At 35.2% G+C, this 144,179-nt stretch overlaps 8 protein-coding genes across 11 annotated transcripts; 5 read left to right on the top strand and 3 right to left on the bottom strand.

Annotated features, from left to right (window-relative positions):
• The first annotated feature begins 6,070 nt into the window (after positions 1-6,070).
• On the top strand, positions 6,071-45,793 carry LOC128863784 (carbonic anhydrase). The gene is made up of 4 exons (XM_054103126.1): positions 6,071-6,552; positions 42,364-42,522; positions 44,701-44,957; positions 45,019-45,793. Exons 1-4 carry the CDS (start codon positions 6,519-6,521, stop codon positions 45,382-45,384), a joined length of 816 nt encoding a protein of 271 aa, XP_053959101.1. The 5' UTR covers positions 6,071-6,518; the 3' UTR covers positions 45,385-45,793.
• Positions 45,794-59,374: 13,581 nt separating this feature from the next.
• Positions 59,375-113,437, bottom strand: LOC128864295 (brain tumor protein). Of its 4 annotated transcripts, XM_054103895.1 has the most exons (4): positions 112,909-113,437; positions 72,443-72,622; positions 69,281-72,369; positions 59,375-61,385 (listed from the first exon to the last, which is right to left on the bottom strand). In XM_054103895.1, exons 3-4 carry the CDS (start codon positions 72,334-72,336, stop codon positions 61,373-61,375), a joined length of 3,069 nt encoding a protein of 1,022 aa, XP_053959870.1. In that variant the 5' UTR covers positions 72,337-72,369; positions 72,443-72,622; positions 112,909-113,437; the 3' UTR covers positions 59,375-61,372. The 4 variants fall into 4 exon arrangements, with proteins under 4 accessions (XP_053959870.1, XP_053959866.1, XP_053959868.1 ...); XM_054103891.1 differs by lacking the exon at positions 59,375-61,385 and having other exon boundaries at positions 64,489-72,369; XM_054103893.1 differs by lacking the exon at positions 59,375-61,385 and having other exon boundaries at positions 64,489-72,369; positions 113,035-113,437.
• A 2,291-nt stretch (positions 113,438-115,728) lies between these two features.
• LOC128864296 (dynactin subunit 6) lies at positions 115,729-118,079 on the top strand. The gene is made up of 3 exons (XM_054103896.1): positions 115,729-115,845; positions 115,902-116,349; positions 117,910-118,079. The coding sequence occupies exons 1-3, from the start codon at positions 115,823-115,825 to the stop codon at positions 118,009-118,011; spliced, it is 573 nt and encodes a 190-aa protein (XP_053959871.1). The 5' UTR covers positions 115,729-115,822; the 3' UTR covers positions 118,012-118,079.
• LOC128864298 (probable DNA-directed RNA polymerases I and III subunit RPAC2) lies at positions 118,025-118,503 on the bottom strand. Its single transcript, XM_054103897.1, has 2 exons — positions 118,395-118,503; positions 118,025-118,337 (listed from the first exon to the last, which is right to left on the bottom strand). Exons 1-2 carry the CDS (start codon positions 118,410-118,412, stop codon positions 118,029-118,031), a joined length of 327 nt encoding a protein of 108 aa, XP_053959872.1. The 5' UTR covers positions 118,413-118,503; the 3' UTR covers positions 118,025-118,028.
• Positions 118,504-120,068: 1,565 nt separating this feature from the next.
• On the top strand, positions 120,069-124,913 carry LOC128863225 (general transcription factor 3C polypeptide 5). The gene is made up of 8 exons (XM_054102276.1): positions 120,069-120,276; positions 120,551-120,752; positions 120,804-120,918; positions 120,978-121,236; positions 123,392-123,619; positions 123,682-123,813; positions 123,883-124,095; positions 124,151-124,913. Exons 1-8 carry the CDS (start codon positions 120,154-120,156, stop codon positions 124,226-124,228), a joined length of 1,350 nt encoding a protein of 449 aa, XP_053958251.1. The 5' UTR covers positions 120,069-120,153; the 3' UTR covers positions 124,229-124,913.
• LOC128863224 (asparagine--tRNA ligase, cytoplasmic) lies at positions 124,289-126,626 on the bottom strand. Its single transcript, XM_054102274.1, has 5 exons — positions 126,517-126,626; positions 125,875-126,449; positions 125,532-125,824; positions 124,820-125,198; positions 124,289-124,752 (listed from the first exon to the last, which is right to left on the bottom strand). The coding sequence occupies exons 1-5, from the start codon at positions 126,539-126,541 to the stop codon at positions 124,357-124,359; spliced, it is 1,668 nt and encodes a 555-aa protein (XP_053958249.1). The 5' UTR covers positions 126,542-126,626; the 3' UTR covers positions 124,289-124,356.
• A 2,187-nt stretch (positions 126,627-128,813) lies between these two features.
• LOC128863128 (pre-mRNA-splicing factor ATP-dependent RNA helicase DHX16) lies at positions 128,814-132,360 on the top strand. Its single transcript, XM_054102085.1, has 7 exons — positions 128,814-129,261; positions 129,314-129,450; positions 129,699-130,015; positions 130,077-130,293; positions 130,354-130,622; positions 130,698-131,461; positions 131,514-132,360. The coding sequence occupies exons 1-7, from the start codon at positions 128,921-128,923 to the stop codon at positions 132,139-132,141; spliced, it is 2,673 nt and encodes an 890-aa protein (XP_053958060.1). The 5' UTR covers positions 128,814-128,920; the 3' UTR covers positions 132,142-132,360.
• Positions 132,361-133,261: 901 nt separating this feature from the next.
• Positions 133,262-134,645, top strand: LOC128863129 (protein l(2)37Cc). Its single transcript, XM_054102086.1, has 3 exons — positions 133,262-133,370; positions 133,566-134,015; positions 134,087-134,645. Exons 2-3 carry the CDS (start codon positions 133,584-133,586, stop codon positions 134,483-134,485), a joined length of 831 nt encoding a protein of 276 aa, XP_053958061.1. The 5' UTR covers positions 133,262-133,370; positions 133,566-133,583; the 3' UTR covers positions 134,486-134,645.
• Positions 134,646-144,179: the final 9,534 nt, after the last annotated feature.

Here is a 144,179-nt window from a genome sequence, read left to right as displayed (position 1 = left end):
TTTCCCCCGATATAAATCCGGGTGTTCCGGTAATGTTGAACCGTCCAATGCTACCAAAGTACATATGTTCCCATGGCAGTCAGTGCTATGTTACCGGAAAGGCCCGTACATATATGAGCAATGTTTGTGTTACTACAAAATATTTTTATTAATGTCAATTGCTTCATTTATTCGCCAGCTAAGCACCTAAGCACGTTTTTTTAATTCGGTACTAATATTAAAGCATACATTTAGGAGGCTTAGGTGTATACAAACATGTTTTTATATTTGTTTTAGTATAATTTTTGAATTGATTTTTTCGCTTTATATATTATTAAATTAATTTAAAACTTGATAAACTCTATTTTATTCAGTACCAAAGTACCTTCCGTATTATATACACGAGGCGGCCGCCGTAGCCGAATGGGTTGGTGCGCGACTACCATTCGGAATTCACAGAGAGAACGTCGGTTCGAATCTCGGTGAAAACACCAAAATTAAGAAAAACATTTTTCTAATAGCGGTCGCCCCTCGGCAGGCAATGGCAAACCTCCGAGTGTATTTCTGCCATGAAAAAGCTCCTCATACAAAATATTTGCCGTTCGGAGTCGGCTTGAAACTGTAGGTCCCTCCATTTGTGTAACAACATCAAGACGCACACCACAAATAGGAGGAGGAGCTCGGCCAAACACCCAAAAAGGGTGTACCCGCCAATTATATATATAATTCTATATATGTACATTACATATACAGCTTAGTCGTAAAAGGGATGTAAGAATATATCCTTACTTGAATTGAATGATGGAAACTTTAAGTAAACACAGAAATGTTTTATAAATACATAGGCAAATGCTTTAAATATTTTTGATTTAAATAAACTAGTGCCAATTTCAACATACAACTTTTTTTAATTAAAAAATGCACTTTATAGAGTGAAAAAAATTATATCAGATCTCAAAATAGATAATTACTTTGAGCACGCGTGTGAACTCAGCATTGGAAATTAATGGAAGTATTCGACACTCTTATGATTTTTCGTTCATAAAAAAAATTTTAAAAACAAAATTTTGTCAGATCGCTGATATGTCGGCAATAACGGATAAGAACAAATTAATGCGTGAATACAAAGTTGCCATCGAAAACTGAGGTGCTCGGATGGTCGGATGACGGGCGGAATTCGAGATAGAGTCCAAGACGAAGTAGCCAAAATATGCTTGCCTTCCAATCAGAGTTTGAATAAAGAAAAAATGGTATGTCATATTGAAATGTTAAGAAAATAAAGCGAAATGATATACAATACATTTTTTTACAAATCGTGTATTCCATCCCAGCTATACCTACTCCGAGCTTTCCAATTTCGTTGAGTGGACCTTAATTTCTACGACAAATCGGAAGCTTGAGAAGAATGTTCTTTCCATTGCATGGTAAGAGGCGATCAATCTTAGGAGATACTAGTGATATGTACTTATGTGTGCATAATAATGATGTATAAATAAAATGTTTCACTCCGAGGCATTATACATAGTATCATAATTTATCTCAACTTAAAATAAGCGAACCTTTATCTACAAAAGGTTGCGATCGAGCCCACAACTTTCGGAATGCCCACCAGTTTGACGCTCACCATTTTACCGCCAAAAGTTACTTCAAATTCAATTAAAATTTAACTAAGTTTTTTTATTATTAGAAGTAGAATATTACTTTGTTTGTTGCGCGACTATTTGTAAGCTGCTAAGAACTATTGTATTTGTATTTCTGAGTTATTTATTTTTTATTAAAATTGCGGTTTAGAAATTAAATACCAAGGTAAAAATCAACATTTTCGATACCTCTTTATTTTTTGCTTTTCATCGAGGTCAAAAAGCAGCTGAACCCGCCCGGGAAATTCGCCACGTGTATGGAGAAGGTGTCTTAGGCGAGTCTACAGCACGGAAATGATTTGTAAAGTTCAAAACGATGACACGTCCTGCGGCGGAAGGCCTTCTTAATTCAATGAAGAACGTCTCAAATCACTTTTGAAGGTGAATGGTCGCCAAACCAGTCGTGAATTTTCGGAAAAAATAAACTGCGATCATAAAGCAATTCTAAATTACATTCATTCAATAGGATTTACCGAAAAATTGAGAGATTGGGTACCTCACGAGCTTAACGAAAAAAACAAAGAAAGTCGCCATAAAATTGCATCTCAGCATCTCGCCCGCCATCGACTAAGACACTGTCATAAATAGCGCTTTTTGTACCGAATCGTCACCGGAGATGAGAAACGGGGCATCATCATACATCAATATGAAGCAATGAAAGGAGTGGGTGGCTCCAGGAGATACGCCTAAGCCGAGAGTCAATACGGAATCTTCATCAAAAGCAGGTGATATGTGTTTGGTGGGACTGGAAGGGCATGGTGCACTGGGAAATGCTCAAAACGAATGTCACGGTCAACAAGGTGCTTTGCCCAGCTACACTGCGTGAATGAGTGTATTCGACTGAAAAGACCTGATCGGCATGGTCAAACCATACTTCTTCACGGGAACGCCAGACTCCATGTTGCACAAGTTGTCAAAGCCGCACTCCAAGAGCTCGAATGGGAAATCATTCAGCACCCGCAGTATTCTCCGGACCTTGCATAGACCGATTACCATATTTTCCGTTCCCTGTCTAACCATATGAAGGGCGTTACCTACGATAAAAAAGAGGTCCTTAAAAAATGGCTGAAAAGCTTCTTTGACACCAGACCAGGCAATTTTTTTCGGAACGGCATCAACGAATTGGTCCAGAGGTGGGAAGAAGTTGTTCCTGTTGCTGGGAAATATATGATTGATGTAATTATGATTTTTTGTTTAAATAAAAGTCTTCGGTAAAAAACAAACTTATTTCCCAGCTCAATATATACAAATGTACATATGGATTTATTTTTAAAAAATATTTAATTCGAGTGGTGACAAGGCGAATCTGTTAAAGGTGGTGTTGGTAAATCAGCTGAGTTTTTTTTTCTTTCGCCGTGTCCATGTGGCTGTCAGCTCAGAATGATTCAAGGCGAATTCATTATTTGTTTTCTACTTTCTGAATACTTTGCTTTGACAATCAAACGTACAGAGCAGTGTTGTTGGTCTAGTGCCACCACCTTTAATGAATGCGCCTTGAGTGGTCAGAGTCTTTTGTTGCTAAATGTTTGTAGAGCACTTATTGCTCTATATGCTAAAGAGAACACGCACAAGGATATTTTCACTGATTTAAAAAGCGAACCGATACAGTTTATTGTCTTCTTTCAATTCCAAACAAGATCGAACCTTTCCTTCTTTACATTCCGACGACTCATAGATGGCTCTTTTAAAGTCAAACAATTTGATCGACATCGGAAAGGCGAGCATTGTTTGATTTCGATACTGAGGGCTGTACCCATACTTGTGTATCCATAATGCAATGCGTAAATGGTATAATTACGATGGCGCTCAGCAGCGTTAGCGTTAACATCAACGTCAACATTGTTCACAACATTCTCTACGCAGAAGCACACTTTTAACTGCTGCACTTTATGTCGTTCGCTGCCTTCACCGAACTTTCTCAGCAATCTTTACTGTACAAGTATGTAACGAACGCGAATGCGTTTTGGAATATGTACATAAGTAAGTCTATGCTGCTGCGCGTTGCGCATCATGTTAATTTCAGGCTCAGAGAGGGTAAAAGTATTTTGTCATTCAGTTATTCGCCCGCATTTCCCCTGTATATGTATGTATGTATATATAAAACAAATACAGTAGAAGCCCGATAAGTACAATTGGAAAATTTCAGCAATGATTGCACTTAGCGAAAAATTGCACTTTTGCGATCGAGGAATACCTAGGGAAAAATATTTTAACTCTATTCAATGCAATTAATGAGCTCAAAAGGTGGGTATTCAAGAAAAATGAACACATATTCATTGAAATTAATACAAAGAGATCAATGCGGAAGGACATATGAGTGTGTGCTCCAAAATTCAATTATTTTTTTTGGAAAAACTTTGTTATTTTCGATTGCGTTTTCTCGTAACACTTTTCAAGTGCTTTTGATCGGATATCATGCAAACAAGCGATCTGATTGAATGACAGTACATCGTTCTGTTCACCCCATTTCTAAATTGTATTGACACAGCCAAAAATCGATTCATGCTGGACTTTCATTGGCTGGGGTTCATTGGCTTCACTATCACCTTCATCTATTCCTAATTCCAAAACCCAATTGCGGACTTCATCTGTGTCTGCTTCACCCACATAGTTTTCGACCATCTCATTTAACCGTTGTAATCCTCCAATGGCATATCGTCTGGATTAGATTCAATAATCGCGTCAACTGTTGGGATTGTACCCAATACGCTTTTCCAGCATTTAGCGATCGTTTCAGGGAGCAATTTCCCCCATGCTTGGCTCAATATGATCACGGCGGTTTTCAAATCAACTTTCTTCAATAGTTCATGTAATGAAGAATCTTTTTCACTAATTATGGTTTCCATTAGCAATGTTTTGTATTGAATTTTTGTCAAGTTAATAATGATCCATTGGCTGTAAAATCGCTGTGCAATTGGCCGGAAAATACATCACTTCGATCTCACCACAAACTAATTCTTCTTCGGGCGGATAAGATGGGGCTTGATCCAGCAAGAGTAATGCTTTGGGTGGAACATCATTTTCTTTGGCGAATTTTTTCACTTCTTCGACAAAATTATCAAAGAACCACTTTTTGAAAATATCCCGCGTCATCCAAGCAGTCACCGGTAGACGAAAATTTTTAAAACAACGCGGATTCATAGATTTGCCGATCGTTAATGGTTTTATTTTGTGGCTGCCATCACCATTTGCACACAAAAGAACACTGATTCGATCTTTTGAAACTTTGTTGCCTGGAGCACTCCTTTCATCTTTCGAAACGTAGGTTTTATTTGGCAAAAGTTTCCAAAAGAGCCCCGTTTCATCAGCATTATATATTTGTGATGTTACATATCCTTTTTCAGCGTTTTTCGCCGTCAATTTTTCCTTAAATGGCTGAATGGCTTCTGGATCACAAGATAATGATTCACCAGTCACAGTCAAACAGTGAAGTCCGAAGCGTTTCTTGAATCGCGAAAACCATCCATCACTTGCATTGAATTGTTCTCCATCCTTTTTTATTTCATCAAAAAATATTTTTAATGCTTTGCTTTTCAATATCAAGCTAGAAACAGGAGCATTTCGTCGCCGCTGATTCATGAAAAATTGGTACAAACGCTTCTCGAGCTCTGGATGATTGCCAAACCGCAAAGTTTTCCGTTTATTTCCAAGTGAAAATGAATTGTATGCATTTTCTTTTAATGATCGGGATAGTTTTTTTATTCGGCAAATCGTTGCGCAATCAACTTTGTATTCGAATGCAAGATCTCGTTGTTTAACGCCTTTTTCAATTTTTTGGAGAATCTCATCTCTTTCTTTCAATGTAAGAAAATGTAGATTTTTTTTCACTTTTCCCATGATTTTATTTGATGAAAGCAAAAAAAAAAAATTATTCAAACTCCGAACGATTGTTTTACTCTCAAGAACCAGCTTGAAACTAACGCGTGTTGAATGTCACAAACGATTCGATGCCATATTTTATATCAGCGCTACAATTTTACAGTTATTTGTAAAAATCAAAAATCACAAAGCGTGAGAACAGTGTTTTTGGTCGCAATAATTCCGAGAACCATAACTGTGCATAGCTATAAAGCTGTGTCTTCGCGCATGATGAACGCAAATACTTTGCCGTATTAAGTAAAAAAATTTCTTCGAACAAGAATTCTTTTGCACCCGAAAATTGGAATTTTTTATTGCTCTTTTCGAGTTTTCTATGGACTCAAAATCGAATTGTACTTTCCGCGAAATTGCAGTTATCGGTATTGCACTTATCGGGCTCCTACTGTAGATATATAAATATTTATATGTATGTATAAACATAGTATAGTACGTACGAATATATACATTTGCACATACATATGCCTGAACGTTCTGAAATTGTTCACTATTTCAACGGCCGAACGATTGCCAGACTATCTGACTATCAGACTAGCCGATTGGCTGACTGGCTAGCTAGCTTAGTTTAATTCATTTCAGTTTCAGTGCAAACAAGCAGCAAGCAGCAGACAGCCCTCAGCACTGAACAGTCTTCTTTAGGCAGACAAACGTGTGAGACGTCTAAGCAATCGTCGTGTTCCGCCGCTCAACAATACGCGACTCTCTACTTCTACTTACTTTCCATTGATCACGGTGCATAAGTACTACCAACTCATAAGAGTCAAACACGTCTTTAAAGCTCACTAACTGACGTATACCAAATCAATTCACTTGCGGTTACTCTCAAATAAACAACAGCTCATCCGAAAAGAAAAAAATATCAGTCAATTTCACGCCGTTTATTATTATTATTTATTGCGGTAAAACGTTGTTGATATTGTCTGAGCGATTCGTTTTTGTTGTTGCTCAGCTTGAGAAAGTGTCTACTTGAATTGTATTCAAGGCATTTAAATAAAAAATTTCCACCCTCAATACACAGGAAAAATGAGCTCACATTGGGGTTACACAGCGGAAAATGGTAAGCCTGAACTTAACAGATCTATTAATGAATTTGTATACAATTATAAAAGTAAAGCATATTCACAAGGCAAACAACTAGAACCTAGCTTATAAAAAAAGAAAAAAAAAACTTGCACGTTATCTTACATGTCGCACTTTGTCGCGTGCGATTGTGCAAAGTGATTATTATTTTTCGCTCTGTAGGTAAGGTACATAAAAAGTCAGTTTGACGCATAATGTACGCTGCAGTGCCGGCGATTTCACTTCTATGGCATTAAACGCCGATCATTGCATAAACCCGACTTGGCGGAACATTGATTGTGGCTTGTGTTCAAATGTTTTTGTAAATGCATATGTAGGTGCAAGTGCATGTATGAATGTATGTATGTACATTAGGAAGATTGGTATTTTGTTGGAAAGAACCCTCATAACTGACTCGATTGTGACAGATAATTTTGTGAGTAAAAAATTACAAAGATGCGCAAATTTTTGCAGTGCATAGGGCTCTTCCCATTATAAAGTTCATACATGTATGTACAAGTATGTATGAATAATGTTTTTAAACTTTGCAAACTTGCAAAATGAATTATTTTCACTTCATGAATAGAATAGGGAAAAAGTTATATGTTACTCACAAAATTGACTTTAGCAGCAAGTAAGCTGGTTCTGTATATTGAAAATTTCGAGGAACAGAAGATTTTTGAAAATAACAAATTACAGTCTACAAAGATTTTTCAAAATCAACCGGAGCAACTCTCGTCTCCACTTATGGCTTGTAATCTATCTAGAACTTTATTGGAGCGGAGGCTTAAAAATTTGAACAACCCCAAACTTCAACAACCTCCTTTCAGGCTGAGAAATGTAACAATTTTTAAAGGGTACAAACTTTAAAATGCAATTGCAAGGGAATGAGAACGCAGGATCACCGAAACGAAATATGTACATATATAGTTTTATGATCTCCTATTTTTTTGAACCCGTTGTAAGCCGGATTTCAAAAATGTTAGTGCACAAAATTGGGAAAATTAAAATTATTACAAAAAAAAAAAAATCGAAAATGAAGTTACTTACTTTCAAATGTATTTAGAATATAATTTAAGAATTTTTTTCATAAAAGCAGCCTTTTTGTAATATTCATTTTGGAATAAAAAAGAAAAGCAGGCAAACTCACTCGCAAAAATATCAATATTGCGTAATTATGTATTCTGCCGCTGCTTCAAAATGCTTTTACTTTAAGGCTATTTTTATTCACAGGTATTATTTTATAATCCATTTAATTAAATGAATCCTTTGTGTCTTCTACGTCCGGAGAAACAGTAAATCAAATGGAATAGTATTTTGATGCATGTTTATTTTTGAGCAAAATACAGCCTTTTCTTGAATTATCAGCAAACCTGGGATTACTAGATCAAATACGGTTGCTTTAATAATAATTTTCTTCCATAAAAATCATTTCGTCTAATCAAATGAACCGGACTGTATTTCTAATAAACCTCCTTTTGTGCATCAGAATGGGCCTCTGCGACCACTGAGTTAAATCAGGCCATCTGATCTAACTTAGCCTAACCTTTTAAACAATTTCCTAGTAATTTCTCACCGCATCTCAAATTAGTTGAAATAAAATTAAATTCCTTTGATGGCATTTTTCATGGGATTTAAAAAAAATGAGCTTTTTAGAAATATGATACATGCCACTCTTGACAAATATTTTTTATTAATTCGCCTGCTGATTCGGTACAATCGCTTCATGACGCTTTACTTTAATCGCCAAATGCAGCTTTGGGTTGGATAATATATTAGTCTAAGGGAAGTCTAAGATCGGCAACTGATGCAACGAAAAAAGTTACCTTGTCGTTAGGAACTCAGTCACTACTTTTGAGCGATGAGATGGCGCATTATTGTACTCTGTCAATTTCTGTGGCACAAATCTTGAAGTAACCTTACTATGCAATGCTGGTATGTCGAATCCAAAATTATCTAAAGACGGTGCTATAAATTCTTGTTCTTTAATCGTAACCATGTATTTATAATAGCAATATGTATCGAGGTTTTCTTTGGTTTAATAGGATATTTTCTATTAGGTACGATTTATGGAAATTATTTTTTTTTATTTATTTATTGTTTTTTTTTTTACGCATGACGGCCAAGAAAAAGTCGAGCAAGCCTAATGTGAATTCATGCACATGCGTACATACAAGTAAACTATGTATTTATGTAAATGTCTCTCGTGACTGAACGTGCAGTCGGCAATGACTGCAACCTTTGCTTCCGTTTCTATTAACTTTTACAATAATTTTAAGCGGGGTCTTACAGGTGTTATATACATACATATTAATGGGAAACATAAAAAATGGGAATACAGTTAAGCAGTTCATACTAATGAGATATGCAGGCAAAAAAGTTCGTAGATATATATATGAATGTAAGCAACTAGTAAATGAATTAAATCCAAGTCTATTTTTTCATATTCTAGAGAAACAAAATCGAAGAGTTTTAATTGTATTATAAATAATAATTTTTCATGACCAACGGCGATTGCTTTGGCAGAAGTAAACAAAAACTTGCCTTTGGGCATTATAATCTAAAGGAGGATTAATAAAATATTTTTTATGCAGATAATGATGGTGTAGAAATTATTGCACGCACAGTATGAATTGTTAAACCTTTTTTCCCGTTAACTTCAAAGACATCTTCCGAAGGGCAACACTTTTTAAATTAAAATTAGACTTTTTATGACAGAAATGTATATTTTTGAGGATCCGCATTAAAACTTAATGTCGCCGAACAATATTAATTGCAACCTTTAAAGAATTTTGTGAACACTTATTTTAAGGGCGTTTTGATAGTAATCATAAAATTAAAACATTATAATTTTTTTGAATGAATAGAAAAAAAAATTATATAATTACACTTCTATTATGTGTTTGGCCGAGCTCCTAAGTTCTAAGCCGACTCCGAACGGCTTTTTATTTATATTTTATTTTTTTAAAAGGAGTTTTTTCATAACAGAAATACACTCGAAGGCTTGCCATTGCCTGCCACGGAGCGACCGCTATCCTATTAGAAAAAAGTTTGTATTTTATTATTATTTTATTTTTATATCTTATCAAAGACTAAAAAAGTGACAGGAAATTTAAAAAAGTTATGAAAATGAAAAATTTACCATTTTCACCATTTTTATATTAAGATTATCATTTTAATAATAACTTTGAATTTGAAATTAATATATTTATAACTCCCACAGCTTTCGCATTAAGATTTTTTTGTTTAAAATATCTTACATAACAATTATTTTCGGTACCTGCAAATTATTTTTCTTAATAAATTCTCATAATTTTCTTTTGACATATATGACATATATAGATTTATAATAATTCGGATCTTGGATACCAGATCCTTGTAGTCCTTTTGAAAATAATCCTGACTTTCTGGTGAAAAGCTAAAAACGCACACATATCCTACAACTGAGCTCTAGTATTGCAAAAATGTCGATTGATTTTATCACTAAACGTCTAGTTTCATATTTTGTTCAATGGCGATTTCAAGTTCCAAAAAACAAATTCAGCCGATTTGCCAATTTTACCTGTTTTTGTAAGTGGGTGAGGATACTTGCTTACGCTCTTAATCTTTTTTGCACACTGGCGATGACTTATCTCGCTAAAGAACGGACGGAATATCGTTGAATTTGTGCAGATAAAAAATATCGAGCTTATTACAGAATCTAAGATATTTTATGCACTTTTCGATTGTTGTATACGTATATGTATGATAAATTTCACCTATCTACAAGCCCGCGTATAGTTGAGAGGCGATCCCACTAAAGTATGAGTATGAGCAGGTCGATTAAATCAAAAACATTGGACATCTTCTCATTTTTACATTCTATGTTAAAACATACATTGAACTAACAGTTGCAAACAAACAAAATTGCGAGCAGTTTACTTCTAAAGTAAGCTACAAGGGCCAACTGTTAATTGTCAAAATCGAAAAAAATCCATGTTTATGAAACAAAACAAATACTGAGAACTTACGTTTATACGTATGTACATGTATCAATTTACATGCATGAAGGTATGTATGTATGTATATTAACAATTCTGATAAGAATGGTTTAATTGCATTTAGTCTGGAAATTTTCTTTCAACCTTTCATTAAACCTGTGATTGATAATATTTAGAAAAATATTAAATTAAAAATTAAATTTCATATTGTCTGAATTTACAGACATGCGAAAAGACAAACATAAATATAAACATGTACATATGTATGTAGACTTTTGCAAGCAGTGTGTACATTTGATGTGGAGGATGAGTATAGTACAATACAAAACATTTTCTCTGCCCGACATTCGTTAGACTTAGATGGTACATTTTTGGGATGTACTGAGAAAGAAGTGGCTGGATTCCCTAATCCTCGAAAAACTTAGATTTTTAAAAGAATCTGAGAAGTTCACAGACGGGTAATGAGTCCTCACCTGACCTGTCTTTGGCTATCCTTTAAATTCTCTCTCTCTCTCCACAAGTGCAATGGGCAATAAAGCCTGAGTGCTTGAAAATTTTTCCGTCATTCGGTCATCCACAATTTCATTATATTCCATTCCCAGGCAGGATTGTATGAGATAGTTGACTTGGAAGTCTGTTAGAATCAATTTAGCCCATTCCAACACTTTGGAGGGCATTGAGTTCAGCGAATATTTCTTTGGATACTCAATTCTTCCTCAGAGGAATTCGTATTCTCCTCGAAAGATGGAGTAATTAAAAAATGAAATAGCAAGATTTAGTAATCTAAAAACAAAAAACAATGCTTAAGTTTAATGAGTTTCTTTGACAATTCCAAGGCTATTTAACTAAAATTTCATTTGCTATAAAGTTTCTCTTTCTCCATCGACTGGTTTCTTTTTAAAAATGCTATAAATATTTTGGAACTTTTTTTGTTTTATTAGGAATACTAAAACTTCCGATTAGTTGTGGAATATGGCTACTTTAAAAAGGCTGCCTAAGCTGTCGCGCAATCGATCTCAAACAAAAAAAGCTTAATGGGGCCTAATTATAATTCCAAGAAGGCGACTGCGACATTGATATTGCAGGGATTTTGACATTTCAAAAAGTAGATAACTATGACTCCGTCCCTGAAATGGCATTTTCAGTAATATTTAAAAAAAAAGCCCAATGATGCGACTTGTCCCAAACTTCTTTTCAATATTTTCAATATTTTCAACGTTATTCAAGTGAACGATGATACATTTCGAACCGTGGAGTTTCTGTCAAATGATACTCTCTGCTTTGGAAAAAAGCTGATAGTCGACAGCCTACCCTTTATGTATGCATGCAGATGATTTGTGGTGTGGTATTTGGGATCTTCGGCGGCCGCCGTAGCCGAATGGGTTCGTGCGTGACTACCATTCGGAATTCAGAGAGAACGTAGTTTTGAATCTTCAAAATGAATAATAATAGCTGTCGCCCCTCATAAAAAATATCTGCAGTTCGGAGTCGGCTTGAAACTGTAGGTCCCTCCATTTGTGGAACAACATCAAGACGCACACCACAAATAGGAGGAGGAGTTCGGCCAAACACTCAAAAAGGGTGTACGCGCCAATTATATATATTTATATATATAAGAGGTGTTATTTTGATATTCAAAGAAAAATGCTATTTTTTAATATAAATGTTCAGATGTCTATTTCATTATAAAGAGGAAGGTATGCCGTTAATAGTGGAGAATAACATCAGGCAAATTACCACCACGACCACGCTTACAGGACAATATCTTTTTCATGAAATTTTCCATAACCGAATTACAAAGTGGCTGTCCTATGTCCTCGATAGCCTCACGAATTCCATCTCGACCTTGGGCTGTTGGCCGCAAAGAAAAAAGTCACAAGGTGTTCAATCACAAGATCTCAGTGGCCAATTGTGATCACCTCTTCGAGAGATAACACGGTCCGGAAACTTTTCCCTTAAAAGATCAATGGTTTCGTTGTTTGTTTGGCACGTAGCGCTGTCTTGTTGAAAATAAACGTTGTCCAGATCAATACCATCCAATTCCAGTCATAAAAAAAATTAATCATCTCTCGATAACGATAAATAACACCTGTTATTGGAAAACCCAAAAAAATTTCGTGAGGTTAACTACCTATTTCAATTTTACTTATATATTCAAGGATTGTCGACCCACATGTATTTTTCTAGTTACTCTAGAAACGGAGTTCTGGAGAGATGGTAAACTTCATTAGGTTTTAAAAATGGCAATATTTTCTATGTATATTACTTATATACTTAGCCATCATACTTTAATGCTTACATATAATACAAAAGTACTTCTGCAAGTGTACATATACTAGTATTATGTAGACGTATAGTGGCGCTCCAATGTGCATTTTTTTATATTTTTTTTTTTTTTTTTTTTTCAATAAGATCACAAATTGACAAGTAAGGTAATTTTTTTATTTTTTTTTTTTAAGTAGCAAAATAATTAAATCTCAATCCAGAAGAAAATTTTCCAGAACACATTTGTGATAAGTCTTTTTTATTTTATTTAAATTGCTTAATTTGTTTATACAGACAATCCGGCTCAAAATTTTCCATTTTATTACAATAATAAAACGCTATTTCGATTTCATTATCTCTGATTGTTTTATGGGTCAAAGATGCTTAACAAAATCGTCTCAACCGTCCGTCACATGTTATTTTGGCACATTTGCAATGGAATAGCCAATATTTGAATTGGATTTTACATTAATGCAATGGTGCATGCATACATACGAGTACATCCTTGTGTTTAGGCCACATATTAATCTTCTCCAATTTGTAGAGGCGTTCTTATGTTATTTCACAAGTAGAAGGGCCATCAAAGTAGATGAGCTGGGGTGGTGGTGTTCCATTTTCAGCTCTAACTCTTATGATATAAACCTTTTCTATAAACCTTGAACCTCTTCCAAAATTGTCCACGAATGTAAGTTGAGGCTAAAATCCGTTACAAGATGGAAAGAGCTTGAGCCTGCGTGGCTGCCGGGAGACTGTGGTGTAGAAGGCAACGAAGCGGCTGATGAATTGGCGAATAGTGGTGCATTGGAGAGCCTAATTGGACCGGAGAACCAAATTTCCGGGCTAAGCATAGCGGAACAGGCTGGTACATCAAGTCTTTCATTAATAAAGCTCATGAGAACCGTTAAGCAGTCCTGATTTCAGCAGGACAACCAAGTGTTTCCTGATACCGGCGGGCAGGAGGGTAGCAATATTCCTTCTCGGACGGAGAAGGAGTGAGTTATGAGCCCTGATAGCACTAATTACGCGACTTAACCCATGAGGACCATAAGTGATCACCATAGGTGGCCCTATGCTTCACTATGTAGTGGAGGGAATAAATATATATAGGCACCATCGGTGACTGTGTACATCTGGTTTGATGTGGAATAAAGAAAAAATATTGCTTCTGCCAAACTTCTGTGAGACTTAAAGGGATATTTTTGGATCGGGTGTGCTGAGAAAGGAAGAGCTGGAATCTTTTATCCTAGAAAAACTACTTAGATTCTTAGAAGAATCTGGGAAGTTTACTGAGGAGTAATAAACCCCTATTAGATCTGTCACCGTGTTAAGTGCAATGGCAATAATAATAGAAAATTTTCTGACTGCCCATGATTCCATTATATTCCAGGCACGTTTCGTTACGACAGCAAAAACAAAAAATTATAAAATTTTCCGGCTATCCACGATTCCATTATATTTCAGGCAGGTTTCGTTAGGACAGCAATAACAAAAGTAAATTAATGATATTTTAACAACTCAAAACAAGGAATCAATGCTTTTTGTTTTTTTCTTGATATAAAAGATGTGCGCCGGTGCAGTGGACCTGTCAACAGCTGGGAGGTTGTATCATACTTATATAGTTGACTTAGAAGTCCGTTAGAATCATTTTAGCCCTGTTAACTGCTCAGAGAATCCGTTAGGATCATTTTAGTCCATTCAAACACTCTGCCGAGTTCAGCGAATATTTCTTTGGATACGTAACTCTCACTGATTGATGGGGTTTGGTATCAAGCAGTACTCTTATTTCCGTCCTACGCTCTTTATAAGTAGACGGTGGGCTTTCTTAATGCATCCACCTTCTTTTTCTTAAGGTCGTGCGCGATATCCCATAATGAACCCAGGAAGAGGTTTTACGGTTTCAATCCTTATGCTGGTGATTTGAAAATTTGTATAATTTTATAAGACATATTTCCGCTAGTATACAGTTAATTCATGGTACTGCAAATGCTTTGTTTATGACGGTGATATTTAAAGGCTTCCAGTTTGTCTGGCTGAACCTCAGTGCAGCCCACTCTACACCCTGTATTAAGGAGAAAGGAGATATGAAGTGCTTTAGGCTCTAATGATTGGTATCAGATAATTTATGTACGTTTAAGTGTTTGCCACTTTGAAGCTCACACAAAACTATAAACAACAATTGGTTTCCACTATTATTGTATCTCAGCGAAAATTAGTTTTTTTCTTATGAATTTTGTATTGCGACGCTGCAAAATGTATTTTACTGTATTTGCAAATTTCTTTAAATTACGTTAATAGATTTTCATTTGAGAAAAAATTATCATAAATAAACATTATTATTGCTCGAAAAAGATAAAATTTAATTGTAGTGATTAATTTTAAGCACCGCCAATACAATTGGAAATAATTACATATAAATTTAGACTTTTATTTACATTCCGAAAATTTTGCCTTTTTTCTTGACAATTACATTTATGCCGAAAAATTAATGGAAAAAATAGCAGATATTAATGTGTAGTCCAGACTCTCATCATGCCGTCCTAACGTATGGCGCAGAAGCGTGGACGATGACAGCATCCGATAAAGCAACGCTTGGAGTGTTTGAGAGAAAGATTGTGCGGAAGATTTTTGGACAGGCGATGAAACGATGAGCTGTATGAGCTTTACGAAATGTAGACATAGCGCGAATAAAGATCCAGCGGTTATGCGGGCTGAGTCATGTCGTCCGTACGGATACAAGCGCTCCGGCTCTGAAAGTATTCGATGCGGTACCAGCAGGTGGTAGCAGAGTTAAACTCGGCCAAAAACGCGTAAGCGGTTATCGCGCCGAACAAGAAGAAGGTATGTAAGTGCACCCTTTATTGGTGTTTGGCCGAGCTCCTCTCCTATTTTTGATGTGCATCTTGATATTTTCTACAACTCGGCTATTTGCCATTGCCTGTCAAGGATGACTGCTGTTAGATTGCGGCGGCCGAGAGAATAGTGAGAGTAGAAACCATAAAAACCACATCCATGATACTTTTGGACCTCAGAATCGTGGCCATATAAAAAAATACATTATACCTGTGTCATTTGCCTTTCATAGTATAAACGGTTAACTACAAAAAGTGTTAATCATTAATGGTTATATATATATATATATATATATATATATAATTGGCGCGTACACCCTTTTTGGGTGTTTGGCCGAGCTCCTCCTCTTATTTTTGGTGTGCGTCTTGATGTTGTTCCACAAATGGAGGGACCTACTGTTTCAAGCCGACTCCGAACGGCAGATATTTTTATGAGGAGCTTTTTCATGGTAGAAATACACTCGGAGGTTTGCCATTGCCTGCCGAGGGGCGACCGCTATCAGAAAAATATTTTTCTTACTTTGGTGTTTCACCGAGATTCAAACCTACGTTCTGTCTGTAAATTCCGAATGGTAGTTACGCACCAACCCATTCGGCTACGGCGGCTAATTAGCGGTTAATCATTAAAATTTCGGGACTCGCCATTGTTGGTTACCTGAACTTTCATGCCGCATTCACACCTCACAAAAAGCTCGTTAATGATTTGTTCCCTAACCAGAAAATTTAAAAAAATTATTTTATTTTACGACTGAGATAAAATTCTTTATAAGTTTTCAGCTTCATTTTGAAGTCGTTTATAAGAGTTTTATTGACTATATAATATAAAAATTGTGAAAACTATCTACAGTAAAAATACAATACATTCATACTATGTAAAGGTATATGAATATATATATGTATGCACACATTGGAAAAGGTAATAGTTGTTTTCCTCCAAATGTAGTAAAAAAAATATATATAAAAAAATACATAAATGGAAAAATAATTTTTGTGAATGTTATAAATGTAATTGAAAGTATTGCGAAAGTATGAACTTGAAACGGACAATTTCAATTGAGCGATGACAATTAACTGTTAATGTAATTAGCACCATCGATTGTTAAAAATATTATTTATAGTTTCTCTACGTTTACTGCTGCTGATTACGTCCGCCTAACCAAATAAATGATGATTGTCTCAAGGTATACAGCTACAAGTAGATACTCTTTCGTTCCAACATTGCACAAAAGCTTACAAATAAATAGGCATATGTACACATTTGTTACATAATGCACAACAACGCAGGTGCAGATGGGTTAAGGCAGGGCTTTTGTGTTTATTTATGGTACCAAATAGGTTCTGGAAGCCAATTCATTAAATTGACACATCGAAAATTTCAAATTAATTCCTGATAAAATTTTTCACACTATTGGCGAAAGAGGCGCGGCGAGGGGGGGAATCATACCTTGCACTTGGGTTTAAATTCCGTATAGTCTTAGAATAGGTTTTTACATTTCACGGTGGCATTATCAACAGGCAAGTCTGATGGATTGGCGTTAGGTTTTGCAAAATATATATACATGAAAAGCGAATGAAAATCACATGGTTCGCTAGAAGTTTGTGAAATTATTACGGAATTACCGTACTTTGTCTTTGTCCATCCTTTGTTCTACATACCGATAATTAATTTTTTGGTAGAGATAAACATTCAATGTTATAGTCATACGGTAGTTAGGTGATAACGTAAAAATATATTAAAAATTCAAAAGTCCTTCAGTCGTACATATCTTCAAATCAGTAGCAACTTATGTACTCGTGCTGGTGTGATTCATCTATACACACTTATTCAAATCGAACTAATTAATTCAGTATTAATTTTCTCTTGAAGTATCTTTTCATTCTTATCACAATTTTCGTTCAGCACTAAATAAATTGACTCTTAGGTGCGTCAAAACTGAGTTAATAGCTCTCAGCACTGTCATCATAACTATACAAAAGTTTGAAGTTTGCGCTTTTTTTAGATTATTAATCAGGCTCTACAAACGCCTTCAAAATTTTTATAACATTTTATTGCTGCATAAAAATATTAGTTTGGGGAAAAATAAATACATTATTTTTGCGTAAATACGTAAATGGTTTAAAACTGTTTTGTGGTCGATTTTTAGCTCCTGAGCTAGACTACTAACATTACGGTCTACTTCGATTAATCCTGTAATTTTATAGACATTTTCGAAATTTTATTTAACATCAAAAATGCCTAAACAGAATCGACGAAACCAAAATTAGACGTAGGTAGCTGTTACAGTATCGGCACCATAAACACCATTCACAATTTCAAGGCCCGCCTTGCATTTTCGCCTTTATCAAAGAAAGATTGTAAAATGTACCGAATTTTCTCTTTGTTGACTTCCATTGTTAACATCCTGTAACTCACAACTAAATGGAACAAACAAAAAACAGCAAAAGAATTTTTTAGTGTAATATGTCATCTTGATAACGAGCATTAACTTCAATTTGTTTGATCGATACTTTACGAGACATCGATCACTACTGTCATCTATCGAGAAAATAATGGATTTATTTTTCCCCAAAGTAATATATCTGTTGTCTTTTGACAAAAAACATTTTTTTAACAAAATTTTATCAAATTTTTATTAAGATGGTTACTTAACCTATCATATATTTAAAAAAAAAGCAACAAATTTAGTGTTTGACAGAAAAATGTGCCAAGTCGACTTAAGTTGTCTTATTAAAAGTACACAGATTCATACATATGTATTGCATCGAATTGTAATTGAAGTTATTTTTTAATATGTAGATTTATAAATGAGTTTCAAATTTAAGTGGTTACACTCGATAAAAGCTTAAATACTGGTAGTTGATACCATAGGTAGGCAGAACACTTGAAATTCATTTAACAGGCCTTAATTTATCTCATTGTAGGTATTCACTTCTATGTGAATGCATGCATGTAATTTGCCAGCTCCTCGTCTTACTATTTAGCTTCCCCAGGTATTTTTATTCGTATTTCATAACAGTCGGGTAGTCGAAAGTCGAATCCATACAAGGTGATTTTAGTAGTAAGCGTAGTAATAGTAGTAGTTGTTGTTGTTGTAACAGCAAAAATATTCCCTATCCATGTACAAAGAATGCCGCTGGAGTGACAGTCCTTGGCTGGATATAAATCCGGGTCGTTCGTGTGACATAGAACGGACTGTCGTGGGAACGAGGTGACTTTAGTATACATAGCTCCTGTTTTTTGTTTTTTCTTGCGATTTAGTCGTTAGAATGTCAAAGTGCGCGATTTCTTTGTTGTTGCCTTGTTTGTTTGTTTACATTCTTATTGAAATGTAGACATTAAAACCACTAAATCGCAAAAACAAAACACATTTAAATGTTGTTTTTGCTCTACTAGTAAGTAGTAAGTTCAGGTTTTACTCTTTTCTGAGAATTTCATAACTGCCACCCACGATGTACACCCACGAGAATATAAAGGTGGGGCTCATCTCGTGCCAGAATAGCTGTAGGTGTGACATCGTAATTCATTTTTTGTGCTTTTTGTGTAATTTCTTCTTTGCATTTGGTTTCTTTTTCGCATTTGCCCATTTATTTCACACAACTGCACCAGTGTGACATCATGCCACTCTGATGGAAAGGGGTTTCCTGCATAATTTTAGTGTGATCTACTCTATTTGTTTAGGTCCTGAAGCTCTCTGTAAGCCACTAAAATGCTTGTTAAATCTAAAGACTTCTTTACTGTCGGTTAGCATCTCAAGTTTCTTGAATACGCATATTTCTATTTAATTTCTCTCTTCTTTGAATAAACACGCCTTGCATTCTATTTTTAACACACTTTTATTAGCTCGGGTTGTATGTATGTATGTATGTATGTAACGGAATCTTTGAGCTTAATTTTCACTGGCTTCTAAAAATCTGATTGACTTGAAATTTTGCACACCTATCAAGGACCGATGACAATGCAATAATTTGATAAAAGTTTTCCATTATCCTTATTAGGATTGCCAGGATTAATATTTTCTTTTTTTAACACGCTTTAATTAGCTCGGGTTGTATGTATGAATGAATGTAACGGAATCTTTGAGCTTAATTTTCACTGGCTTCTAAAAATCTGATCGACTCGGAACACACAACATAGATGACTAGATGGGAAACTCTTTTTCTCGTGAGAGCGCTGAAAATGTGCATTTTTTATAACATTTACCAATATTGCCACACCGATAGAAACATGAATTGGGTATTTTTTTAAACAAAAATTGGGAATTTTTAGTTTCCACACCACCATTGAGGTTAGTATTTAGTGTGCGGTTGTATAATAGTATATTACTCGTAAACACCTACATATACTAAAAAGTAAAAATAGTTAAAAAAAACTAAAAAACACGCTTTTATTGCTAATCGAACTAAAAAGTAGAAAATAAATTTTAATGACAAAGGGACCCATAATGAAGTAATAGCAAGTCGAACGATCAGTCATAGTCAACTACCTCAGAACAGAATTATAACAAAAATTAAGATACAAATAGAGTAATTCAAATTAGAGTTAAAAGCGTTATTATTAGTCGCCAATAGAATGATTGTAATATTTACTATATCAAGCATCCCACGCTTTTAACTCTAATTTGAATTACTCTATTTGTATCTTAATTTTTGTTATAATTCTGTTCTGAGGCAGTTGACTATGACTGATCGTTCGACTTGCTATTACTTCATTATGGGTCCCTTTGTCATTAAAATTTATTTTCTACTTTTTAGTTCGATTAGCAATAAAAGCGTGTTTTTTAGTTTTTTTAAACTATTTTTTATTTCTCTTTGACAGCGCTTTGTCGGAATTTGATATTTCCATTTCCTGTGGAGCTTCGTTTTTTGCCGATTATTCTGGCACCCTTCAAAGCTACCATTTTACCATAGAAGCTTTCAGAGTAAAGCAAAGCAAAGCAAAGCAAAGCGATCAGAGACAGTAAATCAGCCCGCATAGGATCAGTAGCTTTAAGTATGCTATATGTATAGCAAAATCGGTTGCTACTGAAATTGGTAGGGGTTTCCTTACCCCATTAGCGGGCAGGACGATTTGTGTGTTTGAATAAAGCATTAACTCCAACCATCGCAAAGCGAGCATTTGCAGCGTCTGCTGCCGTCAGAACCTTAACAGGGCATTGCCTAACAGCCCGAGAAGTGAAAGATATAGTCATGTCTTTCCAAAGTTGTTGCAGAAGCTGAAGGAATAATATATGGAGGAAGTAACCATTTCTCAGCTCTACTATAACTGTCCTGAACTGTTTAGACTTTGGTATACAGTGGCACCATTTTTAATAATAATTTAAGCGGCGAATACTTAATTAAAGTACTTGATGATGTTGATAAAATTCATTGGAGGATTGAGAAAGAAAACTAAAACCTAACCGCGTTATTACAATGGACTTATATTTTCTAAATATATTCCTGTTTTGGTCGCGGTCACTTCTACCTATCTACATACTTACATGCCTATTTAATTCAAATTAGTATAGAACTGGGAGTAAATACTTCGAAAAACTTAAAAAATCTACCTTTGGCAGTCGTTTAAAAAAGTTAAACAGATAAGTTAAGCAAATACTAAGTTGAGCGGAAAATTTCTATGCGTTCATTCCACAATTCTAAAAGAGCTCATTGTTTGTTTCTCATTGCTTAAAGTACGTTCACATATACAGTGATTAGCAATAAATCCACAAAAATTAATCTACCCATTCACATACCATATTGCAGATTAACTGCAATACTATTTTGATAGGTTTTTCTTGATATATTATGGTGTTTTAAGCTTATTTAATAATTATTAACGATATGGAAAGAAGGGAAAGAGAAGCAATAGTAATTGCCTAAGTGGATAGTTAGAGGAAGTCCGTAAACGACATCTACTGAGGTTGCAGAAAATTATGGTAATACGCATGAGAGATTCGATTACCTGTACATTTTATAATAAGCAACAGACCAAAACGCATATGGAGATACGGAAGCAATTGGGAGTATCAGGTGTGTGGGTGAACTCGATCTTTAATTACGAATTGGGAGTTAAGTTCGAAAAAGTAGATAATCTATTTATATGTGAACTTTTTATTAAGCCAGTTCCAAATATTCTCAATTGGAATGAATTAAATCCATTATTTTTGCGTAAAACTTTTGCGCAAATAACTTAAAATCCTTTTATGGCCGATCTTTAGCACCTGGGTAATACTACGACTACTAACATGCCGGTTAACTTCGATTATTTCAACATTTTCTTTAATATCAAAAATGTCTGAATGGAATCGACAAAACCAAAATTGCATGTAATTAGCTATTACAGTATCGGGACCATAAACACCATTCACAATTTCAGAGGTCTGCCTTGCATTTTCGCCTTTATCAAAGAAAGACTGTAAATGCACCGAATTTTCTCTTTGTAGTCAACAACCATTGTTAACACCCTCTAACTCGCATCCGAATGGAACAAACAAAAAACAAAAAACGAATTTTTTCTTTTTTAGTGTAAAATGTCAAAGGGCTGTGCTCCGTTGATTTTTATTTCATTTGTAAATTTACAATTGAGCAGGTCAATTCTGTCTATAACATCGTTAGAGAAGCGCTAGAACAGAGAGAATACTGCGCAGCTATCTTTTAGACATATCACAAGCATTTGATAAAGTCTGGCATCCAAGCTCAAAATGAATCTGCCTTACTGCTATTACAAGTTGCTAAAATCATACCTAAACCTAAACCTTTTTGTAAAAATTAACAATGAAGTTACTAGTCTACACGAAATTGCGGCAGGTGTGCTTCCAGATAATGTTCTGGGACCGGTCCTATACACTTTATTTACTGCTGATCTACTCTTGACACAAGGCACACACTCAGCAGCATATGCAGACTTTACAGTTTTAATGACCAAAAATGATCTTGTCTCCATTGCTTCATCTCTACTGCTGCAGAACTTCGACAAAGTCAGTACTTGATTGAACAAGTGGCGTATAAAAGCCGACCAAACCAAATCAGTACAGATAACTTTCGCATTCCGCAAAGACTCGTGTTCGCCAGTAGCTTTAAATCACTGCTAAGTACCTCAAGCTGATCAGGGAAAATACCTGGGTATTCAACTCGATAGAAAGTCAACATAGCTTCCACATATATTCTTGAAGCATAAGCAACTAGGCTTAAAACTTCACTCACTTTACTGGCTACTCAATCAAAAATCTGCATTATCACTGGATAACAAAGTCATAAATATGATTTCATTTATGATATTATAAATTATTATAATTTAATTCAATAAATAACACCGACTTACCGCGTAGCGGTGCTTTAAATTTAATAAAATAAAATATGCTTTCGGCATCGCCAAGGTTGCAAATTGGGCAGGTCACGGAAGAAATATTTTTAAAAGTTCTTGCGTTAAAGTTGAGGAGGCCACCTATTGGTCGAAAATTTTGACTTATGGCATGAGCAGAGAAATCGTCATTAAAATATGGCACATTTAATGGTGTGATTTTATATCAGAAGCATTTTTTTCGAATGAACGAAATGAATTCTTTTTAAATGAGTTTATTTAGTAGTGTTTATTTAGTACTGCATTATATGAGCGATAATGGCGACATGTCAAGCGAGCATGTAGAGTTTCTTTCATTGTTTTACCCAGTAGCACCTAATTTAATCGATTCTTCAGCAAGGATACGAGGAAGCCTTGGTGTTGGTAGGCTTAAGCACCGCGCGATAAGACAAGTGTTGGCGGAGGGTGAATAAAAATTGCGGCAATAATCCGATTTCGAGGTGTATTATGTAGTTTGGAGTATTAGACGGCAAAAAGATTACTGCTCTACTCTCTGTAGGACTCGAAAAATGTGCCTAGGATCAACATATTTTTCATCCATGAAGGCAATTGCTGGCAAAAGCTGAATGGCTTGTTAAAACTCGTGACGACGTGCATTATGAATTATATAAAATGATATATTCGACTCAAGATACATGCACTGGCAATACAATGGACTCTAGGGGTCTAACTAAGTAAGGTCTTTTAACAGAACTAAGCACCCAGCACCACCTAACCTAACCAACAATAAAGTTGTTATATTCATTAAAATAAAGTTCTATATTCATTATTCGTGAACTTTGGGGGTTGAGAACACATTTATTATTTATTTATCATGATGATCAATACATTTTTGAATTCGTTTGAACCAATTTTCGAAGTACTTTGCCCAGGAACACAGCTTTGTTACCGCAAGGTGGTCATGGAAAATCTTATTGGTGCTCGTCATACTAATGTCCACGGATGCCTCAATCTCACGGTGTGTGACATGACGATCTTACTCAATCATTTCGCGTACAACATAGGTATTTTCATTTTGGAGTGCCTTCCCAGAATTCGGCGGGCACCAGTTTTTACGGTGCTAAAGGATGGTGCTTGCTAGCTATATAATAATGCATCATGATGTCATGAATCGTAATTAAAATTATATTTTTAGTAATTTAACTGCTTTAAAAAAAAGCATCAGTAAATAAAAACAAAACGTCTAATTAAGGCGTTTAATGCAAAACGTTTATAGTAACGTCTGAGCCAAAATAAAATAATTTAATTGATCGGAGCCACGAGCCGTCAACACAATCAGATTGAGCAACAACTGATTTAAATCAATTATTCAAATTTATTGTATTCAAATTTATTGTATGCAAATATGTCCATATATGTATGTATATGTATATGCATATGTGCATGTATGTATGTATGCACGTATAGTCAATTAATAGCTATTGCAATCAAATTCTGATTTTAATGGAAAGTGTTAATAAATTGACACTTTATTTTGTATGCCGAACGAATATTGAATTAAACTGTGAGGTTCTTTTCATAGTCTATATGTATTTTTGCACCAAAAGAAATTCATAATAAAACTGAATAGAAATATAAGTAAAATGCGTTTTGAGCATAAATAGTCAATTGCGTTGACCGAAAATCATTCGATAAATGTGCATACATACATATGCACATAAAAATATGTCTATATATTTCACTTACGAATTCCAAAAATCATTTCAATTGATTAAGTGTGAAAACAGATCTTCAAAGAATGAATATGTATGTCCGTATGTATGAATAAATAAACGTCTCAAGAGCTGTGATCGACATGAAATATTTTTGGCGGCTGCATTCAAATCGGGGAAAAACAAAAACTAAAATTTTAAATTTAAATAAATAAGATGCACTCGGCTTCCAGTTAAAAGTAAGTCGAAAAATATTGACACATGAATAACGTCACGTACGGGTAAAAAAGGCGTAAAACCGCACTGAAAATCTTCGGCCATATATGTACATACTGGTACATGCGAGTATTTATTTGTGTGTGTTGGTGCATGTAAATGAACGCGCTGGTGACCATTTCAGGAAGTTGCAGCTAAAAACTGCTTCTCAAAACAATTAACTGAGAATTATTTTTAAGCGAAAACAACAAGAACTCCTTTGTTTCGATTCTCCTTAAGAAGCTCTCTTCCTCTGACGTAGTAATATCCACATTTGTATGGGCAAAAATTTCGGATATATGAGCGTATACATATACAATATGACCATACATATGTGTACGTTCATACTCACGCATGCATACATATGTGAATACGTATAAATGCATTCGCAACTTGTTCCTGAACTTTACTAATTTTTGTTACACTTTATTGTACTTGATTACATTGAAAATTTCGATTGAAGTTCAGTGACTAATTTTGCATGACCATTAACCAGTTATTGGATTATTTTATTACTTCACTGTTCAAATAAATAATTTAGTTTGCTTTTGGCAAAAAAAAAAGAAACATTCAAAGAAGCTTAATTTTCCTAAAAACTCTTTTAGTCGCTTCTAGTTGATCATAAAACCGTTAATAAAAATCGTGCAATAAAACCATACTTGTATGTGATTTTTTGTTTCTAACTCCCAAATGCCAACTTTACCGGTCTGGCATAGAATAGACAGACACAGATCTAGATCCCTCATCTAACTTGGCCGAGCTTCTTCCATTGACGCAGTACTTGGTATCATCACTGGGAACACATGGGAAACTCATGGGGTTTTCTTCTAATAACTTCTGTCGTAGTTGCAAGAACGAGGAGTAAGAGGAGAGTGTTGAACAGTTTCCCCGCTACTGTCCCGCTCTTACCAAAATGCGAGATCACTGTATGACCTCTTAATTCTTTCCACCACATTGGGCATTAGAGTGAACACAATTAGTAACGCTAACTCATGGAGAGTGGCAGCCACTATAATCAAACTCAACCTATCCTAACTTGTACATACATGCATACAAATTTATTTTTTATAAAAGAAATCCATTCTATTTGCCGGTATACAACATTTTTTTCCTTGTTCACTCCCTTCGGGAGCATAGGGCCTCGACAAGACTCAGTCTTGCGTTGGTTTCGTTAAACTATATTATTTTTTGCCTTCTGGCGGGGTAGGTGCCTGCCGCTACCAGTCTTAAATAGTGGTAATGCCCATTTGTCGTTGCTTAGGAACAACGTCTTCTAATTGTTTAGAGCGCCATCTGTGTTTCACATTTTTCTGTCAGAAAGATCACACAGATGGTTGAGGACTTTTTTGGTGTGTCTGCGCTATTACTGCGATTGTCCGCTTCCTCTTGCTGACGCCACTGATGCAATGTTTAACTGTGCGTTTGTTTTTTGCTTGTTTTAGCAGCCACAGTGCAAAGTAATGCGCTGACTTTTTGTGCGGGAGTAAGGACTAGAAGGATAAGGTTTTTGGGGTTGGAGAATGAATTTTGTTTTTGTAGAAACTATGAAAGTGGGTAAGTTTCGAAAAGTGCGAGGACCGTGCTTTACGTGGGATTCGAACCCACAACCTTTGGGATGGCAGGTTAGTGCACTTACGCTACAGTACCGGGGCCACACATACACAACATACATAGATAAAAAGTTTTCATAAATTAATTTAGGCAGTGATGTAATATATTTTATAAATTAAATCATATTAAATGATTTGCAAAAAAAAAAAGGTCGATATACACTCGGAGGTTTGCCATTGCTTAACGCGGCACGATCGCTATTAGAAAGAAAAAACATTTTCTAACATTCGATATTTCATGCCTACAGTGGTTTTTGAATCTGTCCACTACGGATTGATGAGTTAATTTTATTTTATTATAAAATAATATACATTTTTATACATACAAAAGTTTGATAGAAGAAGACAAAAAAAAGAATACTAATTAAAAAAATTCAAACTCATTCAGTACAGCTTGGTCCGTTACGTATTTAAAACTGAACCTTCAAAGTTCAGTTCACAAGCTACTGCGTTTTATAAAACTCCTGAAGTTTCGGCTGAATTTTCGCTCACCTAATTAGAATTACTTTCATAATCTGCTAGTTTCATCAGCATTGAAAACTTGGCCAACAACATACATAAGTCTTTGAAGCGATAGCTTTCATTATGACTGATGTAAACTTTTTTGCTGATTCTTGATCTGCTGATGATCACTCTCTCACTCGTAGAAAGAATTACCTTTTAAAAAGCTATTTACTCTGCAATTACTACATATTCGCTTACCAACGGCTCTTCATTTTTTATCTCTCTTCCTCTTCATGGTTCTGGCACCACCAGGTTTGTTTTTGCGCTTCATTTCCCGGCACTGTTTGCTGAAATCAGGTTTCTTATTGTACTTTCATTCTTTTTGGATGGCTTAATCGTTGAGCTTTTCCCTTTTTGATACAAGAGGTTATTGGTTGTTGTATAGAAACAGAAAAATAACACAGAAGAAGAATATTAAGTAAATCGTGCAAAAAAATGTATACAAGAAGTTTTGGGAGATATTGAAAAGGCGGGTAAAGATACGTGTAAAAAACCATGTAAATAAAGGTTCAAATGAGTATTATATGTACTTACATATCTACTATATAGGTATGTATTATATAAAGTTTGTTTTCCCAGATGTACAGGGTCGGGCACTCAAAATGTAACCAATTAAAAAGACCATTCATTAAGTTTGGAAAATTACTTTTATTCATTTCAAAGTAAAAAATGTGTGAAAATAATACAAAATTAAGAATCAATTTACTTTTGTTCGATATGACCACCTTTTGCCTTGACTATTGCCTTGAGACGGTCCAGAAACGAATCGCAAGCTGCCCGAATGTGATTTGTAGCTATTTTGGCCCACTCGCGAGCAATGGATTTTTTCAGCGCCTCGAGACTGGTGACTCTTTTAGTTCGGACCTTGCTCTCCAAAATGGCTCAATGAGAATAGCCATGCGGAATGTTGTTTTTTAGCCATTCTTGGTTCACTCGAGCTTTGTGAGACGGCTAGATGAAAACGATTGGAGAGTGCCCATCTGCGGTTACAGCGTGCCAAACGATTTCTGTGGCGAGTGCTGAGTCCTGGTGGCCAATCGATGACTCAAATTCTCGTATGAACGATCGGTCAAATAAACCCCATCATTTTGGGAGTTTGCGAATTGCTCACTTCGTCGGTGATTTCGGTCAAGACGCTTCTTCACTTTTTGAACCATTTCATATGACGTTGCGGTCTTTTGATGACCACCTCCACAACGTTTCGGGATGCTACCAGTGTCATTGTAACGAGTAATGATGCGATAAACAAAAACTTTATTAACTTTAAGGTGCTCGAGCTCACGAACAATCGCTGGCTGTGACCTTCCAGCCAAATAAAGGATGGTTAAGTTTCAAGGGCCGGTGCTGATTTTGAATAAATACAATTTTTTTAGGCATTTTTTGTCGTTTCTCTTTATTGCATTCGATGACGCTGAGGCATAATTGAGATTCTATGCCGTTAATGTGCCGAATTATCTCATCCCTTAGCTCTTGAATTGTTGCTGGCTTATCGACGTACATCTTTTCTTTCAAATAACCCCAAAGAAAGAAGTCCAACGGTGTCGTTGACGTTTAGGTGTGATACACATTCAACATCGGCCCTTGAAATTTAACCACCCTTCGAATTTTCTCTTTGTTGACTTCCATTGTTAACACCCTGTAATTCACATCCGAATAGAAGAATCAAAAAACAGCAGAATAATTTTTTAGTGTGAAATGTCATCTTGACAACGACCATAAACTTTAAATTGTTTAATCGATATTTTACGAGACATCGATCACTACTGTCATCTATCGAGAAAATATTTGATGTGCGTCTGGAAGTTAGATTAGAAATGGATACTTGCTATTAGTGGCTGCTATGAGAAGCCTGTTGCAGAAATCAGTTAAATGATCTGCTTGGTAATAGTATTTAAATAATATAATATATCGTTTATGGCTTGTCAGTAGGCAATCGGATGAAGAGGTTAATGTACGTATTCGTCTTTAGATTAGTGAGATGTATGGAGGCTAGGTTACATCATCAGATATGATCCAGATATATCAGCACAAGAAATTACTCACTTAAGTAGATAAACAAAAAAATGTTGCATGGAAAGCGTAAGTTGATAAGGGTGCTAGTGAGTTTTGCATTGAGCGCTTCCTGATAATAAATATATCATTATAACACATAATGTGAACCTTTGCATGTTTTTATAAGAAAAACTTTACTTTTCTAATGACATATTTCTACTCTCACTAATAGCTGCATTTACGTGCTGCACGAACGAACTTCCAATGCACGAGCGGGCTCAGTTAACAATTTCGGTCGTGAATTTTCACATACCGTACAGTTCTCCAGCACTTAATCTTAGAGTTCGTACATACATACATACATATAAGCTGTGTGATCGACGGCGAAAATCATATACTTGTAGAAAAAGCTCTAAATACACGTAGATAAATATATAATAGGACTATGAATAAGTTCGTGCGGTTTTTTTTCGAAATTTGAAACTTTATTGACGTAAAATGGTTACAAATTTAATATTCAAAATATTGTCCATCGCTTACTACTACTTTTTCCCATCTTTCTGGCAATTCACGGATTCCCTTTGTGAAAAATTCGGTCGGTTTTGCCGCAATCCACGAATCGATCCATTTTTTGACTTCATCGTAATTACGGAAGTGCTGGTCAGCCAGGCCATGTTGCATCGATCGGAAGAGATAGTAATCGGATGGCGCAAGGTCTGGACTATACGGCGGGTGGGGTAGGACATCCCATTTGAGCGTTTCTAAGTATGTTTTGACCACTTGTGCAACATGTGGCCGAGCATTGTCATGTTGCAAAATAACTTTGTCGTGTCTATCGGCGTATTGCGGCCGTTTTTCTCGCAGTGCTCGGCTCAAACGCATCAATTGTCGTCGGTAGACATCCCCCGTAATCGTTTCATTCGGTTTCAGTAGCTCATAATACACAACACCCAGCTGGTCCCACCAGATACACAGCATAACCTTCAGGCCATGAATATTCTGCGCCGACGTCGATGTTGAAGCATGGCCAGGGTATCCATACGTTGCCCGACGTTTTGGATTGTCGTAATGGACCCACTTTTCATCGCCAGTCACAATTCGATGCAAAAAACCCTTTCTTTTGTGCCGTTGAAGCAGTTGTTCGCATGCCATAAAACGGCGTTCAACGTCTCTTGGCTTCAATTCATACGGCACCCAATGGCCTACCTTTCGGATCATTCCCATGGCTTTTAAACGTTTGGAAATGGTTGATTGATCAACTCCCAAAGTTTTTGCAACCTCTTCTTGCGTTTGAGCCGGATCTTGATCGAGCAATTCCTCCAATTCGGTATCCATGAACTTTGGCGGCGCACCCTCGCGTTCTTCGTCTTCCAAGCCAAAATCACCACTTTTAAAGCGTGCAAACCACTTCTGGCACGTTCGCCCAGATAGAGCATGCTCACCATAAACTTCCACCAAGATACGATGACTTTCGGCTGCTTTTTTCTTCATATTAAAATAATGAAGAAGAATTCCCCGCAAAAACACATTATTTGGCACGAAATTCGACATTTTCAAGTGTGGTAAAAATATTGTTGTTTACGCTTCAAATAAAAAACTTATACTGACGTTTGTGCCTTACGACAGTAGCTCTCCAATGAATGTTTGGAAATGTGGATCGATGGAATAATAATCAAGTTACGCCATCTGTTGTAAAACCGCACGAACTTATAAATAGACCTATTACAATTACTAGTATTATTCGTACATTATTATTACCATTACAGCTTAAAAAAGTAAAGTCAAATGCGGAAAATACAGAATAAACAGTTTTACATTGAAGTTGATGCGGTGACAATTTTTCTTGTAATGCTATTATCAACAATTGCTATTATAAGACATTGTTTTGGCAGAATATACATTTTGTTATATTGTATATGTAAATAATATAGAAAAATATGTTTCTCTGAAACAATTTCTATTATAACAGGTGGGAAATTTGATGTTGCATTATGTAAATTTAGGAACATGCACTTATTTGGTTAATCCATAAATAACCCACATTCTAATTTTCAAAACTCCACCCGGAATAATTTAAAATATTTTTATTAAAAAAAATATTCAATTTCTTAACCTTACCTAATTCTTACCTACCCTAATTCTTAATCCTATACCTTATTGCATTGGTAACTCATATCTAACCACTTTTAAAGAAATTATTGCTCTCTTGTTGAGTCGTTTTTGACGCGAAATTTTTGTTTCATAGCCATTTGAGCCACACAATTGCCAAATCTTATTCTATATTAGGTTTGGTTCAGACTACTGATCCTTATAGGTTAAGGTATTCTACACTTCGCTGTTATACCCTCATTCGGCCTAAGTTGGAATATAACTTGAACGCTTCCAAAGGCCCTTTTCCGGGGACTTTTTACCCCGGGGCCCGGACATGTTCTCTACGGCCCTGCACATATAAGTTATATTTTACATATAAATATACACATTAAGTATTTCGTGATATACACAAGCGATACGAGTGCGTTTTTAACTCCGTGAGAACTATCGATAACTATGGTTTGACAGCTCAAATGGCAAACTGTATTGACATTTCTGTTCAGTAAGATTTGGCAAGTCATCCTGAATCGTTTAACGCTTCCAAATTGTAGAAATTTACCTTGAAAAAAATAAATCTGTTCCCAACGTTCATAGAGCACTTCGTCCATTTTACGTGCGGGTTACACGTTGGCGACATCATGAGAAAGGAGCTGCCGTTACGAATAATGGCGAGCGATATCGAGCCATGTTGACTGACTTTTTGTTTTCAAAATTAATCAGCTAAACATCGACGACATTTGGTCCCAGTAAGACGGCGCAACTTACTATACAGCGCGCTTGATTTATTGCAATATTCAAGCCACCATTGATACCATACAGCCAGATTTACTGGAAAAAGTAGTCAAAAATTTGACTAATCGAATGGACCATGTAACTCGTAGCCACGGCGGACATATGCCAGATATTATATTAAAAAAATAAATGCAATGAAATCATCTACCGGATCATAATAAAAACAAAAAATTCATTCCAACAATATTTAAAGGGTGTTAAAGTATTATTTTAAACAAAAATATGAACTAATGCTATTTGAAAGTGACAATGAATGATTATTTAAATGTAAAACTATTTTAAATTATACCAGATGTTAACCGCGAACCCGCATTTGATACAACACAGCAGGCGCAAGAAATTATTTATTGTATATAACAAAAATTTGTTTATTTGTTTGTTTAACAAATATTTAATTTTTATCAAATGTGAAAAGTCGTTTTATAAAGTGATTATTTCCCGAAACCAAGAAACGTTTTGCAGTTTCTTGGAAATTTATAAGAAACATACAAATAACAACTCTGCGCTTTGATAAATTGCACCGTAAAGAAGGCTTCTATAAATAACTCAACCACAGCACCAGTTATCGGCTGCATTGGAAAGATATTTCCTCTTAAATAATTAATATGCACATATACTGAATATTTCCCAAATCGAGCCACAGATACGATTTTATTTAATTATTTATTTCATTTAATACACATACATACATACATATGTACGTACTACATCGCACATTGCCAACAGGTTCATCCGATTGCAATAAAACTTCAGTGAGTTACCTTGAACTTGCAAGCACAGTTTTTTTTGGGCCGAGCTAAGTGACGATGTATTCCAAAGAATCGTATTTATTTTGTTTGGAATACCTATCAACTATCTAAAAAGCTATGATTTAGGAAAAATGTATCGTTATATTACATATGTATGGGTAAATTAAATTTTAATTGTAAAGAAAAAAGTCCCGCCAAAGACGTGAGTGGTTATAAAACGAGCTTTCTTGAACGTGAGTGAAAAAATCGTAATCGTAAGCGCGCACGAGCGTGAGCCAAAATGAGTAATTCGCCCATAGCTAATCCCTAGCAAATATTTATTACTCTGCTTACATTACTGTTCACTTACTCTATAACTATAATGTTTGAAATTTTTATTATTTTTAGGCTTTGTTTAAAAAAGCTGTTAAGAGTATTCATTTATTTTTATTATTGTCTGAAAACGCCATTTAACTAAATGTGATCACATTTTAACGTCGAAGTGCTGTACGCATAGTCAGTAAGCCCATGCACTGGGGGGTTTTAGGGGTACAACCCCTCCGATTGCACATCAGGTCTTCCCCTTACATTGGAGTCTCGTAATTTGTGCGTTGAATAAGAGATTGCTAAGGAAAACTTGTTTATCGAAACAATTATTTTTTAGCGCTTGATGACTGATTCATATAAAAATCGTTTTCGCGAAAATGTCAGAAGTGCATTTAATAATGAGCCTTGGGGGAGACTCAGTCAAAGTTGACCACTCCTTAGGTTGATATGGCATACGAAAACACAATATTCTTGCATCTTAAATGTATGTTCAAAAATTGTATATGTCAGCTGATGGCCTTGAGCTAGTGCTGTTCTTTTTTCCTGCTATTTTCTGTTTATTAATATACTTAAATGATTCTGTATATGCAATTCTGCGAATGTCTACACATTCCTTGGAATCCTTTTCCACACACCGTGGCCAGTTTATTTATTTTGAAAAAAGGTGAACTATTATTCATTTTAATTTTTATTCTATTTAATAATATCCCCTCTTCTCAAAATATATTATTTTATGTCAAAAATTCTTTAAAATAGATAAAATGCCGAGCTTTCAGACGAATTTATATATTTCTACCAAAATAGAACGCATAAGAATTATCGATATGGATAACTATGGTTTGACAGTTCTAGCTGCGTTGATAGTTCTGTCCAGTACTCCATTTGGAGTACGTAGGTTCAAATCTCCGTGTATGAAACGCTGAAATGAAGAAAGAGTTTTTTGTAATAGCGGTCGCCCCCCGGCAGACAATGGCAAACTTCCGATTGTATTTCTACCACGAAAAAACTACTCTTAAAAAATATCTGCCATTCGGAGTCGGCTTAAATCTGTAGGTCCCTCCATTTGCGGAACAACATCAAGACGTACGCCACAAATAGGAGGAGGAGCTCGGCCAAGCACCTGACAGATTTGTATGCGCCTATTATAAATAATTAAAAACAGGTTTGACAAATCATCATGAATTGTTTAATGCTAGAGCAACATATATATATAGATATCTATATATAGATATATATTTTGAATAAAATAAATGTGTTCGCGAAGTTCATAGAGCACTTCGTCCATTTTACGTGCGGTTTACAGGCTGGCGGCATCATCGGTTCTTATTTCTTTCGAAATGAGAAAAGAGCACTTTCAAGCCATGCTGACTGAATTTTTGTTTGCATAAATTAATCGGCTAAACATCGACGGCATTTGGTTCCAGCAATGGACCATGCAACTTCTACCCACGGCGGATGCATGCCGGATATTCCATTCAAAAAATGAATGCCATGAAATTATCTACAAGAATATAATAAAAAAAATCATTCCAACAATATTTTGTATATTTTGTATTATCGATTTAAGTTGTAAAGCTCTTAAAGAACACCCTATTCTATTAAGTGTATCTAACATCCTACTGTCTGCTATTATACTTGGTTCAGTGTTCAGTTGTGTAAATTTATGGTGTTTTTAATTACTCGTGACTTCCTTGTTACTCATTTACAGCATGCATTTTATTTATTTTCAGCATTCAATGTGACATTTTATAACACTACTTTAATAATTTGTAGTTAATGTGTATAACAAGGCGATTTACGACCACATACAGTAGTTGAGAACTGTTTTCAAAGGAATGTACATAAGCGCCGACGAATGGCGGATATGATTATTATCATATAAAGTCGTTCGCATTTTAGATTCGAATTGTAACGATGCCACAGGTGTCAATTCCATTATTACAAAACTGTACCCCCTTCAACAGTACTTACAAAAGTAAGTAAGTGAGATAAAGTGTTCATTATTTTTATTGGTGCAGTTTCAGTTATTTCGTCATTACTTTGGAGTTCATGCGCCAAAGCAAACACGCACGTCGAAACTGGAGCCGTGTTCGATTAGCCATGAATTAGCGAGTGGCGAATATAACAAGCAACTGGTTTTGCTTGGAAGCACTTATTGAGTATTTGTAAGCCATATATAGGGAAACTTTTCTTGCTTCAACATTGCGAGTTCTCTTTTGCCCATCGCGCTCACACAATTATTCCAGTTTTTAGTCTGCAGCTAACAATAACATTGAGAAGAACACAAAGCGTGCTGACCGAGCACGAACAGCTCGATGCCTCTCTCCTTTTCTCGTACAACTTTTGTTGAAACTTACTTAATATTAGAAACGGGAGTTATCAGCATTGAAAGTAGGTATAGTATTGAGTTATAGCAGTTTCATGAGGTATAACCGTACTCGAGAGTGAATAATCTAGCTCGATAAGTTTGTTGTTCAGATGCAAATTTTTCAAGCGAGCAGAGCTCTTAAATATCAAGGATGATAGATTACCAGGTTTCACCTTCAGCTATGGCGAAAAACGAAATTGAGCAAGTAACTTCGGCCGCCACGTCACCGGGAATTTGGCAGCAGAATTCTGTCCGCTCATTTAATGCACTTTACGCACTCGTTCAATCGGTCGTTGTTCTGGCGGAAACGAAGCAACATAAGTGGAGTAGTGTTGAGTTTTTTCGTATAGCACCAACCCAATCCCAAGTTTTTCGTAAAGAAACCGCTTTCATGACCCCCGGTTACGTCAGCCAATCAGGTGATTCCTTTAAATGCGCTGAGAGCTGGTTAACGGCTCACCTTCTGAATTATTTTCACTATGCATAAATTCAAAAATAAATCTCGCGCAAAAAATGCACTCAGACAGTGCAAGGAAAGTACTTCGTCAACTTGTTGTCGAAAATGCTTACTTACCGAAAAAGTTCTTTTGAACTTTTCAGCAATCAATTTCGAAAAAAGAAACTTGCATAGTCTAACTGTTTAGAGTTAAGCAACTTAGTTAGGGTATATTCGACTAGTTTTCCGATATAAATTTCGTTTTGTCTGTATAGTCTCTTTATCTTTTTCTGTAATGTATTATTTTTTCGCCTCAAATGTATGTATGGATGTAGATACATGTGCATTTGCCCTACTCTTATAATATTATATTATATAGAAAATATGTAGATTTTTTGAATACTTAAGCAACGTGCATAGTACAATATATTTATTTATTTTTTGCTTATGTGTTCTACCTGTCATTGTTTGTTTTACTTCTAAATCAAATGATAAGACTGCAGCACGTGATAAAATTTACATTTTTCTTAGTCAGAGTAAATTACATATTTATTATAGCAACACATGACATATGATGCGGATTAATCTTGTACATGAGGGTGATCGATTCTTCTATTTTGTTAAACGCGAAAGCTTTTTTACTTGAAAAATTGGTTAATTTACAATAGAAGAAATTGAGCAACTAACAAAAAAATAACATTTACTTCTTTCTTTCAATAAATATAAAGTCTTAAAAGCGGAACATTGTAAAGTAAAGAATGCCTACAATGGACACTGAAGGTGGAGGATATTTTGTCCAATTCATGGAAGTATCCAAGTAGTGAAAATTATAATTTTTATCTATTTTATATTAAAGCCAAATAAAAGTTCAAACAATTATTTGCAAATACTCTTACATACATATAAATAATTAGCGCTTACATCCTCGGTGGGTATTCTGACCGAGCTTCTTAATGTTGTTCCACAAATGGGACGACCTATAGTGCTATGTGGACATACTCACACAGTTCTTCGAATGCCAGATAGCTTAGAGATTTTTTATGCCACAAATGCACTTCGATATTTGCTACACCTCACCGTGGGACGGCCACTATTAGAAAACACTCTTTCTACCATTTGATGTTTCATGTCTAGAGTTGGCTTGATAAACCGACCAGATTACCCTAGTACCAATGCAAACATAATATAGCCAAAAATCCTAACGCTTATACGAATATATCATAATAAAAGCAAGGTCGATCACGCTTTACTCTTTTCTTTATAATATCCGAGCCTTTCATGTTGTGAGGTTAAGAAACAGTATGAATCAATCCGACTGTCCGAAACGTAGTGTGGAAGTAGCCAATTTTGGATTGATACTAGACCGAGCTTTATGCCCAAAAAATTATTTAGGGGTTTATACTTTCGGCAAAATGGATGGCAGAAGAAGTAGAAACCGCTGTTTTTTTTCCGTGATTTGATCTCCAAAAGTCTTTCAGACTCCCTAACTACTGTAGAATATTTCAAGCTGGAATCTATGCCGCAACAAAAACAGCTGAGTTGGCTCTCCCTCTTAATACTTGGACAAATATTTTCATTGATAGCCAAGCCAAAGGAAAAGAAGGAAATGAGAGAGCCGATGAACTCGCTAAGACAGGTATTCGCCTTCCGAGATGGGGCACGTCAGAAATATACCCATCACTCTTATTTCTGAAAACGGTACTAAATGAAGAGCTAGTTCTGGAAATGCAGTGTTCCCATACTCAAACTCGTACTAAACTGCCAAAATTATGCTAAGGACTTGGAATACCTAAATATCAAACTTTATTTTATCTCTCTGTAGAAAAGACTGCAAATATTGGTTAGAGTACCGACGGAAGACTGCTTGAACGCACATCACGCAGCAAAAATGGAATTAGTCCAGAGCAATGCGTGTAACCCATACAACGAAGCGAAATGCTAGGGCCCCTTTAGAACACTTACTTTATCACTATCCTGCTTTTTATAGAACTCGTGCCTTCATCATATTTTTCATCCTCGAAGGATATTGCTGACAAAAGGCTGAACGGTTTGTTAAAACTCGCGAAGAAGTTCATTAAGAATTACATAAAATAATAATTTGACTCCAGAGACATAGCAGTGGCAACACAATGGACCCTAAAGGTCTAAGAGAGATCTTTTTACAGATCAACCAGCACTACCTATCCTAACCTTTTACTTTCGGTATTTTTCAAAGGAAAGGAGGAAAACCATATATACGAGTACATGACACATATTGTTGCTGGAATTTTGTAATTATATGCGACATTAAACTGCCTTCTAGTAGATCTAAAAGCAAGATATATTGCTAGCAGTGCGGCAATAAAGTTGCAAACCTTAAGTAAGTGGTCAAGCATTGGCGCTCAAGGGAAGAGTGCGAAATAGGCAAGAACATGGGCGTGGAATCATATGACTTCTGCAAGCGCTGTCTAAATGAGGAAGAGACGATATCGAACTTTGTGTGTCATTGTCCTGCTCTATCCAGACGTAAACTCACCATTTTAGGTGGACAATTTTTTAATGAGTTGGAAGATCTCAGTACTGTGGAAGTCAGAGATCTTCTAAAATTTTTGAAAGGTTTTCACTAGTCTTTGGAGAGATAAGGACTAGTTCCCCACGGGAATTTTATTACTTGAATTTTAAATATAAGCATAAAATTTCCTTCAACTATTTCATTTGTTCAAAGAAGTTCATTTGAAATAAAACGTTGTACTTCCGAATGTTCTATAGGAAATGTTTTGATAATGGATGCGTTTCAAGAATTAAAGATTTTAAGGCCAAGAGTAAACGCGAAAAAAGAAAATCAGTAATGGATTTCAAACGCAATATTGTGACTGCATTATATTTGGCTGGAAAATCATAATCTCACACCAAAGCAGCAACAAGGCAGACTTGAGAGAGGGAAGGAGTTGCTTTGCTTTGCCGAAAGCGATCAATTTCCAAACATTGTGTTTTCTGACGAGAAAATGTTTCAAATTGAGCAATTCGTAAACTCCCAAAACGATAACGTTTATTTGACCGACCGTTCATACGAGAATTTGAGTTGTCGATTGGCCACCAGGGAGCAGCACCCGCCACAGGTAATGGCGTGAAAATAAATACGAAATATTATCGGGAAAGTATTCTGGAGGTTGCTTTGAAGCCGTAGGCAGACAAACATTTCGGTGGCAGACCATGAACGATTCAACAGAACGCAGCACCGTCTCACAAAATCGAGTGAATCAAGCATGGCTAAAAAACAACGTTCCGAACTTCATAATTTCCACACAATGGCTCTCAAATTCACTAGACTCGAATGCGATGGATTATTCTCTTTTGGCCATTTTGGAGAGCAAGGTCCGAACTAAAAGAGTCACCAGTCTCGAGGCGCTGAAAAAATCCATTGTCCGCGAGTAGGCCAAAATAGCTACAATTCACATTCTAGCAGCTTGCGATTCGTTTCTGGACCGTTCAAGGCCATAGTCAAGGCAAAAGGTGGTCATATCGAACAAAAGTAAATTGATTCTTAATTTTGTATTATTTTCACACATTTTTTACTTTGAATTGAATAAAAGTAATTTTCCAAACTTAATGAATGGCCTTTTTAATTGGTTACATTTTGAGTGCCGGACCCTGTAAATAAATGATACAAAATCAAGGCAATTTGCAGCAGAGGCCTGTCGGCCTGTCCGGATATTTTCAAATATATACATCAGGGTGGCCCATAATATTTTTTTTTTGTTTTTCTTGATGTCATCCTCGAAATTCTATGGCTAAAAAAACAAGACAACTATTATTTCGAAGAGCAATCGACTATTCTGAATTATATTTTATGCTTTTCGCATGACATTTTACCTTTTCTGATACTTACGCATCAGTGTGAAATTCGACAAATTGCATCTCAAAGAAACAAGTGTCGTATGTATGTATGTATGTAAATTTAATAAGTTAAATTTAAATTTAAAAACGAAAAGCGACGTTACATCTCTACCAAAAAAGCAACTTAGGATTTATTTTATTTACTTTTAGGTTTGCCACTGTCGAATTCAGAGCGAAGTGTTTTGAAATTGTGAAGTGCTGAGCCACGTACAATTATCAGAGAGCTCAGAAACTCTCCATAGACCAAAAAAATCCCCTTAATCTTTTGGCTGCATGAATGTTACTTTTGGTTGTTGTTATTTCGCCAAATATTCTAATTTTTCTCTAGAGCAATTCAGTGCAAAAAGTCTGGCATCGTGACATTTGTGAATTATGATGGCATTTTGTTGTGTTGACTGTTATTTTGCCAATGCTATGATGCCAGTTTGCAAACAAACTTAATTGTGAGCTGCCTTCTTATTTATTGTTATATATATACTTATCTTGTGCTACATAATAACCATAATACGAATATCTTCCCTATATTTGTTTTCGGTTGACCCTATTTTTTTAAGCATTTCAACGTCGCTTCTGATGTCCTGAAGATAGAATATTTATACTTGCATTTACCATTTACGACATGATAATTATCATTCTGTATTTGTATTTACTATAACTTGTAAGCTTTGTATTTTTTTCATCGCACTAAAAAAGTCACGTTTCACACATTCCCAACCCATATTGCAAAATATTAATTTTCGAGCCAATAAAGTAATAATCCAGGAAAAATTAACACATCACCTGATTTACAAACGTCATACAGTGAACTCATAGTTAATAGCGAAATTATATTGTCAAAACATTTAACTTTCATTAGCTATCGTTATTGAGATGTGTCAATTCCTACGAATCGATGCGAGTGAAGTCATGTGATCAGCAATAGGTGCACAATAGACTTTGTAGTCTCTTTGGTTGTTTTTGACATTTTTTAACCCTCTGATGGAAATACTGGTTAGAAAAGGAACTCAAATATTGGATGCGTGACAAATTCTGATGGGAATACCGAATATAAAGTTTTTTGTAAATACTTTATCAATAGTATGAGTTAAAAATAGTACAAAAAAAACTTTCTGTAGAAGCTCAGTCCCACTACAGAACGTAGTACATAATAAAAATTTAATATTTCGTTTAATCATTTGTATAATCGTTTCATGGCTTGTGTAAAGGCAAAAGGTGACCATTTTGAATGCAATTTTTTTTTTTTAATTTTTACATGACTAAATAAAACTAGCTTCATTAAAAAAAAACATTATAATTTCATATCTATAGCGGACTTAACTTGTAACAGAACTTATGGCAGGACTAAGTATGTATGTAATAAAACTTTAATATTTTCAAAAATATTAGTTAATTTTTCTACCTTTTTCGGACAATAAAACGAAGGTGAAAACTGAAAACATAACTTACCTGATTTTAGTAAGCGAAAATGTCCAAAGCTGATAAGAAATCCAAAATACCTGGCGAAAAGAAATCATGTTGCATAATAATGCTGGAAATATATATTAATATAACGCCATCCAATTCATGTTTATTCATGTATTCTGAAAGTAGAGCTAAAAAAGATACCCGTGTCTGGTAGTTTTTCTAGACCGATTCGTTTATGTTTTTTAGACACGAAATTGCCGGATGTGTTTGCCGCTCTCAATAATTAAAGAAGTATTGCGACCCTGGTACTTTTTTGCTAGCCTGTTACTTATACTCAGTTGGTTATATATATGTACTATATATAATTGGCGCGTACACCCTTTTTAGGTGTTTGGCCTAGCTTCTCCTCTTATTTGTGGTGTGCGTCTTGATATTGTTCCACAAATGGAGGGACCTATAGTTTGAAGTTGGCTCTGAACGGCAGATATGTTTTTATAAGGAGCTTTTTCATGGAAGAAATACCCTCGAAGGTTTGCCATTGCCTGCCGAGGGGCGACCGCTTTAGAAAATACTTAGCTGATTTGCTGACATAATATTGCAGAAGTTATTCCGCTCCAAACGTGTTGATTGAAAATATGGACCCATTAATTAATTTGACGCCAGAACAATAAATAAGCAATATTAAACTTTCATTTATTAAATAAAAACTTACTTAGCATTTTTGCAGACATTTTTGACACCATCTCATAAAAAGTACCACTGCCGTAGTTATTACAGCTAGCACATTTTAACTCACTCAAAGAGCAGCAACCAATGTTATTTTTCCGCAGCTGTATAAGATCTTCGACGACGAGCAGTGGGAACAAATACTCTATTTTAAATAAAATTCTGCCTAACATCGCAAAATCTTAATGGATTTGAAATTTTTTTAAAATTATCGGGAAGGTTTGTTCCATAAGCCTTGTCTGCCACTTTTAAATCATTAAATTACAGGAGTAAGACATTTACCATCAATTAGATATCTTAATGTGGTTCTAGACACTATTTGCGTTATGTTCCTTGATTGTTATATGTTTCGAAGTCTCTAACATAACCTTAAAGTGCCGTACTTGAGTAATTCTTTTGTTGAATAATTTTATCTGTAAATTTTACTCGTAAAATAAACGGATATAATTTATTACCAATATAACTTTTAATTCACTTTTTCATTTTATTTCTGTAAATTATGAGATATTGCCGAAGTACATATGTACGTACACCTGTATGTTCTTAAGAAAAATAACACATTTTTGTTTCAATGAATAATTACAATTACTTTATTTTTTATTAAAATACTTGCAGGTCCTGCGCATTGGGCCAAACAATTCCCGCAAGCTTCGGGACACAGACAATCGCCTGTTGATATCACCCCATCGACAGCCAAAAAAGGAAGCGAATTGAATGCTTCGTCTCTCAAATGGAAATACGTTCCTGAACACACTCTCAGCCTTACAAATCCAGGTAATTATACAAATAATTATTACTTCCCCAACGAAAGTCTCCGCTGATGGCGCTGCATTGATTACGTTGTACAGGGTGTATCATCTATACTTGACATGTGAGAACTATAAATTTTTTTAAAAATGCATCTATTTCCTGCTAGAATCAAAAGGTAGGTGAAATAGTTGAAGTGCCAGTCTGGCACTCCTCAAGTAGCAATAAAACGCCGTTTTGATACCATTATGAGACCTGCACAGGCAGATATCTACAGCCAGCCAGAGCTGTTGATATAATGGAGAAGATTGATGGGAGTTAGGATGGCTCACTATCCAAGGCTGTCGAGGAAGGAGCACCCAGTGACCTTAGTCGTCTAGCTGCCAAACCCGGACATTTACAGAGAAAGTGCTCAACAGTCTCCTTCTTTGAAAGGTCCCCACAGCTTCTGCAATGGGGGTTAAATGGTAACCCTAGCTCTTCCGCGTGTGTACCGATCGTCCAGTGACCGGTAAACACAGCTACGAGTTTGAAAATTGAATGGAACCAATAATCATACATCTAATTTTCCCCGTTGAACAACTACAGCCTTCGTCATCCTCGAAAATAATGGCCCGTTAGTGTTCGTAGCGCACACCCTGCCTCAAACAGTGGCTTCATGCAAAAGTTGTTCATAAGTTCGGTTAAAATCGCTCAAGCGGTTATTGCGCCCAGCAAGAATAAGAGGACTTTTATGCACGGTTCGAGCATTTTCAGTGTCTCAGAATCAATAAATTTATTTATTTACCATTCCGCTAACCGGAAAAAAAGGAAACAATCTTTCACTTCCTCATTAAAAAATTTTCTCCCTCAAATGATAAATTACTTCTTCGTAAAGCTCATAGGTACAGCTCATCGTTCTATCGCCTGCGATATTCGCCGCTGCCAACGTGCAAAGGTCCAAAAATCTTGCGCAGAATCTTTCTCTCAAACACTCCAAGCGTCGCTTGATCGGATGTTGTCAACGTCTAAGCTTCTGCGCCATACTTAAGACGGGCATGATGAGAGCCTTGTAGAAAGTTGGTTTGGTCCGTCGAGAGAGGACTTTACTACTCATATTCCTACTTAGTCCAAAGTAGCACTTGTTGGCAAAAGAGATTCTACATTGGGTTTCAAGGCTGACATTGTTATCGGTGTTAATACTGGTTCCTAAATAAACGAAGTCTTTTACAACCTCTGAATTATAACTGTCAACAGTGACGTGGGTGCCGATATGTGCGTGCGCCGACTGTTTGTTTGATGACAGGAGGTACTTCGATTTGTCCTCGTTCACCACCGGACCCATTCGCCTTGCCTCTTTATCCAGTTTGGAGAAGGCAGAACTAACAGCGATGTTGTTAAGGCCGATTAAGTCAATATGTATGTCAAAATGGTAAATTTACGTGTGGATAGAGCAGAACAATGACACAGAATGTGCAAGATCATCTCTTCCTATCCCTTATCTAGACTGCTTCTGCATAGGTCAATCGCTAGCTTCAAACCGTACAGTTGTTTACAGTAGAGATCTGAATTTAGTGTTTAGTCATACGGAGCAACTCATATTAAGCTGCTTCATCACGATCGTCGTATTGACAATATTGTCGCATGTCACCCTTTTCTCATGCCCAGTCATCATCCGTTTAAGAAATGTGTTTCTTTCCTTTTAACGAAGTTTTCGTAGATGTATTTTAATCCAGCTTTGCACAAATGGTTTAAAACAGTTTTATGGTCAATTTTTAGCTCCTAGGCGAAGCTCAGACTACTAATGTAGTAGTAACGGAATAGAACAAACAAAAAACAGCAAAATAATTTTTTTACTGCGAAATGTCACCTTGAAAAAAAGCATAAACTTCAAATTGTTTGATGGATACTTACGAGATATCGTTAACTACAGCCGTCTACCGAAAAAATAATGAATTTCTTTTTCTTATTCCCTATTGCCTCCGAAAGGCAGGTAGATTTGGTGCAGATTTTTTCTATGACAAAAATGCACTTGAATATTTGCAATAGCACGCCGAGGTTCGAGCATTACATTAAGCAACACTTTTTTGTCATTCGATGTTTCTCGTCCGCTTATTTGCTTTGATCAACTTAAGTTCCTGTTGTTTATTAAATTTATTTTTTGAGTATTATTTTCTTTCAATTATTATTCATCCAACTTACTAATCGTATTTATTAAATCAAAAGGATACTGTTGGAGAGTTGATGTCAAAGGAGTGGATTCCGAACTCACAGGCGGCCCATTGGGCACTGATCTCTATAAATTGGAGCAGTTCCACAGCCACTGGGGATGTACTGACGACAAAGGTTCCGAACATACCGTTGACGGTATCTCATACGCTGGCGAATTGCATCTCGTTCACTGGAACACCACCAAATATAAGTCGTTCGGTGAGGCTGCATCTGCCCCAGATGGTTTAGCCGTGTTGGGAGTCTTTTTTAAGGTTCTATATACTTGTACGTTATAATGATTACGGAAATATTAATTAGTTATTACATTTTTAGGCAAGCGACAATGCACATCCGGAATTGGAGAAGATCACTAGCCTTTTGCCATTTGTTTTGCACAAAGGTGATCGGGTCACCCTACCAAACGCCTGCGATCCTGGCAAACTTTTACCCAGCACCACAACATACTGGACTTACGAGGGCTCACTAACCACTCCACCATGTTCAGAATCCGTCATTTGGATTGTTTTCAAAACACCAATAGAAGTATCGCGCGATCAATTGAATGCCATGCGTAATCTTAACTGCTACGATGTTAAGGAAGAGTGTCCTTGCAATGAATTGAACGGGAAAGTTATCAACAATTTCCGTCCACCATTGCCATTGGGCAACCGTGAACTCCGTGAAGTCGGTGGACATTAATCAAATGCAAATTGAAAATTTGAAAAAAAATTGTAAACGCTTTTTTGGTGCCTTATCACACGCATATTTTTATTGTACTTTATAATGGAGTGAAGTTCTGTTGATGTATATAATTATGCATATGTATGTGCTTCAGAAATTCTCATACTAAGTGATCTATTAAATGTATTGTACTAGCTTTGAAATTTTTTTCATTAGATTTGTATGTGTGTGAGTACATAAACATACCATACCTGCTTACATACATACATTATATTATATGTTCACATCCATATACATTTTTACGGACATTCATATATTTGCACATGGCCTGTCCATTGCAGTTGTTGTTAATGCATTGTATGACAAGTATTTAAATAAAGCATTATTTCATTGTTGCAACTATTAGAAAAATGGTATTTTATAAATTATTAAAAGCCGAAGTAAATAAGAAAATTAATTATATAACGCTATAAATCTACTGAGTAAGCTTTTCACTTTGTATGGCCTCCACGGTGATTCAGGGCGATACCAGAATATATTCAGCTAAAAATTGGAGATTGGAGAAAGTTTGGGTCAAGTTGGAAGGTGTAATAGTCCGATCAGTAATAGTCTAGATTTCGTAATACACAGAAATTGTGACGTTAAAACAGTAAATGTTGCAGTTGAGTCCTTACACTGAGGTGGAAGTTGTCAAATGCTTTGATATTTTTAAACATAAAATTCGTCATTAGATGCAATAATTTTTATGGAAGAAAATTGTTATTAAAGCAACCATATTTGATGTAGTCATTCAAGATTTTCTGACAATTCAAGTGAATACTGTACTTTGCTCGAAATAAAGGTAAGTATGTAGTTAGGAGAAATGGTTGAAGTGCGAGTCTGGCACTCCTCAAGTAGCATTGAAGCGCCGTTTTTATACCATTATCAGACCTCCAACAGGCAGATATTTACAGCCAGCCGGAGCTGTTGATATTATGGAGAAGTGACCTTAATCGTCTAGCTGAGCATCCCTAAGCATTTTGCATGCCTGCAGGATCGCAAAGACTTCTGCTTGAAAAACGCTAGCAGTGTTCCGCAGTTTGAGGGAGATAGATAAATTGACTGATTTAGAGAAAACCCCTGCTCCGACTTCCGTTTCCATCTTGGAACCGTCAGTGAAGACAGAGGTGCAAGCTTCGGTACAGATTTTCTCCTCCTTCCAATCCTGTCTATTTGGGAAGATTGCCCTAGCACGACCCTCAAACTCTAGTTTGAGGATGAGAGATTTGTTCGAAGTTCGGAGAAATACGGTGTTAACTGCCCGAAGGTGCTACCATGCCCTTGAGAGATTGTCGAAATATAAAATACATCAAAATATTGGGTCAGAGGGAAAATTCTGTCGTATTTTAAATAGGCAGGTAATTTTTCTTGTAAAAAATAACCATTTGCTATTTGCTTATTTTTATTTTTTTATCTTCTTCTAGTTACAAAAGGATCATTCATCATGTACTTGTGATATTTAAAGCGAAAAACATGTCAGTAGTTCAAAGTTCTTTTACGACCCTGCATTTTGTATGAACTCCAAAAATGAAACAACACATCGGATGCATGTAAAAATGTATGTGCGGTATTTGGAAAAAATATTGTAAATGTTCGTACTTGACAAAGATGGTTTAGCAAATTTCGTTCCGGGGATCTGAGCCTCCAAGAAAGTGATCGATCTGGATGACCATTCAAAATCGATAATGACGCTTTGCGATCCATGTTGAAAAATAATCCACCTTTAACAAGTCGAGAAATTGCGAAAGAGATTGGTATTCATCATACAACTGGAGATCACATTAAACAAAAAAAATTCCCAATGACTCACTAACCAGATATTTTTTTATTAAAAGTACGGCAGAACTTTCCCTCCAACCCAATATTATTCCATCTAACCGTATTTCGCAGCAGTAAAACTTCAGTCGCTGTAATACCGGGCTTGATTTATTGGTTCACTTGAATAGCGGCGCTCAGATAGCCTACATCATTTGCGCATTTAAGCTGGTAAAAGAGATCGTTTTTAAGCGTTCATTGTGTTTGGTGGGAAACTTCTTAATTCTAGTAAAATGGGAAAGCAGAAAGGTTTAAGGCGGAACGCCACTGTGCGTGGTAAAAAAATAGTCGATTTTTGAGAATTTTTTTTGTAAGTAGGAATGATTATACGAGGATCGGACAAAAAGCAATTTATTATATACCTATGTATTAAACTATGTTGATGTAAATGTTTATTAAAAATATTGAAAATTTACAAATTTATGTAAATAAACGTAACGAGTTAAAAAATGACGTCATCTGGTGGCAGCAATAAATAATCATCTGAAACCAAAAACCCAAAAATTTTATTAATCTACACAAAAGTGGGTATCGTTGTACGTAGCCGTTTTTTTTTTTTATTGACAAAATGGTGGTGATTTGAATTTCATGTGTGTTTTTAACAATTTTTCAACAGCCCCAAAAAAAATAGTTATTTTCAAAATCGGCTACGCACAACGATAGCCAATGCGATAACACAAATTTTGAAAAAAAGAAAATTAAAATCGGTTCATTAGTCTTCGAGAAATCGTTGCCACCGTATCAAAAAAAGTCGTTTCGAGAAAAACGCGTTTGAAATAAAGCATCGTATCGTAAGCGCTACGGGGCCGAACCGACGGGCGCTCACTTAAGTGCACATAGAATCGGGAATAAAGCGAATTTATTTAAAATTTTTACCACATTTGCTTGAGTAGTTATACTAACAATTTATGCAAAAAAAAATTGATTTTTTTGAATTTTCACAGTGGCGTTCCCCCTTAACAGATCGCGATACAGGATAATTCGATATCTTGACCTGTGAGGGACTTTCAAATCGCCAAATTGCCCAAAATATTAGTCGAAGTCCAAATGTTGTGGATCTTTACGTGAAACAAGATGCCTCTTGTGGTAAGAACTACAAAGGCAGAACTGCGACTGCACATACGTCTGTCTAATTGAATGACCAGTAAAATTCCAACTTAGAGTTTCCTAATAAAAAAAAATTACATACTGCTAAATAGGATATCCTTTTCACAATACGCGTTGTGCAATTTGTTAGTTTTGTGAGAAATTCAGAAAGCGTGCGTTGTTTTTACAAAATGAGTCTCGTATACGAAAACAGTGTTCCTATATACACACCCTAAAGGTGAAAAAATGTCACGTCCATCTGCAGCAAAATATTTGAAAGCATAACACCGTCCAAAAATATTGCCAAAAAGCTTTCTTCAAAATTTCAAACATTTTTGTCAGAATTTAAAAAAATATTTTACTACAATATTGCGCAATTATAAAGTGGCTCAAAATTCACACAGATTTTTGGCAACTTCTTTTGTTGACGATGTTACGCAATTTTTTTATATGGAAGAATTCCGTTTTTTTACTCTTGAATGGAGTTTTCTTCTTACATGGAGGGCTTGTTGGAATAGTAAAAGAAATTATAAACAAAAAGCGTAACTTGCTGCATACTTCCAGGCGAGTTGAGAAATTTAACGGAATTCACTCAAACGTAAATACTAAAATAATCACCCATTATAGTATGATATTATGGTGCCCACACTCCGACATTACCGCAGTCCCTGTCCCGTGAGTTTCACAAAATTGAGCAAAAGTCAAAAGTCGTTAGAGTCAGTAAAACAGTCGTCAAAAACGGTAGCTGAATGTGACAAATTGTTATGCTAAGTATGGAAATATTTTAAAATATTCTTGATCTGGATATCAGGCCATAGATATAGAAGGTAATTGCAGAGCAGATGAGCCTGCAAGGAAAGGTAAAACACAAAATATTCATCCAGATAATATATTGTACTATCATAATAACGATTCCCTTAGTCGCGTGTAAATTATTAATATTGGGTTATTCTCAAGTTCATAGCGTTTTTATATTTTATTTTACAACGATTTATTTGTTGTTTGGCAAAGAATCGATAGAACTCTTCCTGCTCTACAAAACTATTTTAATTGTATTTCTGAGTTATTAAATTCTTTATTAGTTTTGAGACTTAAAAATGGAATACCCAGGAGGTAAAAACCAACTTTTCGTCACCTGCTCTTCTTTGCTTTTTATCGAGGTCAAAAAGCTGCCAAAGCAGCTTGGAACATTTGCTACGTGTATAGAGAAGGTGTCATAGACGAGTCTACAGCACGGAAATGGTTTGCAAAGTTCAAAAATTGTGATTTTGACGTCGATGACACGTCCAGCAGCGGAAGGCCTTCTGAATTTGATGAAGAACGTCTCGAATCACTTTTGAAGGTGAATGGTCGTCAAACCAGTCGTAAATTGGCGGAAAAAATAAGTGCGATCATAAAACGATTATCAATCACCTTCATTCAATGGGATTTACCGAAAAATTGAGAGCTTGGATGCCTCACGAGCTCAACGAAAAAAAAAATTGTTTCTCAGCATCTTGCCCGCCATCAAGCAAAACGCGGTCATAAACAAAACTTTTTGTACCGAATCGTCACGGGAGATGAGAAATGGTGCCTATACATTAATATGAAGCAAGAAAGGAGTGGGTGGCTCCAGGAGATACGCCAAAGCCGAGAATCAAGCCGCATCTTCAACCGAAGAAGATCATGATATGTGTTTGGTGGAACTGGGAAGGCAAGGTGCACTGGAAAATGCTCGAAAAGAATGTCACGGTCAACACTCTGCCCAGCTACATTGCGTGAGTGAGGCTATTCGACTGAAAAGACCTGATCGACATGGTAAAACCGTACTCCTTCACGGGAACGCCAGGCGCCATGTTGCACAAGTCGTCAAAGCCGCACTCGAAGAGCTCGAATGGGAAATAATTCAGCATCTGCCATATTCTCCGGACCTTGCACCGACCTGTCTCAACTCAACCGAAAACTGTCTCAACAACTTCTTTGACACCAGACCAGGCGATTTTTGGCGGAACGGTATCAACAAATTAGTCGAGAGGTGGGAGGAGGTTAGAAACAGCGTTGATATTATTATTGTTTTTTGTTTAAATAAAAGTCTTCGGTAAAAACGCTACAAACTTATTCCCCATCCTAATAGATAGACACTCTATCAATGCTGCTAATGCCCGTTGGAGGCAATCACCCTTTTGCCAAATAAGCAGGCAAACTGAATGGAGCCTCGAGCGTACAAATAGCTACTGAATCATAGGAGACATAGTCAAGATACTGAAGAAGAGGGAACCTTGGAACACCTCCTGTGTACATGCATTGCTCTCTACAGAAAAAGGCTATCCACGCTCGATTTCGCCTTTCTTACCAGCATTGAAGAGATCTTACAAATAGGGCTGCCGAAATTAACACAATCCGCAGGTTGGTTCAAATAAGGCTCAGGACGAGCTCCAGTTGTATGAAAATGTGACTATGCAGACCTAAACGATTCGGATGACAACCACTCAACCTAACCTAACCTAGCACTGCCACCTGAAAGATCTATCGTGCACCCTCATTAGTTCCGAGTGCGTCTCAGCCATTAAATGCCGAGAAATTTTCCCTTTCAAATACTCGCAAAAAAAATTAAAAAAAAAAAAACCGCGAATATGAGCACATGGTTGTATTTTTTCTCAAATCGACTACTCTTTTGTTTTTAATTCATGGACCAAACTGTAAAAAATAATTCGTTTTCTTTTCCATTTGCATTTTTTTCTGAGTTTTATTTTGATCGAATACTTTCAGAGTCGGAGCGTTTGTATCCATTCGGACGACATGACCCAGCCAGCTTAGCTGCTGGATCTTTATTCGCTGCGCTATGTCTATGTGTCGTAAAGCTCATACAGCTCATCGTTCCATCGCCTGCGATATTCGCCGTTGCCAATGTGCAAAGGTCCAAAAATCTTCCGCAGAATCTTTCTCTCAAACACTCTAAGCGTTGCTTCATCGGAGGTTGTCATCGTCCACGCTTCTTCGCCATACTTTAGGACGGGCATGATGAGAGCCTTGTAGATGTGTTGATGTGTTGGTTTTGTTCGTCGAGAGAGGACTTTACCTCATTTGCCTACTTAGTCCAAATTAGGGGTATATTCAGAAACGCATTATAATGCGCAACGTACTTTTGCAGTGTTGGCAATGCGTTCAGAAATGCAAATATGGCAGTGCTGCAAATGCATCGCGTTCCAAAACGCCATTTTTGTATCAAACGCCACGCATTATTTGCAGGAAAAATTTTTATACTGCCGCTGATTACGCTAATATGATGTCTGATGAAAAGTGAGTATAAAACTAATTTTTTTAGCTTTTAATGCAAAGATATATTAAATATACGTTATTAAAACAATATTTTATTACATATTTCTTGATTTGAGCGATTATCTAAGTACATCGGAAGTAAAGTTGCTTTTCTCAGAGTCCGACTGAGCATGGAAAGTGAATTTGCTTCAGGGAGGAGGAAAGAGAGTGTTTTGTGGAATAAGGTGGCGGAAGAAATAAAAAAAGTGAATAAAGATTTGAAAATAGACGGGCAAATCGCGTAGCGAAAATTTTCTAATTGTTTCAAAAAACGATTTTTTTCTTTTTTTTTTTTTTTTGAAAATTGGAAAAGTAATGAATTACAATCCCAATAAATTAAAAAGCATTAGCGACTAGGAAAAAAAGATTTATTTTTGGGAATTTTTCGTTTTAATGAACATCTTACTATATGTGTTCTTCTTTTTAGCTTTACACGTTTTTTTTTTTCTTAAATTTAGCAAAAAACTATCACTTTTTACTTCAAATATATCGTCAACAACTAAACTCAATAATACTTCCATTTTAGTGTAAAACGCGTTCATAAATGCAACAAATCTTTTTGCACATCGTTAACAAATCTATCAATTGCATCACTTGTCACATTGGCAGTGTTGCCAGCGCTGCAATTACTGCGCATTTATAATGCGTTTCTGAATATACCCTAGCACTTGTTGGCAGTGTTGCCAATTTAGAGACTTTGTCGCTAGAATTGACGACTTTGGCTTGAGTCTTGGCGACAAAAAAAAAGTTTTGACGACAAAAATGATTTAGCGACTTATCTGGCGACTTTTTGAGAGCAAATCAAAACCGTTTTAGGCAATAGATACTTTTCTGTCAACTTGATTACCCGTGAATGCCCTTTATCTTTCAATCCGTCGCCATTTTTTTCAAATGAAAATTTTCGAAATTCCGTACGTACAACGATAACTACATTTATACAAATTAACAAGCAATTTCAATTTTTAATTCCAGATGATCCGTTTTTGAGTAATCGATGCGACCATGGAGGAGGAAAGGCTCCTCGAGATTGTTTATAATATAACTTTTTTTATAAATTAATATTTTTCTTTAAAAATTTAGGATGGCAGTCTTTAATGGAAACTTAATAAAATAAAAAAATCCGATCCACAAATTCCTTCATGCGTAGCTTTTTTATGCCACTTTTTCTTTACCATGCTTAAATATATTTTATAAATCCACTCAAGACTTTAATTAGTAATAATATAGTAAATTGTTGCATGATTTGCCTGGTTTTATTATAAAAGTGTAATAGTTAATATTATTAATTTTATAAATTTTCAAATTTCCATTTGAATCTAGTACTGGATCAACTTCGTAAATAATTTTTTCAACATTTCTTGAATCACTCATGCTTTCCAATGATATTTTAAAGACACAAATGTTTTTCAGAAACAAATTAACAAAGCATTAAAAAATTTAGTAGATTTATCGAATCATAATAAAAAAACCAGTATTTCAGGAGATTGAAACTAACTTCCGTTGATCTCAAATTTCAGTAGAGATGGTATTACTGGTTTAATTATTATTCATCTACAAATTTTAAGTCCGCAGCTGGCCTCCTGTGCACTTCTCAAAATCAAATTTAGGATCCGCCCCTGGAGTTAGCGACTTTTGATATTGGCCCTAGCGACTCAGATTTATTGGCGTTGGCAACACTGCTTGTTGGCAAGAGAGATTCTACGTTGGATTTCTAGGGGGATGGTTCCATATGTAGAAATCCAAGTGGGGAAAGTTACTGATCGCCATTCGTTTGGGAGTGGCCAGGATGATTCTTCTACATATGGTTCTAGCAGCTCACAACTTCCGGAATTAGCTCAAGTATCCTCTGGGTAGCTTCCCGTTCGGGAGTGAGCCAACGTGAGAAGGCAAAGCATCCCAGGATTGCTGGTTGTGCGCTGGTTTGGGACCCGCAACTTTTAATTCCCCGCCAATGAAAGTATGTACAAAGCCTCGGATGAGAACTTTCTATACCGACGACGACCCCTGCCAACGAACTAAGAGCTTATTGACTTTGTCAAAACAAAAAATAAAAAACATGGTTTGCGTTTTATTTAAAAACAAAATATTTTTATTGTGATAAGAATTAGAAATTTTTATAATACTTTCGGATTTTTTGGTTGCCCTTAAGCATTAAAAAGAATGTATTCTTAAATATATAATAATAATATTAATATATTATCAAATTCATAGTAATTAATAACTGCGTGATCACCACGTAAGATACGTAGAGTTTCACCAAAGGTATAAAAATATTCGTACGCTTACGGTTAGCAATAATTAATAACATTGATTTATGTATATATGTATTTTTTTTTTGTATTTTTTTTTTCATTTATTAATGATTGTTTTTTTTTAAGTTTTCTCAATAGTAATTATACTTTTGTTTATTAAAAATTTATAAATGCAAAATATGCTTAAATATATATTTTTCCATAATTGCTCATGTTTTTTGTGTTACTGCCTTTATTAAGTATAAATATTTACTGAATATTGGTTAAATATGCTATGGTAGGATTAAAATGTGCTGGGCAACTACACACAATGTGTTATTAGAATGTTGGTGTTCGACAAAATGGTATGCTTTTCACAGATGTACATACATACATATATGTATGTATACATATGTACATATGCAAATATGCATGTCTTCATATTCGTACATCGTTCAATTAAAAGCATTGCCGTTTTCTTTTCTCAATTCGAAATTACTTAGCTTTATAACGGTTCAGCAAAAAAACTGACATTTGATTCACATTTAATTTACTTTATTTTTCTTCTTTTTTTCTTTACATATACAACTACATATAATCTTAAGTGTATAAAAAATTCAAACAGATGATATTAGCTAAATTAAAGTACGTATTTATGCTAATGCAAAGTTAAATCAAATTTATATGACTAGAAATTCAAAGGTAATATAACAGTAAAATTGAAGTGTTCGCAATTCAATCAAGTAACTGTGTATATGTTCTCGATGCAAATATGAGCATCCTCCTTTACGGTCTAACCGTTAGAATAAAAACAGTAAAAGAAAACTTTGCAGCATGAAAATTGTACCGACAAATTGGAATTATATCACTATGGCGCAACTTACATACATACAAGTATTTGTAATATTAACTTTAGCCGTAAGCAGACTTTAGAATCAAATCTCCCTGTATTCACTTTTTAATAAAATTTTTTTGATTATTTTCTTGTTACAAGATTCGTCAACGCATTTAAATAAGCAAAGAGATGTGCACGCAAAAATAAAGTAATGACAAATTAAAATATAAAGTTTGGTTGAACTATGAGCAACCTTAGGCGAACCCTACACGTTCAATAAGTATGGTAACGCGTTATTTGGATTAACGAAAAACATCGACTTTGATGGATCGCAACGCTCCGTTCGCATTCAATATTTATCACGTCAATATTTACACAATTATTTGTGTTATTTGATCCGAAGTTTTAAAAATAGTACAGCAAAATGCAAAGCGTTTCCATCGTCTAAATAAACGACTTCAAATAGATTGACTCGATTGCTAACGTCAATACCGATGGTTGTAGAAATTCGCTTTCTACGTCCGACACGATGGCAAAAAAAAACATCGCACACTGCTGAAATAAGTATACATAAACCCTACACATTCAATATTTATCTCGTAATCCAAAATTTCGATTTAAGTTTTTAAATATTTTTCGATCTGGATCACAATTCATCAATATTTCAGCCCACAGGTTTGCTTTAGGGCCAGTTTTTTAGTGCAAACTAAGTTAAAACTCTGAATTTCACCACAGTGAAATTAGCACCGAAAAACTGGGCCTCAGTGATCAAACTCGTTATACCTGACAGTCATTTTGTTACGCTGATGTTCAATTGAAAACGGTCACAATTTTGTAATTTTTCTTGTGATCATTTTATATGGCCTTATTCCTAGGAAGCCCTCTCAAAAAGTTTGAAGTGTTTAAAATAATTTTGCAGTATAACGGTTTATGTTCTTTCAGTTTCCTGTTGTATTAATATTTGTTCAGAACTATGATGAAAATTCATAAAGCAAAATATTTAGAAAATTCTATATAATCGGCTTAATTGTTGATGTAAAACCCCTAAATTGATGTAAACCCAGTGTAAAGAGGGGCGAGTGCGTACGACAATCAATAAAAACTTTGTATCTCAATTAATATATAATATTATTGACTGATCTGACCTAACCTACACGTGCAGGAAATTGAAAACGGCAAATCAGCAGCAGGTGAATCACCAAGTGTACACCTAAATCCAAGAGCAATGTTACTAAATTTTTTAATCAATCTAAACTAATCCTATGTGAAAAGAGAGCTTGTATATGCTGTGTTGTTGTAGCAATTCACTAGGCCCTACTTGTGCGATGTAGCCACCGAACGTCTTCGTATAACTCATAACGGTAGGCCCAGGAAACGTGCCTTTTCGGCAGGTTTGCTTCAGAGGGAGAGGGGCGTTAGATGAGTGGGTTTACGAGAGCATGTGAATAGGTGGTCATTATCGTGCGGGGGACCTTCACATGTCAGACACATATTTAGTATGTCGGGTTTGATTCTGGATAAGTATAAGTTTAACTTGCTACAATATCCAGACCGTAGCTGCGCCCAAGTTACGCGGGTCTCACGAGGCATCTAAAGCTTTTCGTCTGCAATGGGTGGTGGTTGGGCTCCGATAACGGCCTTCGGGAGCCGCGAGTTTAGAGTCTCCCGATGAATGTCATTTGATATCTCTCAATATACCATTCGATCCAGTAGTTGCAATCGTGTTTGGTTTTACATCTCGTCGGTGTAGTCGAAGAGTATTTGCTGTCGGCCGAGTTCTATTGGACCATTGACTAATGGGAAGATATGCAGGCAGATCGCTGCAAGAATTATGAGGCACAAGAAACAAATTCTATTCTTCCGTGCACTGTGCAAAGGGTAAGCATTTTTTAGCGAGATTGAATGCAGTTGTGTAACAAACAATGAAAGATTCAAAACGGGAAACTAAACCATGATATTCCAATGGATTTATGTTTTTGAAACTAGCGAAATATTGAACATTTTGAGCACGACTGTACAAGTCACCCTTTATATTATTGTATATAATAGTTCATCCAACGATATGTAGGTAGAAAGTCTTTAGAGAAGTTAGGAAAGTTAAATGTCGCACATAAATTTATCAATTATTAGTTGGATTCATTTTATTTTTTTGGGGCTATTCACACTAAAATCGGTGAAGTGGAGAACTTTTTAAGTCTGAACGCACTTATTTTTCTCATTTTTATTTTTTAGAAACTTCATAATTTTTAATTTCATATTACCATATGCAAACTGCCAAAGCAACAGCCCCCGGAGGCGACATCTATAAAAATATCAAATGGCAAATCATATTTATGAAAGTTTAATATTCAAGATTTTATTTTTCACTCGCTCCTTCAAAGTGGAACATAGAAAGTAAGGGCCAAATTTTACGAAAAAAATAAATCTATTACGAAATATATTCAGCAAAAATCTTTAGCGCGCAAGGTCTCGTGCGACGATTAGAAGAACCGAAGCTAATATTCAAAGCTCCAATAAGAGAAGCGAAAAACAAGGTTTTATAGTTTCATTGTAAAAAAACCGCTATACCGAAACATCTAGCTACTTTTTTTCGAAAATAATATATTAACTTAAGTCTTGCTAGGTTTTAGTAGTTCCTTTTGAACATAAAAAGAACTAGATATTTTATGGTTTTACTGCAAAGTTAAACCGAACTTTCTTTCTTTGGCGTAGCTAAATATTTCTTTGTTTTGAAAAAGATAGATGTACATATCCAGTGAGCGTCAATAGAAAGTGTATACCACATATTGATACGTTTTGACTATTTATTTATTTTGTAATTTCAATTACATTTTTATAAAAATATACCTCACACTGCAACTAAAACCGCATAAAGCCAAGTTTGTAAAGTTAGGCAAATTTTCATCTAATTTTTAATCCTCTTCCTCAGAATTTTAAAAAAAAATTCGGGTTGCAATTTCATAGATCATTGAATTTCGGTATAACGGCAAGTATCAAGGGATTCAAAAAATTGCGTTGAGTTTTGACAATTTTTTCTTGTGACGGTGTTGCGTTTTTTCTTCCATATAAAAAAGTGAGGAGTAGGCGTTAAATGGAGAAAACACACAAGGCTGCGACCAAAAAAAATTCTCAAAAATCAGTGTGATTTTGGATCTTCTTAAAACTTGCACCTTAATTGCAACAAAATGCAATGATCTATAAAACTGCATGCACGAAATTTTACTACCATAAAGATTCAATGATCTATACAACTGCATACCCGAAATTTCTCTAAAAATTCGGAGTAAAAAGTTTGAATGTTTTTTTTTTTTTTAAATTGAAATTGCAAAATAAATAAATAAGTTATCAATACATGCACACTTTATTTTGACGTTGACTCTATATTTTTTAATTTACATAGTTAGCTTCTGGTTACACCAGACGGTTCTCAATCTAACCAAAATCGGCATTTACCCATCGTCATAAGTAGCGTAAGTCAACGCATTCTAACAAGGTAACCATACCACTATTGAATACTATGGAGTAGAAATCAAATAAAAAATAACTACAAAAATCAAAGTACAAAAAAGGGTAAACTAGTTTCAACCCATGGAATTATGACCCATGCATTCTTAGGTTAATTCAAGATATATTTTCCATTCGGTGAGAATTGTTTTCTCTAAAAAAATGCATTATTTAAATTTCAAAAAAAAAAAATCATTTTAAAATTGTAATTAAATACTTTTGTTTTACATTTATTTTTTGGTCGGTCATAATTCAATGAGTGGGTACTACAAAGCACTGTAGACATCAAGAACACTGCACAAATCAAGAAAAGAAATAAAAATGCAAATAGTTTTTTTTTTCTGAACAAAAATTAAACTTTACTTTTACAAAAAATATACAGAAATAACAAAACAAACAGTTAATAAAAATAAAAGATAACTTTCATGGACAAATATAGATTGCATAAAAATACTTGATATAAAAACTTTGCTTATTAACACATTTCAATTTTTCATTGTAAATCATACTTGATGCTTGTTTAGTTTTAACATTGTAATTTTTTAAATGCAAATACAAATGCACAATAAAACATTATTAAGATAAACAATGTTTTACATTTATGTAGATATTTGAGAACACTTCAAAATAGGATACAACAAATATGATTGATAGTGAGTTAAACTTCGCAATAATACCCGAATGGTAATACAAATTAAATTGTATATATGTAATATAGGGAAGGGAAGGGAAATGAAGCGAAGGGAAGGGAAGTAGGTATTAACGATTTATATCTTATATTTTAAACACAATCAGTGCATTACTGGCGAAAACATCATCATGCCTGTGGAAATTCTGTTTGTTCAGCAGAATTATCTCCTTATTTTTTGTCTATTTTCACAAATACAATACGTTATTTTATGCAGGAGTAGAAAAATATAATGCACTACTAATTTTAAGTTATAATTCTTTTTTGCCGGATTCTCATATCCTCCATGTTCTAATTATTTTTTTTTTAACAAAGCAATATTAAAATTGATTAATAATTTAAATTATACTTATATTTACTTCTTTTGCGTTAACATTTCGCATGCTGATCTGTTTCGCGATATAAATGAATTAATAAATAATTCTAAAGGTAGAACAATTCATTTAAGTTTATAAACTAATAGGAGCGTTTCTATAAAAAAAATAACACAACTCATACATTTGTATGTATGTATATAGAAGAGCTACAATGAAATTTTTCTTATTATGCCATATATAAATTATTTAACCCCAACAAAAATACCAGCGTAATTTACTTATTGTAAAACCACTAACTAAAGTTTAATAATAATATTAAATTCAATAGAGAAATTCGAAATAAAATAGGCAACGATATTTGAGAATTTTGGATAAACAGCATCAGCGGAGGGCCGTGAACCGGACACACCGGCGGCGTTACACATAATGGTGATTTACAATAATTAATAATCATAATAATAAACAACAAATAGAGTTGTTTAAGCAAGTATGTACTTAGTGCGTATGTATGTACTTATTTACGTTGTATATGTACGTACAAGCTTAGAAACGGATAGTGCTATATGGTTTTATTTTTATCATCTAATCATTACAAATTTTAATTTCATTACATTACTATTCACACATGCTACTATTTAAATACCAAGAGAGCTGTTTTAGTATTTTATGTAATAATAATAATAATTATAATAATAATTCAGGGTATTTTAGGGAAATTTTTTCAAAACAAGACTTCAATAAATAACATGGGAGAAGATGAAACCTACAGACATATATTATTGGAAGGTAGGTCCAATATAATCCAATTGCAAAACAAAATATGTTTAAAGTACGGACTGGTAAAATTGACAAGACAATGCGATATATTTGATAGATTGGAACGCAAATTTTGTGAAGTAAAAGTTACAACTTCAAGAGATAGAAGTTAAATTATATGGATGCTAGAACCAGTACTTGTTTTTACCACATTCATCCCGAATTCCATGATATATTCAAGTTTAGAAAGGAAGACGATTTTCCACGGCGTGGAAAAGTACTTGCTTTTCTTATACTCGTATTAAGATTGAATTTAATGAGATCATTGGAGATTCAAGATTCAGATATCCCTCATGAATGTGATTTGGAGAAGGAAGTATTTAAAGGTACAAAGTTCAATAAATCAATGGAATAATGATCATAACACAAAAAAAAAAACAAATAGTACCGACACGACTTGCATCCCGAATGTGGCGTCGTGTTCGGTATACGGGCGGGAGAGTAGCGTGGGAATAATAATAATAATAGCTACTAATAAGGTTTCGAACAATAGGGCAGTCAATCAATTCATTAGTGTTTACTTTCGTATATTTCCCATCTATTGGTAATGGTATTTTTCCAACGCATTTTTATAGTATTCGATATTTTTATAAATCGAAAAATGTATGTAGGTATGTATATATGTATATGTTTTAGGTAGTTTATCGGCAATCTCACCTAAAACTATTAGTAGAAACATAGGCATTTATGAGTCTATTGGTCGGTATTTCCATATTTCTTTTTATATGTATATACTTATGAAGTAATGATATATATAAAAGCCAACAATTACACTTAAACATTTTAGGTTTTACGTTCACTCTATTGATTTCTTTTCTCAATATTTACTTATAAGCTACAAGAGTAAACATCAATCTTACAAATGCATACAAAAATATTAATATTTTTTTTTTATTTTTTATTTTTTTATTTTTATTTTATAAACTCTTTATTCGTTTCGGCAGGAGAAATATAAAAAGCCAACTTTTGCTAGATAGCATAAAAATAATTGCGCGACCATAAAATTGGTAGATACATTTTAATAATAATAAAAAAACAATTACATTCTAAACCGTTGTATTAGAAAACATCGCAGCGAAACATTGGAGTTACACACACACACACCTGCACTTACAACGTTTAAATTTTGGATTTGCAGTGGATAAGTAAGTGTGCCGAAATGCGGGTGTGTAATTTTAAATTTCAAGATTTTGGTTTTAAAAATTCCCTAAATGAGTCACTCTTCATAAGTTCTTAAAAAACTTGTTTCGCTTTAAGTGTTTTTTGTTTTTTAATTTCTTCCCCTTTTTAATTTTACTTCACTCGACGCTGTTTTATATTTTTCATATTTCGTTAAGTTTGTCTTGTATTTCCTTTTATATATTTAATGTAGAACAGTCTAAATGTTACAACTGTAAAAAAATTAAATAAAAAGTAAAACAAAAAAATTAAGCAATATTATATTAGTTAATAGGAAACAAAAAAACAATTACAATAAGTGTATATATAAATTACTGCGGAGTATTATTTGCTTTTCTTAAGTAACAATTAAATTTTTTAAAGTAGCTCAAAACATACATATATTTACATACATGAATATGTATGTATGTACGCTATATGATTATGCAAAATACAGACTTCCAAATAGGTAAATTAATTGAGTGATCAATTTTACGCTATCGCAGTCACATTTAAATTTCAGCAACTAAAAACTAGAATCAAAACAGAGAAAAGTAATCGTCGTTATATCAATCCTTAATTATCCGGTACAAAATGCAAAATAAAAAACAATTAACTAAGCGTTTAAAAATTAAATTCAAATGATAAAAAACCAAATTCGCGTTAAATTCGATTAACATTTAACTCAAGCATACAAATAGATTTTATATGTATCTTTGTATATGTATATGTAGTTATGTAGTTACGAACATTTCAGAACCTTCATTCGATAAAGTACAAAAGGGTTATGTAAAGGATTGCAATATTTGTATGTATGTATGCTTGTGTATATAGCTATGTAAAACACTACTTTTTTAGAAGCATCACTCTCATTATACATATTTATAATATAAATGTGCATGCAAAAATGTTTGCACGTAAAAATATACGTAAACATGTGTGGGTGTAAGAATGTACATATGTATACATATAAATATATATATATATATGTATATATAATATATATATGTATATATATATAGATATATATATATATATTCTAATTTTTAATGCATATAGAACAACTATATATATGTATGCAAGTATTCTATACTATATTTTAAGATATTACAAATAACATTTAAACTCACATACGACGACCTTATCGTTGGATTGTATGTATGTATGTATATGTATACGAATGTTTATAAAATCAGTCATATAGTAAAATATTTTTATCCATTGAACATTTATATATATATATATATATACATGTATGTATATATATATGTACATATGTATATATTCTATGGATCTACTTATTACTGCAGTAGAAATAGTTTCAATAGTTAGTTATAATAAAAAATTAAAAAAACAAATAAAACTAAATTAATCAATTACAATCTAATATTCAAGAATTTCCATTGCATATTTATATACAATATATATAAACCTAAATATGCATATGTGACAATTGGTACATGTTATGCATGCTGCTAATATGTATGTATATGCTACGTAATCTATGCGCATACATGTACATAGTCTTGGCTTAATATGTTACGTGTAGCAGAACGGATTTTATATTCCCACTTTCCATCCGCTACTATATACTGTGTTGTACATATTAATGGAATATGACCACTAAACTTCTGGAAAAACCAAAACAAAAAACGTATTCTACTTACTAAAATAACTACAAGCTGATGTGCGCAGCAATTCATTCTAAATTGATTATCAACCCTTTCAAACATTTTTTTTTACTCAAATTGCAGGCTAACAAAAGAAAACAATGATATTTTAAAGTAACATCAAACTACTTTATACTTAATAACCATATAAATCGGATGTTAATTGCACACATGCAAAAATGTGGGCGCAAAATATGTACAGGGTGAGCCACACTAGCCGTGCGCATGCCTAATACTTCACCATTGACAAGTTTTGACATCAACACATTCAACCAAAGGTCGGTTGCGGTCGGTTCTACGTAACGGATTTATACAAGGACAAGGACTGTCACTCTAGCAGCATTCCTCAAACACTTATAGAGAATGTTTGTGCTGTCACAACAATAAAAACCACACCCCAGCTCGAGTTTTCACAAAGCTCTTCTTTCCAGATTATTTGATATGAAATATGCTTGATTTTGAGTGATGCCTATGAATATTTTCCTGCGGTGAACCTGGAAAATGAAAGTTATAAGCAGACGCGCACAGCAGTACCTAAGACCAACATCTAACCGTTTCCACGACAGTCGGTTCTACGTTAACGAAACGACCCGGATTTATATCCGGCCAAGGACTGTCACTCCAGCCGCATTCCCCGTACGTAAGTATGGGTAATGTTTATGCTGCTACAACAACAACCAACATCTTACAGTAAATAGCTGGTATATCAATCGAAACATGGCGAAATGAATATATTAAAAAAATATTTGATGATTTTTTACTTCATTGAATAGGCATGAATGTGTATTTTTCCCCCATTGATGCGCTTTTCTAGTATAGCACACCCTGTAAGCACTATTTGGCGTAACAGCGATTTTACAGCTAAAGTATTCATATAAATTATAAGTTATAGACCTTAATATATTAAAATACATTTACATATCTGTGGACTTTTGACAAAGCAACCTAATTTCATGTTGGTTACTTAAGCTATAGCTATGACAATTAGAAAATGTAGTATTTCATGAAAATTTAGTAATCACGTCGAAATTTGCGTGTTGCCTCATGTATGTGTGTATGTATTTGCCAAAAGTCCAAAGATATGTAGGCATAAAATCGATTTTTAAGTTGTATGAGGTGTCGCGAATTTTAGAATTTCCGCAGCAAAGCATACTAGTAATAGTATAATTTTGTATTCTTTTATAAATTAATAACCTTCTTAATCTTCTTCTTCCTTGCCATTCTGCACGTTTAATGCACTAATAAACTTTAACACCAGTTCGCTGCTGACTACCTAGTTTTTACGTTGATATATTTAAGCTGTATTTGAATTTTTTCTTCTTCTTCTTCTACAACGTTGATATTATTAGTTGGCTTTTGTATGCCCAGCGCACAACAAATGAGATCAATATTTTCAACATTTACATTTCTATAATATTATATAAACGCTTGGTGGAGGGAACAATCGGATAATATGCGCATCACTGAATAAACTTTTGAAAATAATTAATAAAAAATAAAAAAACAAAAACAATAAACAACCTTCCAACGAACAAACAAACAAACGTTTCATAGTAGTATCCAAAAAATTATGTCAAAAAATGTATAAAAGACATATTTTACTTTTCCTTTTCTTCGCACACTTTTTGGTACTGTACTAGTCTAAACAATTGTCGTCTTACCACCACTACAATGTCTGCATATTTTGGAATCAACGTATTTTTTTTTTTTTGGTTATGAGTTTAGTAGCATATTAACAACCAACGTTGCTTTTTTAATTCTTTACTTTTGCTTATTTATATCAGTGTTTTTTTTCTTGCTACATTTTTGTGTAGCTTAAGTTAGTATTTCATTTTGGAGTTTTAATAACATTTATCAAAAATATAAACACTACTTACAGAATTTCGAACTGTTTGTTTTTTTTTTTTTTGGTTTTGTAATAATCAATCTTATGTTCTTTTGCCGCTTTTTTCAGTTTTTAGTGTTAATAATAATTTGTGCCTTTTGTCCGTACTATTTTTTGTATTCTTAAACATTCCATTATTTTAAAAACCTTCTATAACTGGTAATTTAATAAACAACAGTTCAATAAGTATAATTCGAGTTAGATAAATGTATGTAGTAATAAGTCAGTTTGCAGCAGTGTTGATTGATTCCAAACATTTAAATAAGATTTTTGCATAATTTTGTCACATTTGTATATTCCTTCGGAATTTGCTGTTCTTCTCTCATATAATAGTAATGTATTTTACTGTACTTGGCCAAATTTCAAAAACATTTTATTTTAATAAAATCTTTCATTATATGTATTTCGTAGTTGTCAGTTACACATACAAAATACACTGTTAATTGGCATAATACCAATAACCATAACAATACAAAAATTTAATATGCATAAATATGTGAGCATACAAAAGTGGTTGGGTAGTGTTGCAGTGGATGCTAAACTTTTAATTCTTTTCCTATTCATAACAGTATTCTATAGTTTTTTGTTTCGCTGTTTATTTTACTTATTTATTTTTTTATTACAAAGAAAATCATTCGTAAACACAGCATATACAAGTATTTTTTTTTTTTTGTGTTGGCGATATTGCGTATGCATTTGCTTGTTAGATGACACACATGCACTATGTATATAATCATGATTAAAAGTACGAATCGGTAGTGTAAAAAAAGTTTTCAACACTTGTATGGTTTGAAATTCTTAAAAGCGTTACTTCGTAGTTGTCTTTTATAAATACTTTTTTTTATGAATATTTTTTTTATTGTTTCTTTTGCTGAATTTTGCGACCAATTTGTTATATGTGAAATATTTTAACTGTAAAATGGCATTTTTCAACTATTTTAACAACGTTGCTTCTTTTTGTATGTAACATTGAATAAATGATCTGACTGATAAGTTCAAGAGGATTGTAAAGACTATTAAATCAAAAGAATGTCAGGAAAAATTTACAAATTCCCTACGGTTGCAACTCGAAATCGATGCGACGACTACTAAGACCATTATTATTAAAAAATTAGAAAATTTTAAAGTTTTGCTTCTATCAGCCATTGCTAGGTTAGGTATATCTGGATGATCTAAATAGATCTCACAGCGACCACAAGGGTCCGCAGTGTTACCAGTGATGTTGGAGTCGTATTAATCAGCCATTATTAGTTATTTACAAAAATTGCGAATGGGACTTCCCATACAAATTTCTTAAAAATTCGCAATTAAAAAGTAAAAGTGGAAATTTGCCTTTATGACTTAACGTGGATATTTTATAAGAATCGATATTTAAATTTTTATTTCCTAGAAAAAATGTTTTGCCTTCGATATGCGCAAGTTAAGTGATTTTATTTTTATATAACTAATTTTACGGTATGTCTGAAAAAAACTGAAATGTTGCATTGTGAAAATTGCTAGATTATTCCCGCTTAATTGAGTACAAGCGTATTTCTTCTTCCAACAACCAAAAGCATTCAAAGAAAATGAAACAAAAGATTTGTTATCAAGAGAAATCAATTTTCATATTTTTTACACACTAAAAATGTGTTAACAAATTTTGTGCAAAATCAAGCGTGTACTAATTTATGAAACAACTATTTTAGTTGAAAAAACATTTTTTTTGTTTGTTTTTCAATTTATAATTGAACTGTACGGTTTTGAAATATAAAAAAAATTAAATTTAACACTCATAACATTTCGAAAGGTGCTCGACTATGTAATGTGCTGAAAAATTATAAAAAATACAAAGAGCAACATTCAAGAAAATTACTAAAAAACGCAAAACCATATTTTAAATATTTGCGAGGAGTTAGATAAAACATTTTCTTATTCATCGGCACTCTCAAAACGTGAAATAAATAAAAAATCCTAAAACACATAACATTTCGTATATAAAACTGTGTTAGCGAAAGAGATACGTTTCACCAAAATCAGCTAAGAAGCTAGGAATTTTGTTTACAATATTTGTGAATACGACTACATTCAGCTTAAAAACATTTTAAGTTATCAAAACAAAAAAAAAAAAAACAAAAGCAGCCATACTGAACAAATTTAATTGAAAATAATTTGAAGTCAAATCCACAATTCTGGCTGAATTTTTTTTTTTTTTTTTTTTTTTTCAAATAAATCCAAAGTGTGCAGTGCGTGCATACAGCCGAACTACTCATTTATTTTTAACGCATACCACATGGTAATATGCAATATAGTTAGAAAAATTTACTAAAATTTACAATAACAACAGAGTTTACGTGTTTTGCATAAACAATTTAACTGAAATGCGGTTTTAATACAAATGCAACATTTTCCTGGTGTATGCAAACTGGCGTTTTACTTATAAAGGAAATTTGAAAATTTAAAAAACAAAAACGTGGTCACAATTTCTTAACATTTTGCTATAGGATTTTTTTGTACATTTCAAAAAAACAAAAACAATATCGATAAAAAAAAGCTGCATTCAAATTTTTACTCTAAATATTTCATGCAAAAATTATTATTCTTTGCAAAACGTACAAAAAAAACTAGAGCCTGGCTATAGAAGGTTGGTATGTTCAAAATCACATTCGCATTCAGCAACTTTTTTCCTAACATAAATTTACTTTCATTCTAGAGGACACCAATCTGTAAGTGTATGTAATTACCATTTTGCAAATGGAAGAAGCGCGCAGTTGAGATCCAGAGTACTAGAATTGTCAACAGCAGGAGTCAACGAAAGCCAAAATTCGCTTTTCAGCTAAAATTAATACATGCATGTATGTATGATAGTGTGTGCGTACACATTACTGAAACATATGTACCTCTCAATCACACATACATATAGACAAACAGCAAACGATTTAGCATTTCAAGAATATTTGGCCACTAATAACTTTGCATAAAAGTACTACATACAAATGTCTACGTACAAACGAATGTGTAAATATATATATACATTTATATACGCAGCATTAAATTCGCATCTTTTTTCAAGCTTTTTTTATGAGTCTACATTTTAATTTAAATTCTGCAATTAATATTTGTTCAATATCGATAATTTAGTGCACACATATGTATGTAAGTGTTTTGCAATTCATATCTGTAACTGCATTTGGTATGTATGTAGGTATATACTATATGTATTTTGATTCAACAAAACTTTGTCGCCCATTGTCGGATGTTAAGTGAACGAGCCTACTATCATACTTTCCTACAAAGATTTAACAACAGCAAATATTTTGTTCAAAAGCACTAAACTTATGCCATAATAACATAATTATTTCCCGATTCCTTTCTGTATACTAATACATACATACGTTTTATGAAAACTTCTATACATTTACTATATATTTGGGTTGCATATATGCATGTACATAAATCATGAAGTGTGTTTTCCAATTTCGATGCAAAATTTGCAAAAACAAAAATAAACAAATAAGACGGCTAAATTCATACAATGCATATTTTTTTCAATCAATGCTTCTTTGTTTTTAACTAAATAAAATGACTACTGAGAAATTTACAAACTATTCGCTATATTATCTTCAAGTCTTATATGATTGCCAAAATGTATGTGTTTTTCGTTTGTTTTAATATTATTATTATTTTTTTTTTAACTTTTTTGCTTCATTGCGTTTAAATAAACGTTATTTTCTCTCTTATCCAATCTAACTTTCCGTTCTCAAAAATTTATTTATCAACATTTTATCAAAACATTTTATAGTGCAGAACTTTTTCATGTTATACACATTTTATTAATTATTCTTTAGTTATACTCGTACACCGAATTGTTCAGTTCAAGTAATAAAACCAAAATTGTATGTAAAAAAAAAACATAAAAATGTCTAAGTTAAAAAAATAACTATTATTTCTTAATATTGTGCTCGAAACAAAATGTCTATAATATACATACACCATTATCATTAAAAAAAAAAAAACAAATAAAAAAAACAAGTCAGTTTGTATAAATTATAAAAGAAATAAAATAAGAACCAGGAAATAGTATAAATATAACAAATAATTATTTAGTAGGTAATAAGAGAACCATTAACTCCGTCTCTGTATTTTTAAATTAAGTTTTGCTAATTTAATTCTAATATTTATTTTATATATATATTAAACTCAATAAATTTAAGCAGTAATAGTAAATCTACATATGGTCATTGAAGCAGTGTGTACCAGCAATGTGTTATTTGCGGTAGCTTGCTTACGAAGTATAAAAAATATTTAGCAGGACAATTGGGTACAACAAACATATGTACACTCTCTAAGTACATACAATGCATAATTCTGTATCAGTGTTACAAATATGTACGTATTCAGTCGTAGTGGCCAACGAGCAACGACCGCATACACTTAACATTTATTTAATGTTCAATTTACTGGCAATTAACGATTACTGTTTCGGTCCTGCTTTTCAGTGTTTGCCTCTGGATTTTTTTCATTTGTTACATCCACTTATTTTCTCTTTTGTTTGCTATTCCACACTTACATTACAATTGGTGGGACCTGCACATACCTGTAGATGTATAGACGGTAATCTTTGCTAGCCAACACCACACTGCCGTCGTCCATGAGCGCCACATCAAAGCATTGTGCATGCTTCACCTTCGATTCCAATGCGCTAACCAACTGCCCTTCCTGTGTGAAGATCGTCAAATTAAAGTTGTTGTGATTGTCAGCTATTAAGATTTCGCCATTCGCATTAATGCCCACGCCGATTGGATAGTTGGTAACGCCTTCGCCGCCAATCTGCCGCAAATACTGACCTTCATAGTTGAAAACTTTAACGCAATGTGCACGATTATCGCTTATGAATATCTCTTGCTTGTCATTCACCACAACACCATTCGGAAACTCTAAATGCTTGCTGCAGCCAAACTTGTGAATCACATTTCCATTCTGATCGAATATAATTACGCGCATCACTTTACATTCAACGACTATAATGCGGCCTTTGTTGTCAACAGTTACGCCACGTGGATGCTGCAGTATATTAGCACCGAACTTGCGTACAAATTGTCCGTACTGATTATAGATTTGAATTTGATGAGTTGGCGATCGTTCAGTGACAATTATATCGCCAGAGTTACGCACTACAGCGACACGATTAGGGTATAATAATTGAGAGTCGCGTTTACCACATTCACCAAATTGGAATTTAAATCTGCCCTCCTTATCAAAAATTTGTATGCGATGGTTGTTTGTGTCTGCAACAATTATGTCATTTTGAGCATTTACTGCTACGCCACTGGGTTCGGTAAACTGACCCTCCATGACGCCGAATTCGCCAAACTTACAGTGATAAATCATTTTTTGGCGTTTGATTTGTGACTTAGGTGGATAAGTGGAGGTAGAGAGCAGTTTTGAAGTCATATCGATTAGTGAGTCGGATGATGCGTTAGTACCTTGTACACTGAGTGTACTAAGTGCGCTGCCGGCTGTAGCAGAGCCCACATTGCTTGTCAAGGAGTTGAGAAGGTGTGCACTTGAAAAATGATCTGACGACGAGAAAAGATTGTCGCTGCCACCGTTGCTCCATTTTTCATAAGGATTAACACTAACATAAGATCCGATGACGCCGTTGACACCAGTTGAATGGTTATGGTATCGTTTAGCCATCAACTCCTCAAAAGTTGCATTGTTATTGGCGTTGACGGCGCCGCCATTACCAATCATATTATGATTACCGCTACGTCCAAGCATGCCACCTACAACATTGACACCACCAACCACGACACTGTTGTATGTGTTTTCAAGCAAACTGGCCGACAAACCCAAGCTAAGTGGCAAATGATTTGAACCAACACCACTAAGACCGCTGTTGTTGCTATTACTATTGGATGAGCTTTGAGTTGGTCTGGCAATAGGAGGCTGCTTCACAACTTGACCACTCATTGTGACAGCACCAACTGATTCAGAATTGCCTGGTCTAATGTAACCAAAAGTGTTGCGCACACCGGCTTGTATGGATTGGTAATTTGAGATAAATTCTAATTCAAGTGGCGATTGCATATCCATTAATGCTGTTTGCAATTGCTGTTCGAACATTTTTCTCATCATTAAAACGTCGGCAACGCTGTGTGTTTTCGGTGAACGTTCCACACTATCGCACATGTGCATAGCTTTCTCGATGAGTTCTTTAGAGCGTTGCAACGAAACACTGCTCGAAGCAACTTTACTATTATATAAGCTCTCTAGTTCCTTCAAAACCTCCTGTTTACGTTCATCGAGCATCGAACAGAAAAATTGATAAGTCTCATTGACCTCATTGTGTGCCTTCTGGTACTGCATTTTTATTTTACTTGAATTATTATCCGAATTACTACTGACAAGTGATACAATTTCGGCAATCTTACCCCGCAGTTCGCTCAAAACTGTTTGCAACACCGATTCGGACGTGGTCTGTTGTTGAGGATTGAACGAGGAAGGTGATGCTGACGAATTTGAGGGACAAATTGTCGATAGTTGATGCTCTTGTAGAAGCTCCGTCTCATGCAAGCCAGCGGGGTGTTCTTGCAGTGCACATTCATTACAAATAACCTTGCCACATGTGCGGCAATTATATTTCAGTGGTTCATTTTTATGTCGGCGACAAAAGGATGTGGAACGTAGTTGTGGCATCAGATTGCCGAATAGATCATCGTTACCACAAAGTGTACTACTATTGCTGCTATTCTCCAGATGCTCGCCATTGTCACCACCCAATAGAGATGCGCTACTTGTAGCCACGACATGCGAATTTAATACCATTTTAGAGAGCTGTGAAAATGATTTAGATATTTGTTGCTGTTGTTGTAGCTGCTGTTGTTGCTGTTGTTGTTGTTGTAACATCATAGTAAGAGAACTAGATAATTTTATATCGGCTGTGACCAGATTGCAGGACGTAGGGACAGTTAGATTTGTAGAAGTGGACGATGATGTTGGAGTAGTTGATGCGGTGGTAACATTATTTGTAGTTGTATCGAAGCCTTTAATAAGTGAAACATTATGACCATTAAAACAGTGCATAAACTGATGAGCTGTAACGCAATTGGCGCAAAGATAACTTATGCATTCATAACATCTCGCCACAGCATCCGATTGTTTGCTCTTGCAAGCGGTGCAACGCGGCACGGCGCCGCCATTAGCTGTAGATACGCTTACGATACTACTGGTCGAAAGTAAATTCTTGCATGGGCTTCCTTTCCCATTCAAATTGCTGCCGATAACACCAGGGCCATTATTACTGTTGTTACATCCAACAACACCACCAGGCCCCCCTCCTCCACCACCACCGTTACCAATATTATTGCAACTTTTATTACTATTGGCGCTGCTTGTACTGCCACAACCACTTAAACCACTACTAGACGATGATGATGAAGATGATACTGAAGCAGATATAGGATGATGTTGATTGCTTCCCGATCCTGTACTTGTAAATTCGTCACAAATAGCTGAGTCACTGACGGGTGGCGAAGAGCCGCTCAATGTAAGCGGAGAGTCTGATAAATATCCTGTGTGTTCACCGTAAGATTCTATAGAATTAGAGCCACGAATGGAGTCCAATGAGGGAGTGGGAGAAGTGGCCATTTTAGCAGGATAGCTAATTGACCAATATTGCTTCTAGAAAAAGTAATCAGAAAGAGTAAAATGAAAGCACCACTTGAATTACAAAACTTATATGAAATTTCATTACTTTTAATCCTTGTAAATGAATTTTATCTGCTTGCGTATGACCAAATAACTTCTAGCTTCCAATATTTGTATGTAAATATAGCGTGATAGCCTTTCCGTATATATTTACACAGTTGTTGCGTTTAATCAAGGTTCAATTTATTATCCACTTTAGTAAAAATGTAGTCATCATTTTTAAAAACTGTAAATAAAGAATAAAAAGGATTTTATTATAAAGGTAATAAAAACAACTGATTTATTAAAATTAATTCGTTGCAAAAAATTTGCAAATATTTATTAAAAACTTTTAATACATTCCACACGTAAAACCAATAGACAATAATTTGTAGTAGTGCCGCCAATGGCCCGGACAAAGCTAGTCGCGAACGAGTTGAACTACCTGTGTGTGATGTATCAAAGAGTACACATGCACTTACAGAAACTCAAAATATACTCTGCCAGTAGCAAGCAACACAAACGTTATATAGGTACTGTTAGACAAATTTTAGCTATTAATTTTTATAACCTTTCCGACATTTTTAAACGGGATGGCATTGCAATGAATGCAACTATACAATGGAACAAACAGGATTGCTTGCCTTCCTTGAAAAAGGCAAACTACCCGACGCAGAACAAACACCAATACAGTTTACAATACAAAAATAAGTGTTAATGACGAGAGCAATACAGACGACAGCTGCGACGAGTATAGACGACGGTACACTCACTCGCGCAACTTCCCTTGCAGATGTAGACGGCCAGATCAGGGTTGCCAGTGTTTGCATGTATTCACAAATAAAACATCAAAAATTATACAAACAGTCTCCCCTAAGGGGGGCGCCTTAAAAATAGAAGAAGCAGCACTTTATATGAGGCAAAATCGAGGTCTACTACAATTTACCTTTACTGTATGATTTTATTTTATCCGTCAATTCTAATCTATAAATTTCGTTTCTGTAAAATGTAATTGTAAATTTGAAAAATTGTAAACAAATCTGTAAATTGAGCTTCGCTGCTAGCTAATTTACTTTGAAGACTCAAAGCAAAACAGTCTCCAGAGGTGTAACTGCCAAAAAATACGAGTATACCTCACTTTCTTAAATCAAGTTTTCATGTTTAAATTATACAACTTATAGGGGAGGCGCGTTCTTCTTTACACAAAAGTAAGTTAAAACTTTAAAACTTTTTTTAAAAAGCTCAAAAATCACCTTTCTTTTAAATGAAAACAAATTTCCAACTTTGACTTTTACATTTTAAACTTTTTTTATTTGAAAATCAAATTAATACTGAATTCATAGCAATAAAACTTAATAAATCTGAACATATCCTTCAACATACAGCTGAAGTAGAAAGATGCCTTGGCTTGAAAACATCATGAAAAAGAAGCAATTATCCAAAATTCACTGAAGTCCCAGTTATGCGAAGAAAAATACATACTCCGATTTTATAACAGAAGAAATTTCCACAAAAATAAATTAGCTACAATTAGTTTACAACGAAGCAAATTTAACTCATATTTATTTGTGCGTACAGTGAAGTTAATAAAGTGGCTTCTTTTTAAAATTAAAACAAATGAACAAAAATCATTTTTTCGGATATTACTAGTTTATTCGAAAGAACAAACATTCAAATTACAGAAGACATGTAGCAGCCTCGGCTGGCTTCGCTGTAGCGCATTCTGTTAAAACAATGTTCCAAAACATTGGTGACGGTTCCTAACTCCATCACACGAATTGCTTGTACGAAATTCGACTTAAGGACCTGAATCGTTAGTGGACTGTTCGCATATCTTTCCTTCACGGCACCTCAAAAAAAAAGTCTCACGGTGTCAATTCGCTCCAATCGGTGTCAATAAATTCCGAGGTGGTCAAATGACATCGCCGAGACGGCTAATAACACGATTACTAAACATGGCACGCAAACGCAAGCGCACTCTCTGAGGACAAATTGCCTTCTCGACGATTACGTGCGAGCTTTCCGATTACCAGATGCATCAGTTTTGTTTGCTAAAAACTCTGTTAGCCAGTACTTAGACAAAATTTTACATAACTTATGCCAATTTGCTATGCCAGCAAGCCAACACGTGTTAGCAAAAAAATCAACTTAACTTGGAAAACATAGAGAAGTGTAGGTTTTAGATTCCTAAGTTAAATTTCTAAGTGCAAAAGAAGCCGTGAGCGAATTATGCTGCGACATCATTTTTTCACTAATATTTTTACAATATCACCCCAAATACACCATACAAAATTTTCGTACAAATGTAAAATATACATATGTATGAAGCAAACAAATAAGTACACAAAATATCGTGAGTGAAAAATATCGCTGGGGCAATCGTTATGATGTGCTAAGATTACTGAGATTACTGCTAAGTTTCTATAAAAACTAAGTAAAATTCAAGTCAGGTTAAGAGTGCTCCTACAAAGCCGTCGAGATGAAAATGCGATTCGTTAAAAAATATGAGTTTGTCCTGATGGTTAAAATGGAAAATGAAATTGAAGTTGGAAGAAGTTGAAGTTGATCAAAAATTATTCCCCTAAAGTGCATCACTCATGATTTTTATTCTAACATTGATGGCAATCTTCAAATCTACCCTAAGTGCAATTTCACGGATCTACTCGTCGCTCAGTTATATGCATGTAGTTGTATGAGTAACAGCAACCAGCGAGTACGCGCACCCTTAACGATTGTGTCGATTCGTTTCATTCCGCCTCCAAATCTCTCGCTCTCTCATGTTTTTTTTTTGGTAAAAATCAATATATATTCTCAAATTCAACACAGATAGGACCGCTTCTACAACCAAAAGAAATAATGCAATGCAAAAAATGTATCTTGCGAGGGAGATACAAATACAATTACATTCGAGAGGCAGACGCTTCCACACCCATAGCTTCATAAGCGCCCTATCTCTTAGGCGCATACAAATACATATTTCAACCAAAAACCGAACTGTTGAATGTTAGACAGCAAAAAAGGGTATTTTCTTCTTACACAAATAGTTATGTATGGTGGGTATGTACTCATACATATATGTATGTGTATGAAAATTTATTTGTGGAGCTCTACAGGTTGTGAAGCGGCGCAGTTTCATGAACTTTCGAGCCCCAACCAGAGCGAATTGTTGACGATAATATTCGTTGTAGCTGTGGGTGCGTTGCCATCCATTCGGTTATTAAATTCGCAACGATATAAAAAAGGACCTGGCTTTTCTACACATGTATGTATTTGTGTACACATACAAAATACATACGTATGTATACGAGCAACCTCCTTCCATGCATACAGAGTGAAGCCGAAATAAACTGAACTCCCTTTCAATGCAAGAACACATGCATCTGCATACATTATCTTACTTGTACTTATGTGTGTACATAAATAGAAGTACATATGTATGGATATCCATACTTCAACGTAAAAGAATTTTAGGATTTTTTCATCATGGAGGAAGCATTGACTAAAGCCACACATAATTTAAGTACAACAAATTTTGCACAGAAAAACGAAAATGATATAAAACTTTTTCGAAAGCCTTAATAATGCACTTTGATAACGTTTTCCTTTTGTATTTTATATGTTTCTAAATATAATAACATACATACAATTATGCCTATCTTTATGTACATAAATATGTATATGTACATAAATATGTATATGTACATAAATATGTATATGTACATAAATATGTATATGTACATATGTAAGTTCATAATCGCTATTCTATACCAATGACCGTTACAATTTTTTGACGACCATTTCGTATACCTGGATGTATGGCTGTATTGGCATAAGGGTTGATATGTATGTATGCGTATTATACAAATATGTGTCCACATACACACGAAAATCAGAATACACATGCATTATCCTTTATGTATAATATGCATTATCCCATCCATGAAGAGAAAGTCAGAACTGGTATTTTGTAATGATGTTTCTGCAAATGCAAACCTAGGGTTGTCGCCGTTCGTGATGGAGGCGTCTTGATCTTACAAATTGGTGAAGAAAATTAAGTCTCTTGGCATGATGCGTTCCCACGGCAGACGGTTCTACGTTACCGGAACGATCCGGATATAAATCTGGCCAAGGACTGTCACTCCAGCAGCAGCATTCCCCATACATGTGCGTAAAATTCATATGCTACTACAACAACATGCCGTATATGCATCGGAAATGTTTATGCTGCTACAACTACAAAAAAACATGCCAGGACGAGATAATTTAAATACATACATACTAGGGTGCTTCTTATTTCTCAACATTCGAAAAGTAGCCGCGTCAGCTCGCCATTCTCTTCTATCACCTAAATAAAGAAAGCTTAATTTTTTTTACTTCACTTTACTTTGTCCAAGTTTGAAAAAATTATACGCTTTTCTACAAATTATTAGAGACCGTCGATACGCCGCTATCGCGTATGGTTATACCTCATAAAACTGGTATAACTCATTATTATCAATGCTGCCAACTGTCTTTCAAGAGAATTCCATTAGCCCGCGTTCAAACAGGTAGACTTTTGTTGCTTCAACATTGCGAATTCTTTTTGGTGTTGCTCGTCGTGTTCATATACCTTGCAATTGTTAGTTTTTAGTCTAAAATCAACAACGGCATTGATAAGAACGTGAACACAAACGGTGTTGGCAGAGCACGAGCATCACAAGTAACGAGTTGAAGTAAAATATATTTACCTACATATGTATGTATATGGACGGGGTCTTAATGAGTATTAGATTAAATGCTTCCAAACAAATAAATTCTTGGCAGGGAATCGCGAGGCCTATTGTATGAGTTGAGTTGTTTAGCTGATTTTTGTTCATCTGCATGCACAAGTTCGTCAAAATAGTTATACGAAAATCTGTTGCAAAAACAATTGGTGTAAAGAAGTATTTTCGTTATAAGAAAAAACTTTACAAAGGACCAGTCGCAGTTTTCCTCCGGGCAACATGAATTCGTTAAAACTTTTTAAATATCTGAATCAAGTAAATCTAAAATAGCATTAGTTTCCAATAGCATTTCCAGAGTTTCCAAGGTAAGATTTCTGTTTCGCGAACTCATAACTATGTTATGATGAATTGACAACATTGTCATTATCAAAAAAATATATTACAGCAAGAAAAAAATACCACGAAATTAGAACTAAAGATCCAAGGCTAGAGAACAAAAATTAATACATAATCTACCCTCGAAAAGGGAAATCTGGTCACACTGCTAAGCAGACAGGCTAATCCGATGCAGATGCGAACGCAGTCGATTATGACTGGTGAGGCGAGGTAACCTTCGAACAATCTGAAATGAGCAATACTCAACCGGGTTACGGCAATCCTACTAACTTCGGTGTCCAAAAGGTTTTGCCTGCTTGAAACAATCTTATGCATCCCAGTATTTATATATATATATAATTGGCGCGTATACCCTTTTTTGGGGGTTTGGCCGAGGCTCCTCCTCCTTTTTTTTTGTGGTGTGCGTCTTGATGTTGTTCCACAAATGGAGGGACCTACAGTCTCAAGCCGACTCCGAACGGCAGATATTTTTATGAGGAGCTTTTTCATGGCAGAAATACACTCGGAGGTTTGCCATTGCCTGCCGAGGGGCGACCGCTATTAGAAAAATGTTTTTCTTAATTTGGTGTTTCACCGAGATTCGAACTTACGTTCTCTCTGTGAATTCCGAATGGTAGTTACCCACCAACCCATTCGGCTACGGCAGCCGCCCAGTATTTACACAGGTTCAATTCACAAAATAAAAATTTCGCAATTTCCCCTCAAAAATTAGATTCAAGATTTTTCAATTTACATGATTTTCAAGCGATTTACGATATTTGCTTCATTACAGGTTTTCAAACCGAATTCGTTGATTCGCTACTTGGTAAATCTAACGAAAACGTCTGCGCGCCAAGTAACGCAAGGCCGCGGAAGCAAGCTGTTGGATAATTGACATCTGTTGATCAGGCGCGAAGTTTAGGTTTAAAATATCAAAACGTGATGGAACAAAGGTACTTTTGTTATTAAAAATTTGATAATTCATTTAAGATTTTTTGGCTGTATGTATGTTTTCTAGAACTGCCCACTAACAAACCGCCAAAGTAATGAAATTGATGTAAGTACCCATAAGTAAATATGCATTTATCGCATTTAGTGTTTAAGGGGTTATACGCAGTTATGAAGCAAATAAAAGACGGGTTGTCAAGGATTTATCCTGAAGAAACTTCAGAATATTTTAATTTGAAAATTTTTGGCGGTTATAAAAGCATCCTTCAAGAACGTAACAAAATTTTTTATTTATGAAAATGTTGATTATAGAGCGCGCTGCAGGCGATTTCTGGAACCTCCTTTAAAAAAAGACGATTTACGGTGTGCATCGTAATTCAGGATTGGATTATCTGAAATCAAAAAACCAAACAAATTTTGTTAATATATTAGATTATCTAGTAATTAATCGTTCGGCTAATCAAAATAGTGAATTTTCACAAAATGGCAGCTTTTAAAAGAAATGATTTCGATTTTTACGTTAAAATTTGGCCGTAAATTGATTATAAAATGGAAAATAAGTATCAGATTTACAAAAGGAACGATTAATTACTAGAAAATGTATCTTTAAAGATTGAGTTAAAACGGTTGACCGATCAAACAAGCCGTTTTCGAGATATCGTGTACACCGACTTGAAAAATGCCGTTTTGAAAAAAACACGTTTAAAGTTTCAATACCTACCTTAAAACGTGCCGAGGCATCTCTACATATTTAGGTATAACTCCGAAAGTATTGCTTAGATCTACTTCAAATTTCGTGCGTATACTTTTGAATATATGTACATTACAAAAATGCAATAAAAAAAAATCGATTTTTTTGAAAGTCATAACTGCGTATAACCCCTTAAAGCATCTTTAAATGTACATTTATCCATACAAATAAGATCTTTGATCTCCGAACTTTATTGATCGCATGCCATCATATTCTGCTCGTCTCATGCTTATAAATCTCAAGTCCTTATTATTACTGGAGTCATTGATCGTGCCTACTTGCCGGAAGGGATTCGATTTAATGTTCCTCAGCTGTCTCTTAGGAGGCTCTACACTTTTTATGGAAAAAACTTTAGAACTAAGTATGCCACTAACGCTCCCATTATTCGCGCTTTAAGTGAGTTAAATTCCATTAATAACGATTTTGTTCTTGATTTTTCGCTTTCAAGAGTTGCTTTTTTTAAATATTTTGTTCTACATTATAGTTGTTTCTAAATATATGTGTGTACTATATCAATAGTTTAACCTTAATTAAAAGTTATAGGCTTAGACATGCTACATATTTTTTGCATTAAGAATTTAAATGATTGTGTTAGTGATATACGAAAGCAAATCAACACAACCTTCACTCAACACAACCTTCGGTGGGATCTGAGCAACGATTGATTGGACGAGTATGTGAATACATGTGAAATGATCGTGCAGAATTCGGCTGCCGAATCCACAAGTGACAGCTTCCTACAGCCAAAGCTCCTCTCACAATTTTCTTTTTCACCATAGGGGGCGTCCATAAATTACGTGAGATGTTTAAGGGGGGGAGGGGGTCGAGTAAAATCTCATCTAATCTTACGTTGGAGAGTGGGGGGGTCTCGGCAAATATCACGCAATTTTTTTCTGATTGAAACAAAAAAATTGTACATGCTTAAGATTTAATCTCAAGCGTAATCGTAGTATGATTAAGATCATTCACTAATTCGTTCGAAAGAAAATAATTTCATTCATACTTCGACGTTATACATTACTACTGTCAAACCACCATATTTGTTTTATACCAAATAGCTCAATTTAATCTGAATTTGCGGTACAGTGTAGCCCGTCGGTTGTTTTCGCGCCACTATGAGCCGAACGCCCTATCACTCAGGTTGACGTTTGACAATTCCGGACTTTAAAGAAAATGACGGAAAATCATTTGCTCCATTTCTAATACGCGTACCGATTCAACCGCTGAATGCCTTCATCAGCACGCCTATTGATCTCTATTGCCCAAGTATACGCGATGATTTAGAGAAAATATGCTGCATTACATGCGGTATTTACTTCGCATCTATCACAAGAGCTGCAGAGCACAGGAGAGCAGCTCACATTGCACCAGCTAAGCAAGCGCGTATGTTCCGCAAAGTGCGACCCTCACGGATTGTCACAAGACGAGCTAATGAGTTACTGTGCGCAAGCGTCAACGGCTTAGAGTGGCTAGATTAGAACGAAGTTGAAGGAGCACATGATTTTACTGAAAATCATATGGACATGTTGGTCCCAATAGTCTCTCTTGAAACCGCGCATGATTCTCCATGGACTGTATTAGAGTAGATATTCTTTTTTTAATCGCAGTAGTTACGATTTAAGTCTTCTGCGAGTATTGTTGAATTTTTATTACACTTATAACTCTCAGCAATATTGATTACTATGTTAGTCTTAACTAGTCGTAAATAAAAGCACGAAGCAAATTTTTTTTCTTTTTACAATAACAATCCAACGCTTTTACATAAGAAACCCACATTTTGAAAAATCTCACGTGAGATTGGGGGATGGGGGAGGGGGTTGAATAAAATCTCACGACATCTCACCAGGGGGGGGGAGGGAGGGTCAGAAAATTGAAAAAAACACCTCACGTAATTTATGGACGCCCCCATAGGTAAATAGCAAACCTGTTAATCTAGCATTCTTAGACCTCTTCTATTCGCCACTTCTCTGCTCGCTACCTCTCTGCTCGACTAACTTAACGAAAAAGTTGCATGCGAAAGCAACCACAAATTTTTCAAGCAAGATTCGGCGTTAACGAGTATGGTAATACCTCATAAAACTGGCATAACTCCCTATTTTACAAACACATGTAATTTTATGCAGCTCTATTCCAGCGTTGCCAAGATATGTTCATTTAAACTAGTTGCTTCATCTATTCACCACTTGCCAACGCCTGGCGAAAAGAAGACACCTCTTATAAATAAGCCATAAATAAGCCTTTACCATAATACCATTCTGCTCCTAACCATAAATATCGGTCAATATATTATTTCCATTGTTTTCCCAAATCTCTCGCCTATAAGTATGCATTGAAAATTTGTAATACACCAATCAGCATATAGTATATACAGTATTTTGCACGGAGAATAAACATATGAATATGCATGTAAGAAAATGCACATTTGATTAATATATGTGTCACTACCTTGCCAACATTTAGAAGATTGATTGCTCGTCTTTCTTAAAGAAGTAACGTTTGAGGCACTTCTAAACGTTAATTGAAAAATATTACATATTTTACAAAAACAATAACACTACTAACTTGTACATAATTTCTTATCGTGCATAAAGCAGACGATTTGTGTTTATATGAAGAAAAAAAATTTTTTTCGCGATAAATTAATATTATACTGCCGTAGCCGAATGGTAGTTGGTACGTAACTACTATTCGGTAGTTTTCGGGGTTCGAAACCAAGGGAATGAAACAACAAATAATAGAAAGGGTTTTTCCTCTATGTTAGCGATTGCCAATGACTTTCAAATAAATAAAAATGGATTTCTTTTTCCCCAAACTAATATTATTTTTTTAATGCACATAAAAAAATATATGCAATTTGCCATAAGATGAGAACGCGATAACTTCCGGGATTAAACTCAACTTTCTTTACTTTTTCAAATTTCAAATTTTCCGCGATAAGAAATGCTAGTTGGATATGAACACATTTCGAAAAAACCTTATTCGACAATGCTATACGCGCATGAAACGCCACATAATCCAATTCCAATTTTCCATTATACTTTCCTCTTCATTTTAATGTCTGTCACAGTTTTACCCGGCCACACGAATCCGAGAGTTCGAATTTCAAATTTCGAATGACTTTGCTACATAGTCGAATGAATAGTCGAATTAGAGCAATGATCTGAGTTACATTACGACTTCAGAAAACTGGAACGTCGCGGCCAATTTAAGTCACTTTGCGAGAGATAGCTATACCTTCAAATCGTTCATAATAAAATTGTATCATTTGCGCGTGCTGCTCAACCATGAAGATTTGACATCAGTGACTGAATAATAAACAATAGATTTCACAGAAGAACATTCTACGTCAACATCGGCACGTCTCTATTAGAAAATGCTATACACGCAGGCGTACCTACATAGATAACTGGACATTTTAAATATCCTATCAATTATAAATTTTTAAGTACTAAAATTATTATGAAAATTTCATTAAATTTCATAACTGTGGCTTTCGGTCATGGAAATGATCTAAAAATCCTGAAGTTCATTGCGGCGGAGGAACGTGAAATAACAAAGCTCGAACATTTAGCCATCGATATTTTTCGAGGTACCTTACTTTCTTTAATCGGCCTCAATGCTGCTGGCATGGGCCCGCAGTTTTGCAAGTTCGCTATTTCGGCAAATATTTGTGTGGTTGTTGTTGTTGTTGTATCGGCATAAACATTCCCAATACATGTACGGAGAATGCGGCTGGAGTGACAAGTCCTTGGGCGGATATAAATCCAGGTCACTCCTGTAAAGTAGAATCGACAAGTTTATTTTTGGATGATAGTTTTATTTTGGATCATTCACTACTTCAAATATCTACTCTTAGTCAAGAAAAATGTGTATCTGCGATGGTGCTGCTGAATTCTGAAATATCGACGCACTATCTGAACTATATACATACGTACATACCATATACATATATACAACGTAACATTCATATGAGAATTTAGAGACATCGAATTATTCGTTTACAAGGACGATCTTTGACGTCGGAAAAATGGGGCACGCTAAGTTCTGTAAACGTAAAAATATCTTCGCGTTATCTTAGATATTGTTATGGACAACCAGAAATGATCCAAGTCCTTAACGTGAATATCATCCGAGCCACTCAGAAACCGACTAAATATTCCCGTTTCGGATTGATGAATACGCCACACGAATAAAATCATAATCCGAAAAATTGGAAATGTTTGTTCCATTTAATAAGAAATTAAATTTTCGAAAATTGGTTTTTTGTTAATCTAATTTTAATTTTATTTGGAAACTTGTGTTTGAACCACCTCTAATTTTCGTTGTCTTTAATAAAATTCGACAAAAACGGGTTCAAGGTTTTCATTTACTATGCCTCTCTAAGTAAAAGTAAAGGCACATTTTCATATATCAGGTACGCTTAACAGATATCATCCTGCATTTTTTATACAACATAAAAGAAAAGCTGGTAATCATGGTTGGCGCATTAACTGAGACCAGCTTAGCTATAACTTTGTTTTGCAAAAGTGGTATCCTCATGAAGCGCTTCTGTTCCAAAAATACTGCTAGACAGTGTAATTAAAGCTTATTTTCTGCAAAAACATGACAAATTATATTACAGCTTCAACCGCTTTGTTTAGAAAATGGCAAAGTGACTTACAACCTCAACCTTCCCATTCGAGTATTGAGAACTTTTTTCATGCCAAAAGAAAATAATTTTTTTTTTTAATTTCTCAGTTTCTGATCATGTAAATTCTGATAAGCCCTATTCTATTGTACAAAACAAAAAACACCCAAGCTCATTATTTTAGACTTATATTGTGACGGTCTGCCCACTCCTCTACTCTATAGAACTGATTTCATAAAACGAAGTTAAGTTCACCGAATCCAAATTACTTTCAAAAAGGTTATTGTCATCTACCTTGTAGTAAGTAAAACCGTGCGATTTTTTTTGGTGGGCATAATACACGCATACATATATGCAAGTACAATACGCGCAATATTTACGCTCGTATAAAAACAGAATTGGTCCTGAAAACATAAAAACTATGCACACTGCTGAAATAGATCTTGTTTAACTTCGCCAGTGGCAGCAACAGAAAAACAGCAATGATGAAGCATTCAATAAAACCAGTATTATATTAAAGAAGGGCGAAGAATGTATGTATACACACATGAGTGAGTAATGTTGAAGAAGAAAAATTACAATCATGGTTCTTGATGTGCATATGTATGAGTGCATGTGTGTGTGCGTGTGTGTGTGGAGAGACGAATGATTATTCGAAGACTCCTTTATGTTTCTCTTCTGAAAGGGCTTTAAACTTTTGAAAAAGTCAAGGTCAGTGATTCTTTAATTCGCTTCACTTTATTGTATGCTTTGTCGTCTGCAAATTGACCCCAACTCTTCTTCTTACGCTATTCATTCAACACTACTTCGGCAATGTTTCACACGCAAATGGCAACTGGTCAAAATGATAAACCATTGTTTTACAACAAAATCTATATTTATAATAAATCTTCGAATCTGAGGTGATTACAAACCTACCATTTATTATGCAATTTCACTTCCATATAACTACACCTGCATACTATATATGTACATATGTATGTAGCTAAAATATACCAATTATATTTGTATATATTAGAATAGAAATTTTAAATTTAAAAAATGTGTTTAGTAATTTCAACTAAAGTCGCAAATTCGTTTAGTATTTTCTATAGTAATGGAAAGAAGACCCAGGGCTAATTTGAGTTTTCTGTATGCAGTGGGAAATACTGGAAATGTACACAAAGTGGAAAAATTATTATAGACTACTTATTTAATTTTCAAGTTCATATGGGACTCCATTTAAGACTAACAATTCCATATAACATCTGTCGTCGTATAGGGCCTAGCAAGGATCGATAACGTGGCTGCTGTGGTCGAGAGTTTGCTAAATGCAGGAACATCACGTCGCAATCGAACTATATTACATATATTTCACAAAACGAGCGTTGGGTTTCAACTGTTGCCGCAGTTGTAGCAAAACCTTAGTGCAACTCAAATTAAATGTAAAATTTGGCTGAAGAATCATCTCTTCAAACAAGATGCAATTGGAGATTTGAAAATTGTCATGAAATTGTAAAAAATCAACGCATTTGCAGGTACAATTTGATACGCATTTTAATATTGTTACGCATTTACGTATTGTAAAATTGGGTTGGCAAGATGCACTGTGTCGACACGTGATCGCAAATCGGTATCAGTCAATCCCAATTTAAATAGAAAAAATCATATGAGCAAAATCTTTAGTACGCCCTTAGATTTTATAAATCTTTCATCAATCAAATATTCACTAAATTTAAAATACCTCGAAGTCAAGATCCACACTATAGAAAGCACAATATGCCATCTAAATTTGGTATCCAGCAAATATATACGAGTGCATACAAAGTGAAATCCAAAATAAATAAGACTCGCGTCATAAAAATGGTTTTGATGGCGCAACCTTTTTAATACGTTAGTGCGTTGGAAGTTACATCCCTAGCTGATGTCCAGTGAAAGCTTGGTGACATTCGTTTGAGTGAAGTGAACTTATTGCGTCTAAAGTGTCAGTATGTTTCGGTACAAGAATGGTTTTTCGAACAAAGAGGTAATGTCAAATATTATATGTTTTAAAATCGGTAAAACGTTTACCGAAACATTTGAATTGATGAAAAAAGTTTATGGCGATGATTGTCTATCTCATGTCAGAGTTCATGAGTAGTTTACACATTTCAGAGATGGTTGTAAGGACATAAATGACAATGAATCGCGCTGTCCAAAATCAGTAATCACCGAAAACTCCATCGAAATTGTTCATAAATTTATAAAAAATTAACCTCATTAAAGAGGCGAGAAAAGACGAAAACTTCCTTTACATCATTGTAACTGGTGATGAGACGTGGCGTTTCCAGCATGAACCTGAAACTAAGCGTCAAAGTGCCGAATGGAAGCCCCCAGACGAGCCATCACCCAAAAAATCGCGTTTGGAGAAGTCAAAAATCAAGTTGATGTTTTTTTTTTTTGTTTTTTACGATTGCAAGCGAATTGTCGACAAGAAAATCGTGCCAACGGGCCAAACCGTCAGTGCAATTTTCTATTTTCACATTTTGAAGCGTTTGATGCATCGCATTCGTCGAATTCGCCCTGAATACCTAGAAGGCGCTTATTGAATGATAATCCAACATCTCATCGATCTACTCTTGTGACAGATTTTTTTACTAGAAATCGAATTTTAACCATCAATCACTCACCGTATTCGCCTGATATGGCTCCCTGTGACTTCTACCTATTCGGAAAATTGCATTTGGCCATGAAAAGAAAACTTTTTGGGTCCGTAGAGGACATCCAAAGGACTTGTACGGACATCCTGAAGGACATCCCGGTCAATAACCTGAAATACTCTTTCAAAAAGCTTTTAAATCGCGCAAAACAGTGTATCAAGGCCAGAGGGGACTATTTTGAATAAATAAGCTCGAAGTTGTCAGAACAAAGTTCCTGTCGTTTATATTTTAGCTCAGTCTTGTTTATTTTGGGCTACATCTAAAGGTTAATAACCATCCGGTGCCATATGAACTTGCATATGCATATATCGGTGTATTTGCAAGATTTTATGGCAAATTTACACAGAATAGTTTAGATAAGTTCCACTTCAGATAAGACATGTGTTAAGTTTAGCACGTTTCGTGTTTACTGTTCTTTTAGGCTCATCGCCGGAAATCACATAATTCTAATGAGCAAGTAATTTTTCTTTGTGAACCGTAGTTTTTTTTTATTTAGGAACAGGCGTTTGATAACCATTTGAACAAATCACTCCGCCGGGGAAATTAACTCGTTCGCTCAATTCTTTAACATAAACTAACAAGGTTATGAAGGAAAAACGCAGAAACAGCGTTGAGAAATTCATGAAAAAAGTTTGCATATATATATATACATATATATAATTGGCACGTACACCCTTTTTGGGTGTTTGGCCGAGCTCCTCCTCCTATTTGTGGTGTGAGTCTTGATGTTGTTCCACAAATGGAGTGACCTACAGTTTCAAGCCGATTCCGAACGGCAGATATTTTTATGAGGAGCTTTTTCATGGCAGAAATACACTCGGAGGTTTGCCATTGCCTGCCGAGGGGCGACCGCTATTAGAAAAATGTTTTTCACCGGGATTCGAACCAACGTTCTCTCTGAGAATTCCGAATGGTAATCACGCACCAACCCAAAGTACAAAAAAAAATAACCTGCTTTAGTGTTAAAACTTTATTTAATCCTAGATACTGTTGCTTTTTAGTATTTAGATAGTCTATCATTAGCATCATTTACCACTATTATTACGTTCCCACGTCAGTCGATTCTACGTTATCGGAACGACCCGGATTTATATTGGGCCAAGGACTGTCACTCCAGCAGCATTCCCCGCACATGTATGGAGAATGATTATAATGATAGAACAACGACAACAAAAACACTGTTATTTAGGAACGCGTTTTATATTTTATTGTAATTTTGGTATTTTTAATAATTAATAATAATTCTGAAAAACTAAAAAATATTCATTATTATTGCCTTTTGCTCTTAAGCTGTCGGGCCATTGCGGTATAGCGGCACCTATAATATCCAAACAATTTTCCGGAAGCCAATATTTAAAAAAAATAAAAATTGGAATATTTTGCCGTAGTCACTCTCGGTACAGTCTTGTTGAAAGAATCAGTTTTTTCCACTAAAATGGATCAGTTTTTCTCACTATGGATCAATTTCTAGTCTATGTGCGATCTACAGGATCAACCAAGTCTAACCTAACCTAACTTCTCACCTCGCTTTCCAAGGCATCTTCTTGGTACACGTTCGTTATCATGTATTCCATTGACATATGGAAAGATTTCACGCTTTATCCAATGTTGTCAACGTCGAGAAATTATCTGCATAATTCGGAAAACCCCATACTTGTTTAGTTATTAGTACCTCCCTCTCCTCCATTTGCATTTGTTGTTTGAAACGTTTTGCCTCATAAACAAACGCACTACAAGCATACATATACAAGCACGCAACTCGGAGTTAATAACCGCTTTTGCTTGTATGAATGAATATGTGCGTTTGTATGTTCTTTCGCATGCACATGCTTTAATAGTGGTACATAGTCTACAAAAATGGCAATGCCACGAAAAAGGCAGTTAAGCAAAGGCAATGACAGAACAAACAAGTTGAACTCATAATAATCGTAGCATGCTTATTCACCCTCAACGTTTTGTGAACACATAGAAAAAAATATAAATCGACCAAATAATCAAAACGGTGCGCGGTGTTGCCAATGGAAATATCACAATTATTCAATATTTATAGTTCATGTATGTCTACAAATTTCTCTTCAATATTAAAGATCAAGTAATTTGTGACCAAGGTTGAAATAAAATTTTTTAATGGTGGGTAGACGATGCTTCAACTAGGTTTTTATCATGTAGATATTAATCGCAAGAACATAGTTAGTACAGCGGATTCAAGGTTCCCCAATAATCCCTCTTTAACGATACAGACTTTTCTTCTTCATGATTGGCGCGACAGCCATTTAAGACTACATTTACCAGACCAATCAAAATGACTGGTCTTGCAATTTGAATTCAAAATTCTTGCTGCGTGTAAAATTTTCTTTACGTAATTATATCACGACTTTTGTAGCTATAACTAACGAATCAGTTTTATGAACTTAATATTATTTTAGATATATTCTTAACAAGTATATTTTATAAGAGCAATATATAAATCACAAAAAGAGCAGTTTAATCACAAGGTGGTGCAAAACTAATCATCCAATTTGGTTTTTGAATAAATTTTTTGCTAAATAAAAATATGAATTTGAGTAAAGAAAATCGTTATTTTGACATTTACTCGCTAGATTGACTTTCTGTGTGTATACTGTAGCTGTTTAGTTCACAAGTGTCATATATATGACTGACGTAAGACGCCATTTGCCAAAATTGTAATCCACTCGATAGGGCGTATAAGAAACTTAAGGGGGGAGCCTGATTTACAGGCTTCAGAAAACAAACAAAAAGTGAGAAATTCAACAATTTTTCGATAATTAAAAAAAAATCATTTTTTTGAAAAAACAAATTCACTTTAGATTGTTTAAAAAGTGGGTTAAACATAACTTTCTTCAGGTTTTTTTAGGTTTAACTAGAAGAAAATTTAGTTCCGAATACAATCAATGTTATCTCGTTTCGATAGAACGTTTACCTTTTTCCCTATCTTTCCCGCCAATCAAGAAAAATTGTAAAAATAAAAAACCGAGAAACGCGCGTCAAAGTTTTTGTAACTTCTTTAAATCCGAAAATATTTTGAATTTGTTTCTGAAATTTTGAGGACACATTCTTGGATAGTTTGGGAAGACATTTATGCAAAAACAAAAATCGTTTTTTGGAGCCTCTAAAGCAGGCTCCCCCCTTAAAACGTCCATTCATTTGAAACATTGAATAAACGTAAATACATACAGCACCCTCCTTACAAGATTTCTAATGCCAAGTAATTCAATAAAAAACATAAACAAAACAAAAATTATTCAACACTTTTAATATACAAACTAAAATTAAAATATACGTAGTACGCATAAATGAAATGGTAAAAAATAAAATACCTTCAATTTTTTTTTTCTTTTTTTTTTTTGCAATGAAAGCTCTGGTATGTTTAGCTCTTTGCTAGCACGATTCAAATATTCATATTGCTTCATTGCTGTCACTTATTCTTTTATTAAATTCTTAAAGTCTTCTACTAAAGGCTTTAAGTTCCTTTCATCACGGGATAGTGATTTCACAATCACGCATAGATTTGGTACACTATATAAAAGTATTACCAGATGTATAAATTTATATATGGATATAATTAATGTGTGTAAGTTTAAAATGCTCATTTATTTGAGTTTTCTTTATTATGATTTATTATTAAACTTCAAACTAAAAACTTTGTAAGATCGATAACGTACTAAACGAGTACCGTGTAAAGCGAGGAAAAATGTATTTATAAATGAAAAACTCCAAACCCCGATTTCAATGTCCGAGGCTGTTTCTATTCACCAACATTTACTAAAGCCATGTAGAACTTTGTTTTTCTATGAAATGAAACATAAAAGTTTGCTTAATTTTCCAAAATTTGTTCTCAAGCTTTTAACGGAGTTTTAATATTAATTCAAATAATTGTCGTCCTCCCGTTCAATCGTAAAAGTAATTGTAAATTGGGTCTTCTTCGCTTTCACTCGGTGTTCCTTTAATTATTAAAATTATTCACATTTAAGTAAAAGATCTTCCTGCAATTGAGGGTGAATCTTCTGCTCCCTTCATTACCACTTCTGCGGTACCTGAAGTCCCTTTGTCCTTTGGGCCCCCTACTTTTCGTCTTAATTATGAACGATATTAGTAGCCGCTTTTTCAGGCACCTATTATACGCAGAATTTTTGCTGTAATAAAAAACTCAGAAGGATGTGCTTAGACTGCAGGTAGGATCTTATTCGAGGCCGAAATGTTTATTTTACGCCCAAAGTGTCTCAATTCTTGAGAAGATAGAGATATATAATGCGAAGAAACTGCTGCTAAATGTTCAAAAAAAAGAGTTCACAAGTACTACGTCGGCCACACTAGATTATTGTTATAAGGTGTGAATCTCTTTATTTAAGCATTACATTTTTTCAAACAAGTTTTGCAATTTCTCACATATGCTAACTCTTTTTGTGATTCATGAAGAGTTTTCATCAGAAATTGTTGATATACTTTGAGACTAATATTTATTATAGCAATTAATTACGTAATTATAGCTAACCTGCTTTTTATTACTACCTCCTCTACGCCTTCTTACGCTATTGTTCATCATGGACAAAGGCAACCAACCAGCCTAGGCTTTATGTCGTATTTTGTTGACATGCTGGCCGATGTGACTCGATGAACTTTTGCTACACATACAGATTTCCACACAATTTATTTGCACATAGATTCGGAAGAATACTTGTATTGCGATTCTTCATATTTTGTAGCTTTCCAGGCAATAGTTTTAGCTTTTTGTAACTTCTTTTTTCAACTCATGACTCTTCTTCATTGTCTTTTACTGTGTCTACAGATACGCATTCCATACGTTCCGAGAAAGCAGTGCTTGTTATTTCTTATTGTGCTATTATCAGTGCTTATTTCTACAGAAGAATGGTCAGTTTCGCTATCACTGTACCGAACGAGAGTCCTTTTATTTGAAATCTAAAAAGCGTTTATGAAATCTAAATTAATATTACATATAATTCCTCCCGTCATATTAAAAAAACATCACTAAAAAAAACTAATTTAGTCACTTATTTCATGAATTTTAAAAAGAAAATTCGCTCTCACAAAAAATATAAACTTATCATGTATACTTATAGGCCTATCACAATGAGTCCGTTGCGGCAACACATTTGACCAACGTGACGTTAAAAACGTATCGTGATGCCTCAATGAAAGTATTGTCGCATATAAACAAGAGCACAGATGTTCTTGGCATGAAATCAAATATTAAATTTATACACAGGTTTTTGTTGGTTGCGAAATATGTATATTAAGGAATGAATGCTTATTGAAGCGAAAGAGGGTTTTAATAGAATTTATGGTAGACATAGACGGTGGGTGCGACCACAGCTTCGAGATCGGGACGCACATCCAGATCGGGACAACTTGATTAAGCCTGGCCTTTTCTATCCTGGCTTTATAGTTAGATGCGACAGTGACGTTAATATGAAGAATAAAGTTTAGTCTGGTATCCATTGCAACCTAACCTAACAAATTGATGAACTTGTTCTTTTTCTGTAATTACGTATTTTATTATTTGTTAAAAGAACAACATTTTACATTTCTTAATATTTAGGTGGTCAAATTCTTCGATTAAATCGTTCGACTTAAAGTTTCACATCCTTGGTATATATCAAACATTTTTATAATAATTCATCACAGTAGAAATATAATTGATAAATAGCAAGAACTTAATCGGTCCAAGGTAGCTGGTATGTTGCCCTCCCAAAGAAACGTCAATTACGTTGGAAGTTTAAATTGTTCAATCGTAGCAGTAGGAAGAGATCTAACGGAGGAGACTAGGTTGGAAACCAAGAAAATCGAGTTTACAAATGAGCTACAGGTAAGGTAATATACAATAAATATGACTACAGGTTTTGTGTTTACATATTCAATTCAATAAGAATTAGCATTAAATAATCATTTTGGTTTTTCTAAAACATCCGAAAAGGTTTTAACGGTGGTCGTCAACTAACTGATAATGGTGTTTTTAACTGCAGTTAACACAGAAAAAAATTTTTTTTTAATTTGCATGGTTTACTAACTAACAGAGTGGAATCTTTCTGAAAGATTGATTGATTAGATTTCTAATAATATATTAAAATAGTATTATGATTACATGCATTCACAAATAAAAAAATATTTACAAGTTTACTATTTTTTTTTAATCTCTGCATTATTTTCTCACAAAGTAGACATCAGGAGAAAAGGGTGATTTTTTAGCTATTATTTTTCTAAACAGTTGGTTTAAACAGCTGACGCACGTTTCGTGTTTTGTTTCACTGTCAAACATCTTCAGTTTGGTCTATAATTTAACCATGAATGGTCTTACAAACGAACAACGCTTGCAAATCATTGAATTTTATTGTAAAAATGCGTGTTCTGTTAAGAAAGTTTATCGCGCGCTTCTTCCATTTTATGGTCAGTTTAATCGACCGGCTAATCGACCTGAAGCGGCTATTCGAGCTATTCTGACTAATTTAGAACCAAATTTACATTATTGGACATCAAACCAGCAACACGCTTACATAGAGTGCGAACTGAAGAAATATCGCATCTGTATCGGCCAGTGTTAATGATGACCTTCAATTATCGATTCGTCGCCGTTCGCAGCAATTGGGGCTCTGTTACTCAACAACGTGGAAAATTTTGCGAAAGGATTTAGGTGTGAAGCCTTTCAAAATACAGCTGGTGCAAGAATTGAAGCCGAACGAGCTATCGCAACGCAGAATCTTTGGTGAATAGGCTCTTGGAAAGTTGGTCGAAGATCCACTTTTTTATCGAAAAATTGTGTTCAGCGAAGAAGCTAACTTTTGGATCAATGGGTACGTAAATAAGCAGAATTGTCGATTTTGGAGTGAAGATCAGCCAAAAGGATTGCAAGAGCTACCAATGTATTCAGAAAAGGTCACAGTTTGGTGCGGTTTATGGGCTGGAGGTATCATTGGACCGTACTTCTTCAAAGATGCTGCCAATCGTAACGTAACTGGGAATGGTGAGCGCTATCGTGAAATGATATCCAACTTTTTTTTTGCTTAAAATGCAAGAGCTTGACTTGGATGACATGTGGTTTCAGCAAGACGGTGCCACATGCCACACAGCACACGTAACAATGGACTTGTTGAGAGGCGAGTTCGGTGAACATTTTATTTCACCTTCGGGACCTGTCAATTGGCCACCCAGACCGTGCGATATAACGCCTTTAGATTATTTTTTGTGGGGCTATGTTAAAGCTCATGTCTATTCAGACAAGCCTGCTTCAATTAACGCATTGGAAGACAACATTAAAGCATTTATATGTGAGATACCGGCCGAAACATTGGAAAGAGTATACCAAAATTGGACTAAGCGGATGGACCCTTTGAAGCGCAGTCGCGGTCAACATTTGCATGAAATAATCTTCAAACATTAAATTATATGGACTGTACTATCGATTTAAATAAAAATTTCATGCATTTTTCTGAATTTTACGTGTGTTTTTTTGAAAAACTTTCCTATAGCTCTTAAAAAATCACCCTTTATTACTTATATTACCATCTCTCAAAAGGAGGTTGATGTAGCCAGAGCATATCTTGTACACCTGTATTTACTTGGCAAAGACAAGACTGCACATCTTTCATCGTGATAAAATGGATCCGAATGAGATCTAGACTATACATTTTCCTTTAAATGAGTGCATATTATTTTCTCTTTCCTCTCACAATTTTCTAATACATAGATGCGACAAGAAATTAATATCGGAAGCAATTTTGTCAAACTATATTAGTTCAGATCGCTGTTCTTAAAAAATACATCGATATACTAAATGCAGTCAATGCTGAGCATGAACTTCCATCATTTGTCCGAAGTTGTTCAAAACAATGAACCAAAGGAGTTTCAAATGATCATGTAGTTCAGATTTTAGTCCAAAGAAAAACTTCAGACACATTCTACCTCATCACCAACATATACCAACATTTTTAGAGAAGACTGCACATCAAGATAATAAATCTGTATCCTTCGGAATTAAAACTGGAGTAAGACAAGAGGATACGCTTTCATCAACGATCTTAAACCTTATGATATGCTATGCAAAATGGACTGGACATCTATTAAACAGAACTACCCAATTATTCGCATTCGCGGATGACATATGTAGCAATTGTCAGCAGAAGCATCCACGCGCTTTACAAAACCTTGGCGGATATTGAAATGGCAGCTGGTAGAATTTACCTTAAAATCAGCGAAGATAAAACGAAAAACATGATTATGTAGACAAAATAAGCCAACATCAGACAAACTGAAAATTGCCGATTTTTCTTTTGAAATCGTGGACTTAAGCTTTGAAAATTACATTATAGCCTACTAAAAATCGTCTGAAAAAGCAATAGCAGAAGAAATACTTCTTATAAAGCTCATATACAAACGAAGTTTTGGTTTGTTTACAATTCAGTAAATAACCAAGGCGAATCTATTAAAGGTGGTGTTGGTAAATCAGCTGAGTTGTTTTTTTTCTTTCGCCGTCTCCATGTGGGTGTCAGCTCAGAATGAAACAAGACGAATTCATTATTTGTTTTCAAGTTTCTCAATACTTTGCTTTGACAATCAAACGTACAGAACAGTGTCCTGTAACTTCACCTCTGGTGTGAGCAAGCTCTGGTCCACCGTAAGGTCCCTGTCGAACCCGACGAAGCACAACGACAAGGTGGATATCACCTTCAATGGTCGTACTTCGTCGGACCCGAAGAGATGCGCGAGCTATTTTAGCCGGCAATTTATACTGCATCCTCCGGTCGACAGATCCAAACGTTGTGCCACCAGACGGTTGCACAAACTGCCCTACAACAGTGCACCGCTTACTTTCACCAGCGACGAGGTTCAGGGGGCCATCAAACGAATGAAACCAACAAAAGCCATTGGCCCCGACGGACTAACGGATGCTGAAAAAACTGGGTCCATTGGGAGTAGAATACCTCACAAAGGTCTTCAATCTGTCCATGGCCACTCTCATTATTCCTGATAAGTGGAAATTAGGGAGAGTGGTCCCACTACTGAAGCCTGGGAAACCCGCCAACCAAGGGGAGTCTTATCGTCCGTTAACTTTCCTTTCCCCAGTAGTGAAGACACTTGAAGCCCTTCTACTCCCACTCCTCACACAACACCTGACTCCAGCCCCACACCAGCATGGTTTCCGTAGAGTGCATAGCACCACCACGGCACTCACCGTCATAAACACCCAGGTAAACCGCGGACTTAACCAAAACCGCCCCTGCGAGAGGACTGTCCTAGTAGCGTTGGACTTACAAAAGGCTTTCGATACAGTCACCCACGCCACGCTACTAGATGACATTTTACAGTCGACACTCCCGCCAGGGCTGAAGAGGTGGACCGCGAACTACCTGAGTGGTCGTCACTCGTCGGTGATATTTCGAGACCAAACCTCTAAACAGAGAAAAATAAAGCAAGGAGTACCGCAGGGTGGTGTCGTCTCACCCTTGCTTTTTAATTTCTATATTTCGAAACTCCCCCAGCCACCAGAGGGAGTCTCACTGGTCTCATACGCCGACGACTGCTCGATAATGGCGTCGGGCAATGACATTGATGGCCTATGCTCTAAGATAAACGACTACCTCGCCCGCCTTTCTCGCTTCTTCACTGCGAGAAACTTAAAACTTTCTCCCACTAAATCCACGGCGACCCTTTTTACAACCTGGACAAAGGAGGTCAAGCTGCCACTTCAGGTGCACGTCGACGACACACCAATACCGACGGTTAATAATCCCAGAATTCTGGGAGTCACCTTCGACAGCTTGCTCTCCTTCTCAGCGCACACAACCGCTATTGCAACGAAAGTACAGAATCGCAACAAGGTCCTCAAGTCGCTTGCCGGCAGCACTTGGGGCAAAGACAAAGAAATGTTGCTGTCGACTTTCAAAGCAATAGGCCGACCGGTTCTCAACTATGCCGCGCCTGTTTGGTCGCCTGGAACCAGTGATACGCAGTGGACGAAGCTACAGACCTGCCAGAATATTGCCATTAGGACCGCGACAGGATGTCTCCTGATGTCCCCAATTCAACACCTACACGATGAGGCTAATATGCTCCCGGTTAAGGAGCACAACAAAATGTTCGGCAAGCAGTTTCTGCTAGGGTGTCACCGCAGGCCTCACCCATGCAGACACCTGCTCGAGCCCGAGCCACCTCCTAGGCACATCAGGAGACACTTCCTCAACTACGTGGACGAGATCCTGGGCAAAACAGACAGACCACTCCAGGATCAGACAGTATACGGACAGACCATTAACGACATCCATCGGGAGACCCTTACCACCTTCCTAAGCTCCCGACCCCCGAATGCCGTTATCGGAGTCCAACCGCCACCCATCGCAGATGAAGAGCTCCAACTTCCCCGAGAGTCCCGCGTAATCCTGGCACAATTACGTTCTGGATACTGTAGCAGGTTAAACTCCTACCTATCCAGAATCGACCCCGACATACTAAACATATGTCCAGCATGTGAAGGCACCCCGCACGACACTAACCACCTTTTCACATGCCCCAACAAACCCACTCATCTAACACCTCTCTCCCTCTGGACCCAACCCGTCGAAACAGCCAGTTTCCTGGGCCTACCGTTAGATGAGCTAGACGAAGACGACCGGTAATTTACATAACACTGACAGGGCAAAGATACTGCTACAACAACAACAACAACAGTGTTGTTGGTCTTGTACCACAACGTGTAATAAGTGAGCCTTGGTAAATAAGCAAATTCAAACCAAAAAATACATATTTTAATTTAAAAAATGCAGCGCATAGATTTTTGAAAATTTTTTGCGGTTTCCTATAAAATAATTAATTGGTTTAAAATCATTATTAGTCTTACCCCACTAGCAAGCAGCGCCATTAGTAAAACATTCATTATAAATTAAAATTATACCACTTATGATCTTATTTAAATTTTCTATTACTTATTATACAAATATAACTTTTGTTATTAAAAAAACTGTTAAAAACAAAAAACCTCATCCAAAAATTTCTATTAACACAAGAATAACAGCTAACATGAAAACTGATTATATTCTTATTCTTAATTAGATCACCACCACTGTAGTTTTATACAGATCAAAAAAAAAACATGAATACACCCATACATTCGCATGCAACTTTCTTTTGAAAGCTTTACACGCAAATGTTTTAAGTTTGCTTTTGTTTTCAGAAATGTTTATTAAATTATACAAAAACGAAACATAAAGAATCCAATGAACTCACCAGAATGCCTCGTTTTGTTGCCATAAAGACTTAGACAATATTTCCTGCTTTTTTATACATAGTAAATTAATTAAGCACAAAATTTAAACCAGTCGAAAAGAAGACAAAACAGGCAATAATTAGATCTAAACTTGGTCCTCAAAACTTGCCAGTTCCTACAAAACTATGCACGCATTCGGCTCCGCACTACACTAGCTCTTCTTTTGTACACATTCTAACAACAACAAAAAAATTAACAGCAAAATTAACAACCGTCAACTTCAGAACGAACATTGACCTTCATTAAACAAAAAACGACATAGAGATAGAAAAAGGTGCAAAAAATAAAAGCACTGCTGGTTTTAGCTGTTGCTTTGACTTGGTCTTTCTTTGTTATAAGTCTAGCGTATATCAATACGTGCATGTACAAAATAAATAAATAAATAATTATATTGAATGTATTTAACAATAAAACAGTACAGCTTCTCTAACACGAAATATTTTCGTTTTAATAATAATTTAATTGTGAAAATTACTCAGAAATTTGCATAAACACGTTTGTGTTTTTCATTCATATTGTGTAAATCAACTCTTTCAAACCTACAACTGTTGAAACCCATATCAGAGCGAAGTTTTTTCCGGGATTTACTAGGATTTCATTATCATGTAATAGAATAACATACTCACTTTTTGCAACATACTATACCCATCAAAATTTCATTTAAATCGAAAATTAATTTTCAAACCCCATGAGATTCAAGATATGTGAGTTTCACTGTACAATAAATGAAAACCACATGCAAATGCTCAAAAGCTTCGCTCAGCATTCAGTTCGGCTTAAAAGCCGAATTCACTTCGCGTTGAACCGTGACTTTGTTCACTGTGAACTTTAAGTTGGGCAATGGCAAAAAGAGTAGCAACTGCTCAGAACCAAATCAACATACACGGAATCTGTATTTTCAAAATTCGGTGTGATTGGACTCGTATTTCCTCCTTTGCTTATACGCATATACACATGCACGTAACAATATGTATATATAGTATGTAATGTATTTATGTATGTACGTTTGCTATGTATGTACTTATGATTTAATGTTAACACAAACGAATTAGCGTTCTTCGTAATGGCTAAATGCGCCGTGGTAACAGGCAAATAAAGCATACATCCAAACGTGTGTGTGTCCGTACTTGCGATTGTGTATGTACTTGGAAACACACGCACGTGCGAAAAAATGCGTTGATACCCACTCAGACTTTGAAAGCTTGGGTTTTTCAAGTAAAGTGCGTTGAATTTTTATCTCTTTTAAAACAGTTTCTAGATGACTCTCGTTCTTGTACAAATTTTGCAGTCGAGATAATGACTTAAAACTTTCATCATGGCTCAAATCTCGAAGGAAGTTTTGGAAAGTTATCTTTCCAAAAATCATTTCTCGTTAGATGGCTCTGGAGTTAAAACAATTTATTTATCCACAATCTACCACTCTCCCCGCGGAACTGCCAAAAAGGTATTACCTGGGGTAAACTAGCCCTGCCTAGTGTACCGTGTACCACAACTTATTTATCTATTTATTTGCTGCAGTCCTATGACCTATATATACATATATATAACATATACATATTACAAAATGAATACGTTTCCACGAGTCGGTTCTACATTACCCGGATTTATATCCGGCCAAGGACTGTCACTTCAGCAGCATTCAACATATGTAAATATGGGGAATGTTTATACAAAATTAATACTTCTACATGTGTTTCTACATAAAGCCAAGCATTCAATTCAACAAGGTAGAAGTGACAACACCCCAATCGAACTCTCTCATACCTGACTATTATGTCAAAAAGGGTAAATAAAGAAATTAGCCTAGTATAACCATTTTTGCTCAAAAGAATTTGATATTAAAATGTCTGTAAAGCTGAAAATATTTCAAATTGCATTCCTCATTCATTAGATTCTTTTTAGTTAATATATTATTGCATTTTCATTTTATTGTATGTACAAGATGGCGCAAAATTAATCACCCTATCGGAAGATTTATAATTTTTGCAAATGGCGTCGTAAGTCAGTCATATTTGACACTTGTGAACTAGATAACTGCAGTATACAAACAGCCTAGCAATGGGGCGCGTTAAGGTCAAAAAAGAAGTTTCCAAAACTAAAATTTTCAATAAAGTAAAAAAAGTTATTCAAAAACAAAGTTAGATGATTAATTTTGCGCCACCTTGTATTTGTGACAATACATCCTTCTTAAAGAAAATTACGTACTAACTAATTTGCAACACATTCATTTATAAAACCAATTTGGTAATTTTCTTGTTTTTATTCACATCACGTTTTTCAATCTTTAATTTATTATTCATATGCGAATTTTGATTTAGGTTTTATTAGACCACTATTTGAAATTTGGTCTGTGTCATGTGTAAGAAATTTTCTCTTCAATTCGGTAATGGATAATTTTCATTTAATAAACCCAGCTGTGCATTGAAGCACATCTCCCTCAATTCATACATTTCTAAATCGTCAGGCTCAGTTGAAATTGGATATGTTCTTCTTCTTCCGGCAAAATTTCACAGCTTCGTTATGAAAAATTATTGACTATTTACGGAGAACGAACACGCCCTCTTAAAATGGGCAGCAAATAAAATCACTGACACTAAAATTATTTTCGCACACACGCAAGACTCTCTCTCGCTGCTATTTGCACAACGTTCTCGTTTAACTTTGCAATATACCTATAATATAATTGGAGCGTACACCCTTTTTGGGTCTTTGGCCGAGCTCCTCCTCCTATTTATGGTGTAAACTGGAGGGGCCTACAGTTTCAAGCCAACTCCGAACTGCATATATTTTTATGAGCAGCTTTTTCATGGCAGAAATACACTCGGAAGGTTTGTCATTGCCTGCCGAGGGGCGACCGCTATTAGAAAAATGTTTTTCTTAATTTTGGTGGTTCACCGAGACTCGAACCTACGTTCTCTCTGTGAATTCCGAATGGTAGTCACGCACCAACCCATTCGCCTTCGGCGGCCGCCATAGCAATTAGAAGGCTTAAAATAACGCCCAAATTTATTTTCCTGGTTCTGGGCACGCACAGCACACCGTTCGGTATTCCTTTTAATTTTATTATAAAAGGAAAAGAACTGATATTCTAGTTGCAGTTCAAAACAGAGAAATGTGGAAATCATATCTACCTTGTTGAACGTGCCTTGCATAAAGTGTATTGCATGTTTACTTTTTAAAAATTTTCCCAAAATTTATTTATCGATATATACGAGTAGACTATTCTTGATGCTGTCTCAATGCAAGAGAACCCAATCAGCACTATATCTGTATGGAATGACTGTCAATCTATAGATTACTTATCCAATAGGTATTGTTCTGCAGTGATTAAATAGCAGTCTATCGAAAGTAGCAATGTTTTCGCAATTTTTTATTTGAGCTGGTAATCCGAAATTTTAATACTTTATAGCTAACTTATCAGAAATAAGTATTTTATAGAACATAGCCAGGATATTCTACGTATAATTTTGACCAGGCTTATATGAAAAATAGCACATTGGAATGTTTCCGCGGTACACGAAACTAACAAAAATTCCGTGAAAATCTCGCGAATATTTTTGCCACAAATCCAGAATGTCAGAATTGAATTTATATTCATCGGTAAAGATTAATTTTTGCCTACAAAATTTTAAAATTTCAGCGAATCTTATTTTGACTACTTAACGCGTGGTAAACGTCTTTATTCCAATACTTTGACTTCTGTATTTATCGACTTCTGTTTTTATGGTTTGCTAAAATATTCCGTGCCCGCTTGTTTTAAAAGCAGTATCGCTGATATCAATTCCAATATCCTTCAAGGATATGATTATTCCATTCACTCAGAGGCGGTGGTCATGGAACTAGTATCAAACAAAAAGTGTTTAACAATCGCCAGTACCAAATATTATATTTTAGAATTATTTAAAAGTTAGTATTTTTTTAAATTTTTTAATCAACCACTTTTTTGCCCTATAGAGAATGAGTCAAACATCAAATAATTTGACCAAATGTTCGCAGACCGGGCATCCCTTGCCATAGCTAAGCTCGGGGTAGCCGTAAATTGAGGTTGATATTAACTCTTCATTTGATTTTTTTTTTTTAATTTTTTTTGAGGCGTCCTGTTATTTGTATTAAAAAATGCAGAAAATTCTGATAATATTCTTGTAACAACTACCCGATCAATATATATGCAAAGATGATGATAAATAAGTTTGCCTGCCGCCTCCCCAGCTTATGAGACACAGAGCTCTGTGCAAAGGGTAGTTGTTACTTTTTCCAACAGGGTAGTTAAATATGTACGTGAGTACAAGCATATGTATGTATGTATGGATACTATATTTCAATGTTGCCATTGTCTAACACCGAGTACATTCACATCTCTCCCCAGGTTTGTAGCGTTAACTTCATCCGAAAGAATCACATGCACGTGTTTGTATGTATACTCGAATTTAAGCATATACATACGTGTGTATGCAAACACATTCACAAAACTAAATTCATGTTCTGGCTATGTTTTTGAGTCATTCAATATGTTAAAGAACCAGCAACGATCGGGTTTACCTTTTTGCCAATGATGATTATGAAAAGAATAGAAGATGATGTGTACAAACGTATACATACTTACACGGGCATATGTATGCATGTATGTGAAGTCATCTCTATAAATACGAAAACGAAAAAAGGTAATAGTAGTAAACTTGGAAAATTAACCCTGATGGGACTATTGAAAAAAACTTTGATGATTCAAGTCCACAATGAGCTTCTGATTCGGGACCAATCAAATACTAGCTGCATACAGATTTATATCTGGCCAAGGCCTGTAGCTTCAGCAACATTTTTCTAACATTTATGGAGAATATTTATGCTTTTACAAAGCAACAACAACACGCAATCCAGTCGACTATTTCCAGGCTGGCTTTTTCGAGTCTGAACGTGAATTTAACATATTTCTGTTATAATTAACGACTTGATCTTCTAGGTAGCTTCCTAAAGCATAATTTTTTATCGGTTTATGGATGTAACCTTTTAAAAAAGGTCCTCGAAAAGGACAAAAAAGGTCAGACCCAGGTGCCCAACCGAAGGTGTTAAAAACAGATGCCCAACGGAGGGTTAACAATTACTTTTTAAATCGAAATATTTGCTTGGAAACCTCTTTGACTTAATTTCGTTGTTGTTGTTGTTGTAGCAGCATGAACATTCCCCATACATCCATATATACACAGACATCCATGTCCTAATTATAATCCTGTTTTGCTAGGTAATATAACAAGAACAGTTTCTCATTGGCGAAACTTCGCAACTTCGCGGTCGTTTTTAAATTTAAAATTTAATTTACAAAGCCAAACAATTTTTTTAATATCACGCTTGCCAATTTCTTCTATTTTTACCACATATCTATGTATACCTACATATGTACATGTATCAAATAGATTTACATGGTTATTTACATTTACAATGTCAGCCTTGAAATCCAACGTAGAATCTCTTTTGCCAAGCTACTTTGGACTAAGGAGGCTATTGAGCAGCAAAGTCCTCTCGACGAACAAAACTAGCAGTTACACACGCCCGATGAGGCGTCGCTTGGAGTGTTTGAGAGAAAGATTCTGAGGACGATTTTGGGGCCTTTGTACGTTGGCGACGGCGAGTATTGCTAGTGATGGAACAGTGAGCTGTATGAGCTTTCCCATTAAATAGACATAGTGCAGCCAATAAAGATCCAGCGGCTTCGTTGGCAGAGTCACGTAGTCTGAATGAATACAAACGTTCCGGCACTGAAAGAATTTGATGCGACACCAGCTGGTGGTAGCAGAAGAAGAGACATGTCCAACCGGTGCCGGTTAGCACCAGAAAGAAACGGCTGGTGCGCCTAGTTAAACTCAGCCAAAACCGCTTAAGCAGTAATCGCGCCAATCAAGAAGATTTAATTTTGTCCACTTTCTCCCCCCTTCTTAATTGCAACCTTCTATAAGGGAGTGCCAAAATTCTTGCCACAAGTGAGCAAACATGGTCTTACACACAACATAACGTAATGGTAATTTATTGCTGTTTGCAAAATGCAATTGCTTATTGCTATTCAATTCATAATTATTATGTATAAGTATTTACTCTCAAAACGTGCCGATTTCCATACATACATACACATAGTAGAAAAAGTCTGCGCTCACCTATGCAAATATTCTTTGCATTCGAAAAAGTTCAAAACAATAAATATTTCAGAAATTTTTTTTAATGAGTTTTATTTAGTTCACTTAAACGTAACTATCACACATATTTCGCTACCAATAACAAAATCAAATTTAAAATGAGATCACATAAAATTAAAAAGGCCATTCAAACTAAACGGAAAAAGTTTGCGTTCACTTCAATAATAATAAAATAAAAGGCTTAAGATCATAGGAATGTTTTAAAATTAATAGCTAGTTGGATATCCACGCCTTTTTATGACTTCTAGAAGGCGTCTTTTCATTGATCCAACTAGTTTGGCTGTTATTTCTGGACTTATGGCTTCCCATTCCTCTTTAAGCGCGTTCTTAAGCATTTCCTTGCTAGTTATTATACGCTCTCGTGTTTTTTTTTCTAGAACGTCCCATAAGTGTTCAATGGGGTTAAGGTCAGGTGATTGTGGGGGTGTGCGAAGTTGTTTTGGAACATTATACAACAACCACAACCTAACAATCTCTGCTGTGTGTTTCGGGTCGTTGTCCTGTTGGAAAACAAATCTTTCACCGAGTCCCAGTTTGATTGCACTTTCTTTCAAATTCGTTTTTAAAATATCGAGATAATCATATCTGTTCATTATCGACTCAATAAACTGTATATTTCCAACGCCCGAACTAGCCATACACCCCCATATCATGGCACCTCCTCCCCCATGCTTTACCGTAGGTACCAGATTTTGCTTTCCAAGTGCCGTTCCGTTTTTCCTCCAAATAATTTTACGACCTTTTATCCCGAAAATGCAAAACTTGCTCTCATCTGAAAAAATCACACTATTCCAACACTCTGGTGGCTTGTTTACGTATTCCTTGGCGAAAGCCATCCGCTTAAGTCGATTTACTCGCGATATGAAGGGTTTTTTTCGGGCCACTCTGCCGTGAAATCCGATTCTTTTTAGAATTTTTCTTACTGTATCTGGATGTACTTTCTTTTGGTATTTTACTTCTATGTCTTTTGAAATTTGGCTTGCTGTTAGTCGTGGATTAGACTTCACAAGAATAGTTATGTTGCGTTCTTCTCTTTCCGTCAGTTTTTTTGGACGCCCAGAACGAGGCTTAGACTCCAAACAATTCGTTTGCTTGAAGTTGTTTATCACTCTTTGGACCGAGGAGTATTGCCTCCCAACAATTTTCGCGATTTCCCGATAGCTCTTACTATTTTGCCACAAACTTACAATGATTTTCCTTTCACCAATATCTATTTCTTTTCGCCTTTGGTCCACAGTAGCAAAAAATGTATTTCTAATATCAATTTTTCCCTCTTTAGATTTGTTCTTAACCGCGTCAACTACATGAATGATTTAAAATTAAATTTAACGTAATTGCCATGCAAATAATCGTCACTATTCGAAATGAACGCACACTTTTTCTGCTCAGCCTATTTAAGAAACTGTATTACAATCCCGTTATCTGAACACGACGCAGCTCAAACTCCAAAAAAATTTGGTCATACCCTCTACGAATAATTTTCTTTGAAATAAGTGAAAAGAAATAACTGAGAGTTTTAAGATAAACACGTTAAAATATTTTAATACTTTATAACAGTGGGTGAACGCAGACTTTTTCTACCATGTGTATGTAATAATTTAAACTTGGGTGTAAGTACCACCGAATTATTTTGCCACATCTTAACTCCAAAAAAAGGCGAACAGCAGATGGCTTAATTTAGCTAAGTTGTCAGGATAACGTTTAAACACGCGTATGATGGCAGGAATACTAAATCGATTATATCGTTTGATAGAAGGAACTGTAGAATTTTACTTAGTGTACTAGCAGGGCACTGCCTAGTTGCATTGCAGCGCTTCCTTACAAGCTAAATATAACTCTTAACGATGCTCGAGGGAAATGTAATGAGCCTGGTACAAGAGAAACCCTGAAGCATCTTCTAAGCTACTGACCGGCGCTCTCAAAAACTAGAATATGCTACCTGAAAGAGATCTATCCCTGAACTGGAGCACGAGCGTCTCCTAAAATTCGCGAACAGTATGCGCATCTTGAGTGATGCATAAAAAACTACTCTGATCTGGTTTCGCTATGGACCCAAATGGTATCTGTGTGGCTTCGGGCAGCCAGTACAACCTAGTCTAATTGTATTCGAAAGAATGGATACTCCATTCTATTCAGCGAATCTAACCAGTTCCAAATAAGGCCAGTGGATTATTTCAACAGAGTTCCTGTGCTCTCATATTTAATTACCGCCAATTTCTTTGGCACTTATTTTAAATTTATGCACTTATTTATATTTATAAGTATATTTCTTTGCTGTTGTGGTGCAAAGTGTTGTTAAATAATCTTCAACATCCACGTTCTCAATAATTAGGCAATTTCAGTTCGGTTTCGTACAAAGAATTTCTTTTGTTTAAAAATTTTATCAGCTCTCAGTTTTTGTAACATTTTTTGAATACTCATATCAAAACCCAGATTTAGTAACTACTACATGGACAAATGTAAAAATATGGTACTTTTTTTTGTTGCTATTTTTACAAAAATAAGTATGTATATATTATGAGCTGAAAAGAATATGATTGAGTTTTCTGTATCTGTTTTGCTTTCTTATTAATAAAAAACTGGATTTTTTAAAACCTATTGCTTCTTTATTACTTGGGCTGTTTCAAATGCTCGGTTCGCCTCCGGCAAAGAATTAAGGCCGGCGGGCCAATTAGATGTCCTAAATTCAGTAGTTTTCGCGAAGCGTTGTAGGATGAGAAAAAAAATAATTAGCCAAATGAAGTTTTGGGGATAGTTTAATATATATTTGAACTATATTAAAAAAAAAATTTGTACAATCTCCAACAATATATTGTAAGCCGAGTTATCAATAGATTCCCAGAGCGCCTGTATCCAACTTCTGTACAAGATACAACTTGCAATTTTCATCTGAAAACAAAAAAAAAAAAGATTATTAATTTTGATGTAATTATCTTCGATGTGAACTAAGAAAATTGGGAGAAACACGTAAAATTCGAATTTTTGGGGAAGGTAGAAAAAAAAAGTGGTTTTTCAAGGAAAAAAAAACTCTTCAACTGGGTAAAAAAGTCGCTTAAAAAAAGTTTTTGGATGTTTTTTTAGTTCACATAGAAGACAATTACATCAAAATTAATAATCTTTTTTTTTTTTGTTTTCAGATGAAAATTGCAAGTTGTATCTTGTACAGAAGTTGGATACAGGCGCTCTGGGAATCTATTGATAACTCGGCTTACAATATATTGTTGGAGATTGTACAATTTTTTTTTTTTAGTTCAAATATATATTAAACTATCCCCAAAACTTCATTTGGCTAATTGTTTTTTTTCTCATCCTACAACGCTTCGCGAAAACTACTGAATTTAGGACATCTAATTGGCCCGCCGGCCTAAAGAATGGTTGAAGTTCGCTTCGTTTCGACCATAAAAATCGATGTTCTGTATTGATATAATAATTTGTATCATACTTTCACCCCTTTTAATTTAATCCATCTTAGTCACAACGGCTAAAATATAATAGAAAAACATTGCAGTCAGAAACAATTTGATCAAATTTTAAAACTCAACCAGGGCTTTTTCTATTAATTCTTTGTGAGAACAAGCTAACAATTCATTGAAGCTATTGTCTATCTTACTATCTTCTTAAGCATAACACGTTGAATTCAATATGTATATATACATACATTTTGCATACACATACATACATTCATACATGTATATACTTATATAACCTATTATTTTAATCCACAAACCATTTTATTGAATATTTTAGCGAATAGCACGAATCGTGCGCATACAATTTAACGTTTTTTATCACTACACACATATTTATGTGGCCTCTGTTTGTGAGAGCATTGACACTAAACAAAAATTTAGAGCGTTGAACTGCTCTTACCGCAACAACAAAACAGTGCGACGCCTCCGATTTAGCAACAAGCTAGGTGTCAGGAATTTTTTTATTAAACGAATTATTACAAAAAATGCACTCATGTCCTAAATTTTAGTTATACATAAAGTAACAGAAGTGCTCTCCCTGTGAACACTCTATGCCAACCGCAGACATTGAAATCCCGATAAGGACAAGTATGCACTTGAAGCGCAATTGTGCACGGCAGTTACAACATTTAGCCGAAACAAAAATATTATATCCTATATTAGTACAAAAATATGCGTGAAATGTGCTTTTTCTTATAGCTATCGAATTTTTTCCGACAAGTAATGGGCTTAAAATTAATTTAGAACTAAAGTGTAACAAAAAGTCTAACGGAACCTATACCAATCTGAATTTAATTTAAATAATTACCGAGACCCGAGACCGGGGCATTAGTGCAAAAGGTGAATTCTACAAATGTTTCAACGAAAATTTGTTGAAAAATTATAAAAGCACCATGAAAAATATTTGGCGAGCGTTTCTGCGAAGATAATGTTCAAAGAACGATTAAGCACAGAGGTGCCAGAATAGTCTAGAAGTGATTTTCTTAGCATGGCCTCGAGTGTGTGGATCTAATGGATAGAACGGTAAACGCAATTATACAGGGTTTTCCAATAACAGGTGTTACAGGTGAATGAATTGCGGTATAGAGAGATGGTTAACGATTATTTATGGCCGGAATTGGATGGTATTGATGTGGACAACGTCTATTTTCAACAAGACGACGCTACGTGCCACACAAGCAACGAAAATATTGATATTTTACGGGAAAAGTTTCCGAACCGAGTTATCTCTCGAAGAGGTGATCACACTTGGCCACCGAGATCTTGTGATTTAACATCTTGTGACTTTTTTCTTTGGGGCCACGTGAAAGAGAAGGTCTTCGTTAACAGCCCAGGGTCGATTCAAGACCTCAAAGATGGAATTCGTGAGGCTATCGAGGGCAGCCACTTTGCAATTCGGTTACGGAAAATTTCATTAAAAGGATATTGTCCTGTAAGCGTGGTCATGGTGGTCATTTGCCTGATGTTATTTTCCACTATTAATGGCATACCTTCCTTTTTATAATGAAATAAACATCCGATCATTTATATTAAAAAATAGCATTTTTCTTTGTCTTGTCATGTTCTTGTCTTTTTCATGTAAAACATAATTTATTAGAAACAATTCAGCAACTCAAACTAAAACTGTAACTGAGTTCGATCAGACCTTAGGAGAAAAACGACCTCCGAATACATGCTTTATATGGGACAAATTCTCAAAATGTTTAAGCGGCTTCAAACATACATTTTATTATGCCAAAATTGAATGGTCTATAAATATAAAACTGCATACCCAGAATTTTCCTAAAAATTCAGATTATGGAGTGAGTTTGTATCCTATGAACTATATTTTGGACAAAACTTTAACGAAAATATTAGAATGAAAAATATTACGAATATTGCAAAAAGATTTAACATGTGAGCACAAATGTAAATAAATATTTTTACATACATAAAAATACATTTTTTCTAAAGTTAATAGAAGAAATTTGGGGAGATGTCAATATTTGGTATTAACAAGGCAAATTAAATATAATAACAAAAAATATTACAGTCTAATACAGAATTATACATACATATGGACAGAAACGAAACTTCAAATATTAGGCTTTCGATAATCGCGGGTATTATTCATGTTTTTGCCGTACAGACAGTGGGATGTACAGTTCTATGTTAGCACTTTCCCTAGGCGACCTGAACTCGACGAGCAATTTTGGCGATTCAAGGTGCTATTACGCTGACGGATCGAAGGTTCTATTGAGTCAGAAGTTGGCTGTAGATATTCAGCAGGAATTAAGAACATGCAGTGCTGAAACTATCTATCGCGAGCTTTGCGAACATGATTTTAATGGCCGAGTTGCTCGTAAAAAGCCACTTATTAGTAAAAAAAAAGGAGCATGCCGACCGAGGCTCGTTCTATTAAGCGTTTCCCGTGAACTGTGGTTCCAGCCAAGGACTGTCCAGCAGTATTCCACTCGGTGTTTTGGAACATGGCCATATTTTCTGACCAGTCTAAATTCAGCTCAGTGTGGCTCAGTAGTCATGCCTTACATGTGGCGAAAGGAGAATACAGAGCTTAATAAAGATAATTTTAGAACTTAGAGAGCGATCTGAAATATATCAGTATTTATAACTTTCAATATTTTGGTTGAAAAACATAAATTTTGCCAAATAAGTAGAGTCTCTTAATTAAATTAAATTCGTATTCTATTAAATGGTGTTTTAGTTTTTTTTTAATATTCCTTTTAGTTTAGAAAATATTGCGAATTTAATTTCACATTGGGTAATGTATGGAATAAGCTGCAAACCCACCGTACATACGTATATGTATGTATGCATAATAAAAAAATATATACATATATATAAGTAATACAAGTTTCAATATAACAAACAATGCATACAAATTCATATCGCGCCTTTGGTGCAAGAGCGTAATAATCAAAAAAATTTTTTTTAGATAAATATGCAGAAATCACCATTTCTTTCATGACGAAATCTATTAGCAGTAGGTAACTCATAATATGAAAATGTGTTTATACTTTTACTAAGGGAGGCATAGTAAATTCAAAAACGTTCTTCTCGAAATTTTTGTTTTTTGGTTCATGAGAATCTTTCAGCAAACAAGCGATACGTATTAAACTGCTACTTTTTGGATTTCCTGAACTTGCATATCATATAGTACATACCACATATGTGAAATATACACTTTACTTCAATTTCGTTCTTTTCCTCACTAAAAGTTGTACAAATCATATCACGGATATGTATACACACATAAGTTTCAGGCCGCCTGTATACAAACAATCAAAAGCAACACTGAACGGAAGGGTGACAATTAAACGAAAGCAGTGGAAAGAAGCAAAGGTTGTCGGACTAAACAAAAACGTTCCTTTGTGTTCCTCTTCCAAAGGAAGGAGAGCGTGGTAGAAGAGAGCCACCATTTGCTGCTCCTTTAAACGTGAAAGGCCGCAGAGGCTATGTCCCGCAGTTACCTATGCACATAGCCGGCGCTAATGCACATACACACACATAAAGCCAAAAAACTGTGTATTGTATTTCACTGCAAGACCCCATTGTAGCCAGAGATGCCAAAAATCAAACATTTGTTTACTTTTCCAAGCCTTATTTTTTTTGTAACGCCTTACTACTTGCAATTGTGCATTTGTGCAAATACATATGTATGTATATCTAAGAGCCCTCGCATACTATAGACTATAACGGCTGACTATTTAGTCGATCCCTCTTGAATGACACGAAGAGATGTGAAGGTGCGCAAATTCTTTGTTATGTTTCAAATGAAATGAGCAATTTTGTCGTGCTTGAAATTTATTGAGCGTTACCGGTTCCCAACCGATCCCTGTAGAGTTGGTGGTCCCAACAATTTCTTCATTTTTTTTTAATTCATTTCCGTCTTTCAATAATTATAATGATAAGGTTTATGAGCAATATTTTGTCGATCAACAGGGAGCAAATTGCCCGACGATTAGGTCTGTAGTGCGCGCACTTTGCACCATCCCTACTACTTAGTTGGGTCAGTTTGCTTAACTACAGCTCAAAACTTTAAATAGTTGGCTAATAAAGTCTGTCTAAAGTCTAAAAAATTTACCACATTCCTACGAGTCACTTACAAAAACAGTCGGCACATTTAGTGCTGAAGAATTTGAATCCAAAATTATTTTATTTACTATTTAACATCCTATCTTGTGTATACTCAGACATTAATATGCGTTTTATATGGTTGAATGTCATATTCAAATAAAGCCTTTTTTAAAAAACAGAACAGCAGATAGCTTTATCAGAAGTTTTTTCATGGCAGAAAAGAACTCCGAGGATTGCCATAGTAATTTGGTCAAAAGGGCAGTGGGTACCGAACTCGAGATAATAACTCGAATGATAATAACCCAAAAACCACTTGGCTACGACACATCCCATATTGTAACAATACAAAGAAGGAAGGAAATAAAAATTAATTTTCGATATTAAATTATAATATGTTTACTTGTTTACCCAATTTCGGGTGAGGCTTGCTTAGTGGCAACTCTGTAAATAAATAAAACAAAAAGGGAATGAATCGCCGGAGCGACTAAAAACAAACATTAATGAGAATGTAGGAGGAAGTGGTACTGAAGCCACATGCACCACATACATATCAGACAATGCAGTTTGTTATAGCTGTTCTGTGAGATCTCCGTCCGTTGCTGATGGTTCTGAAGCAAACTCCATTGCACAAAGGGGAAACGAGCTGGTAATGGAACACGACGGACGCGCATTAGTCACCATCCACATCTTCCATACAAACAAACACGTATTCTTGCGCGCCGTCCGTCCACCCGCCAATTCATCCACTAATGTATACTTCTCTCTCTTCAAGAATGAGAAAAAACATTTCCGAGTGGCGCGTTTTCGTAGCAGTCTAGCTACAATGTTTTTATGTTGTTTTGTCTACGACAGGGGCCATCTATACCATTATGCGAATATGTACACTCGTACAACCGTGGATAAAATATAACAAAACAAGTACCACAGTAAAACCGGGGTGCAATGTGGTACCGAGAACGGCGTCTGTGTAGTTTGATGCGAAATATTAAAATGTTTCACTTGATTTTTAACACATTCATAATCAAAAAGCGTATAAGCCGTATTACAAATGTATGCAATTTGTAGCAGATAACTTCCTGGCATTTTTTATGTAGCAGCCATATGTTCACTCCAATGTATTTAAAAAATATTTTGTAATTTAAAATGCTTGGTCACAATTTATAAAGTACAATAAGCAAATATATTTTATAACAGTGTCTGTACATGTATTATAGATACACGATTCTCACAAACTAAATATGTATACATAAGTATATTCAATGAAAACAAAAACTATAATCTTCTATCCCAGACATATACCGACACATTGAAATTCGCTTCCGCCTTAGTTTGGTGCACAATGTAACTTATTTCACAGGTTAAAACTAGTTACGTTTTATTGCAGTATTTATATTTATCGAATCAAAATACGATATATACTTTGACAAACCTGAGAACTTCAATACGACCATATCAACGTATATTTGACTTCTAGGAAAGATGGCTATAGGGCAGCCACCTTTGGCTACAATTAGAAATGTATGAAATAAACGTGTGCCGCGCCAGCAATGCCTACCATCCGCTGTATTTTGCAGTTGTTTGAGTTGGAACAGACGAAGTAGCACACAAGGCAGGGCGATTATTACTCGCGTCGCTTTTAGCGAATTCTCTCGTCTACTGAGTGTATGACGCAAAGACGAAGAATACTAGAACAAAATCTTTATACTCAGCACTTTTTAACAGTTCTTTATTCTCAAGTTTTGTAATTTTCTTTAAATCGACATGCAATGTCTTAATTTTTAATATTTAGTCATACTATTTAGAAATTTTACACTTTTCATTAAATATAATTCACGAAATTGCTGTAAAATAGTACCACGCGCGTTAACATTTGTTATATTTATGGATTTAACTGCAACAGCCACTAAACAAAACTGAAAGAGGAATAGAACCGAAACATTCAAGCAGCGCCATTAATGCGGAAACATTCAGCGTTGTATTTGTAGAGTTGCCTCACTCCGGATTCATAATTTGTCACAATATATCATCAAAAACAACCCACTGGCAACTATTCATACCATGATATTTTATATATTAATATATAGGATATTTTTAATTGTTATTACAAGTTAATTCTGTGTACTTGATAAACTATCAAAAAAATTACAGATACGGAGGACTTTTATCATGTAGAAAACTTTTAATGATTCTATCATAACTTGACAAAACTGAAAAGCTTTACTATATTATGCTTTTAATATCACCCTTGTAAGCAAAGTAATATAAACAGAAAACTGCTATTTTGTACAAGGAATTGCCGAATAGAGTTCTTAAAAGTAAAAAATAAACACCGTCTCACCAAAGCAAAACTAAATACGACGTTCAATAGGGGATGATGCTTACTATGACTGTCGGTCTTCGTGCACGAAGAACGTTAGCCTAAGAATTTTTAACAGGAATAAAGCGAAATTTGGGCTTAAATATTGTTGCCTCAGAATTTTTAACAGTAATAAAGCGAAATTTGAGCTTAAATATTGTCGCGAACCGACTGGCAACAATAGCTAACGAAATCCCAAAACAAAAACATGCATTAGCTTTAAAGGTGAGCACAGATAGCGAGACGTAGCAAGCTTTCTCTGACTACATCGCACAGACAGCCTTTAGTAAGCTGCTACATCAACAGAACTCGCCAGAAGATACAAGCTGTCAGATCTAGAAATTACGATGCCATTAATTTGTGAATTTTATTTGACAATCTAGTGTTCGAACTCACATTTATTTTAATTTTAACGTAAGAAAATTCGTATCAATATATAATGTTATTTAATACCAAGAAGTAAAATGAGTTTCCTTTGCAATATTATAAACCTGTGGATAGCATTGCAGGAGTTTGTTCAATAAAGAAAATGGAATGAAAACAAAATGGACATATGGAATTAAAGCCATTTGAATACACCTGTCAATGAAATTATATTTAATGTAACTCTACACGTTCAATATGTATTGTAACGGATTTACATAATTTGGTGATATGTGGTTCCAAGTTTGAAAAATGGAACAAAAGGCTAATGTCAAAATAAATAACTTCAAATAAATTTGATCGTTTGTGGATTAAATTCTGACGTCTACCATGTGGTGGTGGCACTAGCCATAGGTAGAACCAGATTCTTATTAAGGTGAACTTTTCTAATTTTTTTAATTTCTCTTTGAGAGCTCCCAACTTGTCATAATGCAGAAATAGGATTAGGGCAAACTGAAGAAAATGCAAAGCGTCATTGTCAGCCTCACACTGCAAATACGCCTTTCTCGGTATGCGCAGCCTTCCATTAAGAAGTGACGAAGCGAATATTTGTAGGACAAAATCTGTTGCTCTCGGTGACTCATTGCATAAAATTGATTAAACGGTAAATTATGTATATTACCAAAATATGTAACTCTGCTTTTAAAATAGCATGACCTAAAAGAAAGCAGGACCAGACCAGACACCAGGAAAAAAGGATTTGACTTGCTAAGGTACCGTTCTTTTCGCTAGGAAAAAACTGTAGACAAAATGAAAAGGAGACTTGCCTTTAAAGAATTCACGCTAGATATTTTTCTCGATATAGAAGAGGCTTTCCACAACATTTACCCGGATGCTGTTTCCAGGGTGTTGCTTCAGGCTGGTCTGGTTCTGCACACCGGGCGGGGACAACTATTACTAGACGCGCAGCAAGGGGGCCTCCTCAGGGTCGGGACCTCTCCCCCTCCTCTGGAATTTCACTGCAAATACTCGAATCTTAATTTTTCAGACCTACACTCCGCTCCCGGGGTAAAGTACCTCGGAATTATTCTAAGCCGAGAAGAATTACACTCGGAGGTTTGCCATTGAATGCCAAAGGGCGACCGCTACTAGAAAAAACTCTCTATCCTTTTACTGTTTCATGCACGGAGATTCGAACCTACACACTCCCGAACCGTAGTCACACACCATTTATTCGGTTATTTTTAAGATATTTTGCGCGCGCTTTTCATAAAGTTTTTTGAACTATTCGCGCTGCACATTTGGGGCCAATTAATCCAAGTTAAAGCTGATGCAGTGTGTAGAACACATTAATTGTGCCACTTCTCCCGTTTACAATTAAGACTCAAACTCTTTCGCTATATATTTTCCAAATAGCTGAAAAAGTTCATTAATTTAGTCTATAGTGTGCGTACCCACCAATAACCTGACTATTTAGTTTAACTCAACGCCAACCAAAAAATCTACAGTGTGCAGTGGCCCTTATCGTATATCGGTTATCGTATTCTATGTAAATTTATCATTCGACGATAGTGTAAATAACAATAAGTTGAAACGTTTCCTGAAAGAAGGAAAATCTTAAACCATGACTCAAACGGATCACAATGAGTATTTAAAATTATGACTAAAATAAAAATCATGACTGAAATTCATTTATAATACAGGATTAAAATAATGGGGAAAGCAATTGTTTGTGAAGATTGTACGCTTATTGGTGACATCACTATTTTTCCTGGATGTGTGATACATCCTAGCGCCACTATTATCGCTGAAGCTGGACCCATAGTGCTAGGAGAAAATTGTATAGTGGAAGAATATACAACCATTGCATTCCGACTGCCAGTAGGCCAAAAACTTGATCCTTCATCTGAAGTACGCACCTTAAATATCGGTGCAAATAATGTTTTTGAAGTAGGCAGTACTGTTGAGGCTTGTCATATCGGTGAGAAGAATGTATTTGAGAGCAAATGCTACGTGGGACCATGTGTATTTGTTTCAAGCGGTTGTATTGTTGGTGCTGGAGTTAAACTCATTGCGGAGCAGAAACTTCAAGAAAACACTGTGATTTATGGCAGAAATTGCCTACAAAGAGAAGCCATCGATAAGCATGGGGTAAGGAAATAATACAAGTACTAGCTCAAGACATCTGTAGAAGCAAACATGGAAACAGATACAAAGTATATTTTAACTTATCTAAATGTCCAATTTAAAACCAGAATTTTAAAGCATTAAGTTAATTAATCTAGAAATTATAGCGGCATCCAAATACCGTTAATTCTCTGAGGTAAATTGGATTTAGTCCTATAGTGAATAGAGATAATCTTTCAAACTGCGCAAAGACATTCTAGGAAACGAGTACGCCAACAGATTAGCTTTAGCCAAGGTGGATTTATTAAGGTGACAGCATTCACCCAGCTGAATTTTTCACCGTAGGTATGGCTTACGTCAAAATGATATGCTTTGTTAGTATGTATTGGTATGTTTACATTCGTATGTTTACATTTGCTTGCTGATTTTGACGTGATGGTTGGACCAAACGCAACAACAAATACATGTAGGGTTTTACTTATATGTGTTTGCTGTCACCTGTAATAAATTCGCCTTGGCTTTAGCACATTGTTATCAAAGAGTACTAGTGAAATATCAAAGGTCCTAAAAAGCATTCTATCCTAAATAGGATATTCAAATGTATATAGTTTAGGAAAAAGAATTTCATTCATCTTCTACCATGAACGAAGATGCAGCGTCAGAGCTAATTCTCAAAAAAGAATACCTTGGGCTCCTGATGTACAGAACGCAAAGATGTGGCCAACATTAAACTGTTAATTGACTCTCAGCGAATTTGAAGGGATAATGTTTCTTTACAACAATAGTCGGTAAAAAAGAAATTGTGTTGATGATTTGCAAACAAATCAGCGGAACCACTGCTCATGTTATTTCGTTGCCCTCTGAACAACACCAGATGTATTGGAAAGCTTAAGAATACATGTGTGACGAATGTCCTGCATACAACAACAAGTGTGAGAATGACGTTGAAGCCAAAATTTAATCTCACAATTTGGTCTCTATTGACCAAATCATTCCTGCAATTTCCCCTTCCTAAGAAAATTGGGTTTAGTTGGACTACTCTTAAGTTATAGAGGTAGAATAGAAAACGGTTCCTAAAACGGTGTTGTTGTAGCAGCATATACAATCCCCATGCATATACGAGGACTGCTGCTGAAGTGACAGTCCGGGTCGTTCCGGTTACGTAGAACCGACTGTCGTGGGAATGATTGGAATGCTTAAATAGAAACTTGAATATTTTAGAATGTACAAATATTTGGTGAGGTAAAATATGATGGATATTTTACGCTTGACGACTTTAGTGAATCATATCTCACGATGATATTGGCCTATAATCTTTCATATCGCTTTTACTACCATTTTTGAAGAATGGGTGATTAGAGTAAATTAATTTCATGGTCGAAATAAAGCGACAATGTTTGAGAACTTTTTACTGCACATAATATAAATGTATAGTATTTTAAAGCTCGTGCTCAGACCAATACCAACACAATTTAAAACCTAATTAGAAAGGATATATTTATCATTTTCTTTTAGTATGGATTTTAAATCCATAATTGAAATGTTATCTGAAGTACTAACACCTCCATTTATATTTGTTTACAGTCCCAGACACTACAAATCGACTTTCTGAGAAAGGTTCTGCCGAACTATCACCATCTACGTAAGCCCAATTACGATCCTAAAAAGATGCGCATAGCTGCTTAAATTATCGCATACATTATTTATGTCGTAACAGATTTTTTATTTATTTCAATAAACGATTTAACTTCCGATTCGAATGTGTTTATAGTATGATCGCAAAGTGACTCCAAGTCATCTAAACCTCGCTTTAAAATATCTATAGCCCTGTTTTGACTCGATTGTATTCGAAAATGCATTTTGCTCTCAGTTGGATGAGGAATCGTGTAACCGCAAAAATCAACGTCGGGATATCTGCTTATTATTGTTTTCAACGCATTACCCAATGTATGTCCTTCATTCTGGAACACAAACGTACGGGAGCCTTCACCACTATTTTCATCTCCAGCAACCTGTCAAAATTAACAAATAGAGCTTTTAATAGAAAAATAAATTGAAATTTTATATACTTCTGCCAAAGCACCCATTTTTTTGAGTCGTGAATTTTAGAAAACTGCACGTTTCTGAATGAATAAACTCGAACAATAACAATATAATTAGAGGTCACACAATTTTATCGGAATTTCGAGCATACCAATATTTTCATCGATTGCCATTAAGACTACGCTCACACCAAAACGAATCTATTCAAAGTGATATCAGCAGACTAGTTGATTTTTTCGCTTTGAACATAAGGATATCAGCACAAAATGAAATGAATAAAAATCGCTTTATTATACTACTACTCTACTTGTTTTGTCATGACTTTGTTGTTGATCTAAAGCCACCACCTTAAATGAATTCACCTTGATTCACACACGGCAAATTCGTTCCTACAAATGTTTTTTTTTTTTTTCAATCAAAAACCAACAATAACAATGAGAACACAGAGCGTGTAACTCGAACATGTGCATCTCGACACGCCTTCTTCTTTCCCGTCGCCCTCACAGAAATTACGTATTGTCGCAACAAAAAGGGGTCTGTATGCAATACCTATAAGTTTAATACCTCTCACTAATGCGGTACTTATTTTCGGCAATACGTAGTATGACGAGTTTTACTAGTGTACATCATCATTTGCGAATGCGCTTTTTCTGTTGTTAGGACGATTTTTTGGTCAGAAAATTATTATTTTTGTTTAATGAGCTATTAATTTACCGGTTCTCAATCGAACATTGTGCAGAACATTACAATAGAAACAAAAAGAAAGTAAATAGACGCTGGTGTGAAGAAAATTATAGCAAAATTGTGGAAAGAAGGCCAAAACTATCGATAACTTGTGAGAGCAACATTCGAAACTACGAACATACTGGGATTAAAACTTCAAGGCGCAGAGCGGGGCTTTCTTGTAAATTAACAGAAAAATAAAAGATCTGTATTATAGGGCTTGTGCAGAAAATTACTTTAAAATTGAACGATGAAATAAGGATCTCAAATATATAAAAAAACCCGCTTATCATGGAAGATTTGCTAGGAAAAACTAAAACGACATTTCTTTTTGTTTTTTTTTTTATAAGATTCTTTCATTGTACACGGGTCTGGGCTGATGTTTTTGCGCAGTCCCATGCGATGTCTGCATCTGCTAGTTCACGCAACATCGTACTCCGCTCCCTTGTGGTGAGGGAATTTCGGAAAAAATGATTTCTTTTGTAAGGTAGTGTTGCATTTTTGATATCAAGAAATGTGTAGAGGAACTCTGGTAGAGCGCTGAATACAAAAAGTTTTGCCAACAGGGAAATAGGGGTGTGAGGCGTATATGGCAGCTGGTGGATGGGCAAAATTGCGGTTTATTGATTCAATATAGCAAAATTTTATAAAAAGAAGAACAGCACCACAAGTGAGAATTTGGATTAAATAAGAATAAATTATAAAAAATTCTGCACACAAGAATCAATAAAAAGTGTGCCTGTCTAATTTTAATAATGCTTACAGGGATTTTGCTTGTTTTCGTTTGTTTCTTTTTTTCCCCCGCATATTTTCAGTTCTGCCATCAAATTTAGAGTGATTTTAATAACCAATTGAAACAGGATAATCACAGGCGAATTACAAGAGAGCGAATTACGTGCTGTGGGAACATAACATTACGGTGCACAATGGAGATATCGATAGTCGCAATCAACCATTTATGTTTGACATATTTGCAAAAACACCTATGAATTTCTAGTGCAATCGATGTTTTCTCCATCGCTAATGTAAACAAGTCATTTGTCTAAGATTTTAATTCTCAATATGACAACGGCACAGGTGAATTTTTCTTCAAATAAAGAGTTGGAAGTGATTGAATATCCAGCAAAACTTGTTAATTTAAACCGAATGTTAGCAACACTAGGGGGTATTACCAATGTCTCTCAGGTAAGTGATAGATAATTTTTTAAGCTAGATGTTCATTATCGAAAAAATGTATTCAAAAGTGCCTTAACCGCGGATGGTCGTGATATATCACCGAGCTAGTTTGTATCGGAGAGTTGACATTTCCATATGCTTTCACTCGTAAGTGGAATTTGAGATTTTGAAAATAATCTTTATTTTGAAGTATATACAGATAATACATGATTCAATAAATATTTATATGATGCATATACGTAGGTACATAAAGACAATTTTCAACAACTCCAATTAATTTTAGGCGTTGGGAAGTGAACAGAAACGCTTAGAGCTTCGTTTCCATCCGAAAAATCCGTTTAACAAAGTAGCCGGCGGTGATGCAGTGCAAGGAGCCGGGTTGCTAATATCTGTTAAAGTACGGCGCTCTAAAAAACATCGAAACCAACCTTCTGAATACCAACTGTGCATCCTTGGACATTGCAAAAGAAGTTTTACTTTTAACTGTAAGTATTTTGAATCATACATTCGTAATCTGATAGTTTTTATATGAACAGGTTTATGTGATTTCCAGTATCTACCCTTGCACAATGATCCAAATAGAACGGAAAACTTGACGTTCAATTTATCCAGCATAATTCCTCAGTCTGTAACCAATACAAATTATTTTTCGTAAGTAAACTTATAATTCAACAGTGTTATTGAAGTTATTACAAATTCGACTTTTTCAGGCAAACAGATGTGCCATTACTAAGTTTACCACAAATCTTTGCTCGTGTCGATACAATTAATTCTACTATATTTCGTGCCGACCAACAAGATGACGGCCAACATGATGTGCTGGGTGTGATACAAAAATCTTCATACGATAGTCGCGACGTTGTCGCATTTAGTATGACTGATGGTTTTCCAGAACGTGCAGATCTGCAAATTGTCAAAAGAATGAGAATCAAATATGTATCTGATGAGCAATTACAGAAAGTTAAAGCCGTAAGTGCATGCCTACACTTTAATATTTTTATATTAAGGTATGTGTGAGTAAAAAATGTATATAGCTTCGCTGGAGGGGAAAAAACACGAATTAAGTTTGAGGTTTGATAACAAGAATGATAGAATACAGGATTGCTCCCCATCAGCGAAACGTGACGTCACACTGGTGCAGTTGCGTGCGGGAATTGCGAAAATGCGAATAGGAAAAAATTACACAAACACACGAATAAATTGTATAAATGTGACACCACTTACACAATAGTGGCGCAAGATGGGCGCCACCTTTATATTTTGTATATCGTTGTTAGTATCGAGCGGACTTCAGAATTAGGATAAGCAATATCCTGCTTATTAAATTGTGCAGAAAGTAATAGTCAGTGTCGGCATCACGTCGATCTTACAAAACTACTCGAAATCTTCATACGCAATAATGGCGGGTATCCGATTACAGCATTAACGGTGCGAAAAAAAACCTTCAAGACCAGTTTTAGTAAACTCAGTTTACCACAGGAGCCACTGGGCTACTAGTACGTATTGTTTTGAAGTAATTTTAATGGAACAAATTGGATAAAAAAATTAATGAACTAAGATAGGAAGCGATAGCAAATAAGAGGAGGGAAAGTTTATAACAAACTTTTATATGGCAGAAATTTACTCTGTTTTGTCACTGTATGTCGCGAAGCTGAGCTACCACGACCCGGAATTATGCGTTCTCACTACAGTCGTTTCGACGTAATCGGAACGACCGGATTTATATCCGGTCAAGGACTTCGGCAGCATTCTCTGTATTCGTATGGGGAATGTTTATGCTGCTACAACAACAACAACAACCCGGATTCATGCTGTTACAACAACCACAAAATTCTTATCTGCCATCGAGCTCCCGCCTTTCGAAATCCCTTTTTATACGCATCGAATAAAATAAATATTTATATTAAGGGGTTATATACAGTTAGAAGACCGAAAAAAACGAATTCTCCAGAATTTTTTCGTTTAACATATTATGCTATCTTTTAACTGTATTTTAAAACTTAGTATTAGTCGTTTCCACGACAGTCGGTTCTACGTTACCGAAACGACCCGGATTTATATCCGGCCAAGGACTGTCACTCCAGCAGCATTCCTCGTATGTAAGTATGGGGAATGCTTATGCTACTACAACAACAACAACTTAGTATTAGTAAAAATATTTATTTGGAAAGGAGCTACAGCTGATCTCCGGAAGCTCCTCTCAAAAAAGACGTTTTGCGGTGACCTCTATATCTCTGAACTAGATCCTCTTAAATTAAAAAACCAAACAGATTTCTTTGAAGTAATGTTAAATCTAGTAATTAATCGAAGGTATAAGCAATATAAATTTTTTTAACAAAGTAGCTGTTTCTCAAAAAAAAAATCGATTTTTGAACTAAATTTCGGCCTTAAATTTTTATAAAAAAAAAAAAATATATATTTATCAGTAAGAAAACTTCGATTACTTACTAAAAAAATGTTAAAATTTGAGACTAATCGGTTAAGCCGTTCTCGAATAATATTCGTCACCGACTTTGAAAACACCATTTTGAGAAAAACGCGTTTAAAGTTTGAAAAGCACATTCAAGCACTCGGAAACGCCTTTTAAAATTTGCGTGTAGCTTCGAAAATATTCACCGGAACGATATTAAATTTTCTGTGTGTATTCTTAAACATAAAGTGTGTATTCCAATAAGAGGTATTATTTTGATATTGAAGAAAATTGCTATTTTTTAATATAAGTGATCGCATGTTTATTTGATTATAAAGAGGAAGATATGCCATTAATAGTGGAAAATAACCTCTTCGAGAGATAACACGGTCCGGAAACTTTTCCCGTAAAAGATCAATGGCCACACAAGCAGCACGTAGCGCCGTCTTGTTGAAAATAAACGTTGTCCAGATCTATACCATTCAATTCCGAGCATAAAAAATCGTTAATCATCTCTCGATAGCGCTATCAAGTCATTCATAACACCTGTTATTGGAAAACCCTTTATGTACATTAAAAAAATTAAATAAAAAAATTGAAATTTCTAACTGTATATAACCCCTTAAGTAACCAACCCTATATTATGAAAAAAAATTTAAATTAATTTATTCTATTGCAAAGTACTTACATACATATATTTCTTTAATATCATAGCTATTTGAGGAATGCCCAATTTGGACACGAATTGCGTTGCTTTACGAATCGGGCGTATCCAATGAAAAGTTAAAATGTATTGTACCATCTTTGTCTTACTACTTTTCGACGGGTCCATGGCGAACGCTATATGTACGCTATGGCTATGATCCACGTAGAGACTTTAAAAGTCGTTATTACCAAACATTCGATTATCGATTACGCTTTCGCTCAGGAATGTCGGAATTCGTAAGTATTTTAATGAGCTTAACATTTAGAATCTTAATTATTAATATAAACATACCTATAAGGTGGCGAACAGGAAAGATCAGCTCAAAAAGCAAAATGAGAGTCCATACGAATTAAATGAAATGGTCCAAGACATAAACTATCCATATTTCGAGGAAAACAAACTACCTCGTTCTAGGCAGTGTATTTTGCGAGTAAGCAATGGAATATTTATTTACTACCTTCGTACTTGTAACAATGCTTTATTTCTCAATTACATTTAGTATTGTGATATTCATATGCCTAAAATTCAAGAGATGATAGAAAAAATACCCTCTCCACGAACGGGAGCAATATGCAACGAGAAGACTGGGTGGTTACCGGCCGGTTTCGACTTGCAAGTGCGTCAAGTAATGAGTAACTGTATTAAAGAGTTATTGCGAAACCATTATCGCAAAGGGCAGATCCACGCAGAGTTGGACCCAGTCGATAATTTGGTATGCTATTACTAGCATCTATTATATTTAAATTGTTAATATTGCTTTTTTGCAGGAAGATTCTGAGGGCGATGCAACTTTTGAGGACAATTTGGATACTAGCGATCTTAGTAAAGAAATTTTTGACGAATAACTGATTTTAAGTACCGTCTAAATGCAAATAAAACATGTTTTAGCGCATGGATATTTTATAAATAATTCCAGTTTTTAAATGCAAACAATATGCTGTATTATTTTTGATATACACGAAATTCTATGACTTTATGGTTTGCAACGGTCTAGGAAACGAGGATAGAGGCAAACTTCTCGAATATGATAGCGATTGAGTAACCAGCAGAGGAAACGTTCAAGCCCTAAACCATAACCGCCATGTGGTTGAGTGCCGTACACTCGTTGATCAGTATACCAATAATACGGAGTTGGATCAATCCCTTCACGAGCGTAACCTTTCAGCAACTCGTCATAGTCATTTATCCTCATAGAACCACCAACAATCTCGCCAACATTGGGCAGAAGTACATCGACGCTCTCGGTCAAGTTAGGATCTTCCGCACATTTTGACATGTAGAATGATTTAATAGCTACAGGAAAGCGGCATAGCATAATTGGTTCGTTAATTGTATCAGTCATTTTGCGTTCTGGAGCTTCCGGTATGTCCTGTTGGGAAAGAAAAACGAAACTGTTACCAGAACTTAACAATAATAATGCTATAATAATTAAATACCTCGCCAAATTCATAGAAGGTACCATCATCTTTAGTCACATTGTTTTCTTTTAACCATTTAATAGCATCGGCATAGTTCATGCGCCGGAAAGGTCTTTTTGGGGGTTTAAAGTCAGGGTTGAGTTCTTGCACAATGTGCCCCCATGGCGATTTTAAAATTCGATCCACCACATCGCACACTAAATCCTCTAATCGATTCAATAAGTCCTCGAATGTAGCGAAAGGACATTCGGCTTCAATATGCGTATATTCGGCTAAGTGACGCCGTGTTCGGCTTTGCTCTGCACGATAACTCTGCGCAATACAGAAAACATCTCCAAGTGCTGGCAAGCAAGTCTCCAAATATAGCTGAGAACTTTGAGTTAGGTATGCCTCCTCACTGAAATTATACAAATAGAAATTCATTGAAAAAACATTCAACAGCGTATTTTAAGAAATGGATAATATTTTATAATAATTTTCATTCAATATCAACAATGATTATCTCCGAAGAATACCTGAACTTGTAAAATATATAAGTGATAAGGTAAATACTATTAGTGACAAATTAGATGAGCACCGATTTTGTTTCACACGATTTAAAAAATTTTCTACATTTTCGAATATATTATTTTTAGATCCTCGAGGTTTTAATGTTGTATGTGATTAATATGTCATTTATTAATTTTTTTTTCAATAGCAAAAATTTAAAATTAAATTAATTCAACCTCACCTAAAATATTGCAACTTAAATAGGGTAGATCCTCCTTCAACTTGTGTCTGCACTAAAGTTGGCGGTGACACTTCGATATAGTCATGGTCGAAAAAGTGTCCACGAAAAGCTTGCATTACTACCGATCTCATTTTCAACACCTTGGATGTGTTTTCACCGCGAATCATAATGTGGCGATTGTCCAACTGCACATCTGGATGAGCCTCTTCATTTAAAATGCTTTCCGCTCCTCCAGCTGGGGCCAAGCCAATTAATTCCCAGTAATCCACAATCAATTCATGTCCACCTGGTGCCTAAAATTAATATCAGCCATTGTCGCAAAACATGCTATCCAATTTCTTACCGATTTGCCAGCAGGTACCGGCTTCAGTACCCCGAATAAGAGTACAGAGCTCTCTGTAGTTAATACAAGAGCTTCATAGGTTTGGCAGAGCCGATCTACAAGCACGCACTGAAGAAATCCTGTACCATCTCGTAAGGTTATGAAAATTAAGCCTTTTCCCTGTCGACGCAAACGATGCAACCAACCGTAAATCTTAACGCGTTCACCACGATATTCCTCACCGTGACAAATTTTTATTTTACGTGCCACTGGTAGGCTAGTATCCTCAGAAATCTTAATTTTCCGAGCCTCCTCCAAGTTTTGCGCTCGCTTCTCCGCATCTTCGGATTCTCTTTGTTGTTTTTCTACATTCTTATAGCTTTCCCGTGTAAAAATTTTAAGTATTTTTTTCAACTGTGATTTCGCAGCCACCTCGTATTGACTTTCAGCTTTTAAATCTTTGCTATCGACGTATATTGTAGGGAAGGGCTCAGCTTTTGCATGACGCATTGCTTGTAGTATTGTTTTGTATGGATTTTCTTTCGTGCCATTGCCATTTTCGTCACTACCATTCTTTTCAGAAGTATAAATTCCATCTTGTTTTGAGAAAAAGGTATAAAAAACGAATTATCAAATTTGTTGGTTCTATTTATTATTAATTACCAATTGCAGAAACTTCGGAGGCCATTGTGAAAACTATACCAACTGGAAATAAAATTGCATCAGCTCCAATGAAATGAAGTACTAAAGAAAGTGAAACGCACTACCACGTTTCGTTTAAGTAGTGTTGCCAACGTTTGAGTTTCAAAAAGCCCACAACTTGGAAAAAAACGTTTTACCATACTAGTATAAATTTACAATAATAACAATATTTCATAATACAAAGATCCTTAACAACATTTAAACTATTCTGTAAGAAAATTGGTCTCCTTACAAAGACTGTAAGTTTATCAAAAAAAGTGGAAGGGGGTACCAATCAAGAAGTATAGAGTAGCTTCCGCACAATACGGATGGTATTCGGTGCGAATTAGCCCCAGTATTAATAAGCTGAAGGAGCGCAAATTTATTAAAATTGGTTGCCAAAAATTGATCAAAAATCTTAAATAAGGGTGCAAATCGACGCGTTTTGTGGTCCCTATTCAAATTGTTTTCGTTCAAAAGTTATTAACAACAAATAGTTCTGTAAAATCGATAATTTTGTATCATTCAATATCGCACCAGTTGAAATTTTCAGCAAAATATTTTGCTAAGTGTTGTTATTTATTTCCATATTTCAATAACTAAAATGCGCATTGAAAATAAACTTTACTAAATCTTGTCTAGGATTGCTACTTATAATGTGTCTAAACATTCGATAATTTTTTAGTTTATGGAAAATGTTTTACTCTATAATAAAAATGTTCACTCTAAAATAAAATATTGCTTTACTTTAGGGGGGAAAAACGTCGCAGTCGAAAACTTAGAGCGATTAAATTTGGCAGTAAATAAAATAATGAAAATTTGTAAGAAAAAATCAGCTTGCGGCCTTTTGTTTACATAGAATAATATAAACAAAATATATAATGTATTTTTATTTGGTATAAATATATTTTACTATAAAAACTTAAATGTATTTGCTTTCATTCATCATTTCTAAGGTCGACGAGAACATCGTTGCATATCTTGGTATATAATTGGATAGCCGCCTTGCCTGGAAAAGAATATTTTCTCAAAGAGGTACAAATAAACTTGAAACTTTCTTTGGTTAATTAAACGGGAATCGACATTAAAACTAGACTACAAATATCTATTATATAAATATATAATTGGCGCCTACACCTTTTATTGGATGTTTGGCCGAGCTCCCCCTTTATTTGTGGTGTGCGTCTGGATGTTGTTCGACAAATGAAGGAATACTCGAATTTAAGCCGGCTCCAAACAAGGGAGAGTTTTTATGTCGAGTTTTCTCATGACAGAAATACACTCAGGTTTGTCATTGTCGAAGGGCGTCCGCTATTTTCCTATCATGGTGTTTCAAACCAAATGGCCCTGCATCAAGCGATTCAGCATAAAATAAAAGTATGTATTTAAAAAAAGTGTATTTTCTATGGAATATATTAATAAATAATGGGCTTGCATTGCGTTTGAAATATGAATATGAGAAAAAATGGTAGGGGTACGAATTATTTGTGGTTAGGGTAGGGTTGTTCAAAGAACAAAAAGTTGAAGGGTTCAAAGTTGACGGGCGACCAACTTTGTTGAGGGTGACTCGTTGAAAAGCCGTTTACATCGTTTAAATGTAGTATTCATCTAAAACTTGAACCAAAAACCGCTTCACGTACACATTTTACCTCCATAGTATCCGTCTACATACAACTTTGCTATTGCGTTGGCATTCCTTTGAAAGCAGCCACATATATCTATGAGGACGCCCATATAGTCAAAGTTGAGCAATACGAACGCTAAATCAAAGCGTAAAGAATTTTCGCGTACGTTGGCGATGTAAACAAATAAAAATATTCAAAAAAATGTTAAATTTAAAGATAAATTAACTTTAGCATTTTTGTGTTTATGGTAAATATGGTAATGAGTTTTGCTAAAGTTACTATACATAAATTACTTATTTTACAGCTTATGTCTTTCATTGTCTAAGCGAAGTGAACGACAAAAGGACGATAAATTGTATGTAGATTTGCCTTCAATATTTTTAACGAATTTTAGCGCTGAGCCCACACAAGATGACTTCTGTGTGATAGCTGATTTATTTTTTTCTATAATTTAATGACTTGAATGTCAAAGTGCCAAGCTATGCTGTTGAAATTTTGACACTCAAACCACATTGCAAAAACAAAATTCATGTAAAGGTTGATGACCGAAGTCACCTTGTATGAAGTCGCCTTGAAGAGTTTGATCGATTCCAAAAAGTTGTGGTGTTAATAATTGATTATTTTGACACAAAAGTCGATTACCAGAGGGAATCTGAACGGTTTTTGTCAGTCCTAAATTATAATAACAAACTGATTGTGCGACAGGATTATTTTTGTTTGTAATATTTTGCTAATAACAGTAATAACATAAGAAAGAAGTTATGTCGAAGAATAAGAAAAGGGCAGCTAGCTCCAGTTCCGAAGAATTGGATAGTGAGGAAGAAGACAGGTTAAAAGACCTTAAAGAACGCGATGAATTCGCTGAGCGTCTGAAGAAGCGGGATGAAGGTAAGGTGCGTAAGGTACTGGAATCCAGTGCCAGTCGAAAAGCTATTGAAGAAGCTGCAAAAAGGCTGAAGCTTGAACATGAAGATCGGGACAAAATTCTGCCTCAGCTTCGAGTGCAGTCTCGTCGGAAGTACTTAGAGAAACGAAAGGAGGACAAAGTAGCTGAACTCGAGGCGGATATTTTGGATGACGAATATTTATTTGACGACAAAATGTAAGGCATGAAAATAATTTTTAAACTAATCTAATCTGTTTTTGCGTCCTAGTCTAAGTTCACGTGAACGGGAGGAACGCGAATACAAAAAGCAGTTGCTCCAAATAGCGAAAGAACATGAACGTGCGCGAGAGCTTGAGAGAATTCAGCGGTATCATATTCCTCAAAACTTAAAAAAAGGCGAAAAAGGTAACTGTTGCATTAAACTTTTGCTTCACCAAAAAATTTTTATGTCCAATTTATCTTCAAGTACATTCATTATTTAAAAAATGGATCTATTTAGTGGGAATTTTAGTAGGTCCACCTATATGACAATTTCCTCGAGCTCCGACCACCGACAAAAGGTGGTAAAATACATTATTCCCAAAACTTGTTTGGTATAAAATTTATTTCTAATAAAAAATTCCATAAAATTTTATATTCTTCCATATTTTAAGAGGAGTATGTGGAGGTGGATGAACTGGAAAAACAGCCCAATTCAGAGCAGAAAAAATGGGAAGTTGAGCAGTTAGCATCTGCACGGTTTCAATTTGGGTCCAAAGATGCCAAGATGAAAGAAGAGTATGAACTGTTGCTGGAAGATCAAATTGAGTTCATACAAGCGCTTACAATGGACGGTTCCAAAGATAGTTCGCCAAAAAAAGATGAAATATCTGAAGCAGATCGAAAGCGGATGACAATAGAGGAAACACAAAAATCCTTACCAGTATATCCATTTAAAGATGATTTAGTAGAGGCTGTAAAGGAACATCAGGTGATACGCAAATTCTTCTAAAATAAAAACGTTTTCGTTACATATATTCACAAATATTTAGGTTTTAATAATTGAGGGAGAAACTGGTTCTGGTAAAACAACGCAAATCCCTCAGTACTTGGTAGAAGCTGGCTTTACCAAAGATAAAAAGAAAATTGGGTGTACTCAGCCGAGACGTGTAGCCGCGATGTCTGTAGCAGCGCGTGTTGCTGAAGAAATGGGTGTTAAGTTAGGAAATGAAGTTGGATACAGCATCCGTTTCGAAGATTGCACTTCAGGTATAAATATTTATTTAACTTTTTTCTTTTGCTTTCTGAAGTCTATAATTCTTTGAACAGAACGAACAGTACTAAAGTACATGACTGATGGTACGTTACATAGGGAGTTTCTATCAGAACCGGATCTTGCCTCATACAGTGTTATGATAATTGATGAAGCTCATGAACGTACCTTGCATACAGACATATTGTTTGGCCTTGTGAAAGATATAGCGCGTTTTCGACCAGAATTAAAGCTGCTCATTTCCAGCGCGACATTAGATGCTGAAAAATTTTCAAAGTTCTTTGATGATGCACCCATATTTCGTATACCTGGGCGTAGATATCCGGTGAGCTACAAAAATTAAAAATAGTTTCAAGAAATGCAGTTTAATACAATTTAATTACTTCTTGTTCATTTACAGGTGGATATATTTTATACGAAAGCTCCAGAAGCGGATTACATTGACGCCTGCTGTGTTTCGGTTTTACAAATACATGCTACTCAACCCCTGGGTGATATTTTGGTGTTTCTTACTGGTCAAGATGAGATAGAAACATGCCAAGAAGTTTTACAGGATCGCGTAAAGCGACTCGGGTCTAAAATACGTGAACTGGTCATCATACCAGTGTACGCAAATCTGCCTAGTGATATGCAATCCAAAATTTTTGAGCCTACACCGCCGAACGCCAGAAAAGTTGTATTAGCAACAAACATAGCGGAAACTTCGTTAACTATTGATAATATAATATATGTGATTGATCCCGGATTTGCTAAGCAGAATAACTTCAATTCTCGTACGGGTATGGAATCATTGATGGTTGTACCAATTTCCAAAGCGTCAGCAAATCAACGAGCAGGACGTGCTGGGCGAACTGCTCCTGGTAAATGTTTCCGTCTTTACACCGCTTGGGCTTATAAACATGAATTGGAAGATAACACTGTACCTGAAATTCAACGCATAAACCTCGGGAATGCAGTGCTAATGCTGAAAGCGCTCGGTATCAATGATCTTATACATTTTGACTTTTTAGATCCACCCCCACACGAGACGCTAGTTTTAGCTCTGGAACAGCTTTATGCACTGGGCGCCTTGAATCATCATGGCGAATTGACAAAGTTAGGTAGACGCATGGCAGAGTTTCCAGTTGATCCTATGATGGGAAAAATGCTATTGGCGAGCGAAAAGTAATTAAAAAATGCATAATAAATCTTCAATTAATTAATTCAATATTTTTAGGTATAAGTGCTCCGAAGAATTGGTGTCCATAGCAGCAATGTTATCTGTGAACAGCGCCATTTTTTACCGGCCAAAAGATAAAATAATACACGCCGACACTGCTCGAAAAAATTTTAATCACATGCATGGTGACCATCTAAGTTTGTTGCAGGTTTACAATCAATGGGTTGACACCGATTATAGCACACAATGGTGTTACGAAAATTTCATACAATATCGTTCCATGAAACGCGCTCGTGATGTTCGCGAACAATTGGTGGGCTTAATGCAGCGTGTTGAGATCGACATGGTTTCTTGTTTGCCCGAGACGGTTAACGTAAGAAAGGCCGTCACAGCCGGGTATTTCTACCATGTAGCAAAATTGTCGAAAAATGGCAATTATAAGACAATAAAACATAATCAAACTGTTTTGATTCACCCCAATTCGTCGCTTTTTGAGGAGCTGCCCAGGTGGCTGCTATATCATGAACTTGTGTTCACAACGAAAGAGTATATGCGGCAAGTGATTGAAATCGATAGCAAGTGGCTGCTGGAAGTAGCGCCACATTACTATAAAGCAAAGGAACTTGAAGATTCGACTAATAAAAAGATGCCCAAGGTTACGGGCCGTGCAATCATGACTCAATAAAATTTTTCGTAAGGGGAAAAGAAAAGGTCCTCAAAATGACTGTATAACCTCAATTATTTCTTTTGATCTACATATATGTGTACAGTTCAGCTGATGTATTTCCTACAACCTTATGCGAGCACGAAAGAACTGAACACACAAACATATACGAGTAGTTAGGTGTTTCATAATATGTAAATCCTAGACATAATATTGGAAGTACTTATAGTTTGTTATCAATTGCACAAGCCATCATGTTTTAAGATTTTCAAATCTGAAAACTTTGCAATGAAGGAGAGTTGAGAGCGCAAAGCGTTTTGAAGAGAAGTTGCGAGTTTTTACATGATATATTTTTATTTGTTAAAGTAAGTAAACAAATAAAAAATCTATATTTAAAAAAAAAAAGTAAAAATTTAAATTAAAACAAGTTAACATAAGGGAAGTGTGCAAATGATACCTTTTGATGTCGTCTTTCACTATGTAGCGAGTTTTTTTCTCGGATAAAGAGCACAAGAGTATGATCCGGAACCTGTTGAATATAGAGTAGAACCCTTGATATGTCGGTTGTCATATAAAAAAATAAAGATATAGTAATCGATAGTTTTTTTTTCTACTGCTTATTACTGTACTAAAATATTTAGGCGCTAATTCAAAATGAGATATAGAAGCATTTTAAAGGCGTTAATATTTTGAAAACTATTTTACTACCGTTAAAAAAAATATTTTCTTTTTGTGTAATTACCTTTAATTTTTGTTTGAATTTTTGAAAAGCACAACGAAAAATACGATGAAAGCTATATTAAACGTTTATCAGAAATTTACCATTTCAGATAATGTAAATATATTATCTTTAAAAAGTGTATTCAATTACCTCCCGTTTGAAATACCAAATGTCTACTTTTAATTTTGCTTCTGATCGCATATGGAAGAAACAGCATTCATCAGTCCAACTACGGCTACGATATCCACAGTATCAAACGATATCTCTGATTTTGTTATAATTTGTGATAATTCATACCAATTAATTGCATTGCGAACACACCTATTTCAAATTTCTTGTCTAATTGTACCTAATTTGATATCGAAAAAGTCGTTGCGGTAGCGCTAAATTTGTAATAAAAACTTCGACAATATCGATAAAAATAGTCGATTCCAGCGTAATTGCAGAACATTCCGTGTATCTTCATCCATCGTGTGTGAACGTTTTGTGGCCAAGTTTGTCCGAAGTTTTCATATCAAATTTTTAATAGGTAACTGCTTATTTTTTGTGAAAGTTTTAGCGATAATACCCATCAAAGTATTGATAGGATTTTGTGAACTCTTAATATTCATGCTGCTTTGTTGATATGCAAACATGATGTTCTAACCTAGAAAATGGCGAAATAAGCCGCTAATTGAATTTCTTATCGGATTATAAAATTTTAAAAAGGTGTACATTTCAATAGGTCAAGGGAACTGGTAAAATGGCAGCACAATTTTTCAACCGTATTAGTCAGCTGGGTCTTGGCGTTGCTGTCCTGGGAGGAGTAGTAAATTCGGCATTATATAATGTTGACGGTGGCCACCGGGCTGTTATCTTTGACCGCTTTACTGGCGTGCAACAAGAAGTAGTAGGCGAGGGTACACATTTTTTCATTCCATGGGTTCAACGTCCCATTATATATGATATCCGCTCCCAGCCTAGAAATGTTCCTGTTATAACTGGAAGTAAGGATTTGCAGAATGTAAACATCACATTGCGTATTCTTTATCGTCCCATTCCGGATCAATTGCCAAAAATTTATACGATCCTTGGTCAAGATTACGATGAAAGAGTTCTTCCATCAATTGCACCTGAAGTGCTTAAAGCTGTGGTCGCTCAATTCGATGCTGGTGAACTGATTACCCAACGTGAAGTAAGTTTGCTGTCTCCATACATATATATAAATTATTTAATTTGTAAATAAACTTAAAATTATTTATGCAGATGGTATCACAACGTGTATCAGAAGAATTGACTGAACGTGCCAGGCAGTTCGGTTTCATCCTCGATGATATTTCGCTCACACATTTGACTTTCGGCCGGGAATTCACTCTTGCTGTAGAAATGAAACAAGTTGCACAACAAGAGGCCGAGAAAGCGCGTTTCGTAGTAGAAAAGGCTGAACAACAGAAATTGGCATCCATCATTTCCGCAGAGGGCGATGCCTCGGCTGCAGATCTTTTAGCTAAAGCATTCGGTCAAGCTGGTGATGGTTTGGTCGAGTTGCGACGTATCGAAGCAGCTGAAGATATTGCCTATCAACTGTCTAGATCACGAGGCGTTGCATACTTACCGGGTGGTCAGAATACACTTCTCAATTTGCCGTCATCTTTGGCGCAGTAAACGAAATTTCTTATGGTCATAATTAGTATATAATAAATACGGTTACTTGTTTGTTTTTACACTATCCTAAAGCCAAGGCGACGTTTCTCCGCCTTTGGGCAATAATAATAAGCAAAAGTTATTTCCAAGTTTTGTTGTATGGAAATTGAACTAACAATAATTATGGGTTTTTCATATTACATGGAATCAGAAGGCATTTACATTTCGAATAATAATTCTCCAATAATGGATTGCTAAACATTATAAGAATTGTATTTAGTCCAGGCTGTTCCTCTACTAATCCTCGCTTACTAATGACTGATGTGATCAAGGAAGATTTTCGAAATATGCTTTCCGTGATGAATTTACGGTACTGTCATAATGAATGGTGACATGCACTCGCGGTAAGTTCAGTTTGAAAATAATGTTTTGAATAATCATACGATCACAGTACTGAAGTCTCGTTAGATCCCTTTTGAGTTGTCGAATTTGGTGTTATCGGATATTACCCACGAATGAATATTATTATTCTGTATTGTGAATATCAGGTCAATTGTTTATTTTCTAGGTATAAAGGTACGCTTATAATCTCTAATCAGTTGATTGATGATAATCTTCAGTCTTTCGTACAATACGTTCGGTAGAAACCTGCATCCGATATGCGTAATACTAATTCGTGGTAGTTGGCACAGATTATAGGAAAATCCTTGTAGGGGCTGATGCATGCAGCTCCACACCAGCTCGTCGCCGCCATTTTGAGCAGTTCAGCCGGCAGCTCGTCGGCTCCCGCGGCTGTGCTGTTCTTTAGTCGCGTTATTGCTATTCGCGTTTCGTCGTGGTCGAGTAGCGTAATGCCCTCTTATGCTATCCACTGTTGTCGCTATTCAGCAAGCTTGAGAAGTTTTCTCTCCATAACTTAAGTGTGATCAGGACGTTAGCCACCAGGCCGTAATTCTTACACGAAAACGCACTGGTATTGAAACCTTTTTTTTTTAATAAAATAAATATTCCTGGTAGAATTCTCGGATAGCATTTCAAGTTCTTCGCACTCACGTACTTCCGCTTCTCGTTTATTGTGTTGAATAATATATCTCCCTTCTTTTCTCAGCTCTCGGAAGCGATTCCACTTGGTTCGCAATGTCGTGGCCCTACAGGTCTTGTCCTTTCTTTCTGCGGATTAAAAACACCGGAAGTGTGTCTTCCATCTATTGCAACATGATCGTTCTAGTTTTGCATTTTTCAATCAGGAGGCAGCGTCGCAGCTTGATGAATTTTTTTGCGCTGGAATCTGGTGCTGCAGACTACCATATTTCTGGCCCCGTCGAAGTCGATCAGCCGCAGGCCGTTGGCGGATGGTTCGCCTTGTAGGCTGAATTTTTCGACTGTGGAACCAAAGGTCCTATCCTTACCTACCTTGAAATTGAAGTCGCCAAGCACGACCTTTATGTCATGGGTTGGCAGCGCTCTTAGGAATGTTCCAGGCGCTCATAGAAACAGTCTTTGGGCGCATCGTTCTTCTCTTCCATGGTGGCGTAGGCAAATGTGCGATATATGGGGAGTCTCGCTTTCATGCGGATTATTGCGAGACCCTGGCGCACCGAAATACTTGTCGGCAAAGTCTCCCACTCAGCACATCTTACCCGACACCGAATTTGCGCTCCTTTACATGGCAGCTGTAGTAGACGTCCCAAGATTCAATGATTTTCTCGCCTCGCCTCGTTTATCGCATCTCTGGCGGTGATGTACGTCTTTGCTCCTATGAGGGTATCAACCCGCCGGGCAGAGGCATCTTCCCTATTAAAAGACCAGACGTTCAGGTGCTTTTTCAAGCGTCTTTTTTACATGGCGGTTCCCAAACTAAGCGTACATTCAGCGATTCTGAGCTCTTTTGCATTCTCTCAATGGCTCGCCCCTACAGGGGTGTTCGGAAGCTACCCAGAGGATAATTGGGTGAAGCACGGAAGTTGTGAGCTGCTTCTACTGTATGCGGAAGAGTCATCCTGGCTACTCCTAAGTGAATGGTGGCCAAAGACTTTCACAACTTGCGAGGACTTCTACACTCGGAACCATCCTCCACACCTAGCATCTACATACATAATTTGTCAGTTATGCAGGTATTTCCAATGTACCACCGTAAAAACGCATTTAACAAAAATAAACGCTGTCGGTATTATTCGCAACACTGACCTCGCGGCGAGTTGGGAAGGCGCAATCGTGTACTCTACATAATTTAGTACATAAAAGTTAGTGCCAACAAACACTCAAAACAAAAAAAAAAAAAAAAACAGTTCAGAATAATTTAGCGCTAAAAAAGTTTCATCGAATGGACCTAATTTCATAACTACTTATAAATGTACGATTTGAACTCAAGGGAGTTTCGATTCATATGACCGACCGGCTATATTAAATTCAAGAAAAAGTTAGTATACAGTATTCAACTTCCTACAACTCGTTGAATTATTCATATACATATACAGTATAGTTTGTTCAATAAATTTTACAGTACGATAAGCAAAGTACAATTTTATGGTTTGAAATACTCTTTATTATTCAGTTTAGTCTCCCTGAACGTTAATAGATTTGTTCCAACGCATTTATGAATTCCATCCCCGGTGTGAGAATCGGGAGGGTTGCAAAATACGCTTCCAAAGCTGTTTTGACCTTATTATTTGATGAAAAAGGCTTCCCACGTATGAATTCTTTTAGGTCTGGAAACAGATAGAAGTCGCTAGTGGCCAAATCTGGTGAATACGGTGGGTGCTCCAACAATTGGAACTTTAATTCAGGGATTTTAGCTATTGTCAAAATGCTCTAGTGACACTGTTGTCCTGATGAAAATTTTTTTTTTTGCAAACTGGGTCTTTTTTCAAGAATTTAAAATTTTTCTTTCGACCAGCTAAAATGTTACAATAATATTTAGAATTTATTGTTTTACCAGTTTGTCAGTAATCCACCATCGAAATTCTTTTCGCATTCCAAAAAACTGATGCTAACACCTTCTTGGCCGATTTCTATATACGAACTCGTTTCGGAGCCGAATGCCCAGGTTCACATCACTCTTCAGCCTCTTATTTTGATTTAAGATCATGTTGCCTTGGGTATATTGTGATGAATTCACGCACAAAATCCACTTTAAACTTTTGAAAACGCTCTAAATGTGCTGAGAAAGTCACATTCCAATGAGTTCTTGTTCGATTGTGTGGAATGCGGCACATATTGTGCACACATCTTTCTGAAACCCATCTCACTGCCCAATGAGATGCCTAGGGCTTTTACTAAATCTCTTTCAGTCACTCGCCGATTTTCCAATACGATATCCTGTACTTTTTCTTTGACGTTGGATCGCCTTCAAGGCTTGTGCGACCACGTTTAAATTCAGCAACTCATCTTTCTACTGCACTAATCGTTGGCGAAAAGTCTATTTATGTATACTTTCAACATTCGTTCATAAATTTCCTTTGCTTTTAAACCTTCCAAAAATGAAGATTCAATCACTGCACAACACTTCATTTTTTCCATTGTAGAAAATACTGTGACACGTTGATACTAAATGGTTTGTAAACAAAGAATGAATTGGCAGATTGAAATGAATCTCGCATTCGTTTTTATGAAGAGTGAAACAACATATAAAAAAAAAATGTAGGCATTAGCATCGTCCTTTCTTATCGAACCGCAAAACGTATTGAACAATCTTATATATATTTATATACCCATGTGTATTTACAGATTTTTCTCATCTGTTACAAAAAGAATGTTAATGTAAAAGTAATGTAAAATAACATACATTCTACATATGTATATACATATTTTCACATGTACATCTTTTGCCAACAAATTATAATATAAATAATTTATAGTGTAAGCTTATCGTTATATTTGTTTTCATATGGCTATTTTAATAATTTCAAAATATTACTGCCTTTTTAGTTACAAATGGGGTATTAATCTTAAAGCTCTGTTAAGCAAGACTTAACTGGTTTTACTATGTTTTAAAAAATCGATAATCTAAGTACAAACATATAGATACGAGTATTTCAGTCAAACTCGTGTGCTCTTAAATACTTTTTGAAATGTCGCCTTCATTAGGCAAACTAAACGCAAAGAAATCAGTTTAATATAAGGAAAATAATGATTCATTAAAAAAAATATTTTTTTACATACAAGAAAGACTTCTGAAAATGAGCTTTATATGGAAGGAAATTCACACTATCGTGTGCAAAGAAAATTGTCAAAAATCAGCGCGATTTTACTTACACATTATTATAAATATGTACTAAAATGAAATGGGATATAAAACTGCATAACAAGAAGTTTTATAAAGATTTTGATTGAAAAGTTGATAATTTTGATGTACAATTTTTTAAATTTTGTACAAAGTGTGATTTACAAGGTTTTTGTTATGAAATGAATTATATTTTTATAATAAGTTAACGAAAAAAATTTAGCAAGCATAAAATTTAGTGAGTGAAAGTGTGTATTTATGGCGTATATATCTTTTGTGGAATCCATCTTCTTGCCCTCATTTTCTCCTAAAAAAGCGGACACCTATATTTTTATACCGCCTCTGAACAGTAAATGGTTTTACGAGACACCTTTTCATGGCCGAAGTGCTCTCGGAGGTTTTCTTATTGGCTGCTAAGTGGCGCACGCTTTTCTATCATTTGATGTTTCATATCTACGGTGATGGTCGGACTCGAGGCCAGCCGAGTAGTGGTCATACCCAAAGAATTTCAAATGTCTGAAAACAACATGACTAATTTAATAGATCACTAGTTTCAGGATTGAATTATAATATATAAAAGCTTTTAAGTTTTAGCAAAAACATAATTTAGTATTTCGATTCATATAATTTGTAATTATTTGTCGTCTACTGTAAACTCTTACCAACGTACATAAATGCTAACGCATAAATAAAATAAATCAGAACTGCTCAAGTGCTTTCATTGTCACTTCTTTTACAGATTTTAGCTTCCAATGGCTCTTGAGCACAATATTGACTGACGTAAATGTGATGGAAGGGGAAAGGTATTTTGGCGCCCATTAGTCAATGGTAACCCCCAGCTTCTTCGTAAACAGCTGTGTGTACATGTAGATGGCCGGTTATGCGAGCTATGCCAGAGTGAGGAAACCCCCATTTACACACTCAAAAGATACTCTCGTATATACGCGTATACGTGACAATGTACATATGTGTGTGCTCGAATGCTGCGTACGCCACAATAAAAGCTATGACGTTCGGCGAATGTATAAACTGGATTACTTTTAAAGGGTGCTCAATTTGAGAGTTGGCTGATAAAATATGCGTATGCATATGAACAGTTATTCCAATATAGTATATGTGCCGCTATTCTAAATTATGCATGCGAACTAAAAAATTCTACAATGACTATTTTTAAAATGTACACATTTGCCAAATTTTGGATTACTACGTATGCAATGTAAGCTGGTAAGCCCCTCACAGAACGGGTTTAAGATCGACTGCCTGAACAGACTGATGCATAACAATTGTTTTTAGGAGTATTTTTCAGCTTGAAAGTTTACAATTTTTAATAGCTTTTATATATTTTATACTTGACCACCGTTAAATATCATATTTAACTGCACAAATTTCCAAAAAAATATTGTTTACTCAGTTTCAGTAAGGAGTAAATTGAACTTTGCCGACCTAACAGAAAGGTTATTTGTTTACAGTGGTAAACTGCTTACATATACTCGTACTACAATATTCTTTCAGGCATAACCAAAGGCCGAATTATGCAAACAAAAATCATTAATTAAATATTGCGTATTCGATTTTTTTACTATTTTTCCTTTATTTGTAGTATAAATATTCATATAATTTCCATAATATATGACGTAAATATTCAAAAGCAAAAAAAAATAAAAAATATATCAAAAATCAGCCATTTAAGTTGAAGCGATTGATATTTTATTTATTTACGCACCTTATAATCCAGATATACCTACAAGTATTTTTACAGACTAAATGAATATAATTCAAATTAACTACACAATTCATTTAAAAATTGTATACACCAAGAAGAAAATATATCCAAGAATAAGGAATTTGTGAGGAAGAATAAGGAAGCACTCATTCCAAAAAAAAAAGGTTATCATTTTTAAGACAGCGTGAAGACATGCGCTTCAGAAGAAAGGAACAATCATTATACTATTAATATTATCACAGACAATGGCGAGGGAGAGAATAGTTATTCTAAAATTTAAAGATTATAAGCTGATTAGCATACATCTGGCACTAGGGATTGAGTCAACAAAGTTCGAAAACCTTAGAGTGAAGCGTATAAATACCTTTTGGATACGCTAAAGTCTTTTAATATGATAATCAAAGTATGGATGAAATCGAGATGAAACATAACATAGCTCTTAACAACAGTTAAGTTTTTGATGGAAGTTGACTAAAATACTACAATAGTATGTATGTACATACATATGTATGTCAATACATACAATGTGTAATTTTTGATATTTATTTTACTGAGTATTTTCAAAAATATAGAAAATATCGCTTACATTTAAAATTCAATTTTACTTTCCAAATTTTATTCCAAATAAGAAAACTCCAAACATTGAATGGCCCTTTATTTGGTGTGAAGTGCAGGTGTACATACATACATATATATGTACGCAAACTTACTAGTACATACGTACCTATTCACAAGAAGAAAAATCACAAGAACTAACTAAGCTAATGAAAGTGGTTAGAAGCAGAGTGAGGTGCGGATTTCGGGCGAGTTGAAGGCTATTATAGTGTAACCTTAGTCAGTGATGCTGCGTCAAACAGTGATCAACGTTTGGATAAAATTAAAAAAAAATGTTTTGGTTTAAAAACAAGTCTTGAAATTTTTGGTATATGTACATATGCATATATACATATGACGCACGCCCCGAATAATTTATTTATTTTTTTTTAGTTTTGTAAGTGAAAATGTACAATTAAAAATATAATAATCACAAATGTTGGAAATTCATTACTGACCAAAAACAAAGATTTAAATTTTCCCGCTAAGCTTCGAGTATATGAAGCAACAATTGCTAAATAAAATAAGTCCTAAAAATTGCAGTTAGGTTAGGTTTGGCAGCCGCATCGCACATAGAAACAACGATGCCATTTAGACCACGAAATGGGTCCGTTGTGAGTCGCGGGGGCTGGGCTACATTTCCCTCTCCATATTGAACCATCCTGAGCTTTTGACAAAGCGTAAAAGGTTGTTGATACCTAAGGTGTATAGATTATCTATATTGGTTAAGAAGTAGGATTTTAAAAATCGGTTCCTGTTTCTGGCTATAGCTGGGCATGTGCAAATAAGGTGTTGAATTGTTTCCAACTCCTTTGGTTTCGGGCTTTCATTGAAGGCAATTGTTATTCCTTCGAAGCTGGCGCTGCGATATAAAAAAAAAAATAAAAAAAATAAAAAAGAAAATGGTGTCGATTATTATATTATTCCTCACAATCAGTTAAGTGTGCCATAAGATGAAGGCGTAAAAGTTTCAGAGAAATACATTATCATTGCAAAATTTGTTTTATCGAATTCCGTGGTTTAGAGTTCAAACTATAGTACATAGGACGACAGTTCAACATACAATTTTTCGTACTATTTTATTGCGTAGTTTTTTTCAACGATGCTCGATTCGATGAATATACTACGGATAATTTCTTCGTCACATGAAAACGAACGTGAACTTGAAAAGCGAATTTATGATATATGAACACTAGTGATATATCCTGAAAAATTCTGAATCTTCGGGATTGTCATTTAAAAGCTCCAAATTTTACTCTTTACCCAATGGTACAGCGTGGAATGTTATTTTGAATGTAATATCGCAGCTACAACTCTAGCAACGATTTTAACAAATGTTAAAAACAAAATATCGGGATTAATTTATCTAAATTATATGTATTTGCAAGATTTATTGATTTGCGGATGTTAAACATCAGAATTTTTTTAAACAGCTCTCGCTCTTTGGCAAAACTCATGCACCGTTCAGGGACGACATAAAATTGTAAAGTAAAGCCATTGTGCTATGTACTCCACTATACTGTAAACGCTACACTATAGTTATTTTGAAGGCCAAAACTGCTAAAGTCAAATAAAAAATTTTGTCAAAGATTGCTCAACGATACGTAGCTTATTAGAAATAATTATTTCTGGGTTAGTAAATAAAAATAATATTTTTAGGGGGTATAATATTAGCGGCAGGCTAATCACCTACCCTGTCCGAAATCAAATAGATTAACGAAACCAACGCAAGACAAGTCTTTTTGAGGCCCTATGCTCTCGAGAGGAGTTAACAAGGAAAAAAAAACTATAGAATTAACCATTTGAAAACTAACCAGCAACTCTGGTCAATCTTTGAACAATAACATATTATACTCTACTTATCATATATGTATAACTTTCAAAATTGCAATGAAGTAGGAATTGGTACAAGGCTCTCTTGTTCTCCTTCATATCATACGTTTAAGGAATTAAGCTTCAGCTATACTTTTTTTTAAATAATATTAATTTTCCCCTATATTTATAATTGGCGTTTACACCTTTTATTGGTCGTTTGGCCGAGCTCCTCCTCCTATTTGCGGTTAGCGTCTTGATGTTTATCTATAAATGTAAGGACCTACAGTTTGAGCCGACTCCAAACGGCAGATATTTTTTTATGAGGACCTTCTTCTTGCCAGAAATGTACTCGGAGGCTTGCCATTGCCTGCCGAGGGGCGACCGCTATTAGAAAAAACTTTTTCTATTATTTGATGTTTCCTGAAAAGAGATTCGAATCTGAGCACTTCCGAATGGTAGTTACGCATCAACGCATTCGGCTGCGACGGCCCCATTTCCTCTACTTTCCGCACAATTCTGGGTTTTATGCACTAATGTTTGTGTGCATGTACGTATGTTCCTTTAAGTATAAGTAGATACTTTATTTTTATGTACCATTTACATATATTTTATGGAGACGGTCAAGCTTAAGTGACTCGCTTTAGAGTAGTTTCAAGCACATTTCTATGCACATAGATATGTATGCATGCATATTTCAACTTCTATTTAATTCTTTCACTTACTATTCACGTAACTATACCTATAGGTACATATGTAGGTACATGTGAGTATATCGATGCAAAAACATGCGAATATATGTTTCTGTGTTTGTATGTGCATACAAATTTGCGACTAACGCCGAGTCGGCGCTTTATCATTTTATGGCTTTACATACTCAATAATTAACTGATGTATTATTTTAGGAAAAATAAACTGGTCACAATCGTGTTTTCGTGATTCAATCAAGAAAGAGTGTACCAGACTCAAAATTATTTAATTGAAAAAGTTTGGATATCGAAAAAGTGTGTATCAGTTTTTTTTTTATGTACATACCTACATACAAATAACATAGAATGTACATTTCCGAGTAAAAGCATGTATAAATGTATAATGGTGTATGTGTATGTACGCACGACTTGTATGTATCTGCAATACTTTGTGCTGATTTATGAACTGTTATTGTAGCACAATCCATAGATAAAAGTGAATGTAAGAAAAATGGTACGTATGTATGTATGTATGTGATGGACCTTCTTAGATATGTATACGAATATGTGTGTAAGAAATGACATACATACTTATTTATTTATTCAGGGTTATTTCACAGGGTCGGCTTTCTATACACAGTTTAAAATGAAGTTGAAGGCCCATAACTGTAGTGA

The sequence above is a fragment of the Anastrepha ludens genome, chromosome 5 (genome assembly GCF_028408465.1).
Source record: "Anastrepha ludens isolate Willacy chromosome 5, idAnaLude1.1, whole genome shotgun sequence".
Lineage (NCBI taxonomy): Eukaryota > Metazoa > Arthropoda > Insecta > Diptera > Tephritidae > Anastrepha > Anastrepha ludens.
The sequence above is the reverse complement of the archived record's forward strand: the minus strand, read 5'-3'. Positions and strand labels throughout refer to the sequence as shown.

What these genes read in the sequence shown, in the direction of transcription:
- LOC128863784 (XM_054103126.1), top strand. Translation starts at nt 6,519, where the DNA reads ATGAGCTCACATTGGGGTTACACAGCGGAAAATG. An exon ending in GGGTTACACAGCGGAAAATG is followed by an intron (nt 6,553 to 42,363) that starts GTAAGCCTGAAC and finishes AAATACTTGCAG; the next exon opens with GTCCTGCGCATTGGGCCAAA. An exon ending in TGTTGGGAGTCTTTTTTAAG is followed by an intron (nt 44,958 to 45,018) that starts GTTCTATATACT and finishes TTACATTTTTAG; the next exon opens with GCAAGCGACAATGCACATCC.
- LOC128864295 (XM_054103891.1), bottom strand. Translation starts at nt 72,336, where the DNA reads ATGGCCACTTCTCCCACTCCCTCATTGGACTCCATTCGTGGCTCTAAT.
- LOC128864296 (XM_054103896.1), top strand. Translation starts at nt 115,823, where the DNA reads ATGACTCAAACGGATCACAATGA. An exon ending in ACTCAAACGGATCACAATGA is followed by an intron (nt 115,846 to 115,901) that starts GTATTTAAAATT and finishes TTTATAATACAG; the next exon opens with GATTAAAATAATGGGGAAAG. An exon ending in AAGCCATCGATAAGCATGGG is followed by an intron (nt 116,350 to 117,909) that starts GTAAGGAAATAA and finishes ATTTGTTTACAG; the next exon opens with TCCCAGACACTACAAATCGA.
- LOC128863225 (XM_054102276.1), top strand. Translation starts at nt 120,154, where the DNA reads ATGACAACGGCACAGGTGAATTTTTCTTCAAATAAAGAGTTGGAAGTG. An exon ending in AAGAAGTTTTACTTTTAACT is followed by an intron (nt 120,753 to 120,803) that starts GTAAGTATTTTG and finishes TTATATGAACAG; the next exon opens with GTTTATGTGATTTCCAGTAT. An exon ending in CTAGGCAGTGTATTTTGCGA is followed by an intron (nt 123,814 to 123,882) that starts GTAAGCAATGGA and finishes AATTACATTTAG; the next exon opens with TATTGTGATATTCATATGCC.
- LOC128863224 (XM_054102274.1), bottom strand. Translation starts at nt 126,541, where the DNA reads ATGGCCTCCGAAGTTTCTGCAATTG. An exon ending in CTCCGAAGTTTCTGCAATTG is followed by an intron (nt 126,450 to 126,516) that starts GTAATTAATAAT and finishes TCTCAAAACAAG; the next exon opens with ATGGAATTTATACTTCTGAA. An exon ending in CGGTACCTGCTGGCAAATCG is followed by an intron (nt 125,825 to 125,874) that starts GTAAGAAATTGG and finishes TATTAATTTTAG; the next exon opens with GCACCAGGTGGACATGAATT.
- LOC128863128 (XM_054102085.1), top strand. Translation starts at nt 128,921, where the DNA reads ATGTCGAAGAATAAGAAAAGGGCAGCTAGCTCCAGTTCCGAAGAATTG. An exon ending in CTTAAAAAAAGGCGAAAAAG is followed by an intron (nt 129,451 to 129,698) that starts GTAACTGTTGCA and finishes CCATATTTTAAG; the next exon opens with AGGAGTATGTGGAGGTGGAT. An exon ending in AGGCTGTAAAGGAACATCAG is followed by an intron (nt 130,016 to 130,076) that starts GTGATACGCAAA and finishes ACAAATATTTAG; the next exon opens with GTTTTAATAATTGAGGGAGA.
- LOC128863129 (XM_054102086.1), top strand. Translation starts at nt 133,584, where the DNA reads ATGGCAGCACAATTTTTCAACCGTATTAGTCAGCTGGGTCTTGGCGTT. An exon ending in AACTGATTACCCAACGTGAA is followed by an intron (nt 134,016 to 134,086) that starts GTAAGTTTGCTG and finishes TTATTTATGCAG; the next exon opens with ATGGTATCACAACGTGTATC.